Source organism: Ranitomeya variabilis, chromosome 3, assembly GCF_051348905.1.
Source record: "Ranitomeya variabilis isolate aRanVar5 chromosome 3, aRanVar5.hap1, whole genome shotgun sequence".
Taxonomy (NCBI): domain Eukaryota; kingdom Metazoa; phylum Chordata; class Amphibia; order Anura; family Dendrobatidae; genus Ranitomeya; species Ranitomeya variabilis.
The window spans coordinates 126,708,384-126,852,562 of record NC_135234.1 but is presented as its reverse complement, the minus strand read 5'-3'; the positions used below and the strand labels follow the sequence as shown (position 1 = coordinate 126,852,562).

The 144,179-nt window shown below is 43.6% G+C and overlaps 1 protein-coding gene across 1 annotated transcript; it reads right to left on the bottom strand.

Annotated features, from left to right (window-relative positions):
* Positions 1–52,605: 52,605 nt before the first annotated feature.
* On the bottom strand, positions 52,606–114,331 carry LOC143815456 (organic solute transporter subunit alpha-like). Its single transcript, XM_077294662.1, has 8 exons — positions 113,867–114,331; positions 86,163–86,314; positions 84,514–84,587; positions 80,479–80,637; positions 76,158–76,269; positions 73,379–73,525; positions 60,938–61,043; positions 52,606–54,415 (listed from the first exon to the last, which is right to left on the bottom strand). Exons 1-8 carry the CDS (start codon positions 113,976–113,978, stop codon positions 54,231–54,233), a joined length of 1,047 nt encoding a protein of 348 aa, XP_077150777.1. The 5' UTR covers positions 113,979–114,331; the 3' UTR covers positions 52,606–54,230.
* Positions 114,332–144,179: the final 29,848 nt, after the last annotated feature.

Below are 144,179 nucleotides of genomic sequence, written 5' to 3'. Positions count from 1 at the left end.
CTCCTGTGTATAATGTCACTGGTGATCACTGTATTACCTGTACACAGACACTGCATACTAAGTACAGATCTCCTGTGAATACTGGCACTTATGGTGACAGTATTGTGGGTTTTTTTTTATTACTGATCAGTATTGTAGTATTCAGTCACTATGTGGTGGTAATATGTGGTCTTGACATGGTGCGGTGGTATTTGTTCCTTGTATGTGATATTATTCGATCACTGTGGTTGTAATTTGTGGTCTGGTCATGGTGCTGTGGTATTTGTTCCTTGTATGTGATATTATTGGTCAAAATATACCTAAATTGTATTGCAGATTTTAACAAATATTTAATAGGTTACAGTAGAGTAGGGCCCGGCCATTTTTCTGGAATAATCTGGTTCGGGTATAACATGACCCTCGTCACATGACCCTCGTCACATGACCCCCGTCACATGACCGGGGGGGGGCCACAGTGTCTGAACAGCCCAGGGCCCTGGCTACCCTTAATCCACCCCTGCATGCGTCATGCGCACTGCCCTGGAACTCACATCAGCTGATGTACTGATATCGTGCCTGAGTGTAGCAGAGGCCCGAGATCCCGCCCAGCATTGTGTTATGAGTTATTCACACAGCAGGGCTGGGAATCTGGCGCTATGCGCAGGCGCGATCTACTATCATCACTTGATGTAAGTTCCAGGGCAGCACGCACGGCGCATGCCCGAGAAATGATTGCAGTGCGCAGGCACCGGTGACGGCACAAGACAGAGAGGAGGTGGTGCCCGGTGGGATGATGGACGGCTGCGAGGAGGCTGAGTCAGGAGGAGAAATCGTACCCCCCGGATTCAATACAGGTATGGCGTGCAATTTATAAAAGTGAATATTTCAACGTTATTAGGGATCAAAAACATAAGAGCCACCTTCACAGAATGCAGCCTTAGTGCTGCAGAAGGTGGCTCTTTTTTACCTTAATAGGCAATGGGGGGGTGACAGGTTCCCTTTAACAGTGATATGACATTAAATATCAGTAAGCAGATGACTGTGGATGTTAATTGTTCTGGCATGTTTTGTCATTATTTGAAGGTTTTATGGAATTTGTTAATAGCTCGGTGGGCAAGACCAACATGCCGAGTTTTGATCTGTATGGTAGTATAGACCCTGGGAGTAGTATGGCTAATGGCCCACCTGCCAGTGAAATATGAATGTCTTATCTACTGATATAGCTGCAGGGGTTAATCCTCCTGTGGAAAGGAGAAATGTAATAGTAACATGCCTGGCAATATGGTAAATGTTATCCGAAATGTGAGAGACCTGGCTGTAGCTGGAGATGGAAGATTGTGTGATACTGCTGCTGTGTGGGTTAATCCTCCCATGGGAGGGAGTAAGGCAAATAATATTCTTAATAGTGGTGCAGCAGCTCTAGTTAGATCCAATAGTGTATCTGGGATTTGTTTGAAAGAATCATTAACATGCGATATGTCTCCTTTTGGTTTACATTTGCAGTGAAAGGAAAAATTTAGAAGGGTGATTAGGTTGATATATTTTCATTATTACCTTCGGGTAGAGAACATAAAGTTGAAAAAAAGGATGATAAGGAAGAGGATAAGAAACGCACTGTGTTTTTGTCATGACACAGCTGTTGTCGGGTGATACCGGACCAGGGGCTCCTTCCCTGTCCCTATCACTAGGAGCCCCTTAGCTCACCCTATTCCTCGGGATGCTTCTGAAAGTGAAGATGCCAGGGCCTCCACCTTTGCCTTATCTCCTGAGTTAGCCCTCCGTCTGTTCTCTTCCCCCACCCAGGGAAGAGAGGCGCTATTGTGCACCGTAGTACACCAACCTAACAAGCAAGGCTACACAAGTAAGGGTTAACAGAAAACTCCAGGCATACAAAATATTCACTCACATATAACAGAGGAATGCACCAGAAAATGAAGGATGGGGAATAAATAAAAGTAGAGAAGAAGGGAGTTACCACACTTACAAACCATGCAACAGTCACAGATGACTATTCCAACACTCCTTCTCATATGAACACCTCTTCTTCCTGGAGCCATGCAGCAATTGCTAGCTCTGACAAGGATTTACATCAGAGCATCAGAGCCCAGGATATAAGGTGAATGGGAGTGGCTAACTGAGCTCAGCTGCGAGGACAGGGCTCTCCAACATGGCTGATTAACCCCTGTTCTTCCAGAAGGAATAAACACCATTAAAATTAAGGAGAAGTGCTTCTTCTCAGCGCAAGAGTAGGATCAATCAGATGCCGCTGTCTTCTAGCTCCTCTCTGTTGCGGAAACTCTGTGACAGTTTTAAGTCATTTTATAACTGGGTTTTGTGTTTTTTTTTTTTAATTTTTTGGGAAAAGTCACTGAATAAATGTTCGGAACACTTTCATTATCTTGATAGAGTGCTGGAGGCCTATGGGAGCTTTGGTGGGTCTGCATGGTATATATAAGATGAAATGTTCCAGCAAAAATTTATGTTACATCCGATGATGAGGCGAGATCAGAAACACATTGACTTATGGATTAGTCTTTTGATCTCTTAGCGTTCAATGCCATCCAGACAGACGGTTGGTCAGAGTTCATTTCGTAAAGGAGTCTGCTTAGCTTTCAATGAAGGTCAATGTACACTCACTGGCCACTTTATTAGGTACACCTGTCCAACTTCTTGTTAACACTTAATTTCTAATCAGCCAATCACATGGCGGCAACTCAGTGCATTTAGGCATGTAGACATGGTCAAGACAATCTCCTGCAGTTCAAACCGAGCATCAGTATGGGGAAGAAAGGTGATTTGAGTGCCTTTGAACGTGGCATGGTTGTTGGTGCCAGAAGGGCTGGTCTGAGTATTTCAGAAACTGCTGATCTACTGGGATTTTCACGCACAACCATTTCTAGGGTTTACAGAGAATGGTCCGAAAAAAAAATCCAGTGAGCGGCAGTTCTGTGGGCGCAAATGCCTTGTTGATGCCAGAGGTCAGAGGAGAATGGGCAGACTGGTTCGAGCTGATAGAAAGGCAACAGTGACTCAAATCGCCACCCGTTACAACCAAGGTAGGCCTAAGAGCATCTCTGAACGCACAGTGCGTCGAACTTTGAGGCAGATGGGCTACAGCAGCAGAAGACCACACCGGGTACCACTCCTTTCAGCTAAGAACAGGAAACTGAGGCTACAATTTGTACAAGCTCATCGAAATTGGACAGTAGAAGATTGGAAAAACGTTGCTTGGTCTGATGAGTCTCAATTTCTGCTGCGACATTCGGATGGTAGGGTCAGAATTTGGCGTAAACAACATGAAAGCATGGATCCATCCTGCCTTGTATGGAGCATCTTTGGGATGTGCAGCCGACAAATCTGCGGCAACTGTGTGATGCCATCATGTCAATATGGACCAAAATCTCTGAGGAATGCTTCCAGCACCTTGTTGAATCTATGCCACGAAGAATTGAGGCAGTTCTGAAGGCAAAAGGGGGTCCAACCCGTTACTAGCATGGTGTACCTAATAAAGTGGCCGGTGAGTGTAAGTGTCTCAATAACTGCCGATAGCGGCATGAATGATCATTTTGCGGATCCCCTCACCCAATGGTTAGACTCGTCAAGAAAGCGAATCAGTCTCTGCAACCGCAACCCAGTACTTACAAGTTGCTTTCTAAGAGCTCAAAGCAGTAAAGTTAGCAAACATTTTTTCTACATCAATTGAGTGCCAAGTTCTTCATTGATATTATACTACGGTTTGGTCTACTACTTGTGCACCTGCTGTCAGGAGTGCCGTACTCACCTACTTCAACACTGAGAGGCAGGACATGCAAAACCAGTGGGCAGAAGGGTGCCTCTGGACCACAACAAGGTTACACCAAGTGCCCTAATTAGCATCAACTGATTAGGTTAAAATTCAGTTTCTGCAGAATAAAGACAGTGATTTGAACACTAAAGGTGTATTTTTTATAATTAGTACATGGGCTATGTCCCCCACAAGGCTATGTGTTTAGTTTATACTGTCAGACTGGGCTGCAGAAAATGAGAAGCCTTGGAGCTTTAGATAATGTTTTTATTAGTACCAATGCATTTCGGTGTTGGATTGGCACCTTTCTCAAGATCAAATAGCCAAATGAGCAGCTACAATCTTTATAAAGGGTAAAGTTGGGCAATAATAAAGAGAAACACCCATGAACGAAGAGGGTGGAAAGACAAGAAAAAAAGTGAAGATACAAAGGAGGTAGAATAGTCAATAAAGAGGGGAGAAGAAAAAAACTCTCCTCTGTATCTTCACTTATTTAGTTATTTTACTCACTTATATAGTGACATTAATTCCACAGATACAGATATCATCTTTAAGGTTGGACTTCAAAAAGGGAGATTTTAATGGACTCAGAAAGAGGGTAGGAAAGGTAAAATGACTGAATGTTCTATAGGACAGAAATATCCAAGAAGGATGGGAGATTTTGCCTTATGAAATTGTCATTGCACAATTGATAACAATCCTGAAAAGAATGAAGAATTGGAAGCATTTAAAAAGACCAGGGTGGATGAACACAGAACTTAATCACTTGTTAAAAGTGAAAAAAAATAAATGTATATTAAATGGAAAGATGGGATATATCTAAAGAAAAGTATAATGCTGTCTGCAGGGAATGCAGGGCAAGAGTAAGAAGAGCTAATGCCAGCAATGAAGTGAGGCTTGCAAGCAGGGACGGTTTTAGGCAAAGTGGGGCCCTAGGCAAAGTTTAAAATGGGGCCCCAAATGCTAACATATTGCACATCACACAAAAGCATGTTGGTTGTATTTACATGCGCTGAGTTCAGGTCGCTAAATGAGTGTGATCGACAATACTGAAGTTGTTCAACGCTTTTTTCCCGGCCTCTTTCCACCAGCTGAGGAATAATGATGGTACCGTCTCACAGTGGCACTTTGATCGCTACGACGGCACGATCTGTGACGTTCCAGCGAAATCCATACGATATCGCTGTGTCTGACACACAGCAGCGATCAGGGACCCCGCTGAGAATCGTACGTCGTAGCAGATCGTTTGGATCTTTATTTCGTCGCTGGATCTCCCGCTGTCATCGCTGGATCGGTGTGTGTGACACCGATCCAGCGATGTGTTCGCTTGTAACCAGGGTAAACATCGGGTTACTAAGCGCAGGGCCGCGCTTAGTAACCCGATGTTTACCCTGGTTACCATCGTAAATGTAAAAATACCAAACAGTACATACTCACATTCCGGTGTCACGTCCCTCGCCGTCTGCTTCCCGCACTGACTGTGAGCGCCGGCAGTGACGTCACCGCTGTGCTGTGCCTTACGGCCGGCACTCACAGTCAGTGCGGGAAGCAGACGCCGGGGAACGTGACACCGGAATGTGAGTATGTACTGTTTGTTTTTTTTTTACATTTACGATGGTAACCAGGGTAAACATCGGGTTACTAAGCGCGGCCCTGCGCTTAGTAACCCGATGTTTACCCTGGTTACCCGGGGACTTCGGCATCGTTGGTCGCTGGAGAGCTGTCTGTGTGACAGCTCCCCAGCGACCACACAACGACTTACCAACGATCACGGCCAGGTCGTATCGCTGGTCGTGATCGTTGGTAAATTGTTTAGTGTAACGGTACCCTAAAGGTACCTTCACATTAAGCGACGCTGCAGCGATAGCGACAACGATGCCGATCGCTGCAGCGTTGCTGTTTGATCGCTGGAGAGCTGTCACACAGACCGCTCTCCAGCGACCAACGATGCCGAGGTCCCCGGGTAACCAGGGTAAACATCGGGTTACTAAGCGCAGGGCCGCGCTTAGTAACCCGATGTTTACCCTGGTTACCAGCGTAAAATGTAAAAAAAACAAACAGTACATACTTACATTCGCGTCCCCCGGCGTCCGCTTCCTGCACTGACTGAGCGCCGGCCCTAACAGCAGAGCGGTGACGTCACCGCTGTGCTGTACTTTCACTTTCACTTTACGGCGCTCAGTCAGTGTGGGAAGCGGACACCGGGGGACGCGAAGGTGAGTATGTACTGTTTGTTTTTTACATTTTACACTGGTAACCAGGGTAAACATCGGGTTACTAAGCACGGCCCTGCGCTTAGTAACCCGATGTTTACCCTGGTTACCAGTGTAAAACATCGCTTATATCGTTGCTTTTGGTGTCAAACACGACGATACACGCCGGTCTGACGACCAAATAAAGTTCTGAACTTTGTTCAACGACCAGCGATATCACAGCAGGATCCTGATCGCTGCTGCGTGTCAAACTAAACGATATCGCTAGCCAGGACGTTGCAACGTCACGGATCGCTAGCGATATCGTTTAGTGTGAAGGTACCTTAATAGATCACTAACAGATCACCATACAGTATCATGTTATCAGCAGCATATCTACAGTTTACACCGGCGATGTCCTGCTGAGAACAATGATTTCTGTTTCGGCATAAACAATCCAATCACTTGATGAATATGCAGCATTTTGCTTGCTTAGTAAAGTACACCCCATAGTCCTCCATATATTATAATGTGCACCACAGTCCTCCATATAGCATAATACACTCCTCATAGTGCTCCATATAGTATAATGCACCGCCATAGTCATCCATGTAGTACAATTCACTTGCCATAGTATAATGCACCCCATAGTTCTTCATATAGTATAACGTATTCCCCATAGTCCTCAATACAGTATAATGCAGCCCACATATAGTATAATGCAGCCACCACCCTACAGTATATAATGCAGCCACCCCAGAGTATAATGCAACCAACCCAGAGTATAATGCAGCCAGGGCTGCCACTAGAAATTTCGGGGCCCCATACTGGCAAAATTTCCGGGGCCCCCTTGAGACTCCGCCCAGGCTCCACCCCAGCCCCGCCTCCACGCTCCACCCCTCAAACTGTCCACAGTCCCACCGCTCTCTCTTGGAAAAACTCCACTTCTCACCTCTCACACATTGACAGTTCCCATCACCAGATCACACATATAGCCGGCAGCTTTTGTTTTGGCCAAAAGATTTTTTAAGCCACCAAAATGACAAGGTAGACACTTTTGGCCAGGCCCTACTCTACTGTAACCTATTAAATATTTGTTAAAATATGCAGTACAATTTAGGTATATTTTTATTTTTCAATTTTTAAAATGACCTATAATACCACATACAAGGAACAAATACCACAGCACCATGACCAGACACCATATCACCACAGTGACCTATAATACTATCTACAAGGCACAAATACCGCCACACCATGACCAGATGACATATTACCACCACAGTGATCGAATAATATCAAATACAAGGAACAAATACCACAACATCATGACCAGACCACATATTACCACCACATAGTGACTGAATACTACAATACTGATCAATAATAAAAAAAAACACAATACTATCACCATAAATGCCAGTATTCACAGGAGATCTGTACTCAGTATGCAGTGTCTGTGTACAGGTAATACAGTGATCACTGGTGACATTATACACAGGACCTCTGTATATAGTATACAGTGTATAGTGTCAGTGTATAGGTAACACTGACTCACCAGTGACGTCTCTAGGTGAAGTCCTTCATCTTTCATCCCGCACAGACCGCCATCACTTCATGCAGCCAGGACTCGTTTCTGCAGGAAATAACACAGTTATCTCGAGTTCCGTTTGCAGAACACATTACTTAATTTTCCCAACTTCTACATTACACCACATGAAGAAGGCGACATAGTGTCACTCTACACAGTAATAGGACCGCCCCTCCATTTAAAACAGTGTACTCAAAAAATAAAATAAATACATCACTGCAGTAATAATATCCCTTAATTAGCCCCTATGGTAATAATATTCGCCATCCTGGCCCCGTGTGTCTCATTCCTGGCGTCAGCCATATGTTCTCCCATCCTGCCCTAATGAGTATCCATCCTGCCCCATATGATCTCCCCATCCTGCCCCATCTGTCTCCATCGTATCCATCCTGCCCCATGATCCTGCCCCATCTGTCTCCAATCCTGCCTCCAGTGTCTCCAATCATGCCCGTATCACCATTCTGCCCTGTCTCCAATCATGCCCCCATTTCTGCAATCATGCCCCCTGTGTCTCAATTCTGCCCCATCTGTTTCCATTCCTGCCCCATCTGTCTCCAGTCATGCCCCAGTGTCTCCAGTCATGCCGCCATGTCTGTCATCCTGCCCCCTGTGTCTCCAATCATGCCCCGTTTCTCCTTTCTGCCCCTGTGTCCAGCTTTCTGCCCCTGTGTCCAGCTTTCTGCCCCTGTGTCCAGCTTTCTGCCCCTGTGTCCAGCTTTCTGCCCCTGTGTCCAGCGTTCTGCCCCCCTGTGTCCAGCTTTCTGCCCCCCTGTGTCCAGCTTTCTGCCCCCCTGTGTCCAGCTTTCTGCCCCTGTGTCCAGCTTTCTGCCCCGGGCCCCTGTGTCCAGCATAATGCCTCTGTGTGCAGCTTTCTGCCCCGGGCCCCTGTGTCCAGCATAATGCCTTTGTGTCCAGCTTTCTGCCCCGGGCCCCTGTGTCTCCAATCATGCCCCGTTTCTCCTTTCTGCCCCTGTGTCCAGCTTTCTGCCCCTGTGTCCAGCTTTCTGCCCCGGGCCCCTGTGTCCAGGGCCGGCGTTAGGGCCAGGCAGACTAGGCAGCTGCCTGGGGCCCCCACTCCCTTGGGGGCCCCCAGCCCCTTGGGGGCCCCCAGCATCTACAGCAGACGCTTCACTGATAATAATAATCGTATTATCAGTGAAGCTTCCGATGTAGAGACTGGTTAAGGACCTGTAGTGACATCACGATCAGGTGACCTGCAATGTGACCGTGATGGCGTGATGTCACCACAGGCCATGTACTCAGGGACTGTCTGGATGTTTCTGCAGTGAAAAAGGAGCGTGCAATGAAGCACAGGAGCAGCGGCCACTGAACCTCCCCCATCAGAGTGATAGAAGTGCTCATTGGCCAGTGCTCCTGCCCTCCTGCACGGAGCCTCTGAGGGAAGAGAGAGCTAGAGATGGCAGCTACCAACCTGAGCTGTGAGGTAAGCAGTGCAGCACTGTGTGAGCTGCTCCTGTCCTTCTGTCAGCTCCTCCTGCACAGAGCCTCTGAGGGGGAGCTAGAGATGGCAGCTACCAACCTGAGCTGGCAGATAAGTAGAAGTGCACCGTCCCACTGTGTGTGCTGCTCCTGGTGGAAATGGCTCCTGTCCTGCTGTCAGCACCTCCTGCTCTTGTCGGCAGTCCCAGCAGAGGAGAGGGCAGGGAGGTGTCTGCTGGGACAGTGCTGCTGGGAGCAGGAGGGCTGCAGCTGATAGTGTGGAACATCTCATTCCCTCCAGCATAAAGCATGTATCTGAGGTGTGTGCATTGTATAGTGTGTGCTGTCTGTGAGCTGTGTGTGTGTGTGTTTATGTGAATCACATGTATCAAATGAGCATTTGTTGTGCCGCATCTGTGTGTATGTGTGTGTGTGTAGGTGTATGTGTGTATATAAGTGTGTGCCGTGTATGTATATAAGTGCGTGCCATGTGTGTGTATATAAGTGCGTGCCATGTGTGTGTGTATATAAGTGCGTGCCATGTGTGTGTATATACTGTAAGTGCGTGCCATGTGTGTGTATATAAGTGCGTGCCATGTGTGTGTATATACTGTAAGTGCGTGCCATGTGTGTGTATATACTATAAGTGCGTGCCATGTGTGTGTATATACTGTAAGTGCGTGCCATGTGTGTGTATATACTGTAAGTGCGTGCCATGTGTGTGTATATACTGTAAGTGCGTGCCATGTGTGTGTATAGAAGTGCGTGCCATGTGTGTGTATATAAGTGCATGCCATGTGTGTGTATATAAGTGTGTGCCGTGTGTGTATATACTGTAAGTGCATGCCATGTGTGTATATAAGTGTGTGCCGTGTGTGTATATACTGTAAGTGCGTGCCATGTGTGTGTATATACTGTAAGTGCGTGCCATGTGTGTGTGTAGGTGTATGTGTGTATATAAGTGTGTGCCGTGTATGTATATAAGTGCGTGCCATGTGTGTGTATATACTGTAAGTGCATGCCATGTGTGTGTATATAAGTGTGTGCCATGTGTGGGTATATACTGTAAGTGCGTGCCATGTGTGTGTATATAAGTGCGTGCCGTGTGTGTATATACTGTAAGTGCATGCCATGTGTGTGTATATAAGTGTGTGTATATACTGTAAGTGCGTGCCATGTGTGTGTGTATATACTGTAAGTGCATGCCATGTGTGTGTATATAAGTGTGTGCCGTGTGTGTGTATATAAGTGCGTGCCGTGTGTGTATATGTGCGTACCATGTGTATGTATATAAGTGCGTGCCGTGTGTGTATATACTGTAAGTGCGTACCGTGTGTGTGTATATAAGTGCGTGCCGTGTGTGTATATGTGCGTACCATGTGTATGTATATAAGTGCGTGCCATGTGTGTATATACGTGCATGTCATGTATGTATGTAGTATGTATAAATGTGTGCCATGTTTGTATGTATGTGTGTGAATAAATGCATGCCATGTATGTGTATAAGTGCGTGCCATTTACATGTATGTATGTGCCATGCGTGTTTGTGTATAAGTACATGCCATGTATGTGTGTGTGTATACAAGTGAATGCCGTGTGCGTATAAGTGTGCCATGTATGTGTATGTGTGTATAAGTGCGTGCCGTGTGTGTGTATAAGCATGTGCCTTGTACATGTATGTATGTGTGTATAAGCATGTGCCGTGTAGGTATGTGTATGTGTATATACAGTGGGGCAAAAAAGTATTTAGTCAGTCAGCAATAGTGCAAGTTCCACCACTTAAAAAGATGAGAGGCGTCTGTAATTTACATCATAGGTAGACCTCAACTATGGGAGACAAGCTGAGAAAAAAAAATCCAGAAAATCACATTGTCTGTTTTTTTATCATTTTATTTGCATATTATGGTAGAAAATAAGTATTTGGTCAGAAACAAACAATCAAGATTTCTGGCTCTCACAGACCTGTAACTTCTTCTTTAAGAGTCTCCTCTTTCCTCCACTCATTACCTGTAGTAATGGCACCTGTTTAAACTTGTTATCAGTATAAAAAGACACCTGTGCACACCCTCGAACAGTCTGACTCCAAACTCCACTATGGTGAAGACCAAAGAGCTGTCAAAGGACACCAGAAACAAAATTGTAGCCCTGCACCAGGCTGGGAAGACTGAATCTGCAATAGCCAACCAGCTTGGAGTGAAGAAATCAACAGTGGGAGCAATAATTAGAAAATGGAAGACATACAAGACCACTGATAATCTCCCTCGATCTGGGGCTCCACGCAAAATCCCACCCCGTGGGGTCAGAATGATCACAAGAACGGTGAGCAAAAATCCCAGAACCACGCGGGGGGACCTAGTGAATGAACTGCAGAGAGCTGGGACCAATGTAACAAGGCCTACCATAAGTAACACACTACGCCACCATGGACTCAGATGCTGCAGTGCCAGACGTGTCCCACTGCTTAAGCCAGTACATGTCCGGGCCCGTCTGAAGTTTGCTAGAGAGCATTTGGATGATCCAGAGGAGTTTGGGGAGAATGTCCTATGGTCTGATGAAACCAAACTGGAACTGTTTGGTAGAAACACAACTTGTCGTGTTTGGAGGAAAAAGAATACTGAGTTGCATCCATCACACACCATACCTACTGTAAAGCATGGTGGTGGAAACATCATGCTTTGGGGCTGTTTCTCTGCAAAGGGGCCAGGACGACTGATCCGGGTACATGAAAGAATGAATGGGGCCATGTATCGTGAGATTTTGAGTGCAAACCTCCTTCCATCAGCAAGGGCATTGAAGATGAAACGTGGCTGGGTCTTTCAACATGACAATGATCCAAAGCACACCGCCAGGGCAACGAAGGAGTGGCTTCGTAAGAAGCATTTCAAGGTCCTGGAGTGGCCTAGCCAGTCTCCAGATCTCAACCCTATAGAAAACCTTTGGAGGGAGTTGAAAGTCCGTGTTGCCAAGCGAAAAGTCAAAAACATCACTGCTCTAGAGGAGATCTGCATGGAGGAATGGGCCAACATACCAACAACAGTGTGTGGCAACCTTGTGAAGACTTACAGAAAACGTTTGACCTCTGTCATTGCCAACAAAGGATATATTACAAAGTATTGAGATGAAATTTTGTTTCTGACCAAATACTTATTTTCCACCATAATATGCAAATAAAATGATAAAAAAACAGACAATGTGATTTTCTGGATTTTTTTTTCTCAGTTTGTCTCCCATAGTTGAGGTCTACCTATGATGTAAATTACAGACGCCTCTCATCTTTTTAAGTGGTGGAACTTGCACTATTGCTGACTGACTAAATACTTTTTTGCCCCACTGTATATACATTTTTTGCATTACTCTAACTTGAATATATGTTAGTATATGTAGATGGCTGGGTATAGACACACAGTGATAGCGTGTGAGTGTGGTGTGTGTGTTTTGCACATTTTTAAATACTGGCTGAAGAACAGACGAGAGTTTATATATTTATATATATATATATATATATATATATATATATATATATACACATACATACATGCTGGCAATCGTGCAACAAATGAGCAAAATGCTAATTTATAGGGCATTTCATAACTTTCCCACATTATTATGAAAAAATTACAGCACATCCTGCACCCAATGTATTATATAATGTATTTAAGGAGACAGAGTCTGTCCATTTGATACCAACTACACCAAAATGGACACTGACTCCGACTCTCCAGCCCTCCTGCTTATAACATGAAACTATATGGGGACAGATTAATCTACTAGTGTTCTGTCCCCATCGTTCTTCATTAGCCAGTGTAAAGAGGCCGAGAAACAAGAGCCAAACGACTTCAATATTGTAGATCACACGCATTGAACGGCCTGAACTCAGCTCATGTCAATACAACCAAAATGTTTGAGAGTCATGGTGCAATATGTGAGCATTGGGGGCCTCATTTTAAACTTTTGCCTAGGGCCCCACATTGTCTAAAACCGGCCCTGCCTGTGTCCAGCATAATGCCTTTGTGTCCAGCTTTCTGCCCCGGGCCCCTGTGTCCAGCATAATGCCTCTGTGTCCAGCTTTCTGCCCCGGGCCCCTGTGTCCAGCATAATGCCTCTGTGTCCAGCTTTCTGCCCCGGGCCCCTGTGTCCAGCATAATGCCTCTGTGTCCAGCTTTCTGCCCCGGGCCCCTGTGTCCAGCATAATGCCCCTGTGTCCAGCTTTCTGCCCCGGGCCCCTGTGTCCAGCATAATGCCCCTGTGTCCAGCTTTCTGCCCCGGGCCTCTGTGTCCAGCTTTCTGCCCCGGGCCCCTGTGTCCAGCATAATGCCCCTGTGTCCAGCTTTCTGCCCCGGGCCCCTGTGTCCAGCATAATGTCTCTGTGTCCAGCTTTCTGCCCCGGGCCCTGGCTGTGTCCAGCATAATGCCCGTGTCCAGCTTTCTGCCCCGGGCCCCTGTGTCCAGCATAATGCCTCTGTGTCCAGCTTTCTGCCCCGGGCCCTCCCACCCCTCCGGATCGCCGCTCTAAAAAAAAAAAAAAAAAAAAAAAGAAAAGAGTTCTTACCTTGCCATGCTCCTGCGGCGGGGAAGGCCACTTCCTCCACACAGGTGAAGGACGCACTCGCCGGCAGCTGACAATGACGTCAGACGCCGGCGAAGTGCGACTGCGCACTGCGGCCGCTCAAGTCAGCTGCCAGCCTCCGACTGGCTGGCGGCGGCTGTTAACTATTGACGTGCAGGCACGGGCCCGCACGTCAATAGTGTGCGGCAGCGCCTGCAGGGGGGGCCCGGTGAGCAGATTAGACGGGGCCCGATGCGGGCCCCCTCTGCCCACCGGGCCCCATATGCTAGTCATGGCTGTCATGCCCTGATGGCGGCCCTGAATGCAGCCACCCCATAGAATGTAATGCAGCCCCCCTCATAGTTTAATGCAGCACCCTCATAGAGTATAATGCAATCACCCCTTAAAGAATATAAATATAATACAGCCCCCATAGAATATAATGTAGCCCCGAATAGAATATAATACAACCCACCTCCCCACGGAATTTAATGCAGCCCCATCAAAGAGTATGATGCAATCATCCCTCATAAAAGCTAATACAGACCCCCATAGAATATAATACAGCCCACCTCCCCATAATATATAATGTAGCCCCCATAGAATATAATGCTGCCCCCATAGTAAATAACACAGCCTCCCCCATAGAATATAATATACCTCCCATAGTATATAACACAGTCCCCCCATAGAATATAATATACCCCCACAATAGTATATAACACAGCCACATAGTATATAACACAGCCTCCCCCATAGAATATAATATACCCCCATAGTATATAACAAAGCCCACATAGTATATTGCACAACCCGCATAGTATATAGCACAACCCACATAGCATAGAGCACAACCCGCATAGCATATAGCACAACCCGCATAGCATATAGCACAACCCGCATAGCAGATAACACAGCCCAAGTAGTAGTATACAGCACAGCCCACGTAGTAGTATACAGCACAGCCCACGTAGTAGTGTACCGCACAGCCCACACAGTAGTATATAGCACAGCCCACATAGTAGTATACAGTACAGCCCACATAGTAGTATATAGCACATCCCACATAGTAGTATACAGCACAGCCCACATAGTAGTATGTAGCCCAGCCCACACAGTAGTATATAGCACAGCCCACGTAGTAGTACACAGCACAGCCCACAGAGTAGTATATAGCACAGCACACATAGTAGTATACAGCACAGCCCGCATAGTAGTATACAGCAGAGCCCACACAGTAGTATACAGCAGCCCACATAGTAGTATACAGAACAGCCCACATAGTATACAGCAGAGCCCGCATCTCTCCTCCCCCCCCGAGAATGGCCTCACAGTCCAGTAAAAAAAAAAAACACACTCCTCACCTCTCCTGGTGCCCGCGTTGCTCCCTGCTCCTGTCTTGGCGGCTGCCGCTGCACTGCCTGGCACACAGTGAGTGCACGCACACCCGCAGTGTCAGAGGCAGAGCGGGGAATGATGGGAGAGGGAGCGTCAGCGGACGCTCTCTCCTCCATCATTGCATTCAACTGTACCGGCGTCATAGACGCCGGTATAGTTGAATGCGGTGTCGAAACACTGGTGGGGGGGTGAGTCGGCGAGCAGCGGCCCACTACTGGCACCGGCCCTTCTGGCATTTGCCACAACTGCCCGATGGCCAGTCCGGCCCTGGTTACAAGTGACCCTCAGGGGTTTTCTTCTCTGAGGATGCTCTATACTTTACAAGTCAGTGGCTTAGAAGATGCCCGGACTTCTTTTTGATCATTTTTTTTCTTCAAAAACCATTAGCAGTTTCTTTACTGCTGAAAAACCCCAGTACAAAAGACACACAAAATGCTAAAGAAACAAAAAAATGAGGTGGTGTGGCCAGTGTGTGACTGGTGTGGTAGTGCACTTGAAAAAAACTCACCAGTAAGCAGTGAAGTGTCTATATGGGAACACTTCTCCTGGGTGGCAGCACAGCTCCGGTACTGTATCCTGACAGGGGCTGCTGTGCAGCATCAGGACAACGTCAGTGGTCAGGTGTCACATAGGAAGGTCCTGCCGCTGAACAGCAGCTGCCAGCCCAGGACACAGAATAAAGTAAAACCCTGAAGGCTGAACTTTTAAATTCCTATTTTCCATCTGTGTTCTCTAAGAAAGCAATTGTAACTAGAGATGAGCCACCTCCCTAGTGTTCGGGTTCGGTTCGGTTCGTCGAACAGGGAGATGTTCGCCGAACTGTTCGACGAACACCGTCGAACCCCATTGAAACCAATGGCAGGCAAACACAAACACATACAAACAGGTGTTCAAAAGCTGACAAGCTGCTCAGAAGACACAACAAACACATGGAAAAGTCACAACTACACATAGTCATGCGAAAAGAAAAGAGGTAGAGGAGTAAAAGGAGGAGGAGACACAGATATAGGCATAAGTTGAAGTGAAGGACAGCATCCAGTTGAGGTGAAAGTGAAAAAATTCTTCTTTATTGTGCCATAAATGCAATGTTTCAACCCAAGTGGGTCTTTATCAAGCATACCATATTGACAAAATGGGGGCCTTAAATAGGAAGTTGGTCATTACTAACCAATCATCACACCTCAGGCCGCCCACAACATTTACATATCAAAGTTCAGTAATCACAAAACGGTATAAAATTTACAACACAATATTTAAAAATTGAACATCCCAATTTGTACATTACATATAACACACAATAAAGCCTAGAACCATATTAATAAACACATGTAGGGAATCAAATATATGTAAACAATGAAATCCACCACTCACCGATGTTGTTAAGGCCATGCTATATCAAATCCACCAATGTGGTCCCTTATTGTTCATGCACACCGCCGGCACCAATCAGGGTGAGTCTACTGGAGCCCAATCCACGAGGACTATACATGAGAGCTTGTCCTATCAGATCCAATCCACATTGGTGGGTTAAGAAGTTGGGAAGGGGCACCCTAATGGGCAAAACAGACATTGAGGGGGCGTTCCGGTTTCTACCTGTGCCTCCGAATAGTGTCCTCCCATTGGGCTGCTTCTGTGAAGGAGCATACTACATAGATCGCTGTTTGCCCATGGGGTGCTCCATATCCTGCTCACTATTTGACGCATTTAGTTGCTTCCTCGAATGTGTCGTCATGGACGTTTGTAAGGCGGCACATATTATCCATTACCTCGACGACTTCTTATGCCTGGGCCCAAAAGATTCGCCACAGTGTGAAAACACGCGGTAGTCCACCTGTGAGAAGGAGAGAGCTGGAGGGAGAGTGGACACCCCGGAGCCGAGGGGTTAGATTGAGAAAGAAAGAAGGCAGTGTAGCTTGCTTCATGCGTGGGGTACTCTGCTGAGTAGCAGAAATTGCTACTAGGCCCAAAAGGATTTCCTTGGCCAAATGCCATTAAAAAATAGTAGTTAGGTAAACAGGCGGTGTAGCTTGCTTCATAGGTGGGTACTCTGCTGAGTAGCACAAAATGCTATTAGGTACAAAACGATTTCCTGGGCTAGATCAGTTAAAAATTAGTAATTAGCTCAACAGGCGATGTAGCTTGCTTCATGGGTGGGGTACGCTGCTGAGTAGCACTAAATTCTACTTGGCCCAAAAGGATTTCCTGGGCTAGATGCCGTTACAAAATAGTAGTTAGGTAAACAGGTGGTGTAGCTTGCTTCATGGGTGGGGTATGCTGCTGAGTTGCACCAAATTCTACTAGGCCCAAAAGGATTTTCTGGGCTAGATGTCGTTACAAAATAGTAGTTAGGCAAACAGGCAGTGTACCTTGCTTCATGGGTGGGGTACGCTGCTGAGTTGCACTAAAATCTACTAAGCCCAAAAGGATTTCCAGGGCTAGATGCCGTTACAAAATAGTAGTTAGGCAAACAGGCGGTGTTGCTTGCTTCATGGGTGAAGTACGCTGCTGAGTAGCACCAAATTCTACTAGGCCCCAAAGGATTTCCTGGGCCAGATGCTGTTAAAAATAGTACTTAGGTAAACAGGCGGTGGGTGGCTGGGCTACTCTGCTGACTAGCAGACACTGAAGCTTTGGAGCAGACCTCTGAATACCAGGCCATAGTATGAGTAAACAACTCTGCAGACGACCCCACCCACCTGGAATTGACGATGGGAACGTCATGTAAAACTCAGCAAGGAGACTAAATCAAAGAGTCTCCATTTTTTCAAAAAATTCGGCCACAGACACCACTTAAGTGGCATCAATTTCGCCAGAGTTTTTTAAAACGGTTGGTGAGGTGATTTTCAAAAATCATCAAGCTTTTAGTCTTCCCAAGATGACACAAGGGTAGAAAAGTCCTTGCGGATCCAGGATTGGTTCATCTTGATGAATGTTATTCTGTCTACATTGTCACTGGACAGCCGCGTGCGCTTATCTGTCAGCACACCACCAGCAGCGCTGAACACACGTTCAGAGAGAACGCTGGCTGCGGGGCACGACAAGATCTCCAAGGCGTGAGTGGCGAGCTCAGGCCATTTTTCAAGATTGGAAGCCCAAAATGAGCAAGGGTCCAGTTCCACAGTCATGGCATCGATGTTAACTTGGAGATACTCTTGTACCATCCTCTGTAGGCGTTGGCTGTGCGTCAGACTTCTTGTCTCCTGTGGCCTTGCAAAGGATGGTCTAAAAAAAATCTTGAAACGATTGGAAAAAATTGCTGTTACCACCAGATACGATGTTACTGTTATGGTTTGAGTGATGACTCGATAGTCCCACGGTTGGCTAGTTAGAACTCAGAGATTCACTATGTTCACCACTCGTGTTTTGTGGAAAAGCAGATGTTAGATTCTGTAACAGTCTCAGTGCAGATCATTTCCTCGTCTGGATTCACAGAAGCTCTGGAGCAGACCTCTGATTCCCAGGCTATAGTATGTGTAAACAGCTCTACAGACTCAACCATGTGTGCTACCCCTACCCCATGCTCAGACGGGCAGCTGGAGACTTGGGAGCTGAGGAAGCAAGTGAGACTGGGGTGACAACTCTGAGGACTGGAGTAGTTGTGATGTTGAAGTTGACATGGAGGAGAGCCCACTTGAACGAGCACTTGATATCCATTCAAGCACCTGCTGTTTTTGTGCCTCATCTGGAATTTTTGGCGATGCTTGTAGCGATGGTCGTAAGAAAGGGATCATATCAGATTGTCCACGAAAAGAAGTAGACATCTTACTTTGGCTGGAAGATGGTCTTTCTTCTGCAGATGTTACTGTTGCTTTACCACCTACCCCACAGACACAACCTTTTTTTCCCTTTCCAACACACCTATTCCCCTTTCCACCAGCAGCAGGCCTTTTGCCACTCATTTTAGTGCTTAATTGGCAACTCTGTATCTGAAGTTGTTGGCACAACAACCGATGGATGAAAACCGAGCAGAACTGAGTGGCCAAACTGTGGTATTAGGCCCAAAACTATCAACTGGATTAGATGCAGTGAAAATAGAGATACAGAGGCGGTATAGTTTGTTTCACAGGAGGGCTACTCTGCTGATGTGCAGACAATGCTACTAGGCCCAAAACTATCAACTGGATTAGATGCAGTGAAAATAGAGATACACAGGTGGTATAGTTTGTTTCACAGGCAGGCTACTTTGCTGACGGTCAGACAATGCTACTAGGCCCAAAACTATCAACTGGATTTGATGCAGTGAAAATAGAGATACACAGGTGGTATAGTTTGTTTCACAGGCAGGCTACTCTGCTGACGTGCAGAAACTTCTACTAAGCCCAAAACCCCAAAACGATTTACTGGGTTAGATGCAGTAAAATTGAGATACACAGGCGGTGTAGCTAGCTTCACAGGCGGGCTACTCTGCTGACGTACAGACACTGCTACTAAGCCCAAAACCCCAAAATGATTTACTGGGTTAGATGCCGTAAAAATTGAGATACACAGGCGGTGTAGCTAGCTTCACAGGCGGGCTACTCAGATGACTATCAGACAATGCTACTAGCCCAAAAGGATTGGCTGAGCTAGATTACACCAAATGCTGTGACTAACACTTGCACAGCACTGACTCAGACCTGCCTGGCAAACAATGCTATGAACTGCTGTAACCTACCCTGAAAAGGGCTGATATTACAACTAGTCCCAACTCCCAACTCCCTAAACCTATCTCTCAGAAAATTCGCTGGCAAAAAAAGACTCTTTGACTGTATAGCGCCCACAGCAGCAGCGGTGCCGTCTAACACTAAGCTGCAGCAGTGAGGAAATGGTGACGACGGGGCAAATGGCTGGTTCTCATTGGGCAAGGAGTGACATGTGACATACACAGCCAATGACACATGTCCTTGCTTGTCTGCATCACATGCACATTGCTGTGTGTGTGCGCACTGCTGATAAGCTGAGAGACTGCACCGCCCCTCTGTAAATGCGGGAAAGAAAAAAAAAATGGAGATCGGCGTTATTTCAGCACAGATCTATCCCCCGCCCCCACCCACTATACACTGAAACAGTCCATTAACAATGATAAACAGTTTTAATGTGCAAATCAAGCTAGGCTTTTGGTGAACGAACAGTTATCGAACAGAACCTCGAACAGCCGAATTTTAAGCAAATTGTTCGGGTTCGTCGAACAACTCGAACACCGCCCAAAACAGCTCAAATTTGAAATTGGCGAACAGTTCGACTCGAACACCGCTCATCTCTAATTGTAACATCACCTGATCTTCTTGGTGCCATCAAAGGAATAAAATAATCCATACTATCTATAAACAGAGAGATGGTGAACACACAGCTAATTTAAATTAATTTAAATCTCCTGGTCCAGATTAATTAAATCCTAGGGTATTGGAAGAGTTAGCAGAGGAAATTGCAGAACCAGTAGCCAGAATCTTTGAAAAATCAGGGAAATGTGGTGTATATAATATATCTCGACTTCAGCAAAGCATTTGATAAAGTATCTCATACTATCCTTATTGAGAAATTACCAAGAATGGGATTGACAAGGCTATAGTTAGGTGGATTCATGTTTAATTACAAAAAAGAAGGTTAAGAGAAGACTTAATAGCTGTTTACAAATATCTGAAGGGATGCCAGTGTAGATGGACTATTCTCATTTGCACATGGAAACACGAGAAGCAATGGAATGAAACTGAAAGTGAGAAGTGACAAATTAGATATTAGAAAAAAATTTTAGACAGTGAGGGTGATCAATGAGTGGAACAGGCTTTCCTCGAGAGGTGGTGAGTTCTCCTTCAATTGAAGTCCTAAAACAGAGGCTGGACAACATCATTCTGAGATGGTGGTTTAGTGAATCCTGCATTGAGCATGGGGTTGGACACGATGACTCTTGAGGTCTCTTCCAACTCTAACATTCTATGATTCTATGATCACAATCTACATTCCCTATTAATATGTCTTTGGATTGTTGGAGGAAACCAGAGATCGCAAAGGAATCCTACGTAAAAAAGTGGAGAACATGCAAACCACTTACACTTTTTTTTCTTGTCCTTATAACTCCCCCCCCCCTTACAGGGACATTTCGCTCTATTGTTGCCACCCCTTAACCCTTCATAAGCTTGTAGTTGTTGTACCCTGCTCATTTGGGTTTGTGACCTTGAGAAAGGGATCATCTGAACATACCACAGCTCCTGGGCAGGGGAAGAAGAAGGAGAGTATAAAGAAAGGACAGCACGTGATCACAGCTGTTTTTTTTCTGTGAGGTAAAATTTGGTTTAAAAACAGTCAATGAAATGTTTTACCTCAGAAAGAGAATCCGCTGCGACAAGGGCCGACACTGACAGCTTGGAGCCCCTTTACAAGAAATGTGTATGGGCCCCCCTCCCTGCCCAACATGCCGCATATGATGAGGGGAATCTGGCCATGGGACCCCCCCCCCGTAGCCTCGGGTCTTGAGCAACAGACTAGATTGCCTTCATTATTACCAACCTGCAAGCAGGGGCGTACATAGAGTTCACAGGGCACCATAGAAAAGTTCTATTTGGACCTCCCAACTCCTCTAAAAATATATATATGCTTATATTTTTTTACTCAGAAGGAGATAGAAATAAATATATATCTGTTAGCATTCAGTTCTGCTGGTTCCATAGCAGTCATACTTGCAGTCAGGTGACAACTAGTGTCAGCTATGTCCATGAATAGAACAATGCAGACGTGGCTGACACTGTGGTTGGCCCATGACAGCAAGTGTGCAAAGCGCATCCTCGTGAGAACTGCTGGACCTGGCAGAGCCCAACCATGTATACAGTGAAGGAAATAATTATTTGATCCCCACTGACAAAGACATAAATAATCTATAATTTAAAGGGTAGGTTAATTTTAACATTGAGAGATAGAATATCAAAAATAAAATCCAGAAAATCACATTGTATAAATTATATAAATGTATTTGCATTTTGCAGTGAGAAATAAGTATCTGGCAAACAAGACTTAATACTTAATGGCAAAACCCTTGTTGTCAAGCACAGCTGTCAGATGTTTTTTGTAGTTGATGATGAGGTTTGCACACATGTCAGGAGGAATTTTGGTCCACTCCTCTTTGCAGATCATTTCTAAATCATTAAGATTTTGAGGCTGTTGCTTGGTAAATCAGGGCTTCAACTCCCTCCATAAGTTTTCAATGAAATTAAGGTCTGGAGGCTGGCTAGGCCTCTCAATGACCTTAATATGCTTCTTTTTGAGCCACTCCTTTGTTTCATTGGATGTATGTATTGGGTCATTGTCTTGCTGGAAGACCCAGCCACGACCCATTTTTAATGTCCTTGTGGAGAGAAAGAAGTTGTCACTCAGGATTTTATGGTACATAGCTCCATCGATTCTCCCATTGATGCGGTGAAGTAGTCCTGTGCCCTTAGCAAAGAAACACCCCCAAAACATAATGTTTCCACCTCCATGCTTGACAGTGGGGACTGTGTTTTTTGGGTCATAGGCAGCATTTCTCTTCCTCCAAACGCAGCGAGTTGAGTTAATGCCAAAGAGCTCAATTTTTGTCTCATCTGACCACAGCACCTTCTCTCAATTACTCACAGAATCATCCAGATGTTCATTGGCAAACTTCAGACGGGCTTGCACATGTGCCTTCTTGAGCAGTGGGACCTTGCGGGCACTGCAGGATTTTAAACCTTTAAGGCGTAATGTGTTACCTATGGTTTTCTTGGTGACTGTGGTCCCAGCTTCCTTGAGATCATTAACAAGTTCCACCCATGTAGTTTTAGGCTGCTCTCTCACCTTCCTCATGATCAAGGATACTCCACAAGGTGAGATTTTGCATGGTGCCCAAGATCGATGTTGATGGACAGTCATTTTGTATTTCTTTCATTTTCTTACTATTGCACCTACAGTTGTCTCCTCACCCAGCGTCTTACTTATGGTTTTGTAGCCCATTCCAGCTTTGTGCAGGTCTATGATGTTGTCCCTGACATCCTTATAAAGCTGTTTGGTCTTGTCCATGTTGTAGAGATTAGAGTCTGACTAATTAATTGAGTGAGTGTGTGGACAGGAGTCTTTTATAAAGGTGACTATGTAAGACAGCTGTCTTTAATGAAGATAACGAGTTGATTAGGAGCGTCTAACTGGTCTGTAGGAGCCAGAACTCTTAATGGTTGGTAGGGGATCAAACACTTATTTCTCACTGCAAAATGCAAATAAATTTACTGTATTTTTCGGACTATAAGATGCAACGGACCATAAGACGTAACCCAAATTTTCAGAAGAAAAAGGGAAAAAAAATAATTAGTCAAATGAGGGTCCGTCTTACAGTCCAAATTCAGCTTACCGGGGGGTATGGTGTGATCGGGAGCAATTGGGAGCGCTGGTGGAGCGGGGACACAGGAGGTGTTCGGTGGTCTGGTGATGATCTCACTCATTCCAGGCTGGTGCGGCAGGTTTAGTGGAGCGGGGGCTCCGCCATTTTGTGAAAGCCCCCACACATCCATTCCAGGATATTGCGCAGCTGTTTCGCAGATGCTCGGTGGTGCGGGGGCTCCACCGACATTTTGTGAAATTGCAGAGCTCCCACACATCCAGCCCTTGATGTTCACATTGACTATAAAACATACAAAACCTACAAGAAACAAAATGAACAAAAACCCTGCTGTAACTAAATAAGTAAAAAGCAAAAGTGCATCTAAATAACAAAGTTCTTAGTAATACTGTTTTTGATCCAAATAGCATAAAAGCCATCCCACCGCGGTAAGGTGACTCTGATCAGGAGGTCCTACACTGTCTAATATTAAAAACCTTAGGGTTTTTCCTCATTTTGTTTCTTGTAGGTTTTGTATGTTTTATGGCCAATGTGAACATGCGTTTATGTGCTGCATGTATATCAACTCAAAACCAAGCTCAATTTTTGGGTGTTTTTTTGTATTTTTGCATTCTGTGCAAGCCGGGGTGTGGCTTCCCTTTTCTGAGCTGGACATTACATTTAAAAGCTTCCCCAGACTGGTGTCCACTGGTTGGGACTTGGTCCTTTTAACTGCCCTTATTCACAAATTGAGGTCAACTTTGACACATGATAAGGTTTTTAATATTAGACAGTGTAGGACCTCCCAATCAGTCACCTTGCCACGGTGGGTTGGCTTTTATGCTATTTTTGATCAAAAATCCTCCAGTTCTCTGGTGGGGCAGTCCGACCCTGCACTCGGAAGATATCTACTCCAGCCACAGGGCCGCAGCAGTGGATATTCACACTTAGGGCTTGTTTCCATTTGCGAGAAACACGTCCGTGTCTCACATGTGGAAACCAAGCTGTGGCGCTGGCACTCCAGAGCGGAGCGTGCGGCCGCATAGGAACACATGCAGCTGCACGCTCCACTCCAAAGTGCCAGCGCCACAGCTTGGTTTCCACATGCGAGACACAGACTTGTTTCTCGCAAATGGAAACAAGCCCTTAGGTAGGTGTTGTGCCTTCAATAAACACCACCAGGTGAGAGCTACCACCCCTCACTGGTGATTTTTTTTATGTGGGTCTGCCTTATTCCGTGTGCTCTGCCGTTCTCTAGAGTTATTGCAGCGCCCCAGAGTCCTGGTCGTTGCAGTACTGTGGCTCCGCCACTAAGGGGAGCCACGGTGCGTTCGATGGCACTGAAGGAGTTCCTCCAATCAGGTATCACAGACACCAATATGTTTCACAGCTGGGCCTCCGGGGGGAGCTAAGGGTGCTATTCATTAGGCCACTCCCCACCATAGTGGGTAAACTGGGGGTCAGGCAGGAAGTTAGTAGAGAACGCTGACGGGATTGAACGGAGCAACACCCTGTGGCAGGGGGTGTTGTGAAGGAAGAGACTGTAGGGTCTCTGCCAGGGGTGGGATCCTGGCAGAGGCTTGGCATTGAAAGAACGTAACGGGTCCGCGCAGGCTCCTGGAAGCGGCGGGACTCAAGAAAGGACTAGAAGCGAGATAGATTGTGCTGAGTGAGAAACGAGATCAAGCAGAAGGAGAATACCAGCAGGGGTTTTGTTGAAAGAGGCAGCACCCTGCTGAGGCGCAATACCGGTGGCCGGAACTCCGAGGGAGTGGATTAGAATACAGCTTCAAGCCATACTCCAAACAGCGGCAGGACAGTCGGTCTCAGGCGGGCTGTCTACCACATATCACCTATGAAGTCTTGGGGGGCAATTGCGGGAGAGGGGCGACTCTAGGGTCCCGGAAGAACTCCAGGCCTACCTGACAAACGGGTGCCATTCCAACCTGAATACAGGGAAGGGGTGGATTACAGAGGAACATCAAATCGAGTTGTGAGGGAACTTAAGAAACAGACACAACCGTTGTGGGGTTACTTTCCGTGAGCACAGCAGGGAAGGACTACAACACATAGCGCTAGAAGGAAGGCACAGATCTCCACCTGAGAGGAGAACTCTGGAGGTGCCATTGGACCGGCCGGACTTGCGTAGCCTGGTGAACCGTGTTCTGGACTGAGGACTCAGAGATCTCCAGTAAAGAGGTAAAGAGACTGCAACCTGGTGTCCTCGTTATTTACCGCGACTTACACCCCACAACCGCACCGCTACATCGCTACCATTACTACCACCTATTACACCGGACGTCCCCCACTGACGGACAGGGCCACGGACCGGGTCTAGCCACCGTGACAACCCCGAGACTGAGAACTAGAGGCCCGGCTCCGGGTACCCCTCGGCCCTGCGGCGGTGTGGGGGCGCGCCGCAGACTTGGCGTCACGAACAGGATCTACTTAAGCCTGAAGAATCAGGTCATGTGTGCCTTGGAACTGTGATTTATAGTGCTTGGACTGTACTTTATTAGAAGGGCCGTGTATTGCCGCTTGCCGCCAGAAGTTCCCGCCAAAACCGCCGCCATTACAGCGCTAAGGAGAGCGCAGGAGAAGAAGAAGGGCGTGGAAGTGGGCGTGAACAAGCTGAAGGGCGCGAAAGACAATGGCCGCCCAGTCTAAATATCTCGGCCCCTTGAGGACGTGTCCGTCAGCAGCCGAGATCCGCCTCCTGATCCTCAATGGTGGGCAGAGACAGAGAAAACGGAACCGCCCACGAAGGAGAGAGCGGGAAAAGGACCAGGAAGAAGAAGCGAGCGACATGGAGGACGCCATGGCCAGCCGCCCGGAGCCGGAGTGTGGGGTCGGAGCCGAGGACTCCCCCAGCTACCCGGAGAGACACCGCAGCCAGACCTCCACAGTTGACGCTGACCTCCTGCAGACCGGAGCGGACGGGCTGATCCATCAACCCCGGCGGATGCAGCTGAGCACTGAGGCCGGGTGGAAGAAGACCATCATCGGGAGCCTCGCCAGACGTCTGTCGGCAGCCTCGTCTGGTCCGGAGCAAGAAAGAAGTTCCAGCGCTCCGAAGCCAGAAAGCAAGGCCCTGCCGGAAAGCGAGGTACTGCAAGCAGAGATGACAGCGTCGCAGCACAAGGCCCTGCAACCAGCGCTACAGGCCGCAGTGGAGATGGAGCAGACCGGCACCGGAGGGACCGCATCTGAAGCAGGTATGAAGGACGACCCTGCCCTGACGACCGACACCACTCCAGCGACTGCTAGTGCCACAGCTGCTGACGCCGTTCCAGTGACTGATCTTGCAGCAGCCGCTACCTCTGCTGCAGCAGATGCCCATACTCAAGCTGCGCAGACCTCCATCGCTGCGCATGATTTAACTGTACATGAGAGACGGATTAACGGCATGTGTCCAGCACTAGGTGCAACCCTGGACTTCACCCTTCCCGGGCCAAGAGGGGTTAAGTGCCAGGTGCAGCCCTGGAAGCCGTTCAACTAAGCCTCGGAAACCTGAACTGTAAATAGTTAACTGTTTATTTCCTTGCTGTTTTGCTGCTAAAACCCGTCCTGGGTTAACTCTTAAAGGGATCCCTTTGTTTACCCGGGATCCCTATTGCTTTTCATTTTTGCTTTTTGTTCCACAATGTTATAAAAACTGCGAAATCATGGATTGTGCATGATTTGAACTTTCTTGTAAATAGTTTGCACCTTCTTAAAGGTGCTTCCTACTGGTTTTGTTTAAAGACATTTTGCGAAGATACCATTCCGGAGCCTTTGCATGGACTGGTAGGCTGAGAAGAAGAGCTACCTCAGAAAGACTTGATCTCCTCTTAAAGGGGAGGTTAGAATTGAACTTGAAAGTGATACTGTTTTAGAACAGTAATGTCAAGATAATGCTTTGAAGGAAATGTAACTGTTTTTCATGGAAAAGTTATGTGTGTTTAATTTGTTTAAAATGTGAAACCTAGATAATGTTCTTTGAAGAGAAAGATGTAGAAAGCCCATAGGGGTAGATGTAGAGTTCCGTTTAACTAAAAGTAAAGAAGTAATAACGAAGGTGAGGATAGAAGGTAAACCCTGCGTCCCCATAGAAAGTTAGTTCGTTACTAAGGACAGAAAGTAGACCCGTAGGGGTTAGTGAGTGAGTCCTTATAGGAGCCAAGCAGAGTGGGCTCCATGCTCTCAAATTGAAAGGAATGTTATGTCTATACTATGTATAGTAGAGAAAGGCAGTAGGCCCTGGCTGAACGGGGCGGTCCTGTAAAAGAAAGGAGAGGCAGTAGGTCTGGTGCCATAGGGACAGGCGGTCCTGCAGGTTCAAAGTAGGAGAATGTGAAGTTACCTTGCCCTGTAATGTGATTATAGGAAGGCCTTTGGTAAACTAAGAGTGTATGTTTCCTAAAGGCAATGTTAATTTATTGTTCCAGAATTTGCACTAAGTAGAATACCCGGTTGGGTAACAGGAGTTATGTATAGCCTGTAATTTATAAAGTTGACTATGTTTGTAACGTTAAAAGTGTCCTCACCTCCCATAAAGGGAAGCCTGTTCAAGTATACTTATCGTTTTGCACTCAACAAAATTGTATGTCTTTTTGCTAATCTGTATTGTTGTTTTTCTTCCCAGTCCCGGAGTACTGTGTTTAACCAGGGGGGAGTGCAGCGCCCCAGAGTCCTGGTCGTTGCAGTACTGTGGCTCCGCCACTAAGGGGAGCCACGGTGCGTTCGATGGCACTGAAGGAGTTCCTCCAATCAGGTATCACAGACACCAATATGTTTCACAGCTGGGCCTCCGGGGGGAGCTAAGGGTGCTATTCATTAGGCCACTCCCCACCATAGTGGGTAAACTGGGGGTCAGGCAGGAAGTTAGTAGAGAACGCTGACGGGATTGAACGGAGCAACACCCTGTGGCAGGGGGTGTTGTGAAGGGAGAGACTGTAGGGTCTCTGCCAGGGGTGGGATCCTGGCAGAGGCTTGGCATTGAAAGAACGTAACGGGTCCGCGCAGGCTCCTGGAAGCGGCGGGACTCAAGAAAGGACTAGAAGCGAGATAGATTGTGCTGAGTGAGAAACGAGATCAAGCAGAAGGAGAATACCAGCAGGGGTTTTGTTGAAAGAGGCAGCACCCTGCTGAGGCGCAATACCGGTGGCCGGAACGCCGAGGGAGTGGATTAGAATACAGCTTCAAGCCATACTCCAAACAGCGGCAGGACAGTCGGTCTCAGGCGGGCTGTCTACCACATATCATCTATGAAGTCTTGGGGGGCAATTGCGGGAGAGGGGCGACTCTAGGGTCCCGGAAGAACTCCAGGCCTACCTGACAAACGGGTGCCATTCCAACCTGAATACAGGGAAGGGGTGGATTACAGAGGAACATCAAATCGAGTTGTGAGGGAACTTAAGAAACAGACACAACCGTTGTGGGGTACTTTCCGTGAGCACAGCAGGGAAGGACTACAACACATAGCGCTAGAAGGAAGGCACAGATCTCCACCTGAGAGGAGAACTCTGGAGGTGCCATTGGACCGGCCGGACTTGCGTAGCCTGGTGAACCGTGTTCTGGACTGAGGACTCAGAGATCTCCAGTAAAGAGGTAAAGAGACTGCAACCTGGTGTCCTCGTTATTTACCGCGACTTACACCCCACAACCGCACCGCTACATCGCTACCATTACTACCACCTATTACACCGGACGTCCCCCACTGACGGACAGGGCCACGGACCGGGTCTAGCCACCGTGACAACCCCGAGACTGAGAACTAGAGGCCCGGCTCCGGGTACCCCTCGGCCCTGCGGCGGTGTGGGGGCGCGCCGCATTATTCTATCAAAGTATTTGGCACCTAATGAGCTAACTTTTGCTAAGTCCAAGTGGGTGTTATCAGATAGCAACTTATACAGGGAGAAGAAGTGCACACACCCAGCGAACTCAGTGAAGTTAACTCATTATGTGCCAAATACTTTTATTGCTAATATTTCTGCAATAGGTAGGCAAAAAAAAAACATAAAATGATTTATTCCGTTCTGCAGCCAGTATTATATCGTGTCCATCTCAATATGAAAAATTTGGTGAAAACTTCTACATCTTGTGGTTATTGAATTACTCAAAACTCCTACACTATCACATTCTGAATCCATGTGTCTTTCCTGGAGGAGTCCGTACAATATATTTGTGGTGACCATTAAATCTAGATGTAGTCGCTGGAATTACATTTATCAAACGGTTTATTGCCCTTTTATAATACTTGACTAGGGTTTGTGTGATCTGAGTGTACTTTGTGTTCTTGGAAGATATCCTATGAGTCAGCCACCTCTGAGATTGGCTTTTTACTTTAATGGTGTCACGTAATTATCCTCTTGGTCACGACTGTTTTTACTATAGTCTCTTGGCTCATATTCCTAATGTGCTTTATTTGTCTCCATTTAGATCATACAGTCCATCACTTTGTACACATCAGTCCGTAACAATACCATTACTGAATCCACTGACATGTTTCTAGATTTCAAATTAATATCGTAAAAGGAATCAGTCTCATCACACATGCAAAAATTTTAACCTATTAAAAAAAAAATGGAAATGATGAATTTACTTACAATTTTTAATTTATAGTTCAACATGTTTCTTAGGTGATCTTCCTAGAAATGTGAAAAGTCAGTCACATTATTAATATAATTCTAACTAAATGAGATTCATAAAGCAAATTTTTTATTTCTCTGACAGCTATGACATCTTCAAATTAGATAAAATTAGACTGGATGTGCCACATTTATCACACTATCTCATGATCATGATACATTTTTAGACTCCAATGCCTAAATTTATACCACATCTTCGCATATCTTAGACCATTTTTGCTCCCAAATTTTGACATAGCGTGGTGCATTATAAAACTAAAATCCCTTTCACACTATAAACAAACCCAAATAACAATAGAAGTAAAAAAGCCAACATAAAATATAAGGACATTTATTTGTTAACTAATCAAAGATAAAAGATAGACCTGATATAATAAGAGTGTATGGGACACAGAGATCCATCCTCCCAGGAAGCCAATTGACAATTAAATTGCAAATATGCCATAATCATGCAATCATCATATACAAATCTGTATGTATGTGTGGCATCCCAGGAGTTCGGGTGTTAAGGCTGGCGGAACGCACCGAGTAAATATAGAGATGTTATTTGGTGCGTTTGCAGCCCGGGGTCCACCGTGCAGGAAAAGAACCTGCGGCTGGCAGTAGAAGCGATCTCTGTTGCTTCACAGAGTCGCTACAAAGAAAGCTGTGTCCTGTTAAACTCCACAGGAATACACAGTAACTGCTGAGCGGAAAGCAGCTTGTGGTCACGCAGACAAGGAGGCAAACATACAATCTCCTCACTGGAGGAGCCGGTATTCTAGGTGGCTTATTTCAGCCGGGGCCCTGAAACCATACACACAATCTCCTCACCGGAGGAGCCGGTATTGTAGGTGGCTTATTTCAGCCGTGTCCCTGAATCCACACAAGCGTGACCACATTGGCGCAAAACACATAACTTGCATTGATACTAGCACATGGCCGTGCGGCCATGCGAACCTTATATAGCTCCAGCAAGTACAAGACCTTCCTAGAAGGACCAATGAGAGGCTGCCACAGAGCCTGAGCACCTTCAGGACCTTCCTGGAGAACCAATGGGCTTTGCTGCAGTATCCAAGCATGTGACCCTCGATCTCCAATGAGAGATCTTACCTTGGGCATGCTCAGAAGGAGAAAAGCAGTCCCAAAAGCGTCTGCTTGCCGCTGCCCAGCACTGGCTTCAATGGCAGAAGCTGGAACAGCAGCAGTAACCCTTTGCACAGACTCAGACTGAGCGAGACGCTGGGACCGACGTCTCCGCTGAGCAGGCTCCACTGCGGCAGGAGAAGAATGGGAGACCGCAGCGGAGATGGCCCGAGATTCCCCCTGTGCAGAGGCGGGAACTCGACCCCTAACATCGGGTACTCAAAACCCTGTTTTAGTGCAGCTTCCCTGGATAAAGATCCTGGTTTGGAGGAGGAGCTAGTATAGTCTGGATCAGACAGTCTGTGAGCGAGAGCAGACAGGAAAGGAGCAGAGGAGAGATTTCAGGGCTCAAGGAGGCTGCAAGTGGGCCTCTTAGGAGCCAAAGCGCAGAGACCGGGTACCAGGAGCCCGTGGCTAGAGTGGAACTGTAGGACACCTAGCAGAACCGGAGGGCATAGGATTACATGGACATTGCCCAAATTAATCCTGTGGTACATCAGCATCCTGGAGCCTGGAATCACCATGTGGAGACCCCAGGAGGAGCGGTTCAAGCTGCCTACCATACAGGTACCTGTCCCAGGACAGGAGAAAGAACTGAAAGAATTAGGACCTTGTTTGGAACACTTCAGGCAGCAAGGGACTTTAGCAAGTGCAGTGCGGAAGGCTCCTAACCTGACTTGCCAAGGGGATTCCACTTGTTTCCGGGCTGCCTGGACTGCTATGTACCTGTTGCCGGTGCCCTGGACTGTGGCCTGCCAACTACAGTAAACCAGGTAAAGACTTACAACTTGTGTCCTTTACTCATTTACCGGGAACCATCATCACTGCCATACACTTTAGGACCCCTGGGGATCCTGCTTCACCTGTGGGAAGTGTACCATCAGTGCTGCAATAACATCCCCTAGAGGACCCCTTTAATGCAGTGTCACTCCCACTATTGACCGAACACCACAGGTGGCGTCACAACAGACTTATTCACAATTCCCCTTTAAAGACCATTCCCCTTTACAGTGAGTCCCAGGGCCATGGACCGGGTCGCAGACACTGTGACATCCCCTTTAAAAGCGACCAGACTCGGTGCCGAGTACGCTGCCCTTTTGCGCGACTCATATGTAATAAAATAATAGGCCCAGTGGCCAATAAACTAACCCTATATATATGTGTATAAAAACAGATAGAAAACTCACAAGAGTGCCCTAGTGTAGCACCCCGGGTTCCAGTCCAGGTCCTTCCAAGTCTCTTCTATTGATTTATTATCTTATTCAAGCCACAGTTGGGCACCATTGTGAGTATATATACCGAGGGTATGGAAAGTATTCAGACCCCTTTAGGCCATGTGCAGACGCTGCGGATTCCATTGCGGAATTTTCCGCAGCGGTTTTGATAAATCCGCAGTGCAAAACTGCTGCAGATTTAACTGCGGATTTATCGCGGTTTTTATTGCGGTTTCCGCTGCGGGTTTTCACCTGCAGTTTCCTATTGGAGCAGGTGAAAAACCGCTGCGGATTCCGCACAAAGAATTGACATGCAGCGGAAAATAAACCGCTGCGTTTCCGCTCGTTTTTTTCCGCAGCATGTGCACTGCGGATTTCATTTCCCATAGCATTACATGGAACTGTAAATGCATGGGAAACTGCTGCGGATCCGCAGCTGCGGAAACGCTGCGGATCCGCAGCAAAATCCGCAGCGTGTGCACATACCCTTAAATTTTTCACTTTGTTTCATTGCGGCCATTTGGTAAATTCAAAAAAGTCGATTTTTTTTTTTTCACATTAATGTACAGAGTGTACATTAATGTACATAGTTTCCCATCTTGACTGAAAACAGAAATGTAGAAATATTTGCAAATTTCATAAAACAGAAAAACTGAAATATCACATGGTCATAAGTATTCAGACGCTTTGCTCAGACACTCATATTTAAGTCACATGCTGTCCATTTCCTTGTGATCCTCTTTGAGATTGTTCTACTCCTTCATTGGAGTCCACCTGTGTTTAATTAAACTGATAGGACTTGATTTGGAAAGGCACACATCTGCCTATATAAGACCTCACAGCTCACAGTGCATGTCAGACCAAATGAGAATCATGAGATCAAAGGAACTGGCCAAGGAGCTCAGAGACAGAATTGTGGCAAGTCACATATCTGGCCAAGGTTACAAAAGAATTTCCACAGTACTCAAGGTTCCACAGTGGCCTCCATAATCCTTAAACAGAAGAAGTTTGGGACCACCAGAAGACTTCCTAGACCTGTCCGTCCAGCCAAACTGAGCAATCGTGGGAGAAGAGCCATGGTGAGAGAGGTAAAGAAGAACCCCAAGATCACTGTGTCTGAGCTCCAGAGATGAAGTAGGGAGATGGGAAAAAGTTCCACAAAGTCGACTATCACTGCAACCCTCCACCAGTCAGGCCTTTATGGCAGAGAGGCCTGACGGAAGTCTCTCCTCAGTGCAAGACATATGAAAGCCTGCACAGAGTTTTCTAAAAAACACATGATGGACTCCCAGACTATGAGAAATAAGATTCTCTGGTCTGAGGAGACAAAGATAGACCTTTTTGGTGATAATCCTAAGCGGTATGTGTGGAGAAAACCAGGCACTGCTCATCACCTGCCCAATACAATCCCAACAGTGAAACATGGTGGTGGCAGCATCATGCTATGGGGGTGTTTTTCAGCTACAGGGACAGGACAACTGGTTGCCATTGAAAGAAACATGAATGCGGCCAAGTACAGAGATATCCTGGATGAAAACCTCTTCCAGAGTGCTCTGAAACTCAGACTTGGCCGAAGATTCACCTTCCAACAAGACAATGACCCTAAGCACACAGCTAAAATGGCAAAGTAGTGGCCTCAGAACAACTCTGTGACCATTCTTGACTGGCCCAGCCAGAGCCTTGACCTAAACCCAATTCAGCATCTCTGGAGAGACCTGAAAATGGCTGTCCACCAATGTTCACGATCCAACCTGACGGAACTGGAGAGGATCTGCAAGGAAGAATGACAGAGGATCCCCAAATCCAGGTGTGAAAAACTTGTTGCATCATTCCCAAGAAGACTCATGGCTGTGCTAGCTCAAAAGGATGCTTCTACTCAATATTGAGCAAAGGGTCTGAATACTTATGACCATGTGATATTTCAGTTTTTCTTTTTTAATAAATTTGCAAAAATTTCTACATTTCTGTTTTTTTCAGTCAAGATGAGGTGCAGAGTGCACATTAATGAGAAAAAAAATTAACTTTTTTGAATTTATCAAATGGCTGCAATGAAACAAAGAGTGAAAAATTTAAAGGGGTATGAATACTTTCTGTACCCAGTGTATGTATGTGGTTAGTTCATTGGCCTCTGGGCCTTTCATCTTTGTTATATACTGTACGTATAGTATAACTACATAATTTGAAAAAAGACCTAGGTCCTTCAAATTCAACCTTTCTCCACCAATTATACATTTTTGTCACTATCTATAACCCACAATGTTATATGCACTGATGAAATTTCCCAAACTTTTTAAATAGCTGTTATAGTGTTTGCCATTGCTACTTTTTGTGGTCAGGCTCTAACTGTAAATAACCCTTTCCTATTTAGCTGCCGGAATTGCCTTTCTTCCACCCATAATGAGTGCCCCCTGGTGCTTAGTATGGCGTTAGGAGGGAACACAGTAAGTCATGTGCCAGTCCTTTGTATAGACAACATACAGGTGCATCTCACAAAATTAGAATATTATCAAAAGGTTAATTTATTTCATGTTCTTCATTACAAAAAGTGAAACTCATATATTAGACAGTCATTACAAACAGATTGATCTATTTCAAGTATTTATTTCTTTTAACCCCTTTACCCCCAAGGGTTGTTTGCACGTTAATGACCGGGCCAATTTTTACAATTCTGACCACTGTCCCTTTATGAGGTTATAACTCTGGAACGCTTCAACGGATCTTGGCGATTCTGACACTGTTTTCTCGTGACATATTGTACTTCATGACAGTGGTAATTTTTTTTTATATATTACCTGCATTTATTTGTGAAAAAATGGAAATTTGGCAAAAATTTTGAAAATTTTGCAATTTTCAAACTTTTAATTTTTATGCAACTAAATCACAGAGATATGTCACACAAAATACTTAATAAGTAACATTTCCCACATATCTACTTTACGTCAGCACAATTTTGGATCCAAAATTTTTTTTGATAGGGAGTTATAAGGGTTAAAAGTTGACCAGCAATTTCTCATTTTTACAACACCATTTTTTTTTTTTTAGGGACCACATGTCATTTCAAGTCATTTTGAGGGATCTATATGATAGAAAATACCCAAGTGTGACACCATTCTAAAAACTGCACCCCTCAAGGTGCTCAAAATCACATTCAAGAAGTTTATTAACCCTTCTGGTGTTTCACAGGAATTTGTGGAATGTTTAAATAAAAATGAACATTTAACTTTATTTCACAAAAAATTTACTTCACATCCAATTTGTTTTATTTTACCAAGGGTAACAGGCGAAAATTGACCACAAAAGTTGTTGTACAATTTGTCCTGAGTACGAGGATACCCCATATGTGGGGGTAAACCACTGTTTGGGCGCATGGCAGAGCTTGGAAGCGAAGGAGCGCCATTTGACTTTTCAATGCAAAATTGACTGGAATTGAGATGGGACGCCATGTTGCATTTGGAGAGCCCCTGATGTGCCTAAACATTGAAACCCCCCACAAGTGACACCATTTTGGAAAGTAGACCCCTAAGGAACTTATCTAGATGTGTGGTGAGCACTTTGACCCATTAAGTGATTCACAGAAGTTTATAATGCAGAGCCGTAAAAATAAAAAATCATATTTTTTCACAAAAATGATCTTTTTGCCCCCAATTTCTTATTTTCCCAAGGGTAAGAGAAGAAATTGGACCCCAAAAGTTGTACAATTTGTCCTGAGTACGCTGATAACCCATATGTGAGGGTAAACCACTGTTTGGGAGAGCTTGGAAGGGAAAGAGCGCAGTTTGACTTTAAAATGCAAAATTGAAAGAAATTGAGATGGGACGCCATGTTGCGTTTGGAGAGCCCCTGATGTGCCTAAACAGTGGAAACCCCCAATTATAACCCTATCCCTATCCCTAGCCTTAACCCTAATGGGAAAATGGAAATAAATACATTTTTTAAATTTTTTAATTTTTCCCTAACTAAGGGGGTGATGAAGGGGGGTTTGATTTACTATTTATAGGGGGGTTTTAGCGGATTTTTATGATTGGCAGCCGTCACACACTAAAAGATGCATTTTATTGCAAAAAATATTTTTTACGTTAACACATTTTGAGAGCTATAATTTTTCCATATTTTGGTCCACAGAGTCATGAGAGGTCTTGTTTTTTGCGGGACGAGTTGACATTTTTATTGGTAACATTTTCGGGCACATGACGTTTTTTGATCGCTTTTTATTCCGATTTTTGTGAGGCAGAATGACCAAAAACCAGCTATTCATGAATTTCTTTTGGGGGGAGCGTTTATACCGTTCTGCGTTTGGTAAAATAGATAAAGCAGTTTTATTCTTTGGGTCAGTACGATTACAGCGATACCTCATTTATATCATTTTTTTATGTTTTGGAGCTTTTATACGATAAAAACTATTTTATAGAAAAAATAATAATTTTTGTATCACTTTATTCTGAGGACTCTAACTTTTTTAATTTTTTGCTGATGATGCTGTATGGCAGCTCGTTTTTTGTGGGATAAGATGATGTTTTCAGCGGTACCATGGTTATTTATATCCATCTTTTTGATCACGTGCTATTCCACTTTTTGTTCGGCGGTATGATTATAAAGCGTTGTTTTTTGCCTCTTTTTTTTTTCGGTGTTCACTGAAGGGGTTAACTAGTGGGACAGTTTTATAGGTGGGGTCATTACGGATACGGCGATACTAAATATGTGTGTATATATATATATATTTATTTTAGGAATTTTTTTTTTTATTTTACACATCTGAATATTTTTTTTTTTACACTATAACATTGCCCCGGGGGGGGCATCATGTTATAGTGTAAGATCTGACTTACAGTGCTGCAGGCTTATCAGCGCCTGCACTGAGCAGGCGCTTGGTAAGCCACCTCCCTGGACGACCTGGATACAGCCCCGCGGCCATTTTGGATCTGGGGCCTGTAGGGAGAAGAAGGTAAGAGACCCTCGGAGCAACGCGATCACATCGCGTTGCTTCGGGGGTCTCAGGGAAGTCCGCAGGGAGCTCCTTCCTGCGAGATGCTTCCCTATACCGCCGGAACACTGTGATCATGTTTCATCGCAGTGTGCTGGGGGTTAATGTGCCGGGGGCGGTCCGTGACCGCTCCTGGCACATAGTGCCGGATGTCAGCTGCGATAGGCAGCTGACACCCGGCCGCGCTCCCCCCGAGTGCACGGCCGATCGCTATGACGTACTATCCCGTCAGTGGTCATACGGGCCCACCCCACCTCGACGGGATAGTACGTCAGATATCAGAAAGGGGTTAATGTTGATGAATATGGCTTACAGACAATGAAAACCCAAAAGTCATTATCTCAGTAAATTAGAATACTTTATAACAGCTTGAAAAAATGATTTTAAAATCCAAAATATTGGCCTACTGAAATGTTTGTTCAGTAAATGCACTCCATACTTGGTCGGGGCTCCTTTTGTATCAATGTGGCATGGCATGGAGGAGATCAGCCTGTGGCACTGCTGAGGTGTTATGGAAGCCCAGGTTGCTGTGATAGCAGCCTTCAGCTCGTCTGCATTGTTGGGTCTGGTGTCTCTCATCTTTCTCTTGACAATACTCTATAGATTCTCTATGGGGATAAGATCAGGTGAGTTTGCTGGCCAATCAAGCACAGTGATACTGTTGTTTTTAAACCAGGTATTGGTACTTTTGGCAATGTGGACAGGTGCCAAGTCCTGCTGGAGAATGAAATTTCCATCTCGAAAAAGTTTGTCAGGAGAGGGAAGCATGAAGTGCTCTAAAATTTCATGGTAGACTGCTGATCTGACTTTGGTCTTCATAAAACACAGCAGACCTACACCAGCAGATGACATGGCTCCCTAAACCATCACTGATTGTGGAAACTTCACACTACACCTTGGAAATCAAGGTCCAAGAGTCTGGGGGAAGAGAGGAGAGGCACACAATCCAAGCTGCTTGAGGTCTAGTGTAAAGTTTCTACAATCAGTGATGGTTTGGAGAGCCATATCATCTGCTGGTGTAGGTCCACTGTGTTTGTTTTATTTTTTATTACAAATTATTATTTTTATTATTTATTTATATAGCACCATTCATTCCATGGTGCTGTACATGAGAAGGGGTTACATACAAATTACAGTAAACAGACTAACAATAACAGACTGATACAGAGGGGAGGGGGCCCTGCCCTTGTGGGCTTACATTCTACAGGATGTTGGGGAAGGAGACAGTAGGTTGGGGGGTTGCAGCAGCTCCAATGTTGGTGAGGCAGTAGCTCCAATAGTGGTGAGGAGGCAGTGGGGCCATTGCAGGCTGTAGGCTTTCTTGAAGAGGTGGGTTTTCAGTTTCTGTCTGAAGGATCCGAATGTGGTTGATAGTCAGACGTGTTGGGGCACAGAATTCCAGTGGACGAGGGATATTTGGGAGAAGTCTTGGAGGCGATTAGGTGAGGAGTGAATAAGTGTGGAGAAGGAGGTCTTGGGAGGACCGGAGATTACATGAGAGAAGATATCGGGAGATTAGTTCAGAGATACAGTACAGACCAAAAGTTTGGACACACCTGCTCATTTAAAGATTTTTCTGTATTTTCATGACTATGAAAATTGTACATTCACACCTGAAGGCATCAAAACTATGAATTAACACATGTGGAATTATATACTTAACACAAAAGTGTGAAACAACTGAAAATATGTCTTATATTCTAGGTTCTTCAAAGTAGTCACCTTTTGCTTTGATGACTGCTTTGCACACTCTTGGCATTCTCTTGATGAGCTTCAAGAGGTAGTCACCAGGAATGGTTTTCACTTCACAGGTGTGCCCTGTCAGGTTTAATAAGTGGGATTTCTTGCCTTATAAATGGGGTTGGAACCAGGGGCGTAACTACAGCGGTCGCAGAGGTCGCAGCTGCGACGGGGCCCCGCAGTACTTAGGGGCCCCGGCCCGCCCATCTGTCCATCCGTCTGCCCGTCCAGCAAAGACGCAGAAAAAACAGGTAGCGCAATTGTCAAGGTCCCAATCATGAGACCGGAGGGAGGCGCGCGTCACAGCAGGTCCCCATTTACATTAGAGGGAAGATGGATTGCATGCAGTCATGTGATCCAACCATGTGACCAGGAGAGAGGTGTGTCTGCAGGTCCTTCAGCTGCACCAAAGGGAAGGACGGGCGGAAGGCAGCTCCTGCTGCTTGAGTGTGAGTAAAAAGCTGCAAGCTGGTGCTTCGTCCTCCTCCTTCTGCCACAGGGTCCCTCTGTTCCTCTGCACACAGGATGGCCGTACAATCCGATAAACCTCTGTGATGTAATTTTCCCAGGCCACATAGCCAGGCTCAGGCGCAAAACAACCCCTGAGTACAGAGGTAGATGGTGTGCACATTACTGAACTGTCAAACCCAGCTCCTCTGTTCCACAATGCATTTAGTTTGGAGAGGAGGGGGGGGGCGCATTTACTGTGTGTATGAGGGGGGTGTTTTCTGTGGAGGGGGGTGTTTTCTGTGTTAGGAGGTATTTACTGTGCGTGTGTGGGGTATTTACTGTACGTGTGTGGGGTATTTACTGTGCGTGTGTGGGGTATTTACTGTACGTGTGGGGGGTATTTACTGTACATGTGTGGGGTATTTACTGTGCCTGTGTGGGGTATTTACTGTGCGTGTGTGGGGTATTTACTGTGCCTGTGTGGGGTATTTACTGTGCCTGTGTGGGGTATTTACTGTGCCTGTGTGGGGTATTTACTGTGCCTGTGTGGGGTATTTACTGTGCCTGTGTGGGGTATTTACTGTGCGTGTGTGGGGTATTTACTGTGCGTGTGTGGGGTATTTACTGTACATGTGTGGGGTATTTACTGTGCGTGTGTGGGGTATTTACTGTGCGTGTGTGGGGTATTTACTGTGCGTGTATGGGGTATTTACTGTGCGTGTGTGGGGTATTTACTGTGCGTGTGGGGGGTATTTACTGTACATGTGTGGGGTATTTACTGTGCCTGTGTGGGGTATTTACTGTGCGTGTGGGGGGTATTTACTGTGCGTGTGTGGGGTATTTACTGTGCCTGTGTGGGGTATTTACTGTGCGTGTGTGGGGTATTTACTGTGCCTGTGTGGGGTATTTACTGTGCGTGTGGGGGGTATTTACTGTGCGTGTGTGGGGTATTTACTGTACGTGTGGGGGGTATTTACTGTGCGTGTGTGGGGTATTTACTGTGCGTGTGTGGGGTATTTACTGTACGTGTGTGGGGTATTTACTGTACGTGTGTGGGGTATTTACTGTACGTGTGTGGGGTATTTACTGTACGTGTGTGGGGTATTTACTGTACGTGTGTGGGGTATTTACTGTGCCTGTGTGGGGTATTTACTGTACGTGTGGGGTATTTACTGTGCCTGTGTGGGGTATTTACTGTGCGTGTGGGGTATTTACTGTGCGTGTGTGGGGTATTTACTGTGCGTGTGGGGTATTTACTGTGCGTGTGTGGGGTATTTACTGTGCGTGTGTGGGGTATTTACTGTACGTGTGTGGGGTATTTACTGTACGTGTGTGGGGTATTTACTGTACGTGTGTGGGGTATTTACTGTACGTGTGTGGGGTATTTACTGTACGTGTGTGGGGTATTTACTGTACGTGTGTGGGGTATTTACTGTACGTGTGTGGGGTATTTACTGTGCCTGTGTGGGGTATTTACTGTGCGTGTGGGGTATTTACTGTGCGTGTGTGGGGTATTTACTGTGCGTGTGGGGTATTTACTGTAACGGGCAGAAGGAGATTTACTGTGACGGGGGTATTTAGTATAGCTGGGTGAGATTTTGTGTAACTGGTATGATTTGAGGACACGAATTTGGAGAGCAAAGGAAGGGACAGGTGCAGACACAATATGGGGAGCAGGAGAAATTTGAAGACAATATGAGGAGGAAAGGAAGGTATGAGATGGGGGATGGGTGCAGACACAGTATGGTGAGTGGTGGTATGGGTGTGGATACAGTATGAGTAGCGAGGGAAAAAAGTAAGAGGACACAGTATGGGAAGTGAGGGTGATGGGATGAGTGCGGACACAGTATGGGAAGTCGGAGGAATGTGTGAGGAGGCAGTATGGAAAGTGAGAAGGTAAATGTATGAGGAGGGAGGAGGAAACGTGCAAGGAGATATTATGGTGGCAAAATGTGTGTGTGGGCACAGAATAGACTGAGTAGTGTGGGGGATGTAGCATGGGGGAACAGTGTAAGGCCATAGCCAGGAGGCAATAGTATACCAAGAAGGGGGAGTGTGATAAGGGGGCACAGTATAGAGACTGGGCCCTATAGGGGTGACTGACTCAGTGTGAGAGAACAGTGTGAAGTATGGAAAGGAGGGGGCAGTGTGGAGATCATGTACCATAAGAGGGACAGTGTGGGGTCATACTTTGTGCAGGGCATATAGTGAGGGGCAATTAGTTATTCAGAGGCTCAGGGTAAGACAGATATTTTATTCAGGAGCATTATAATGACACTGCTATCTTTAAGGGCGTCGTGCGGGGATGTGCTGCACAAGACCGGAGAAGATGGAAGTCTGCAGAGACGGCTGTGGATGAGAAAACTCATGGAGTCTGGACAAGATGACGAAGAAAAGAAAGAGAACAACTCCAGAGACGACGTCACCTATAAGGTACCTGGATGTAAATATTTTTTATTATACTCACTAATTCTCATATTTTTATTTATGTTAGGGATATTAAAGGCGTTATCCACGTTTGTGATGAGTCTGCAGTCATTCTATGTGACTGCAGACTTCTGAATTCTCACAGTGCATACTGCACACTCTCTGGTGCCTGGTGATTTGCATACATGCGGTCACGTGCTGACTAGACATGTGTGGCCTCACTCAATGAAAATGAATTGAGTGAGGCCAGGCACGTCTAGTCGGAATGTGGTCAGAAGTATACAAATCGCATACTTGTGCAAAGGAGAATCCTGAATGTGTGCAGTGTGTGCGCTGTGAGAATTCAGAAGCCTGCAGCCACCTATAGTCACTGCAGACTTTCATCTCAAACCTGGACGCACCCTTTAATTATAAATGGAAGCCCTGCAGCCAATCCTAACAGCCTGAAATATACTCACTGTGAGAATTCAGCTCTGCTTGCTGGTTCCAGCAGTCATCACATGGCCGCTTTACTCATATGCGATTTTCATACTGTTGGGTGACAACGAGCTTCTCTTCCTGCTTTTCTCAGTTTTTAACTGAACATTGAATTAGGGAGAGGAGCTCCTCGGCATGTGACTAAGTGTGCAAATCGCATGTGTGCTTAGGGGGTGGGGGCGCCAAACTGAATTTTGCTCCGGGTGCCAGAAAATCTAGATACACCTCTGGCAATAGTTAACAGCCGTCGGCCAATCACAGGCTGGCAGCTGACATCAGCGTGCACGTTGCTGACGTATGACGTCACTGTACTGTCATACGCTGGAACGACGCTGCACACCTCAGCCGAATCGTGAGTGAGGACATCTCTGAAGCTCGGCCAGGTAAGGAAATTTTTATTTTTATTTTGTAAAGCCGCGGTATGGGGCACATTTTACTACTATGGGGGGTAGGGTGAAAGAGGATGCATTATACTGCTATGGGGCTGCTGCATTTTATACTCCTATGGGGCTGCTGCATTATACTATATATGACTATGGGGCCCATAATACTTTATAGGAGGACTATGAGGTGCATTTTACTACTATGAAGTACTATGGGGTGCATTATACTTTATCGAGGACTATGGGCTGTGCATTATGCTTTATGGATGACTATGGAGGTGCATTTAATTATACTACATGGATCACTATGAACTGTGCAGTATATTATAAGGAGGACTATGGGGGTGCATTATAATTCTTAAATGGATCCCCATGACTTCTATGTAAGTCCCTGATGAGTATAATGGTTTATTTTGTTTTATACATTACAGAACAATGGTACAGTACGAGGGACAAATATATACCAGAATGGGGCACCGGATAGTTACGCCACTGAGGTCAGACTATACAACATTGCAATAAAGTTATAGTGTGCGAAATGAATAGGGAAAATGTGAATTTAGGTGGAAAATATTTTGACATGGTGGGGGGGGGCCCATTTGAAAGTTCGCACCGGGGCCCATAACTTTGTAGTTACGCCACTGGTTGGAACCATCAGTTGGGTTGCGCAGAAGTCCGGTGGATACACAAGTCCTTTGAATTTGTATTATGGCAAGAAAAAAGCAGCTAAGTAAAGAAAGATGAGTGGCCATCATTACTTTAAGAAATGAAGGTCCGTCAGTCCGATAAATTGGGAAAACTTTGAAAGTGTCCCCAAGTGCAGTGGCAAAAACCATCAAGCGCTACAAAGAAACTGGCTCACATGAGGACCGCCCCAGGAAAGGAAGACCAAGAGTCACCTTTGCTTCTGAGGATAAGTTTATCTGAGTCACCAGCCTCTGAAATTGCAGGTTAACAGCAGCTCAGATTAGAGACCAGGTCAATGCCACACAGTTCTAGCAGCAGACACATCTCTACAACAACTGTTAAGAGGAGACTTTGTGCAGCAGGCCTTCATGGTAAAATAGCTGCTAGGAAACCACTGGTAAGGACAGGCAACAAGCAGAAGAGACTTGTTTGGGCTAAAGAACACAAGGAATGGACATTAGACCAGTGGAAATCTGTGCTTTGGTCTGATGAGTCCAAATTTGAGATCTTTGGTTCCAACCACTGTGTCTTTCTGCGATGCAGAAAAGGTGAATGGATGGACTCTACATGCCTGGCTCCCACCGTGAAGCATGGAGGAGGAGCTGTGATGGTGTGGGGGGGCTTTGCTGGTGACACTGTTGGGGATTTACTCAAAATTGAAGGCATACTGAACCAGCATGGCTACCACAGCATCTTGCAGCGGCATACTATTCCATCCGGTTTGCGTTTAGTTGGACCATCATTTATTTCCATCATTTATTTTTTAACAGGACAATGACCCCAAACACACCTCCAGGCTGAGTAAGAGCTAATTGACCAAAAAGGAGAGTGATGGGGTGCTACGTCAGATGACCTGGCCTCCAGTCACCAGACCTGAACCCAATCGAGATGGTTTGGGGTGAGCTAGACCACAGAGTGAACGCAAAAGGGCCAACAAGTGCTAAGCATCTCTGGGAACTCCTTCAAGACTGATGGAAGACCATTCCCGGTGACTACCTCTTGAAGCTCATCAAAAGAATGCCAAGAGTGTGCAAAGCAGTCATCAAAGCAAAAGGTGGCTACTTTGAAGAACCTAGAATATAAGACATAATTTCAGTTGTTTCACACTTTTTGTTAAGTATATAATTCCACATGTGTTAATTCATAGTTTTGATGCCTTCAGTGTGAATGTACAATTTTCATAGTCCTGAAAATACAGAAAAATCTTTAAATGAGAAGGTGTGTCCAAACGTTTGCTCTGTACTGTATATCGAGGAGACAGGTTATGGATGGCTTTGTAGGTCAGTATTAGTCATTTTAACTGGATATGCTGAGGGAATGGGAGCCAGTGAAGAGATTTGCAGAGGGGAGAAGCAGAGGAGTAGTGAGGAGAGAGATGAATAAGTCAGGCAACAGAGTTAAGGATGGACTGGAGAGGTGCGAGAGTCTTAGCAGGGAGGCCACAGAACAGAAAAGGATGTTGCAGTAGTCGGGAGATGATGAGGACATGCACAAGCATTTTATTAGATTGAGGGTTGAGGAAAGGACGGATTCTGGAGATATTTTTGAGCTGGAGGCGACAGGAGGTGGAAAGAGCTTGGATGTGCAGTTTGAAGGACAGGGCAGAGTCAAGGGTTACTCCAAGGCAGCGGACTTCCAGTACGGGGAAAGTGTGATGTCATTAATTGTGATCGATAGATCAGGTAAGGAAGGTCTGTGAGATGGAGGAAAGAAGATGAGTTCAGATTTGTCCACATTGAGTTTGAGGAAGCGGGAGGTACAGTATGAGCTGTGGGGGTCCAGGATTGGGAGATATGTCACCAGCAGTGAGGAGAAGCAGAGAGAGGGAGAGCAGGTGGGAGGAGAGTGGCCAGCTTGTTTTATGTTATGTAAGAGGGAAGTGGAGATGATTATTTGGTTAGAGGGTGCTGGGGTTTGGGGATAGTGAAGGAGAGTGAGGAGGACTAGTGGAGCAAACACGGTAAGGGCATATGTAAACATGGTGAAGGAGTAAGATTTGTTAAAAGAAAAGCTAGGTCCAAGTAATAAGAAATGCTTACTCTGCAGACATACCCAAAACAGACAGATACATAGTGTGGTGTCCTGACTCCTGCCGTGACTAACTGCCATTGAAATAACTGCAGCTTCTCGATGCTTAGCTGCAGTGATGCTTTGCTGCATGGAGACGCGTGACAGACCCCCACACTGCGTGCACCCCTTAGAATGCTACTAAATGCTACCAAATAAAGGCTGTTATATTTGATGTGGTCGTTTCTACTTCTATTGTTATTGAATTGATATGTTTCATTGAGAGTGCCCTTAATTCACTCTGGCCATATGTAGATATTTATCCCTTTCACACTATACCTGGTTTCACACATCCAATTTTAACAGTCTGAGTACAGACCGTGATGTGTGGATGCGTCACAGGTTTCCTGTCCCATACTCACAAGTCGCTTATATGCCTATTAGGACATATACAGCCAGTCCAGACATTATGGTCTGAAATCAGACTCACTCCTTTCCTACTAAGCCATACATGTCTAAACACTTAATAAATGTGGTTCACAGCATGAATGTCTGAATTCTGGTTTGATGTGAGCCATGATTCTGGTGTATTTTGAATGGTAAATTTGACCCATAGTGTAAATTTAATATGTGGTTATCCTTCTTACTAACTTACCTTACGAACAAACAATACTTTTTGAAATTGCAGTCCTGAAGCTTTAATGCTGAGCGTCAGGAACCCAAGAAGTTAAACTTCTTTCTTCAGCTATATGCGTGTGTAGCAATATGATGTGGAGAAATATTGTTCTTTTTACCGTCTAAAAGAATTAGTGACACATCACAATCATCTTTTCTCCTGGCCACCGTCTTCTTCTATATCGATAAAAAGCTTTTTTTAATATATTTTTCATATTATATTTTATATATACAGTATATATATTGTTTATTTATTTTATAAACTGCTAAATGACAGACTCTAAGGCCTTGTTAATTTGACTGCTACTGCATTCTTTCTGAATTGATTTAGGACAAATATGACAAATCATTTTCAAACAGATCTTAATAAATCCTGATAAATTTCTGACTTTTAATAGAGTCTTTGAGAGTTCCACTGTCCTTGATGGCAACAACATCACTGCTCACCGTGCTATACAAGTTTTTTGGTCAGTACTTAATTAGTATTTATAAGCTAAAAGGTCCAAGACATACTGTAGAATAAGAGTGAATCTTTCAATTTTCATTTTTCTCTTTGTAGGTCCCACTCCTGGTTTTGATTTACAATTACTGATGAAACACTGAACAAAATAACAGACCTGACTAAAACATAAGTCTTCCTTAATCTGGTTTCAGATGTCCAGCACTCGTTGTCCAAGTGCAGACCATGATGTCTGGACTGGCCGCCAGTCTCCTGAGCAGTCCATCCAGATATCGTGGCTTGTACTCGGGCCGTGAATGACCGAACTGCGAAAACAACCTTATAGTTTGTGAACCCCTGTGGACACTGTAAACTTGTTTTTGTTACAGCAACATTTTGCTACAATATAATCTGCCATAGTCAAGAAAGTCTTATAATTCGCTCTTCTTTTGGCTACAGCACTGTCTGTAATATAAAATTTAAGAAAACAAGAAAAAAGATATTGAGAAAACTTAACTAATTATGGAATCTGTCTGACTAAAAAACAATGGTTTACTTTTGTATTGTTACACTTTATGTAGTTTTCGAGAAGTTTCTTCATCCTTGCAGGTGAACTTGACATGTTTACAAAAATCCATAAAATGTAATAATTAGTGATGAGCGAGTATGCTCGTTACTCGAGTTTCTCTGAGCATACTTGGGTGGTCTCCGAGTATTTCAGCGTACTCGGAGATTTAGTTTGTCGACGCAGCTGCATGATTTGTGGCTGCTAGACAGCTTGAATACATGTGGGGATTCTCTAACAAACAGGAAATCCCTGCATGTGTTCAGGCAGCAATGTGTTCATGCAGCTGCATCGACATAAACTAAATCTCCGAGCATGCTGAAATACTCAGAGACCACCCAAGCATGCTTGGAAAAACTCGAGTAACGAGCATACTCGCTCATCACTAGTAATAATCTGACATATACTGGTTCACATTGATGCAAATAACAGTGCTAATTTGATGATGTTGGAGATTTGCAGTGTTTCTCTATTTTGTAAATCATATATGACTCCTATTATACACAATACTTAAAAGGAATCTGTCAGCAGGATTTCACCCCCTCACCCAAACTATTTATATGTGCATGTGGCTCTATCAAAGGCAAGTCCAACAATATCTTTACATGACCAGTCCATTCCTTCATTGCTAAGAAAACAGCCTTGGAATTAATTTGCATATGAGGTTGTAGATCTGAAGCCTCTGTCACTCCTGCTCTATTCTCACTCAGCACTATCTCCTGCTTGACTGATAGCTCTTTTGCCTGAAGTCACACACCATTGAAGCTGTGAGCTAAGCAGGAGGAGGCAGCACTGGGCGGGAAATAGAGCTGGAGTGACAAAGGCTTTAGATCTTCAGACTCATTTGTATATCAATTCGAATGCTGATTTCTTAGTAATGGAGGAAAGGACTGAGCATGTAAAGTTATTGCTGGACTTGTCTTTGAAAGAGCTACATGCACATATAAATAATTTGGGGTGTAAAATCCTGCTGACAAATTCTTTTTAATTGTCTGAATTATGCTGTGTCAACTTTTAGAAAATAGCCACTGTAGTGACCAAATGATCAACGGTACTTCAAAACTAGGTGGCATTACAGATTCATGGTCGCCTAATAAATGGATGGCCTGGACAGGGATCGTCTTTACAACTCTGGTTTATAGAGGTGTCCTAAGTGGGCCCTTTTCTGTGACATCTCTTTTCCCTAACAGGTTATATGGACAGGGAATGGCTTTACTTTAATGCTAAGAGAGAAACTTATGCCATAACATTTTATTATGTTTAATACTAAATATCTTGTATTATTACTACCATGAACATTACTTTTTATTGAAGCATTTTTGTGGTGCTTTATCAGGCAGGTTCCAAACAGAATCTGCCAGAAAAAGACATCATGTGCTCAAAGCTTACTGAAGCTTTTCTGAAGCCTTTTGATTTGCAGCGTCTAGTTTGGAGAGGATTCCATTATGAACTGTGTCAAAGAAGTGACAAGCGCTTTCACTTTTTCCACCAGAAGTTTTTTTTTTAAATTTAAAGCAGAAAAAAAATGCCCAAAACATTGAACCTCTGAACAGCAAAGTGGTTTTGCAATCGTAATAAAGAGGAATAGGTTTTTTTTCAAGTGTTTTTTAGTAGACCCTTTCCAAAGCTAAAAATAAATTAATTTTTGTTCACAAGCAAATAGTAAATGTTATTTAACCTTTGCCAGAGTCATTATTTAAGGGGGTGATTCTGCTTAATGTGAGTTTATGGAGGCGGTCCTTTTTTCTTTGTGTAGAATGGGGATAAAGATCATCTTTCGATTTGGAGGACCTGTCATGTCCCGAATTACAGACAATCCACTGATTTATAGAAATACAGTCATACTTATTTTTTTCAGTGATGGTGCTGTACTGAAATTGAACAGATTTCCTTGCAAATTACATCTGCTCACTGCTAATCATAGAATCATAGAATGTTAGAGATGGAAGGGACCTCTGGGGTCGTTGTGTCCAACCCCCTGCCCAATGCAAGATTCACTAAACCATCTCAGACAGAAGTCTTTCCAGCCTCTGTTTGAAGACTTCCATTGAAGGAGAACTCACCACTTCTCGTGGCAGCCTGTTCTACTCATTAATCACTCTCATTGCCAAAACGTTTTTTCTAATATCTAATCTGTATCTTCTCCCTTTCAGTTTCATTCCATTGTTCTTGTGTTTCCATGTGCAAATGAGAATAAGGATGATCCCTCTACACCAGGGATGTCAAACTCAAATACAGAGAGGGCCAAAATTAAAAACTTGGACAAAGTCGTGGGCCAGCCTTTATATTTATTAAAACAATGTCTACAATTGAGGATGTTTATCCTTAGCAACAAATATAAGTACATTCATACGCTGTGAAGGAGCTAAAGGTATTGTCCGGTCTGAAATTACAAGTCTGCAGTCACTCTGTGTGACTGCAGACTTGTGAATCTTCCCTGCACGTGCGCTGTGAGGATTCTCTGAGTCAGTCGGGAACAGCGGTCACGACACCGCATGTATGCATTATGCAAACTCCTGGCCAGAACCTGACTGGGCTGTTTTTGGCATGCTTAATATTAGAATATAGCACAAGGCCAGAAGCAGTTTTGCGGTCACATGATCGCTGGTCCCGGCGCTGGGAGGATTCACAAGTCTGCAGGTACACAACTACATATTCACTATTTGCTGCAGGGGTCAGTGACCGCACAGGGAGGAGCACTAGATTCAGGCACTTTATGCAGGACCCCATTCGTACTGTAGTGTGTATGGGAGAGGGGAAGAGGGGGAGGGAGGCAGGGGTGATGCATTGCTGCGTATAGTTTTCTGGTGGTTTTTAAGATGGCAAATTTTGTATATTGAAGGAAACAAGTAAAACTTAAGCACACTAGCAATTCGACAAGACTGACATCAAAAGCCTCAAGAATGTAGTAAGGGAAAAAACAAATGGCATGGAATAAAAATGTAAGCAAACCTACAGTGCTGTAATCTTCAGAACAGGAGAGCAGTATATGCGAGTAATCCCTTCTGTGTTTGTGAATGGCACAGGAGGCAGTACAGTTCTTCTGCCCCTTCCAGCAGAGGCAAGCTGTGGTCAGGTGGGGATTTACTACATATAGAAGAAAGGTCTCATCTATCCTTACACAGAAGCCCCTCTTATCTGGTCACCTGCTGAGACTTCTCTTCTCCTATTAGACAGTGTAGTGGGTGGTCTGAAGAAGTGCCAGCAAGTAACATTACATTCACTGTGCTCAGGGCACTTGCTTATGTCTGATGCAGCTCCTTCAGACTGCAGGATGGAGGGGGTGCCTTCCTCACAGGCCAAATATCATCAGCCTGCAGGTATTTCCCCACAGGCCAAATGTGATAAGCCTGCAGGCTGCAGGCCAGAGTTTGACATGTGCTGTACGCTATGACATGCCTTCAGATATTTGTAGAAAGATATAAAGTCTTCTCTTAGCCTTTTTTGCAGGCTAAACATTCCCAGATCCTTTAACTGTTCCTCGTAGGACATAGTTTACAGTTCACTCACCATCCTAATCTTTAATACTAACCTAATTAGAACATTAGCATGCTTGATATGAAACCTTAGAATTGAAAAATCAAACCCACAGCAGCTATGTTCCAGGTAAAACCTGTTCATATATTATAGGGTTGAGATAGAAACATATGAAATCGAATCTTTCTATTTATCTATCTATCAATCTATCAATCTATCTATCTACAGTGGGGGAAATAAGTATTTCATCCCTTGCTGATTTTCTAAGTTTGCTCACTGACGAAGACATGAACAGTCTGTAATTTTAACCCCTTTACACCCAAGGGTGGTTTGCACGTTAATGACCGGGCCAATTTTTACAATTCTGACCACTGTCCTTTTATGAGGTTATAACTCTGGAACGCTTCAACGGATCCTGATGATTCTGACATTGTTTTCTTGTGACATATTGTACTTCATGATAGTGGTAAAAATTGTTTGATATTTCCTGCGTTTATTTGTGAAAAAAACGGAAATTTGGTGAAAATTTTCCAACTTTGAATTTTTATGCCCTTAAATCACAGAGATATGTCGCACAAAATACTTAATAAGTAACATTTCCCACATGTCTACTTTACATCAGCACAATTTTGGAACCAAAATGTTTTTTGTTAGGGAGTTATAAGGGTTAAAAGTTGACCAGCAATTTTTCATTTCTACAACACCAATTTTTTTTAGGGACCACATCAGATTTGAAGTCACTTTGGGGGGTCTACATGATAGAAAATACCCAAGTGTGACACCATTCTAAAAATTGCACCCCTCAAGGTGCTCAAAACCACATTCAAGAAGTTTATTAACCCTTCAGGTGTTTCACAGGAATTTTTGGAATTTTTAACAAAAAATGAACATTTAACTTTTTTTCACAAAAAAATTACTTCCAATTTGTTTTATTTTACCAAGTGTAACAGGAGAAATTGGACCTCAAAAGTTGTTGTGCAATTTGTCCTGAGTACGCTGATACCCCATATGAGGGTGTAAACCACTGTTTGGGCGCATGGCAGAGCTCAGTAGGGAAGGAGCGCCATTTGACTTTTCAATGCAAAATTGACTGGAATTGAGATGGGACGCCATGTCGCGTTTGGAGAGCCCCTGATGTGCCTAAACATTGAAACTCCCCACAAGTAACACCATTTTGGAAAGTAGACCCCTAAGGAACTTATCTAGATGTGTGGTGAGCACTTTGACCCACCAAGTGCTTCACAGAAGTTTATAATGTAGAGCCATAAAAATAAAAAATCATATTTTTTTACAAAAATGATCTTTTCGCTCCCAATTTTTTATTTTCCCAAGGGTAAGAGAAGAAATTGGACCCCAAAAGCTGTTGTGCAATTTGTCCTGAGTACGTTGATACCCCATATGTGGGAGTAAACCACTGTTTGGGTGCATGGCAGAGCTCGGAAGGGAAGGAGCCCCGTTTGACTTTTCAATGCAATGGAATTGAGATCGGACGCCATGTCGCGTTTGGAGAGCCCCTAATGTGCCTAAACAGTGGAAACCCCCCAAAATCTAACTGAAACCCTAACCCAAACACTTCCCTAACCCTAATCCTAACCACACCCCTAACCCGAACACGCCCCTAACCCTAATCCCAACCATAACCCTAACCACACCTCTAACCCTGACACACCCCTAACCCTAATCCCAACCATAAATGTAATCCAAAACCCATCCCTAACTTTAGCCCCATCCCTAACTTTAGCCCCAACCCTAACCCTAATGGGAAAATGGAAACAAATCCTTTTTTTATTTTATAAAACTAACTAAGGGGGTGATGAAGGCGGGTTTGATTTACTATTTATAGCGGGTTTTTTAGCGGATTTTTATGATTGGCAGCTGTCACACACCAAAAGACGCTTTTTATTGTAAAAAATAGTATTTGCGTCTCCACATTTTGAGAGCTATAATTTTTCCATGTTTTGGTCCACAGTCATGTGAGGTCTTGTTTTTTGCGGGACGAGTTGAGGTTTTTATTGGTACCATTCTCGGGCACGTGACTTTTTTTGATCGCTTTTCATTCCAATTCTTGTGAGGCAGAATTACCAAAAACCAGCAATTCATGAATTTCTTTTTTTTTTTTTTTTTTTGGGGGGGGGGTGTTTATACCGTTCTATGTTTGGTAAAATTGATAAAGCAGTTTTATTTTTCAGGTCAGTATGATCACAGCGATACCTCATTTATATTTTTTTATGTTTTGGCGCCTTTATACGATAAGAACTATTTTATATAAAAAATAATTATTTTTGCATCGCTTTATTCTGAGGACTATAACTTTTTATTTTTTCACTGATGACGGTGTATGGCGGTTTGTTTTTTGCAGGACAAGATTACGTTTTCAGCAGTACCATATTTTTTATATCCCTCTTTTTGATCGCGTGTTATTCCATATTTTGTTCGGCGGTATGATAATAAAGCGTTGTTTTTTGCCTTGTTTTTTTTTACGGTGTTCACTGAAGGGGTTAACTAGTGGGACAGTTTTATAGGTCGGGCGGTACTTTTATTGTTTTTTTTTATTTAGATAAAGAAATGTATTTATTGGAACAATATTTTTTTTTTCTTTATTTAGGATTTTTTTTTTGTTACACATGTAAATATTTTTTTTTACTTGTTTACTTTGCCTCAGGGGGACATGACTATATATTATCAGATCGGTGATCTGACACTTTGCAGTGCACTGTGTCAGATCAGCAATCTGACAGGCACTGCAGGAGGCTTGCTGGCGCCTGCTCCGAGGGTCTCAGGGAAGCACGCAGGGAGCCCCCTCCCTGCTCGATGCTTCCCTATGCCGCCAGAACGCTGCGATCATGTTTGATCGTAGTGTTCTGGGGGTTAATGTGCCAGGAGCGGTCCGTGATCGCTCCTGGCACATAGTGCCAGATGTCAGCTGTGATAGTCAGCTGACCCCGGGCCCCGATCGGCCGCACTGCCCCCGTGAGCGCGGCTGATCGGTGATGACGTACTATCCCGTCGGTGGTCATACTGGCCCATACCACCTTGACGGGATAGTACGTCATATGTCAGAGAGGGGTTAACGGTAGGTTAATTTAACATTGAGAGGTAAAATGTAAAAAATTAAATCCAGAAAATCACCTTGTATAAATTCTATACATTTATTTGCATTATGCAGTGAGAAATAAGTATTTTATCCCTGTGGCAAACAAGACTATACTTGATGGTAAAACCCTTGTCGGCAATCACAGCTGTCAGACGTTTTTTGCAAGGGATCAAATACTATTATTTCCCCCACTGTATCTATCTCGTATCTATCAGATAGATGGCAGATAAAAATGAGATGATAGATCTTTGTTAAATAATTCCCCTATAAACTACAAAAAGACAAAAAATATGAAGTAAAATTTGTTAGGATATTAGCAGCTCAAGCTGATGTTATAAATTAACTCAATATATTTATATTAGTCTAAGTGGGGCCAGTAAGTCAGAACCAAAAACTGAAATGCACAATTTCGCTTTACAATCTTTAGATTTGATAATGATTATTATCAGTCTATACATAATATATCAAACCTTAATTCTATATATACAAATATAAAGTTATATAAAGGTATTTCCATTAGTTCAACAAAAGTTCAACATAATGAATCATCTGTCTGTACAAGGAGATGACGAAACTTCACAGAATTTCTATGCGTTATTCTGTTAAAAATCCCGTAATTGTTTTGGGGTATCTTTTAAACCTTCTGAAATCCTTCATCAATTGCCTTTCCATTTAGACAAAGTGTACTATTCTGCAGATTATCCTTGGTCCCCTCATCTTCACTAAGTGCAGGTCTCTGTTCGTATCTCCTCCGATAGAGCATTCGGCAGATCACTGTGGTCAGGAACATTTCAATGATTAGAAGTTGCTGATTCATGTCTGAAATAAAAATGACATCCACACAATATAAGATTTAAGGTGATTTATGGTCAATAGAGATTTTTCTTCTATTTACTGGAACTTAAATTTAGTTTAGCTGCAAATTTAAGTGTAAAACTAACAATTACATTTTAAAACATATTATTTATAAAAAAAACAAATTCATAATCATTCTGGAGGCAGCTGTAGATATATCTTCTATTTAAGATACAAGAAATTGTGTGTTTATTCACAATTTCAGGCTGGATAGGCTCACAAGAATGGCCTCCGAGTGACCCCTGTGAGGTAGTGATACCATAGAGTGTGGACAAGATCTATATGAATGGTAATTGCCCTGGTCAGATCTTATAAAGGCTTACCCCCATAGCAGAGATACAAAAGGTTGTTTAGAAGTAAAATCTCCACTAAGATGTAAAATAATAGGTAAACATATGCTGGGCCTCATGAAAAATGGCCTCAAAATGGAGTGTTGATTACAAGGGCCCACTGGGTCCTCAAGAGGGTAGAGGCCACAAGCTTTCAACTTTATGCCCTCCCCATAATTTAGTGCTGACTGCCCAACCTCTCTGGGTGCCCAGCTGTTGTGAATTCTGCTCTTGGGTTCCCTCCGGTGGTTGTTGGTAGTAATGCAGTTGTCCCTGGGTTGCAATCCTGGGCAGGTGTCCCTGCTGATTGCAGCTCTGGCTGGGATATTTAGGTGTGCAGGATTCATTAGCCCTTGCCAGTTGTCCATTGTTCTTGGAGATTTTGCATCTCTGTCTGGTTCCTCCTGCCCTGCTGCCAAATCAGCAAAGATAAGTGTCTGGTTTTGTTTCTACAGCACACATGTTGTGTGCTTGACAATTCAGTACTATTCAATGTTTTTTCTTGTCCAGCTTAGACTGTGTTTGGATATTTCAGTCAAGTTGGATTCTCAGGAGATGCAGATATACATTCCATGTCTTTAGTTAGATGGTGGAATATTTGTATTATCTGCTGTGGATATTTTTAGGGTTTTAATATTGACCGCTTAGTATTCTGTCCTATCCTTTCCTATTTAGCTAGCGTGGCCTCTTTTGCTAAATCCTGATTTCTGCCTGCGTGTCTTTCCTCTAATACTCACAGTCAATATTTGTGGGGGGCTGCCTATCCTTTGGGGTTCTGCTCTGAGGCAAGATAGAATTCCCATTTCCTTCCTATAGGGGTATTTAGTCCTCCGGCTGTGTCGAGGTGTCTAGGATGTGTTAGGTACACCCCACGGCTACTTCTAGTTGCGGTGACAGTTTAGGGTTTGCGGTCAGTACAGGTTCCACCTACTCCTGAGAAAGTCTCATGCGGCTCCAAGGTCACCGGATCATAACACCCAGCATTGTCCTCCTGGCTGCCACTCTTCTCTTCTTTTGCAGCCCACCACTCCGCATGTGCTTGTTCATGACATTTTAAAGATCAAAAATCACAAATTGCCCCAGACTCTGGCCAATGCCCAAATGCCCAAGACTTGACAACAGTCCTATTCTGGCCTGAAGCGGTGAAAGTAGATTTAGTTTGTGAGCCTGTTATGATGTGTATGTACCAACTCCAAATAGTTAAGACTTGGCTTATGTTCGTGACTTCAATTATCTGCTGCACTCCCTGTCCTCTGCTTGGTCTTCACTTATGACTGATCTGTGCTCCTTCTGACTATGATTCCTGCTTTCTGCTGTGTAACTGCAGCTTTGACATGTGTTTTTTTTCTTCTCCTCCGCTGTAAACCTGGGAATTCCCTGAGTAGGAAAGTCCACACTACCTTGCAGAGGTTAAAAGTAAAGTCCGCAGAATACCTTAAGGTACCGTCACACTAAGCGACGCTGCAGCGATACAGACAACGATGCCGATCGCTGCAGCGTCGCTGTTTGGTCGCTGGAGAGCTGTCACACAGACCGCTCTCCAGCGACCAACGATGCCGAGGTCCCTGGGTAACCAGGGTAAACATCGGGTTGCTAAGCGCAGGGCCACGCTTAGTAACCCAATGTTTACCCTGGTTACCAGTGTAAAATGTAAAAAAACAAACACTACATACTCACCTTCGCATCCCCCGGCGTCCGCTTCCTGCACTGACTGAGTGCCGGCCCTAACAGCAGAGCGGTGACGTCACCGCTGTGCTGTGCTTTCACTTTGCGGCCGGCGCTCAGTCAGTGCAGGAAGCGGATGGCGGGGGATGCGAAGGTGAGTCTGTACTGTTTGTTTTTTTACATTTTACACTGGTAACCAGGGTAAACATCGGGTTACTAAGCGCAGCCCTGCGCTTAGTAACCCGATATTTACCCTGGTTACCATTGTAAAACATCGCTGGTATCGTTGCTTTTGCTGTCAAACACAACGATACACGGCGATCTGACGACCAAATAAAGTTCTGAACTTTAATCAACGACCAGCGATATCACAGCAGGATCCTGATCGCTGCTGCGTGTCAAACACAACGATATCGCTATCCAGGACGCTGCAACGTCACGGATCGCTAGCGATATCGTTTAGTGTGACGGTACCTTTAGACTCTCTCCCAGGTTTATCTTGAAGCCAAATCTTTTAGTGACTCAGTGGGTAAATGTTTACAGTTAGATACATTAATTTGGATTGAGATTGGACAATGTGATGTGGCTGGAGAACAAGGCACAAGGTGTTGTAAAGTGGCCTATTCAGATTTTTAAAACATTGTGTAAAAGGCCTGAGAGTTCTATTTAAGTTCCTATTTAAGTTCCAATACATGAACTAGCATTGTACCACATGCTCCATATCAGCTTCAGAGTGTAGGTGCACTAATACATTGAATATATTTAAAAGCTTGACAAAAATGTAATGGAAAATTGTACTTTTATAGAGATTTATTATTCTCCCTCTTCTTTGCTTCTTTCTTTCCTTCCTACCTCCAGCCCTGCCTTCCTACTGTCATCTCTCTGTCCCCGCCTTTCTTTCTTTCTTTCTTTCTTTCTTTCTTTCTTTCTTTCTTTCTTTCTTTCTTTCCTTTTCTTTCTTTCTCTAAATTATGCAGGCTGTAGCAATTGCTGTAATCCCAGTTCCACATAGTTTTCTTATCACCTCACTCCCATGTTTTGTTGTGATGTGATAACTAATCATCGATCACACTTCCAAAGTGCATAGTAGCCCTGTCTGGCTAACCCGCCCACTAATATCATGTGTCGGAATGAGATGATAATAGGGAAAGGACAAGAGCTATACAACAAGTTTGATTGTGTGTCAGACGGCATATTACATGTTTTCTAGCTATTGAGGATAGTGTTAAACAAACAATCAACCTCTTCTATAGTTCCTATTATTAGTATTGTTACACAATTAAACATTTTCCAATTCTTTGTTACAAAACATAGTGTAACCTTAATGACAGGTCAACATAATGATAACCCAAACTATCATCTGTGTCTATGTGACATTTTCCATTTATATTACCAGACAAATGTTATTTTATTTCTATTTAATTGTGTAATTTGCTATTTCTTGGGATTCAGTTCTAATTTTTGATGTGCGTATTATTTCTCGCTGTCTGTGTTTTTGTTAGTGAGCGGAACGAGACATTATCAGGACCTTTCTTCTGTCTTATTATTCAGTTCTGCTTTTAATTGCACAAAGGTTTGAATCTCTCAAATAAAACTTGAAAAAGGGAGAAGACACTTAAAAGGGATTGTCTCATTTTGGTAAATTTGTACATTTTCAAAGTGCTTGTAAAAGCAAGGCCCTCTGCAATTTACTTCTTATAAAAATTCTCTCCAGTCTCAAGAATGGAGGAATTTTTAATTGTATAGTTCACAACGTGTCTGCTAGGCAAGGAGAGAACGCTTCCTAGCTCTTTGCTGTAGGACCTTACAACTCTGCACTGTGATGCCGAGGCAAGGCTGCATTTAATAGCAGCATTGGCACCTGATGCTACTTTGTTTTAATTTTACAATTAATACTGAGAAATATATAATATTTAATGGAGACATGGGTGATAGGATATATACTGTATATATATATATAATTTTGTGTTCAGTATAAATTATTTTAATCAATATTTCACTGAACACAAGGACATGTTTCATAAAACATTTTTTAACTCATCATGACGTGAAAGTAAGGTTAAGAAAATAGAACTTTCAGTACAGAAAGTTCTGTTTTACTCAAATTAGTTGATGCAAACATAATTAAACCTAACCTCAAAAACTACTTCATCTGGTATTTTGTATGACCTCCATCATTTCTAAGACCATACCAAGTCTTCTAGGCATGGAAGGAACAAGTTGTCAACATATTAGAAAATCTATCTGTTTCCATTCTTCAAGAATGACATCTGGAGGCTGGATGGAGAGTGATGCTCAACTTTTCTCTTCAGAATTTCACATAGGTGTATGATTGGGTTCAGACCAGGACACTTCGTCACCGAATCTTTCACACTGTTCTCCTTCAGAAATGGAATAATGGCCTTAGATGTGTGTTTTGGGTAATTTCTTAAGTTGGAAAAGAAAGTGCATGTCTACCAAGGGCAAGGAGTGATGGCAGCATCTTCTCTTTCAGTATATATGCCACTCTAGAACTTGATGGTTCGGACAAGAATGCTTTATATCCCTCTGCTCCACTGAAATAATATGCATGTTTGGCCATGTCCAATGTGTATTTATTGAGCGCAGCAGGACTAGTAGGCCGATCTTACAGCAAATTGCTAACCCAGGTCTATGACCAGCTTTATCTTTTAGTGCCTACTAGAGATTTCAGATCAGATATCCCAGATATCTGATCATCTTGTCACCATAAATGTATGGTTAGCTGTTAGAAATGTATCTTATCATTTCTTATCTTATCTATGGTTATCTCAGTCTCTGGGTCAAATCCGCTGTATTGTTATAGTGCAAATAGTAATATACATGGTGTGTTTTGGTGGAGAAAGTGTCCTTTCTCTTTGGTGTGAAGACAGAAGAGATTTCACTTCATCTTCAGGGGAAGTATAGAGCAGCTGCAAGAACTCCTTAAAGGGGTTGCCCAGTATTTTATATTGATGGCTTACCCTTAGGACAAGTCAACGATCTTAGATTGGAGAGGGTGTGATGAATTGCAGAGTAGAACTACAAAGCATAGTCAACTGCATAGCTGGGGAATTCCTCCACCCCACATGTAGAACCCCACCGCACACATAGAACCCATTCCACATGTAGAACCCCATCCAACCCATAGAACACCTCCCTTAGAACTCCACCCCACCCATAGAACCCCACCCCCCACAAGTAGAACCCCACCCTAATTTCTGATTGGCAGCTTTCTGTATTCGTAGAAAGCTGCCAATCAGTGGTGTGGGTGGGGTTATACACAGCTCAGCATTCCCAGAACTGCTAAATCTACATCAGATAATACAGTGATTTTATCACAACTGCAATAAACAGACCAGTAAGTGACACATTATTGGAACTAGGGCCTTTCCCTCTACATTATGTTGCTCTCAGATGATTTCTTAAATATTATTTGTATTGCTTTGCCATGAATGAGTAACTTGCATCCAGTTATTAAAAGAAATCCACTGTTGCTATGATTCAATGAATTATCAAACCCAGAATCCAAGAGCTATGGAAAGTATATGACTAGATTTATAGTATTTAGCACACGATGTGGTGGCACTGCCCTGCTAACGATCTTCCCAAGTTAGAAGTCTACTGAAACAGACTAAAGGACCTTTTGAAACACTTAGGAAGCCTTTGCAGGTGTTGTTTGTTATTCTAATTTACTGAGATAATGACTTTTCATTGCCTGTAAGCCATAATCATCAACATTAACAGAAATAAACACTTGAAATAGATCACTCTGTTTGTAATGACTCTATATAATATATGGTTCACTTTTTGTATTGAAGAACTGAAATAAATTAACTTTTTGATGATATTCTCATTTTGTGAAAAGCACCTGTATGTAATAAATTAGTGAGCGATATCTATAATACAGCTGTAGATCATTGAATGTATGGCATTTGTATTGCGCGTCATCGTAATACATGAAATAGTAAAAGCCACTGCAGTGAATACTTTTATCACAGGTTCCATTTACATAAGGCATTTTAAATGGAAGTGCAGGAAGAAAACAGGAATAATGAGTTCTGCCCAAAAAAATGAATGAAAACATGATATGCATTTCCAAACCAATACCGTTTCTTCATTAGGTAAGTTCCTGCACTGCGGAGAACCATGACAACCTATGTGCACCGAGCAAACTATTATAGATCACTCAGTGCACTTCGTTTATTTTGGTCTCCCTGTGTAAGCGACCACCGATCAATACAAATTTACTGATCAGCTTCCATAACATGCCATGGTCGATCCATGTAAACAGACCATAAGCCCTATTCAGTTTAAGCCCAGAGATCAGCAAGTTATCACTAATCCTTTGGTTCTGTGATAATTTTCTCAGTTGGGAATATCGCTTTATGTAGGTAAAAATTCCTTAGTTTAATGCCCCCTTATAAAATCCAAATTAAGGTTTATATTTTGCTATAATATGTCCAAATATACATATTTACTCATATTTACTCACATGAGGCTCTGGCTGTACTGGGAAGTGGTGGAACGCAGGAAATAACACGTGTGGAGCCAAGAATATTGATGATTGAAGTCTGAAGTTGGCTCAAAATAACAATGAACTAAAACAATGGAAATGAAAATGTTACATCAGTTGTCTAAAAGTAGAAAATACGAGTAATTACACTTCATGGTTCGCCTCCTAGAGTGTACTGTAATGTGATTGTCATGGGTATATTAGATGGATGATAGCAATGGATTATACAGATAACTATCTCTCTGGCCTAAATTTGGTTGGTTGTTATTGAATTTACATATAAATCCCTGCATTGCTGGACTGAGGTGCCAAGGGCTCACCAGTAACATTGATTCTACAGGTCCACTCTAGAGCTACATGCAAGTATTACCTGATCCTTGTGTTCAATTTTTCAGCCAGCACAGTCTCTTTACACGTACATGAAAGGATGGCTGCAGCCACATCTCCACTAGAGATGAGCGAACCTTTCAAGGTTTCGGATCGGTGAATGTCCCGATGTTCATCGAACATGTTCGACGAATATACCTGAACCCCATTTACTTCAACGAAGGCAAAACCAAATGCATAGACAACATCTTCGGGAGGGGCAAAAAGGCTGGCAAAACACCTCTCCATTACTAAGACATAGGCTTGATGTCACTGGATAATAAAAAGGTGACATCAACCCCACAAATATAACCCTACTTGCCACCACCACAGGGCAATTGGGAAGAACTGGGCAAAGCGCCAGCACCATTACAACTCTTCCCTTGGCGCTTGTGCTGACTTTAGTGAGTTGAACTGAGTTCATTGGCTGTGAACTCTCAGGACCTTTCTAACACCACCGCAAGCATGAGAACTTTCTCACGCTCTCAGTGACGTTAGTCATGCCTTAGGAGTTCACCGCGAGATACAGAGCAGCGGTAGCACATGTTGCTCAGTATCTCTGCTTGATGCCAGTCTGTATAGTCGCAACATGCAACAATGCAGCCTGCCACCTAGATGTAGCAAAGCTAGACCCGTCGTGGGACAAATGAATTATTATCTTCTCTGCGGACAGGTGAGGAATATTGTTGTTTATTATTTTAATTCTGTTACAGGAGACATTGGCTTTTGTGGATTATGCGATGACGTGGGTATGGTTTAATTTAGATTCATTAATGGAGTCTGTGTCATTCTTTCAATTAAATGACTTTATTCTGGATGTGTGCTTATTTACAATATAACTATAGGATTAGTAATGGATAGGCACCTTATAGCTGCCTCTCCATTACTAACCCATGGACCTGATTTTACCGACAATACAAAGGTGACATCAACCCCACAAATATGAACTCTACTTGCCACCGCCACAGGGCAAGTGGGAAGAGCCGGGAAAAGCACCAGAATAGGTGCATCTATTTACTGCTCCGTTTCTCAGGTGGGTGCGGGCTGCTATTTTTAGGCTGGGGGGGGCAATATTCATAGCCCCTTACCAGCCAACCTGATAATACCAGCCCCCAACTGCCTGCTGTGCAACGACCTACGTCATTCAGAAGGAGAATGGTAACACCCTGCTGTTAAATTATTCTTATGTTTCCAGGGGGGATAACAGAGTTCTAAGAACAGATGCTATAAAATTGTTATGAATATTATTAAAATTGTTGATGAAAGTATTTAGTACAGACAGACCAGTAGAGTTGCCAAGTCCTCTTTAAAGGGAACCACAAGCTCCATGAATCAAACTCTAGATGCATGAGTGCAGCCAGGTATATTTTACTCTGAAAGGTTATGGAGTTTCAAAATAGTTTGAAATTCCAGCCAGGGACTATGTCTCAAATGACTAGTCCAAGAGGCAGGTGTCTGGCAGCTTCCCCCTACCCCACTCCAGTTGACTAACAGGTCTCCCACTATATGTGTTATAGGGAAAGATCTGTCAGTCAAAGGGATCATGGGTGGGAGAAGCAACCAATGACCGGACTTGTCAGCTGAGACTGATATGACCCCAATGGCGAGGGTCTCAGAGGAACGTGGAAGTCTGCAGAATACAAAAATCCAGCTCATAGGGCAGTGGTAGCTGGGTTGACCATATATCTACTCCTAACGCCAACACTAGAAGTAGCCGGGGATCATTCCTACGTTGATTCTAGATGACACGCTCCAGCCGGAGAATCTAGCTACCCCTAGTAGAGGAAAACAAAAGACCTTTCTTGCCTCCAGAGAAGGGGACCCCAAAGCTGGATAGAAGCCCCCCACAAATAATAACGGTGAGGTAAGAGGAAATGACAAACACAGAAATGAACCAGGTTTAGCACAGAGAGGCCCGCTTACTGATAGCAGAATAAAGAAAGGTAACTTATATGGTCAACAAAAACCCTATCAAAATCCACACTGGAAATTCAAGAACCCCCGAACCGTCTAACGGTCCGGGGGGAGAACACCAGTCCCCTAGAGCTTCCAGCAAAGGTCAGGATATATATTTGGAACAAGCTGGACAAAAATACAAAACCAAAACAAAATAGCAAAAAGCAAAAAGCGGACTTAGCTGATATAACTGGAACCAGGATCAGTAGACAAGAGCACAGCAGACTAGCTCTGATAACTACGTTGCCAGGCATAGAACTGAAGGTCCAGGGAGCTTAAATAGCAACACCCTTAACTAACGACCCAGGTGCGGATAAAAGGAATGACAGAAAAACCAGAGTCAAAAAACTAGTAACCACTAGAGGGAGCAAAAAGTAAATTCACAACAGTACCCCCCCCTTAGTGAGGGGTCACCGAACCCTCACCACGACCACCAGGGCGATCAGGATGAGCGGCATGAAAGGCACGAACTAAATCGGCCGCATGAACATCAGAGGCGACCACCCAGGAATTATCCTCCTGACCATAGCCCTTCCACTTGACCAGGTACTGAAGCCTCCGCCTGGAGAGGCGAGAATCCAAGATCTTCTCCACCACGTACTCCAACTCGCCCTCAACCAACACCGGAGCAGGAGGCTCAGCAGAAGGAACTATAGGCACAATGTACCGCCGCAACAAGGACCTATGAAATACATTGTGAATAGCAAACGACACAGGAAGATCCAGACGAAAAGATACAGGATTAAGGATTTCCAATATCTTGTAAGGCCCAATAAAACGAGGTTTAAATTTGGGAGAGGAGACCTTCATAGGAACAAAGCGGGAAGAAAGCCATACCAAATCCCCAACGCGTAGTCGGGGACCCACACCGCGGCGGCGGTTGGCAAAGCGCTGAGCCCTCTCCTGTGACAACTTCAAGTTGTCCACCACATGATTCCAGATCCGCTGCAACCTATCCACCACAGAATCCACCCCAGGACAGTCAGAAGGCTCCACATGACCCGAAGAAAAGCGAGGATGGAAACCAGAGTTGCAGAAAAAAGGCGAAACCAAGGTGGCGGAACTAGCCCGATTATTAAGGGCAAACTCAGCCAACGGCAAGAATGTCACCCAATCGTCCTGATCAGCAGAGACAAAACACCTCAAATAAGCCTCCAAAGTCTGATTGGTTCGCTCCGTCTGTCCATTAGTCTGAGGATGGAAAGCAGACGAAAACGACAAATCAATGCCCATCCTACTACAAAAGGATCGCCAGAATCTGGAAACGAACTGGGATCCTCTGTCTGACACAATATTCTCAGGGATGCCGTGCAAACGAACCACGTTCTGGAAAAACACAGGAACCAGATCGGAAGAGGAAGGCAGCTTAGGCAAAGGAACCAAATGGACCATCTTTGAGAAGCGATCACATATCACCCAGATAACGGACATGCCCTGGGATAGCGGAAGATCAGAAATGAAATCCATGGAGATATGTGTCCAAGGTCTCTTCGGGACAGGCAAGGGCAAGAGCAAACCGCTGGCACGAGAACAGCAAGGCTTAGCTCGAGCACAAGTCCCACAGGACTGCACAAATGACCGCACATCCCTTGACAAGGAAGGCCACCAAAAGGACCTGGCCACCAGATCTCTGGTGCCAAAAATTCCCGGGTGACCTGCCAACACCGAGGAATGAACCTCGGAAATGACTCTGCTGGTCCACTTATCCGGGACAAACAGTCTGTCAGGTGGACAAGACTCAGGCCTATCAGCCTGAAATCTCTGCAACACACGTCGCAGATCCGGAGAAATAGCTGACAAGATAACTCCATCTTTAAGAATACCAACAGGATCAGCGACTCCAGGAGCATCAGGCACAAAGCTCCTAGAAAGAGCATCGGCCTTCACATTCTTTGAACCTGGTAAATACGAGACAACAAAATCAAAGCGGGAGAAAAACAATGACCAGCGGGCCTGTCTCGGATTAAGGCGTTTAGCAGACTCGAGATACATCAGATTTTTGTGATCAGTCAAGACCACCACACGATGCTTAGCACCCTCGAGCCAATGACGCCACTCCTCAAATGCCCATTTCATGGCCAACAACTCCCGATTGCCCACATCATAATTTCGCTCGGCAGGCGAAAACTTCCTAGAGAAAAAGGCACAAGGTTTCATAACAGAGCAACCAGGGCCTCTCTGCGACAAAACGGCCCCTGCTCCAATCTCTGAAGCATCCACCTCAACCTGAAAGGGAAGTGAGACATCGGGCTGGCACAAAACAGGCGCCGAAGTAAACCGGCGTTTCAACTCCTGGAAAGCCTCCACGGCAGCAGGAGCCCAGTTAGCTACATCGGAGCCCTTCTTGGTCATATCCGTCAAAGGTTTCACAATGCTAGAAAAATTAGCGATAAAACGACGGTAGAAGTTAGCGAAACCCAAGAACTTCTGTAGACTCTTAACTGACGAGGGCTGAGTCCAATCAAGAATAGCTCGGACCTTGACTGGGTCCATCTCCACAGCAGAAGGGGAAAAAATGAACCCCAAAAAGGGAACCTTCTGTACACCAAAGAGACACTTTGAGCCCTTGACAAACAAAGAATTTTCACGCAAAATTTTAAAGACCAACCTGACCTGCTCCACATGCGAATCCCAATTATCAGAAAAAACCAAAATATCATCCAGATAAACAATCAAAAATTTATCCAGATACTTCCGGAAAATGTCATGCATAAAGGACTGAAAAACTGAAGGCGCATTGGAGAGCCCAAAAGGCATCACCAAGTACTCAAAATGACCTTCGGGCGTATTGAATGCGGTTTTCCATTCATCACCTTGCTTAATGCGCACAAGGTTGTACGCACCACGAAGATCTATCTTGGTGAACCACTTGGCACCTTTAATCCGGGCAAACAAGTCAGACAACAGCGGTAAAGGATACTGAAATTTGACAGTGATCTTATTTAAAAGCCGATAATCAATACAAGGTCTCAAAGATCCGTCCTTTTTTGCCACAAAAAAGAATCCCGCACCAAGAGGGGAAGAAGACGGACGAATATGTCCTTTCTCTAGAGACTCCTTGATATATGAACGCATAGCGGTATGTTCAGGTACCGACAGATTAAACAGTCTTCCCTTAGGAAATTTACTGCCTGGGATCAAATCTATAGCACAGTCACAGTCCCTATGAGGAGGCAGTGCACTGGACTCAGACTCACTGAAGACATCCTGATAATCAGACAAATACTCCGGAACTTCCGAAGGCGTAGAAGAAGCAATAGACACAGGCAGGGAATCCCCATGAATACCACGACAGCCCCAACTTGAGACTGACATAGCCTTCCAGTCCAGGACTGGATTATGGGTCTGTAACCATGGCAGCCCTAAAACAACCAAATCATGCATTTTATGTAAAACCAGGAAACGTATCACCTCGCGGTGTTCAGGAGTCATGCACATGGTAACCTGTGTCCAATACTGCGGTTTATTTGCTGCCAATGGCGTAGCATCAATACCCCTAAGAGGGATAGGATTTTCTAATGGTTCAAGAGTAAAACCACAGTGCTTAGCAAATGACAGATCCATAAGACTCAGGGCAGCACCTGAATCTACAAACGCCATGACAGGAAAAGACGACAGTGAGCAAATCAAAGTTACAGACAGAATAAATTTAGGTTGCAAATTACCAACGGTGACAGGACTAACAACCTTAGCTATACGTTTAGAGCATGCTGAGATAATATGTGTAGAATCACCACAGTAGTAGCACAAGCCATTCCGGCGTCTATGAATTTTCCGCTCATTTCTAGTCAGGATTCTATCACATTGCATTAAATCAGGTGTCTGTTCAGACAACACCATGAGGGAATTTGCGATTTTTCTATCACATTGCACCGAATTAGGTGTCTGTTCAGACAACACCATGAGGGAATTTGCGGTTTTGCGCTCCCGCAACCGCCGGTCAATTTGAATAGCCAGTGCCATAGTATCATTCAGACCTGTGGGAATGGGAAAACCCACCATAACATTCTTAATGGCTTCAGAAAGGCCATTTCTAAAATTAGCGGCCAGTGCACACTCGTTCCAATGTGTCAGCACGGACCATTTCCGAAATTTTTGGCAATACACTTCAGCCTCGTCCTGCCCCTGAGACATAGCCAGCAAGGCCTTTTCTGCCTGAATCTCAAGATTGGGTTCCTCATAAAGTAAACCGAGCGCCAGAAAAAACGCATTAATATCAGCCAATGCCGGATCTCCTGGCGCCAGCGAAAAAGCCCAATCCTGAGGGTCGCCCCGTAAGAACGAAATAACAATTTTTACTTGCTGAGCAGAGTCTCCAGATGAACAGGGTCTCAGGGACAAAAACAATTTACAATTATTCACAAAATTCCTAAACTTAAACCTGTCTCCGGAAAACAGTTCAGGAATCGGTATTTTAGGTTCTGACCTAGGATTACTGATAACATAGTCTTGTATGCCCTGCACACGAGTAGCCAGCTGGTCCACACTTGTAATCAAGGTCTGGACATTCATGTCTGCAGCAAGCATAGCCACTCTGAGGTAAAGGGGAAGAAGAAGAAAAAAAAAAAAAAACAACTCAGAATCTTCTTTCTTATAATCCCTCTTCTGCAATGCATTAAACATTTAATACTGGCCTGGCAAACTGATATGACCCCAATGGCGAGGGTCTCAGAGGAACGTGGAAGTCTGCAGAATACAAAAATCCAGCTCATAGGGCAGTGGTAGCTGGGTTGACCATATATCTACTCCTAACGCCAACACTAGAAGTAGCCGGGGATCATTCCTACGTTGATTCTAGATGACACGCTCCAGCCGGAGAATCTAGCTACCCCTAGTAGAGGAAAACAAAAGACCTTTCTTGCCTCCAGAGAAGGGGACCCCAAAGCTGGATAGAAGCCCCCCACAAATAATAACGGTGAGGTAAGAGGAAATGACAAACACAGAAATGAACCAGGTTTAGCACAGAGAGGCCCGCTTACTGATAGCAGAATAAAGAAAGGTAACTTATATGGTCAACAAAAACCCTATCAAAATCCACACTGGAAATTCAAGAACCCCCGAACCGTCTAACGGTCCGGGGGGAGAACACCAGCCCCCTAGAGCTTCCAGCAAAGGTCAGGATATATATTTGGAACAAGCTGGACAAAAATACAAAACCAAAACAAAATAGCAAAAAGCGGACTTAGCTGATATAACTGGAACCAGGATCAGTAGACAAGAGCACAGCAGACTAGCTCTAATAACTACGTTGCCAGGCATAGAACTGAAGGTCCAGGGAGCTTAAATAGCAACACCCTTAACTAACGACCCAGGTGCGGATAAAAGGAATGACAGAAAAACCAGAGTCAAAAAACTAGTAACCACTAGAGGGAGCAAAAAGTAAATTCACAACATGAGACACATAGACCCTGATACATCAAAGTGTTTACTCGAGTTTCCTATAAAAAAAGCTTCAAAAAGTCGCTGTCACGCTCCCGCCACTCACTGTGTCCTAGGGATGCTGTGGATGACAGGTAAGCCCCCCTATAGCTAGGAGGGGCATGTTGGGCTGTCAGTGTAGTGTTTGAGTTAACTCCAGGTGTTTTCCTTTCTAGTTAAGTGACAAGCTATTTAATTGACTGTCAATGTTAGATTGTTGCAAATTGTAGCTTCACCTCAGTGGAGTGCTTACTATGTGCTCTGTATTTTGACTACCCATTTGTATAAACCCTTTTGCTTTTGACGTATTCTGACTTTGGTTACCAGACTCCGGACTTTGCTCCTTATCCGTTTGTCTTATCCCTCTGTCTTTGACGTACCTTCCTGGCTTTTGACATTGGACTACTTGACCACTCTGTCTCATGACTAGTCCATGACCAGTGACTAGTGTCACAGTCCCACAATGCAGAGTTGAGCAAAAATTCTGCAAATTTTGGCATCTTCAGTTTTGGGCAGCTCCACCAAATGGGGTGTATCTAGTGAGGAGTTGGGATAGGTCATTGTAATTCCCAGCCATCAAATGCATCAATACTGGCAGCTTTTTTTCGACAGAGATATTATTCCAGTGCCTGACCAGAGTAGCATTTCAGTGGAGGTTCAAGGAGGCCCACAATTCTGAGAAGGTGCACCATATTCATTAAGTGGTGTGCTCCCCTTAATGAATTTGGTGCATCATTCTCCAAAACGCCCCCCTAATTAAGGCTGCTCCCCACTTATTCTCCAGGCGTCTTTTCAAAGCATAATTACTCTCAAATGCTGCAGTGTTTCAGAGTAAAACATTCACGGCTACTGGCAGGTTCCCTTTTTGAATGTTTTAGGTCTTTTGAATATTTTCCCCAGTCCTTGCAATGTGTAAAAGATGGCCAATTTTGTATAAGTTCTGAAATTTTTCTTGTGATGTTACAGAAATTGACTGGTATTCATGTTTTCTCTCACAGCTATAAAATCTCATAAGAACCCTTGTGGGACTTTCCTTTTTTCTCAAGAAGCGTGGTTTTTTTTTTTTGTTTTTTTTTTACAAAACACTTAATCAGGGAATCTGGGAAGCGGCTTTGGCACCGTGACATATATTATTATCAGTAAGTAATATTTCTGGAAACTGTATTTTCATTTTTAGCAAGCGTTGTTTAAAGGAAGTTGTGAACATTGTAGAATGTATGTTTAGACCCACAATATTTCTGTATATTGGAATTCAAATTGAAAAACACAAATTATTGTCCCCTGATAAAGTAGCTCACAAAACGTGCATTGGCCAGTGTGATGTTTGGCAGATATGGCTTATGGTTGGCATGGGCTTATATTTAGGATGTTTTATGGGGTCTGTTTGTATTTATATATAATTTTTTTCTACAAAGTAGTCCTGTTGCTCTTACTTACACTTGTTACCTTCCATGATATTTAATGTTTTAATGCTTTTTTAATGGTGTTTTATTTAGCTTTTTTCGACAATTTGTATTTTTGTATATTGGATTAATAAAGTAATTGGATTTATACTATTTTCATGTTTATTTCACTATGTTTGCAGCCAGAGTATGTATAGTTTTTCATTTGCTTCTGGGACTCTTAGTTGCTTTTAATTACATACAAGTGATTCTGATAAGGAATCAGATTACTTTTTTATGCGATCAAATGTTAAGCCTACATGTTGCAAGAGTCCAAATTTTACTATGCTCACACCAATACAGCCTCTGTTGAATGGGTACTCTAAAGACTCATTCAGACATTCGTAGATCTTGATCCAGTCTGGGACCACGATGTATGGACTGGCTGCGAATGGACTGACCTAAGGTGACAACCTAATAGAAATATATATCCGGTTGGGAAATTTGCAGTCAGTTAGAAAAGCTCCTGACATACATGTTAAAAGAAAACTCTGTCTAACATTGGCATTCATCTATAGACTTCCAAGTTAAAAAAAAAATTAATTTAATGTATATTTCTATTGAGGGATGTGAAATCTAGTCTATTACAGTATTCTATTTGTTTTTTCATAAAATGAACACGAACCAGCCAAGCACAATTGAAATGTACCAGCCAAAGAATATTTGATTCCAACTGCCAAGAAAACCTTTTACACACATTTACTGTATTTGGTGGGAGCTTTACTGGCATAGACTCAAAACATAAGCAAACATGTGGTGTGAACATGGTCTTCATCACTCATAGATATAATCTCGAAGGGCATAGGGTTATCAAGTAGTAACAGGCGAACTCGTAAATGTTTGGGTCTGACGGGTTCTGCCAAATATTTGGAAAAAGTTTGGTTCGGGTACCAGAACGGTACCTGACCTCAAACCCGAACCCGGACCCAATTCCAATGAATGGGGACCTGAACATCCAGTGTTTCCCATGCCGTCATCTATGTGACAGCATGAGAAGTGCCGGCTCTGATCGGCGATAAGTTCGTTACCGCCAGTCAGAGTGGTGCGGTTCCCATGCTGTCATACAGACGACAGCATATGAGGCAGCAGCTGTGACCGGCGGTAAAAAGGTTACCGCCAGTCACAGGCATCGGCTGATAAGAGTACAACTCTCATCATTGTAAGCCGGTATCTCTGATAGACCGGGCCCGGTCTCATTACCGCTGATAAGAGCTGTTGTTTCCCACGCTGTCACACAGATGACAGCGGGAGAAACACCGGATGTTTGGGAAGAAGTCCGTGTTCGGGGTCCGTGCAAAGACACTAGATGTTCGGTACGGACCACTAACTTTAACGTTCGGGTTTGCCCATTCCAATTATTAAGCCAAATTCATAGGCTTTTTTTATTTGCATAGGATAATTTAATTTGGCCACATATTAGGTTTCCAATATTGTTTATTAAGGGTTATCTACTATCCACTCTCAGACTGAATCGCTATGTTTCTCCTGGATTAATTGTAGAATTTAAATCGGTTCTGTCCATACTGTTCCAATGAAGATAAATTATTTGACTGACTTGTGGCAACACTTGTGTTAATATAGATTTTCAAGTCCTGGATATTCAGTTTCTAAAATACATGCTTACATTTACTTTGTTTTAACAAAAATGAACCTGAAGACATTACTAATTTCCCAATATTAGGTCCATCATTGTGGGCTGACATTTTGTAACATATCTTTAGTACAACCAAAGCTCAAAAATCCATATATACTGATAGAATTCAATAGTAATGTTTATAGCCACCTGTAGCTGCCAAAAAGAGCTGAAGCTAAAGTTTTCAGCTGATTCATGCCTCCTGAACCTTGGGCAAAATGATTTACAAACTGGTTCCATGCTGTGTTTTTTCGTTTTACAGAAAACAAACTTTGAAAAGCAGTTTATGCCAGAAAACACAGTGCGGAGTTGCACAAAAATGTTGTAACGTTAGGTGTTTTCACGCCAGTTTTGGGCAGCTCTGCCAAAATGTGCAGGTCCGGGGAAGAGCTAGGGCAGATTGGGGCATGGCTACGCATGCCCATCAAGTTCATCAACAGTGGTTGCCTGTCTTTCACCAGAAATATTCCGCTTGTCCTTAACTGGAGAAACATTGGAAGCCCACGCACCACTGATAATATGCACCAAATTCATTAGGTGGTATACGCCTCTTAAGAAATGGGGCTTATCTAATTCCTGTACACCCCTCATTAAGACTGGCATAGGAAAAGCCTGTCTTAGTGCGTCTCTGCTGACTAGTCTGAGGCGGGTCCCTGTTGGTTTCTCCCCGCCCTGCTCCCCTTGACTGACAGTTCTGTCCCTAAAAACACACAAAGAGAGAGACCTGTCTGTCTAGAAGGCAGGGGAGGGAAAAAAACACCAGTTATTTGCCTCTTGGACTGGTCATCCTAGTTTCATCATCCCTGGTCAGTGTTTTAAAGTATGCGTTCTCTGATCTTCCACTGCTTTAAAGTGAAACCTACACGGCTGCAATAATGGAGCCGGACCGATTCTAGCTGCCTGCGGTTCAGGTGATATGTATGAGCTGACTGCTTCTCTTTAGAAGCTTACTGCCTACAGCTTTTTTTTATTTTTTTATAAAGATAGGGTTATCAGGGATTTTGTAAAAATGAGCTAAGAGCAAGTAACATTATCAAATAATAAAATAATATGTCACATTCATCTTTCATGAGAATGCTCCAGCCAATCACTAATTGAGAGCTCTTGGCCATCGTGACCATTGGTGACAGTGAGTGGAAGGACGTAATGTTGTCACTTGTTATTACCAGGATTTGGGATAGGTTACCGGGGTCCAACTACTGGGACTAACCAGATATCCATAGAATTGTGCTCTGGAACCCAGGGCTCTGTATGGATCGGAGGTGCGCATACACTACTCTGCTATATTCCTTGTTTATGGGACTGCTGGAAACAGCCAAGAGCGTGCTTTGCTTTCTCTGGCAGTCCCATAGACAATAAATAAAGAGCAGATTGAGCATGTGCACCTTGCCCCATTGAAGGCGAGGCTTTGCAAAGTCTGGTTCTCAGGTTCTAGAACCTATTTCTCAAGATTGCTGTAGGCCCCAGCGGTCAGAACTTCAGTGATCAGTAAATTAGGGGATAACTAAATATCTTGGAATTAACCCATTAACTCAGAGTACAGTAAGTCTCATAGTCACAGTTATGCACGTTAAAAAAGTACAGTATAATAATTTGATATCTTACCTGGTAACAAGCAAATTTTGGAATAATATTTCTGTCCACTAAGGAAGGTCTGACGAGATTAAACATGATTCCCACAGCCCAGAGTGCAACAATAGTGATCACACCAACAATTACATTAATGTAAATTGTAGAAGATTCTGCGCGTGCCTGAAAAGACCAGAGCACAGTCATTAACAGAGCTCATGTTGTACTACATCATTGGATGCTGATATGACATTGATTAAAGGAATCTGTCACTAGGTTTTTGTTATCTTCTCTAAGTGCAGTATAGTATAAAGAAAGAAATCCTGATTCTAGTGATGTACCACTTAGTTTACTGGGTGGAGCCGTTGTGCTACAACCAGAGTTTTTAGATGTAGCATGTAGAAGAGCTCAGAAAGCTAACTACGCCCACACACCGCTGATTAGCAGCTTCCTGTCTACAATATGTAGTGATAATAAGCTGCTAATTAGTGCTGGGGGTGTGGCTGGACAAGAATGTACCTGGCCATCTAGTGATAATCTCCTGCTGATAAGACACTCTTTGTATTGACACTACAGCACACAGCCTAATAAGTGACACATTCCTGAAATCAGTGTCTCATGCTGCCCTCAAATTACACAGAAAAAACCTAATGATGACAGATTCCCTTTAAGCTAAATCTTTTTTTGAAGGAGCAGTATGCATTGTATAATTCTTTATTATAGTGCTAATTCAAATGTCAATAGACTGATATAATATGGACTACTTTTTTCATTGTTTTTTAACCACAGACTGTTTTTCTATGATAGAAATATTAGTGTCTAGTGTGACATTCATGCCATATTTTATGGAAAAACAACTTTCCAGTATCTCTGACGAAATCTTAAACAGAGTGCGGAGTATGATAGTTTAAAAATGCGAGCGATCATTCTAAAGAGGAAATGAAGTAAAAAAGGCATTAATATATAACATAACATCACAGTTTCATCACTGAACTTTATTCTTGAAGGACCACCGATTTTTAGAATTAAAGAGCCTTATAGAGGGTCACATCTCCTCATAGTACACCACTCCTGTAATCAGCTAATTAGTGACAGTATCTGTCAGTACAGAGTGACTGTTCAAACCATGCACAGGCCCTTGGAACACCCCTGGTGTGGCCAAACATATTTTTGCATCTTCCCACCTACTTGTTTAGCATCTATTTCCATCCCTTCTTCATTGATTGATAGCTCTGTCTGTACAGGAGCCAAAAAAGAGGGAAGATAGATGGAAGACATGAAAGTAGACGTTGCAATGAACTGCTTAGCTACATCACTGGTGCATTTAGTGTATGAGCTTAGTTTGAATAGTCATTTTGTGCTGACAGATTCCTTGTAAAACCTGTGGCACTAAGTTGTCATTACCAGGGAAATAACTTAACAATGGCCTCATCTAACAGTAAGGCCAGGGGTCACACTATCAGTATTTAGTCAGTATTCGGTCAGTATTGTACATCAGTATTTGTAGCCAAAACCAGGAGTGGAACAATCACAGGAAAAGTATAATAGAAACACATCACCACTTCTGGATTTATCACCCACTCCTGGTTTTGGCTACAAATACTGATGTAAAATACTGACCAAATACTGATAGTGTGACCCCGTCCTAAAATCTAGAGAATGACAAGAGTGTGCAAAGCAGTCATCAAAGCAAAAGGTGGCTACTTTGAAGAACCTAGAATATAAGACATATTTTCAGTTGTTTCACACTTTTTTGTTAAGTATATAATTCCACATGTGCTAATTCATAGTTTTGATGCCTTCCGTGTGAATTTACAATTTGCATAGTCATGAAAATACAGAAAAATCTTTAAATGAGAAGGTGTGCCCAAACTTTTGGTCTGTACTGTATATTCAGTGGGTTTCCCATGGGTTTTTTTAAGAATATTTATTATCTGATGTTTGTTTTTGAAATTAATGTTTAAAATATTTTTTTATCTGGTTTTATTATGTATTAGCAAATTTAAAAATTAGTATAAAGCTACAAACAAGGATAAAAAGCGCAATAGGGACTTATCTGAGTATTTTGGATTGTTGATAACGGTTAGCATAGTTATCAGGCGCTGCCTGATCCACAAAAGGTTTACAATGTATAAAGAGCCAGGATATATGGACTTCAAGTGCGCTGCTGATTTAAAGGACGAATCCGAAGATCAATTAATATGGTGGTTTACTGTCAACGCGTTTCAAAGTCAAATCTTACTTATGTGGTTGTCCTAAGGAAGGAGTCAAATTTGACTCTGAAACACGTTGACAATAAACCAACTTATATTAATTTGCTTTTGGATCCATTCTTCAAATCAGTAGCGCTCTTGAAGTCCACGTATCCTGGCTCTTTATATAAGGCTAAAAACGATATTTGTCGGTTCAGTTCGGCCTAAAATTCTGCAACCCAATGGAAGGAAACCCCTACTTTTTCTCTTTCTCTTAGAGAACATTTTATTGCATACTTCAAATATGGCATTCAGAAGTAATCCTTGAATCAGGGACTTATATATAGTAATCTAGTACATGTAATTTGTAATATTGTTACATTCAACATGCGCATCCAGGATCCTTTTGAACCTTTAGTGACTTCATCATGACAACTACAAAATAAAGCAACAACTGTATGCTGATACTCAAAATCTCCCAAATTGCCTGATTTCACCCAACACCACCTATTACACCTACTTTAGTCTAATGTGAAACACACTACTCAGTCATACTATTATTGTGTCCTCTGTTCTAAAGAAGTTGATGAACATTGTATATCCAGTAACAGTACAATACTTACATCACCAAGGGCGTATGTTCCATTAGTCCAAAGCACAACTGACAAAAACATAAATATTGGCCTCAACAAGGCAAACTGAAAGGTTCCCAACTTCAGGATAAATAAAGTACGACTGAAAAAATGGAATACAAATCGGAATATTATATCTTAGTGTTTCATTTTTTTTTTTATTTATGCTGATATTTATTATTTAATAATTTTGCTTTTATATCAAGATAATTTCTGACACATAACATTCAAATTATTATATTCCATTTCTATTATACATTGCACACAGTATATATATTTATAAAACTGTTGGATTTTTTTTTTAGGAAAAATGTACTACTAAATTGGAAATCAGTAAAGTCAGAAACAAATGCCAAATATTAGCGTCATCTGTTCAATTTCTTGTAACAACCCTGCCGGCATCACTGCATGGCCTTCCGTTCCCCACCTGCCTGTCACATCAACTCACTCACCCAGTGCCATGCTGTGAGATCTGTCTGCTGCCGGCTCCATGCCATGTGCTTCATGGCGGCTTGCTCTGTGTACACTTCCTGGCTGTGTGCATAGGGGCGCGGCGCCAGCCACTCCGGATTCTTATTGAGACTGTGTGCACTTCCCTGGGGTGTTCCTGGCCAATAGCCTTGAGGCCTCTGATACTTAAGGCATCCTCACCAATTGGAGGATGCCTGAGCAAACTATTCTCCTCAGTTAGCATTTGCTACTGAGCTGCCAGGTCGTGTCTGTTTCCTGTCTCAGGGGGCTACAATACTGCAGGCCTTCATCTGTGTTCTGTTTATGTATCCGTGTCCGTTCCTGTCTGAAGTCTAGTCTATGTCCGTTCCTGTTCCTTCTTTGTCATTTGTCATTTCCCACTCTGCTGTGTGTACCTCTGCCTTATCTCTCTGCTCTGCTTGCCACTATCAGTGGTTCTGCATCTCTCTGCTCTGTTCTGCCACAACCTGTGGTTCTGTGCTTCTCAGCTTTCCTCGCCACAACCTATGTTTGCTCTTGGCGTTACCTCCTGCGGTTCTGGCTCTTGGCTCCGCCTCCAGCATCTCTGCTCTTGGCTCTGCCTCCAGCGTCTCCGCTCTTGGTTCCGCTTCCAGCGTCTCCGCTCTTGGTTCCGCCTCCAGCATCTCCGCTCTTAGCTCCGCCTCCAGCGTCTACGCTTTTGGTTCCGCCTCCAGCGTCTCCGCTCTTGGCTCCGCCTCCAGCGTCTCCGCTCTTGGCTCCACCTCCAGCGTCTCTGCTCTTGGCTCTGCCTCCTTCGGCTCCATCCTTGGCTCTGCCTTCTCCTTCTCTACTCTCTGCTCTGCCTTCTCCTTCTCTACTCTTTGCTCTGCCTTCTTCTTTGCTCATAGCTCTGCCTTCTCCTTCTCTACTCTTAGCTCCACCTCCTGCTCTTACTCCGCCTTCTGCTTTGCTTCCACTCTTGCTCTATCTTTATTCTGCAACTTGCCATACAGGTCTCTACCTGTATCTTTATGTTCTCCAGTCAGAACAGGTTCTTACCTGTTTCCATACAACCATCTGAATACCAGTTCCTACCAGAGTATCAGTCCTGTCTGCCAGTGCCAGCCGTGCCCGCCTGTCTGCCTGAGTGCCAGCCGCGCCCGTCTGCCTGCCTGTATCTCCATCAAGCCAGTCCACCTATCTGGGCTTCTGCCAAACCCGTCTGTCAGCCAGTGCCACAACCGTGCCTGCCTGTCTGTGTCTTGTCCCCGGTGGGATCAGCATCGACAGTCCGACTCCACCCTGGAGTGGTACCTGGTTTATTCCTATTGCACAAGTCTGTCCTTACCATCAGAGGCTCCAGTGAACACCTAGGAAGCTACTTAGTTACACCCCTTCCAGGGAAGTTCGGTCTGTGGTCCAGTGGGGCCACACCCCCAGGCGCCCGCGGCAACCAGTCTCGGCGCGAGCGTTACATTTCTCTTATATTTGTTGATAATATCAAGATTTTTCCCTTGGATAATTTCAATAGACAATACCATTTTAAATTATGCAGTCTGATTCAACTAACTTTTTTTAGGTGCCCATACAACTTGAACAATTATGCGGCAGACAGCTATTCCTCCTAACGCTACCCCTTTTTCAGTATACATGCTTGCTCGGCTTAAATGAGCATGCATGTATTCTCAGTGGATAGAGAGGAAAAAGCAGCTTCCAGACACCTGTGGCAGAAGCTTAACTCCTATTGAAACAAAGGATGGCTAATGTTGAGATGCCTTGCCATCAGGGCTCATGTCGAGATACCTTGCCATGAGGGCTATTGTTGAGATGCCTTGCCATGAGGGCTAATGTTGAGATGCCTTGCCATGAGAGCTAATGTTGAGATGCCTTTGACATTGGGGCTAATGTTGAGATGCCTTACCATCGGGGCTAATGATGACATGCCTTGCCATTGGGGCTAATGTTGAGATAAATGCCATAAGGGCTAATGTTGAGATGCCTTGCCATCAGGGCTCATGTCGAGATACCTTGCCATGAGGGCTATTGTTGAGATGCCTTGCCATGAGAGCTAATGTTGAGATGCCTTGCCATGAGAGCTAATGTTGAGATGCCTTTGACATTGGGGCTAATGTTGAGATGCCTTACCATCGGGGCTAATGTTGAGATGCCTTGCCATTGGGGCTAATGTTGAGATGCCTTTGTCATTGGGGCTAATGTTGAGATGCCTTTGCCATCAGGGCTAATGTTGAGATGCCTTGCCATTGGGGCTAATGTTGAGATACCTTGCCATCGGGGCTAATGTTGAGATACCTTGCCATCGGGGCTAATGTTGAGATGCCTTGCCATGAGTGCTAATGTTGAGATGCCTTTGTCATTGAGGCTAATGTTGAGATGCCTTGCCATTGGGGCTAATGTTGAGATGCCTTTGCCTTCGGGGCTAATGTTGAGATGCCTTTGCCATTGGTGCTAATGTTGAGATGCCTTTGCCATCGGGGCTAATGTTGAGATGCCTTGCCATCGGGGCTAATGTTGAGATACCTTGCCATCGGGGCTACTGTTGAGATGCCTTGCCATCGGAGCTAATGTGGAGATGCCTCACCATCGGGGCTGTCACGGCCACTTTTTCTGCGGCCGTGCCTGCTGCTGGGACCACCGCCGCTCCCCCCGCTCATACTTACCCGCTGCAGCATGCTCCTCCTGCAGGCACACATCCTATCCTTCATTCTTCTCCGCTCCCTGGTTCTCGTCGGGTGCGCATGCGCACCGCCCACTCCAGCACTTCCTCTTTCTGATTTACAGGCGCTCCGTATTTCCTCTCTGTAATCCTGGAGGACCGTGACCCGGAAGTCCTTCAGCACTCCATGTATTTAAGGCGATTCCTTCCTCTGCTCCTTGCCTGTCTGTCATTTGTGCTTCTGTGACTCAGGTCCACCTTTGTCTTTGCACTGCCTGTTCTGAGTCTCCGCTCTGTCCTGCCAGTTCACCTTCTCTGCCTTTCCCAGGCTTCCTTGTCTCCTCATCCAGTCCAACTTTCCCAGTGTCCGCTCCGTTCTCTGTTAGTCTGGTGTCTCTGTCCTGTCCTGCTTCCTTTGTGTCTTCCCCTTCCCAGTGCTCCTTTAGTCTCACCTGTACTCAGCTCTTACCAAACTGTACTTCATTTTACGCCACTCTGTCCGTCCTACGCCCAGCTTCTCTATTTTGTACCTCCTACTACCTGTCTCCGGTTTCCAGCTTCTGCAGCAATACTCTCCCTTGGGTCTGCCCCTAACGCTCCCTGTATAGGGGGTGGTCTACCTGGTCAGCTCACCCTTTGGAGGTTCGTTGTCGTGGATCTGCGGGTCCACTCCAGGTGTAACAAAAGATCTCACAGGGGCTAATGTTGAGATGCCTTGCCATCGGGGCTAATGTTGAGATGCCTTTGCCTTTCGGGGCTAATGTTGAGATGCCTTGCCATTGGGGCTAATGTTGAGATGCCTTGCCATTGGGGCTAATGTTGAGATGCCTTGCAATCAGGGCTAATGTTGAGATGCCTTGCAATCAGGGCTAATGTTGAGATGCCTTGCAATCAGTGCTAATGTTGAGATGCCTTGCCATCGGGGCTATTGTTGAGATGCCTTTCCATTGGGTTAGGCCAACATTTTTCTGATGTGTTTTAGTTCTCCAGCTGAAGGAAGAGTGGCCTACTGATTCCTATCATTGCTGTAAAAAAATCATTGCCTACTTGAAAAACTGTCACGTAAAATCCATGTATATATCATATGTATCATAAATAATAATCAGATAACATATCAGAATCTATGTGTGTATAGCCAGCCAAGCAGATTATCTTCTGTGATAACAGAGCCATGGAAGGGTAGGAATTAACACCTTGTACACCAACCTGTGAATATTTTTTCTTGGAAAGCACACACAGCAGCAGCACAGCGGTCCAGTGGAAAGCTCAAGCTTTGTGTCGGCATACTTTGTGAGGAACGCTCCGCTACCGCCACTTTCACTCACCAGCATCAGCTGAAATTTGTGTATGAGGACAGACAGAAACCTAACAGAGAGGAGAAAACTCAGATTATGGTGTCTCAATGGGCCATTGTTATTCTAAGCAAGAGAATGTCCAACATCATATATAGAAATGGTGGCTGCATGGTAAATCTCAGCTATGCAGGGACGTTGGGTGATATAACTTGGCTGTGCCAAAGCGAAAAGGTGACAGACTGGTACTGTGGAAGTACTAAATACGGCCATACAGATTTTTGATAATATTTACTACAAACAGTTTTTAACATCAAAGCACCATCCTTTTAGGATGTATGGGCATGAAAGAGAACCTGTTTTATGGGTCCCAGCACAGAAATTTGCTGTTTGCAGAAGTGGGATCAAGGGCAATTGCACTTCAAGGCTATGTTCACGTGTCCAGTAAGGATCCATTAGAATGGATCCAGCAGTAATCTGTTGGCAAAAAAGTTCTGCAGACACAGCCTTTTAGTCCGTTTTTATAAAAAAAGATTCTAACGGATCTGGTTTTTTTAACATTGAAGTCTTTGGAAAACGAATCCGTTAATTTGCCATCCGTTTTTCTTTCATTTGTAAAGGAACCGTTGTTTGCTTACTGGATCCGTTACAAATGGAAGGAAACGGACGGTAATGCGTTTTTTGCAAAATGGATTGCTGCTGGATCCATTCTAACAGATCAGTAGAGGACAAGCGAACTTAGCCTTAGGGCTCCTTTCCACTTGAGAGATAAACGTCCGTGTCTCGCATGTGAAAACCAAGCTCTGGCGCCGGCACTTGGGAGCGGAGCGTGCGGCTGCATGTGTTGCTATGCAGCCGCACTCTCCGCTCCGGAGTGCCGGCGCCAGAAGCTTGGTTTTCACATGCGAGACACGGACGTTTATCTCGCAAGTGGAAAGAAGCCCTAAAAGGGATTACTTGTGACAACACAACTGGACCGTGTTCACAAGTCTATATTTTTTCCATTTGTCTGTTGCAGAAAAACAGAACAGATAAAGAGGATTAACATAAAGTTTTGTAAAACAATCCCCAATTTGTTTTGTGTGTTTTTTGTTTTTAAGACATTTGTTGTGCAGTAAAAATAACCAAACAACACGAGGTTAGGTCAAGAGGATTACGGCGATAGAAAACTTATTCTTTTTTTTTTCTGTATTTTAAATGGTAAAAAAAGTTGGTTTGTGTCACCATTTTCTGAGACCTGCAGTTTTGTATTCTTCTGTCAGTACACCTGGGGGCAAGTGAGGTTTTGTTTTTTGCTTGTGGAGCTGTTATTTATATTGAGTCCATTTTGGGGTATTTTTTGCATTTATTGGTGAATTGAGGCAACAAAAATCACTAATTCTGGATTTTTTTTTTTTTTTCCCATTTGGGGTCCACTGTAAAGAATAAATATTTACTTAACTTATTCGTTCAAGCACTTACACAAGCAGCAACACTAAATGTTATGTTCCTTATTACTTTTTATATTTTGCTGTTCATCTTTGGGGAAAAGGCAATGATTTAAGCTTATATTTTGTTTTTGTTTTTTTATATATACTTTTTAATGATTTTTTTTTTTCCTTTTTGAATTGGTCTGCTTAGGGGATTTGAATCTGTGACTGCTTGGTAGCATATACAGTGGGAACGGAAAGTATTCAGACCCCATTAAATTTTTCACTCTTTGTTTCATTGCAGCCATTTGGTAAATTCAAAAAAGTTCATTTTTTTTCTCGTTAATGCACACTCTGCACCCCATCTTGACTGAAAAAAACAGAAATGTAGAAATGTTTGCAAAATTATTAAAGAAAAACTGAAATATCACATGGGCATAAGTATTCAGACCCTTTGTTCAGTGTTTAGTAGAAGCACCCTTTTGAGCTAGTACAGCCATGAGTCTTCTTGGGAATGATGCAACAAGTTTTTCACACCTGGATTTGGGGATCCTCTGCCTTTTTCCTTGCAGATCCTCTCCAGTTCCGTCAGTTGGATGGTGAACGTTGGTGTTCATGCTGGTCTCTCCAGTGATGCTCAATTGGGTTAAGGTCAGGGCTCTGGCTGGGCCAGTCAAGAATGGTCACAGAGGTGTTCTGAAGCCACTCCTTTGTTATTTTAGCTGTGTGCTTATGGTCATTGTCTTGTTGGAAGGTGAACCTTCAGCCAAGTCGGAGGTCCAGAGCACTCTGGAAGAGGTTTTCATCCAGCATATCGCTGTACTTGGCTGCATTAATATTTCCTTCAATGACAACCAGTTGTCCTGTCCCTGCAGCTGAAAAACATCCCCATAGCATGATGCTGCCACCACCATGTTTCACTGTTGGGATTGTATGGGGAAGGTGATGAGCAAGTGATGGATGAGCAGTTCCTGGTTTTCTCCCCACATACCACTTAGAATTATCACCAAAAAAGTCTATGCTTATCTCATCAGACCACGGAATCTTATTTCTTATAGTCTGAGAGTCCTTCATGTGTTTTTTAGCAAAGTCTATGTGGGCTTTCAAATGTCTTGCACTGAGGAGAGACCATAAAGGCCTGCCTGGGGGAGGACTGCAGTGATAGTTGACTTTGTGGAACCTTCTCCCATCTTCCTACTGCATCTCTGGAGCTCAGCCACAGTGATCTTTGGGTTCTTCTTTACCTCTCTCACCAAGGCTCTTCTCCTAGAATTGCTCAGTTTGGCTGGATGGCCAGGTCTAGAAAGACTTCTGGTGGTCCCAAACTTCTTCCATTTAAGGATTATGGAGACCACTGTGCTCTTAAGAACCTTGAGTACTGCAGAAATTCTGTCGTAACCTTGGCCAGATCTGTGCCTTGCCACAATTTTGTCTCTGAGCTCCTTGGCCAGTTCCTTTGACGTCATGATTCTCATTTGGTCTGACATGCACTGTGAGCTGTGAGGTCTTATGTAGACAGGTGTGTGCCCTTCCAAATCAAGTCCTAACAGTTTAATTAAACTCAGCTGGACTCCAATGAAGGAGTAGAACCATCTCAAGGAGGATCACAAAGAAATGGACTGCATTTGACTTAAATATGAATGTCTGAGCAAAGGTTCTGAATACTTATGACCATGTGATATTTCGGTGTTTCTTTTTTTAATAAATTTGCAAAAATTTCTACATTTCTGTTGTTTTTCAGTCAAGACTTTTTTGAATTTACCAAATGGCTGCAATGAAACAAAGAGTGAAAAATTTAAAGGGGTCTGAATAGTGATGAGTGAGTATACTCGTTGCTCGGGTTTTCCAGAGCACTCAGGTGATCTCCGAGTATTTGTTAGTGCTCAGAGATTTCGTTTTCGTTGCCTCAGTTGCATGATTTACGGCTGCTGGACAGCCTGAATACATGTGGGAATTCCATAACAAACAGGCAATCCCCACATGTACTCAGCCTGTCTAGCAGCCGTAAATCATGCAGCTGCGGCGATGAAAACTAAATCTCTGAGAATTAACAAATACTAGGAGATCACCCGAGCGTGCTCGGGAAAACCCGAGCAACGAGTATACTCGCTCATCTCTAGGTCTGAATAATTTCTGTTCCCACTGTACTTTCGCAGTGTATCGATGAGAAAAAATGACAATCATTAAGCCTAGCGTCAGACTGGGATTTATAGGAGATCTCACATAACATACTGCCATGGCAGCTCATTGGCACCACGAAATCTCAAAAGTGATAGACGCCATTTTGAAACCTGTTAAATGCTATTGTCACACTTGACAGTGGCATTTAACAGGTTAAACGGATATGATTGGAGCTAGCTACCTCCAATAGCATCCAATTTCAGCTGCTGGATATAGCACAGTTAGAGCCCTCACTGCCTTGAGCACTCTCAGTTCCTGAGCCCGCACCATGCAATGCCAGCACATAGATACCATACATGTATGGTGGGCGTCACTAAGGGTTAATTATTATTATACGTAATAATACTTCTAACACTTACACCGAAGCAGTAAAATCTGTAAACATTGTACTCCTAGGAATCCACATTCCAATACAGCATGTTATCGCAATGACCTATAAGAGAGGAGAATATTACTAAAATATTCCTGTATTTATGTTTGTTAAGGGTAGTTAATACTGATTTAATTAATATGCTGTCTTGTGGATCACAATAACCTGTCAGTGCTCCTGAGCGTCTTAATAAATTACAATGCGGTAACATATTTTATCTAAATTGATGAATTGATGCCCGAGTGTCGCCATTTCTCTTGTCAACCTAGCACCTTCCTGCATTCTGCCTCTTATACATTGTTTATATTGTTGCCTAGCTCACAGATAATATAGTATGGTTATGGGGGATTAGACTTGGCTTTGATGTCACTGGGGCCCTGCGCTCCCCACCTGATCACTAGTGATTTCACAGGACAGCAGAGTCATGCTATTACATCTACATACATTTTATAATATATTCACTCATTTTAAGGGGGGAAACACACAGATGTATAACTCGGCTCGGACTGGCCGTCGGCTGTCCCAGCAGGAGCGTGACAGCATGGAGTTACCCCAGCGCGACAAGCTCCGCAGCGACAGTGTCCTCCCTGACAGCTTTAGTGTAGATAAACCTTGATAAAGGCCCCAACGGGCCAAAGCGTTGATACATTTCTTCGATTGGGAAATAAATCACCATATCTTTTTTTCGGGATTGACAGATACTGTATTTTCTCTTCTGGGCGCCTATATGTCAGCAGTGAGCTAGCATATCCAATTATTTTATTTAGCATATATTTCTGTGCTGTCACGCTCCTATCGGGAGAGCCGACCACCAGTCCGAGCATTGTGTTGCGATCCTCGTCCGAGTTATATGGCCATGTGACTCTCCCCTAAAACAGAAAAGCTCAATATTGCACAAGTACCATATTTCACATTCTGATGGAGCCCATATCACCTTCTTATAGGCAGCATGTCATAGGACAGGAGGAAATGAGCAGGTTGATAAATATACCGTAATTCTGTTTGGAACATATGGTATAACTTACACTTAGGAGTCCAGTGGGCGGTCCTAATGATTTACAGCTCCAGTGGGTGGTCCTAATGATTGACAGCTATTTATACACAACATATAGGGAAGGTTGTCAATCACTCAATAGGACTCGTTGAAGCGCAGTCAGCGCGAAACGGCCGTCGTCCACAGAAGATTTCCCCTCCTCTCCCGCTCTACCCGTTTTATGGATTAAATAAAGGACTGTCTTAACCGGATGATGAGTGCCACCTTTTTTCTTTTTTTGTTGGACTATATTGGATTTATCTTTTTGGTGTGCACCCGTATTCCTACAATTGTCTGGTGTTCAGCTAACACACAGGTAGGTTTTCCATCACAGCTGTGATAATCACAGAAGTGCCGGCAGTACACTTCATATCACACTCAATAGGACCGCCCACTGGACTCCTAAGCAGAGAAAGTGTGTGGTTTTAAATAAATAATGAATGTTTTCCCTCTGCTCAGCTCCTGCGCTGTACCATGCCTGCAGATCACACACCATGTTAATACGACATATTACTTTAGTTGGAGTAAAGATCCCTTTTTTCTGAAGTTTATTCTAATTTCCCTTTTTACCTCTGGATGATATTGTACTGATTGTACATACGTACCGGTGCAGCAGAATTTATCCAGATAATTATCGCCTTTTTGGAGCCGGACATTTTCCTGTACATGTAATGTGCTTCTTCTAAGAATACCAGCAAAGTGACTAGTGTCATAAATGTTAACATAGCAAACAGCAGCATTCCCGTCACATCCATCTCTGCAGAAACAAATAATAAAACTGATTGTCGGCACAAAGGTAAAATGATACAACTTCTATCCAAACTGCACAGTCTTTTTACTAGCTAGAATATGATTGCGTACTTACCCTTACGAGCTGGGGAGAGGTCATTCACACTGTAACCATTTTAGTACCTTGTGAATTACTGTAACATTTTGTAGACTGCATAAAGTTATAGGCATATTCATACCTGACTGGTACGTTTTATGGAACTTCAAGTAAATGCTATCAAATGCCTATAATGAGAATGAACAGTATCCAAATGGGAGTGTAGCACAGAGGCAGCGGCTTTGAAAACTACGGGAGACCTTGTGATTATAAGAAACCCCAGGTCATATTGGTGACCTCTTCTAGTCAGCATATGGACAGTCATTTTAACCTTAAAGCTAGGTTCACAGGTTGCGTTTTTTTTTCTGCAGAAAAACCTGCTCTCTTGGCAGTAAGAAGCTTGCTACAAAAAAGCAGATTTTCCTTGTTTTTTGTTGCGTTTTTTTGCTGCGTTTTTGTCATGCTACATTTGTCTCTTGTGCATGCTGATAAAGTTACGGTAAGTGCTTCCCAAAAAAAAATCTGATTCTACTTCATCTGGTTTTGGCATAAAAATCGTAGCAAAACCTGATACCTGCATTTTTCAGCTTTTTTTTCACCATCCAATACTTTCAATGGGTGAAAAATGCTAAAAAAAATGCTGAAAAAATGCTGACAGAAGTGACAGGCTCCATTCTGCAAAACCCAGGGTTTTGCACAAACTGCTGAGGACAAAAACAAAAAACTGTGTGTATGAGATTTCTGACATCTCATAGACATAGCTGGTACCATAAAACATAGCTAAAATTTTCATAAGAAAGCTGAAAAAAATGCACCAAAAACACATACATGTGAACATACCTTAACATTTAATGGATGGAATGGAAGGGGTTACCTAACACTCCTCCTGTCCTGGGATTGGGGGGTCTGTCCCCCCCCCCCACCCCACCAACACTGCATCTCTACCATTGTCCCCAGTGTTTGGAGAAATGCAGTGCTAGAGCAGCAGGGGGTAAGTAAGGTTAACTCTCTTATTTTTAATACCTCATGTACTGTATGTAGATTCAAAAACATTAAAGTTAACAATTCCTTTAATGCCACCTTCAGACTTCCGATATTCTCGTAGAATGCTATTTGCTATGTCTCTCCTTCAAACCACATATCCGAGCCCTTTCCACTTCCAGGAGGGGGCAGGAATAAGCAAAGCTCGATGTAGGCCCCCCATGACTGTGCTTGGACATAGGCTTTATTCAAAATTGTGCCAGGGTTAGATGATTGGGTGATAGGAGAGCTTAGGGAGGGGTTTTAGTGGGCTATATAGGGGAAAAAGCGCGGGAAAGGTGACACTTTTTCATCAGGAAAGCCTGTGTGCAGAGAGAGCAGCCCCCCCCCCCCCCTTAGCTGTCTGGATTACCTGATCGCTGGATGGAGTCGGTGGACACATTGGTGGGGCGCCTGAGGGACGTCGCCAGGTCCAGAAGGGGAGGATGGCTGGAGGAGCAGCTTGCGGCGCTGCTCGGATCCACAGGAGCGCAGGAGGCCAGCAGCAGGTGCGGCAGGTGCACGAGGCCCCCGCAGAGACTCTCACCTGAGGTGAGCACGCGCGGCAGGAGCAGGCCTAGGAGCCCCTCCGGGGACCCTGTGGAGGCAGGGTGCAGAGGTGTGGCGTCCCCCCGCTGTGCCCCCTCCGGCAGGAATCCTCCTCGCCGGCTGGCTGGCGCAGGTCCCAGAAGCGGTGTGCAGGAAGGAAGAGCTGCACTGGAAGTGAGGCCTGCAGCACCGCTTCAGGCTGCATCGAGGACCCGGAGCACAGCTGGAAGGAGACTGGATCTCAGAAGCGGTACAGCTGCATCGAGGGCAAGCAGGAGCACGCCCACGGCGGCAGACGCCGGCAGCGTGGGTGGCAGTGCGGGATCGTCTCCCCGTTGGGGGTCGAATAAATTTTGTTTAATTCAACATTTGTCGTACCCGAAGGGGTTGTCTGTTAACGATGGCATTTCGCACGAGTTGTGTTCGGTGGTTTATACGTCATTCAACATGGCGGTGCACTGGGTGCGCTGTTATGGTACGAGAGCTTTGTTGGCAAAGACGGATGTGGAGTCGGCCTTTAGATTGCTTCCAATTCACCCGGACAGTATTCCGTTGTTGGGATGTTTTTGGAATGATGGTTATTATTTAGACAGATGTCTACCAATGGGTTATGCCATTTCATGTTCCTTGTTCGAGACGTTTAGTACCTTTCTAGAATGGGTTGTCAGAGAGGTGGCTGGTGTTCCATCCATCATTCATTACTTGGACAATTTTTTGTTTATAGGTCCTCCCGATTTGAATGTGTGCAGAAATATTTTGGCCGCCATGGAGTGGCTGGCGGAGCTTTTTGGTGTCCCCTTGCTAAGGAAAAAACCAAAGGCCCTTGTACTGTTTTAAGTTTTCTGGGTATTCTGATAGACTCGGAAAAAATGGAATGCCGGTTGCCAGAGGATAAATTGTTGTCCCTGAAACAGGAGGTTGGTCACGTTGTCAGGCTCAAGAAGGTGACTTTGAAAGAGTTGCAGTCTTTGCTCGGTCGGTTGAATTTTGCGTGTAGGATTATGCCCATGGGACAAATTTTTTGCCGTAGGTTGTCCAGGGTGATGGCGGGGGTGCAGGCCCTGCATCATTTTATTAGACTTGGTCAAGAGCATAAGGACGATTTGATGGTATGGTAGAGTTTTTTGGTGCACTATAACGGTCGCTCTTTGATACAGCAGCAGTTGGTCAATAATTTTGATTGCGAGATTTACACGGACGCAGCAGGCAGCGTTGGTTACAGAGCCTATTGTGCAGGACAGTGGAGTGTTGGCACGTGGCCGGACAGTTGGCATAAGAGCGGTTTTGTAGCGCCCCCACTGCCGCAGGGCCGAGGGGTACCCGGTACCGGGCCTCTGAGTCTCTGCTTCTGGGGTTGTCACGGCGGCTAGGCCCCGGCCCGTGACCCTGCCGTGGGGCGCACAGTGAATGGGTGGATGTGGATGTTGGTGGTGCAGTTGTGGGGTGCAGGTCGCGGTAAATAACGAGGACACCAGGTTGCAGTCTCTTTACCTCTTTACTGGAGATCTCTGAGTCCTCAGTCCAGAATACGGTTCACCAGGCTGCGCAAGTCCGGCCGGTCCAATGGCACCTCCAGAGTTCACTTCACAGGTGGAAATCGGTGCCTTCCTTCTTAGCGCTATGTGTTGTAGTCCTTCCCTGCTATGCTTACGGAAAGTACCCCACAACCGTTGTGTCTGTTTCTCGTGTTCCCTCACAACTCAATTAACTGATCTTCTGCTAATCTTCCGTCCCTTCCTGATGTTACAGTTAGAACGGCACCCGTTTGTCGGGTAGGCCTGGAGTTCTTCCGGGACCCTAGAGACGCCCCTCTCCCGCAATTGCCTCCCAAGACTTCATAGGTGATTTAGGTGAGACAGCCCGCCTGAGACTGACTGTCCTGCCGCTGTTTAGAGTATTGCTTGAAGCTGTCTAATGAAATACTCCCTCGGCGTTCCGGCCGCCGGTAGTGCGCCTCAGTAGGTTGTTGCTCCGGTCTTACAGCACGACCCCTACTGGTATTCTCCTATTGCTTGATCTCGTTTCTCACTCAGCACAATCTATCTCGCTTCTAGTCCTTTCTTGGGTCCCGCCGCTTCCCGGAGCTGGCGCGGACCCGTTACGTTCTTTTCAATGCCAAGCCTCTGTCAGGATCCCACCCCTGACAGAGACCCTACTGTCTCTTCCTCCACAACACCCTCTGCCACTAGGTGTTGCTTCGTCCAATCCAGTCAGCTTTCTGCTCTAACTTCCTGCCTGACCCCCAGTTTACCCACTATGGTGGGGAGTGGCCTAATGAATAGAACCCTTAGCTCCCCCCGGAGGCCCAGCTGTGAAATCTATTGGTGTCTGTGATACCTGATCAGATGAACTCCTTCAGTGCCATCGGACGCACCATGGCTCCCCATAGTGGCGGAGCCACAGTACTGCAACGACCAGGACTCTGGGGCGCTGCACTCCCCCCTGGTTAAACACAGTACTCCGGGACTGGGAAGAAAACAACAATACAGGTTAGCAAAAAGACATACAATTTTTGTTGAGTGCAAATAATAATAAGTATACTTGAACAGAGCTTCCCTTTATGGGAGGTGAGGACACTTGAACGTTACAAACATGGTTAACATTATAAATTACAGGCTGTAAATAACTCCTGTTACCCAACCGGGTATTCTACTAAGTACAAAATTGTTGAACAATAATTTAACATTGCCTTTAAGGACTCACACTCTAAATCCACTAAAGACCTTCCTATAATCACATTATAAGGTATTTTAACTTTCCCATTCGCCTTCTTTAAATCTGCAGGACCGCCTGTCCTATCGGCACCAGACCTACTGCCTCTCCTTTCTGTTACAGGACCGCCCCGTTCAGCCAGGGCCTACTGCCTTTTCAACTACTATACACAGTATAGAACATAACATTACTTTCAGTTTAAGAGCACTAAGTCATCTCTACATGACTCCTATGAGGACTCAGGGTTTACCTTCTATCCTAACTATCTATCAACATTATCTAAACATTTTCTATCGAACATTAAGCCTTCTCATTATCTTTCTTCCTTTCTTGCATGCTGGACACCACATCTATCTCTACGGGCCCACTGCATCCTTCTTCTATCTTTCACCTTTTAATTCTCAGAGCACATCATCAGTATTTCTTCACATTTAACTAATTAAACACATATAACTTTCTTGTACAAACATTATCATCACTTTTCTCTTCATCAACGTTATTGCTACTTGTCTTAAGCAATATTACTATCAAAATGCGGCAAATGAACATCCCCTTTAAGAGGGGATCAAGTCTTTCTGAGGTAGTTCGTCTTCTCAGACTACCAGTCCATGCTCAGCAAAGGTTCCAGTGCGGTATCTTCGCAAAGAGTCTTTAAATAAAACCAGTAGGGAGCGCCTTTAATAAGGTGCAAACTATTTACAAAAAGTTCGGATCATGCACTGTTCATGATTTCACAGTTTTTGAAGTAACGTAGAAAAATAGAAAATAACCAAAAACAAAAGGGATCCCAGGTCCATAGAAGGATCCCCTTATGAATTTACCCTGGACGGGTTTTAGCAATCATAAAAGGCAATAAAACAGTAACTATTTTACAAGTAAGAAAGTACAGTAGAATCTTACTGTGGTGGTCTCCGATCTGGCCTCACCAGGCCAACGGATCGCACTGGTGAGCCAGGAAGCGGTTCCGGTCCCAGCAGCGATAAAATCCCTCGCCGGGAGGCCCTTCTCGTTGGCAGGCGCACACGTTCCTCCGGGGCACAGCGAGGCCGGGCTTCTCGAGGTTCCGCGGGGCCGGGCTCTGCTGCTTTCCCCCTGGGATCACCTTCTTCCGATGTTTCGGCAGCAGCCTGGAGGGCGATGCATCGCTGGACGCCTCGGGCGACCCAGCCCGTCTCGCCAGCGTCCCTCCTCCACCTCGTGTAGGTTACAGCATCACCTGGCTCCAGATCACGAGTGAATCTCCCGCTGCAGGGCTCCACCTCCTCCCGGTCTACGCAGACTTGTAGCGGCTCCCCGATCTCCTGGATCACTCCTCTTCCACACTGAGGGTTAAAGGCCACCACTACACCCCAGTGTGATGGCGGGATCTCCGGAGCGCTAATTAAATCAATCTGCTCTGCAGGCTGGGGCCGGCTCCGCCACGCTGCCATCAGACGCCGTAGATGTTCGGCGTCCGGCATGATCTTCAGGCCCGGCGTCTGTAGCGTACCTTCAGCCGCGGCCAGGTGGGAAGGAGCAGGGGACACTGGGGACAAACGGATCTCCGTGGGCTGGCCTAGCCGAGTAAGCACGCGGGCATCAGCCTCCAGCCTGCGGGCTAGCTGTCGGGCCTCGGCTGCAGCCACACATTCCTCAGACAGCGGCAGAGGGGATCGGCCCATCGGTGACCCTGTGAGGGTCAGACCCCGCAGCGTTGGCGTTTCTGGGGCTATGTCAGGTTGCGCAGCCTCAGGCCGGACCGGGTCAGCCCCGCGTGGTGCTCCTGGTGTCGCCATCTTGGCCTTTCCTCCAATGTCTTCTTCCCGCGGTCTCTTTAGTGGGCGGCCCCGTCCCCATGGTCTCCACCCTCCAACCAGGATCAGGAGGCGGACCTCGGCTGTTGACGGGCACGTCCTCAGGACACAGAAATACTTAGACTGGGCGGTCATCGCTGTTCGCGCTCTCCAGCTTATCTACGCCTACTTCACGCCCCTTCTCTCTTCAGCGCTGCAATGGCGGCGGATTTTGGCGGTAAATGGCGCAACACAGTCTTTGCAATAAAGTACAGTCCAAGCACAACAAATTACAGTTCCAAGGCACACATGACCCGATTCTTCAGGCTTAAGTAGATCCTGTTCGTGACGCCAAGTTGTAGCGCCCCCACTGCCGCAGGGCCGAGGGGTACCCGGTACCGGGCCTCTGAGTCTCTGCTTCTTGGGTTGTCACGGCGGCTAGGCCCCGGCCCGTGACCCTGCCGTGGGGCGCACAGTGAATGGGTGGGTGTGGATGTTGGTGGTGCAGTTGTGGGGTGCAGGTCGCGGTAAATAACGAGGACACCAGGTTGCAGTCTCTTTACCTCTTTACTGGAGATCTCTGAGTCCTCAGTCCAGAATACGGTTCACCAGGCTGCGCAAGTCCGGCCGGTCCAATGGCACCTCCAGAGTTCACTTCACAGGTGGAAATCGGTGCCTTCCTTCTTAGCGCTATGTGTTGTAGTCCTTCCCTGCTATGCTTACGGAAAGTACCCCACAACCGTTGTGTCTGTTTCTCGTGTTCCCTCACAACTCGATTAACTGATCTTCTGCTAATCTTCCGTCCCTTCCTGATGTTACAGTTAGAACGGCACCCGTTTGTCGGGTAGGCCTGGAGTTCTTCTGGGACCCTAGAGACGCCCCTCTCCCGCAATTGCCTCCCAAGACTTCATAGGTGATTTAGGTGAGACAGCCCGCCTGAGACTGACTGTCCTGCCGCTGTTTAGAGTATTGCTTGAAGCTGTCTAATGAAATACTCCCTCGGCGTTCCGGCCGCCGGTAGTGCGCCTCAGTAGGATGTTGCTCCGGTCTTACAGCACGACCCCTACTGGTATTCTCCTATTGCTTGATCTCGTTTCTCACTCAGCACAATCTATCTCGCTTCTAGTCCTTTCTTGGGTCCCGCCGCTTCCCGGAGCTGGCGCGGACCCGTTACGTTCTTTTCAATGCCAAGCCTCTGTCAGGATCCCACCCCTGACAGAGACCCTACTGTCTCTTCCTCCACAACACCCTCTGCCACTAGGTGTTGCTTCGTCCAATCCAGTCAGCTTTCTGCTCTAACTTCCTGCCTGACCCCCAGTTTACCCACTATGGTGGGGAGTGGCCTAATGAATAGAACCCTTAGCTCCCCCCGGAGGCCCAGCTGTGAAATCTATTGGTGTCTGTGATACCTGATCAGATGAACTCCTTCAGTGCCATCGGACGCACCATGGCTCCCCATAGTGGCGGAGCCACAGTACTGCAACGACCAGGACTCTGGGGCGCTGCAGTTTCACAAGAAATCTCGCTTTGTTGGAGTTGTTTCCCATTGTGGTGGCTGTGTTCATTTGGGGTGACGCGTTTGCGAATCGCAGAATTAGATTCCATTGCGACAATATGAGCATGGTGTCGGTGATCAACACGCTGTCAGTGTCATCCCCTTCTGTGATAAAGCTGGTGAGAGAGCTTGTCTTAAGATGTCTGGAGATCAATGCATGGATTTCAGCGGTCCATGTACCTGGCGTCCAAAATTCGTTAGCAGATGCCTTATCTCGTTTACAGTGGGAACGTTTCTGGGAGCTGGCACCAGAAGCAGACGCAACAGGAATGGTATGCCCTTCACGCTTGTGGATGATTCCTACGGAGGAGCGGGACGGTTGATTCGGGCCTCAGTTACGAGTCAGACTTGGGCGGCATACGAAGCATCATGGAATATTTGGCAGAGTTCATTGTTACAGTGGGGTGGGGCGGGGTCGGAAGACGACAAGTTGTTAGCCGTTTTGTGTTTGGTTGGTAGGGCGGCAGACTCTGGCTGGTCTATATCTAAGGTGAACAGATTTGTGGCCGGCTTAGCTTTTGGTTTCAAGCTAGAGGGCTCGGTGGATGTGACAAAAAATTTTCTGGTACAGCAAGCATTGAAAGGTTTTCGGAAGGGTGTGAGAAGTGTTGATGGGCGCCGGCCTATATCGTTTAATGTCCTTGAGCATTTAGGCGGCATATTGGAAGGTATTCGCTGCTCTCATTTTGAAACAGTATTGTTTCGTTTGGCCTTTTCTTTGGCCTTTTTTGGGGCTTTACGAATAGGGGAGTTGGTGTCCCGTAGCAGGTTGAGAGCGGGTGTTTATTGGTGCAAGATGTTGATTTTTGGGCTGGTGGTATTGTGTTTTGGATCCGCCGTTCCAAGACAGATCAAGCTGGTGTGGGAAAAAGGGTCGTGCTGGGCAGAGTTGCTGGGTCATTGATGTGCCTGGAACAGTGTTTAAAGGCTTATTGGAGTTTGTGGGCTGGTCGGGAGGGCCCTTTGTTGTGCCATCAAGATGGGGTTTTCCTGTCACGTTTTTAGTTTATTGCGATTCTTCACAAGAGTTTAGGGGCTTTGGGTTTTTCGCGGGCCGAGTTCGGATCGCATTCGTTCAGGATCAGGGCAGCATCGGAGGCTGATAGCCTTGGCCTGGGGTCAGATGTGATCAAGCGGATCGGTCGTTGGAGCTCAGGCCGTTATTTGTCTTATGTTCGGCACTAATGGCGGTGGCTGTGTAGTTTACGGAGCCTTACTTAACAGTTACTGTTATTGTTATGTTTCAGGTCGGGACCCATATCTTGTCTGGATTTTTGGACATTCGTTTGTCTATTGGGGGGCACTTCGGGCGGACGCCAGGCCGAAGGGTAGGCAGTTGGGTTTTAGTAGAGGGCAAGTTGTCATTCGGTGGCTCGGTTTTCGGGGTATGGTTTGGAGCAGGGCGATTTCTTATTTTTCACGTGCTGCCCGCTTGGATAGAGCACCAGATATCGTGGTGGTTCATTTGGGTGGGAATGACTTAGGCTACAAACCGGTAAGAGATTTGATAAGGGACATTCGTTTTGATTTTCTCCGGTTGTGGACGGCATTCCCGGGGGTGTTAACGGTCTGGTCAGACATTGTCCCTCGTAAGAAGTGGAGGTTGGTGCGATCCGTTAAAGGAAACAATAGGGCTCGGGTGAAGTTGAAGAGGGCGGTTGCAAAGTTTATATCCAGAAATGGGGGTATAAGTGTTCGGCACTTTGACTTGGAGGCGGGTGTTGGTAATTTTTGGAGGGAAGACAGGGTGCACCTGAATGAGATTGGCATTGATTTGTGGGCCCTGTCAATACAGGAAGGAATTGAGAAAGCTGTGGTGGCGTTGGGGCACTCACAAGCCTGAGGTGTTCAGGGCTGTGAGTTTGTGGCGGGGGGTGGGGTTCTTGGAGTTGATGCGGATTCAGCGGCGAATGAATTTGAAGGAAATTCCAGACAGTTAAATGGGTTTGGTGTTCTGGCATTTTGGTTACAGGCTCTGGATGGGGTTTTTACCCTGGGAGCTGGTGGTGGTTAATTTTTCCCGAAACGGGAATTATGGTGCCCTCGAGCTGGTAGTACGGCTGAGGGTAAGTTGAGGTGTTTAAGTTCTGTTTTTGGTTTTGCCAAAATATTTTAAGCCAGAACTTTCCCGGTGGGCTCCAAGAACCCTCCCCTCGAATTTCTTGCATAAATTATGCTAATGCTTAACCCCTTAACGACTGCCGATACGCCTTTTAACGGCGGCCGCTAAGGGTACTTAAACCACAGCGCCGTTAATTAACGGCGCTGTGGAAAAAGTGAATAGCGCCCCCCAGAGTCGGATTTTCTCTGGGGTCTCGGTTGCCGGGGGTAGCCGAGACCCCAGAGAACATGATTCGGGTTTTTTTTTACCGACCCCGAGTTGCAATCGCCGGTAATTAACCGTTTACCGGCGGTCGCAAAAAAAAACAAAAAACGCGATTTGTCATTTAATTTCTCTGTCCTCCGATGTGATCGCACATCGGAGGACAGAGAAATGTGGTCCCCGATAGCCCCAGATAGCCCCCCAATACTCACCTACCTCCCCCGGAGCTCCTCATGGCTCCCAATGGGCGCCGCCATCTTTTTCCGGGGAAATAATGGCGGGCGCATGCGCAGTGTGCCCGCCGCCCGGCACCCGGATGTTCTTTGGGGTCTCGGCTGCCGGGGGTAGCCGAGACCCCAAAGAACATGATCGGGGTCGGTTTTTACCGACCCCTGTTTTGCGATCGCCGGTAATTAACTGTTTACCGGCGACCGCAAAAAAAAAAAAAAAAAAAAAAGCGATGTAATTTCTCTGTCCTCTGATGTGATCGCACATCAGAGGACAGAGAAACAGTGGGATTCGGGGACCCTGTTATACTTACCGGTGTCCCTGGGTCCTCCTGCTTCTTCTGCTGGCCGCCGACTTCTTGCTTCGGTAAGAAAATGGCGGGCGCATGCGCAGTGCGCCCGCCATAATCTGCCGGCCGGCAGAAGAAAATTCTTCCTCTTTTTTTTATTTTGGTCACTGTGAGATCCTATCACAGTGATCAAAATAAAAAAAATAGTAAATAACCCCCCCCTTTATCACCCCCTTAGTAAGAAAAAAGTAATAAAATAAAAAAAAGTATGAATTTCTATTTTCCAAATAGGGGTAGGGTTAGGGTTAGGGGTAGGGGTAGGGTTAGGGCTAGGGGTAGGGTTAGGGGTAGGGTTAGGGGTAGAGTTAGGATATGTGCACACATAGAATGGTTCTCTGCGGATTTTTCCGCAGCGGATTTGATAAATCCGCAGGACCAAAACGCTGCGTTTTTCCTGCGGATTTATCGCGGATGTACCACGGTTTTTGTGCGGATTCCACTGCGGTTTTACACCTGCGGTTTTCTATTATGGAGCAGGTGTAAAACCGCTGCGGAATCAGCAGAAAGAATTGACATGCTGCGGAATGTAAACCGCTGCGTTTCCGTGTGGTTTTTTCCGCAGCATGGGCACAGCGTTTTATGTTTCCCATAGGTTTACATTGTACTGTAAACTCATGGGAAACTGCTGCGGACCCACAGCTGCGGAAACGCTGCGGATCCGCAGCAAAATCCGCAACATGTGCACATAGTCTGGGTTAGGGTTAGAGCTAGGATTAGGGTTAGAGCTAGGGTTAGGGCTAGGGTTGGGGCTAGGTTTAGGGCTAAAGTTAGGGTTTGGGCTAAAGTTAGGGTTAGGGCTAGGGTTGGGGCTAAAGTTAGGGTTAGAGTTGGGATTAGGATTTGGATTAGGGTTGGCATTAGGGTTACATTCGGGATTAGGGTTAGGTTTGGGATTAGGGTTAAGGCTAGGGTTGGGATTAAGGATAGGGGTGTATTGGGATTAGGGTTAGGTTTTGAGGTTAGGGTTGAGGTTAGGATTAGGGGGGTGTTGGGTTTAGGGTTTTGATTAGGGTTATGGTTAGCTTTGGGATTAGGGTTAGGGGTGTTTTGGGGGTTAGGGTTGTGATTAGGATTATGGATCGGGTTGGGATTAGGGTTAGGGGTGTGTTGGGGTTAGGGTTGGAGTTAGAATTGGGGGGTTTCCACTGTTTAGGTACATCAGGGGGTCTCTAAACGCCACAGCCAATTTTGTGCTCAAAAAGTAAAATGGTGCTCCCTACCTTCTGAGCTCTGCCGTGCACCCAAACAGTGGTTTACCCCCACATATGGGGCATCAGCGTACTCGGGATAAATTGGAAAACAACTTTTGGGGTCCAATTTCTCCTGATACCCTTGTGAAAATAAAAACTTGGGGGCTAAAAAATCTTTTTTTGTGGAAAAAAAAAATATTTTTTATTTTCACGACTCTGCATTATAAACTTCTGTGAAGCACTTGGGCATTCAAAGTTCTCACCACACATCTAGATAAGTTCCTTGGGGGGTCTAGTTTCCAAAATGGGGTCACTTCTGGGGGGTCTCTACTGTTTAGGTATATCTGGGGCTCTGCAAATGCAACATAACGCCCGCAGACCATTCTATCAAAGTCTGCATTCCAAAACGGCACTCCTTCCCTTCCGAGCTCAGCCATGCACCTAAACAGTGGTCCCCCGCACACATGGGGTATCAGTGTACTCAGGACAAATTGGACAACAACTTTTGGGGTCCAATTTCTCTTGTTACCTTTGTGAAAATAAAAATTGGGGGGCTAAAAAAATCTTTTTTGTGAAAAAAATATTTTTTTTTGTTTTCACGACTCTGCATTATAAACTTCTGTGAAGCACTTGGGCATTCAAAGTTCTCACAACAGATCTAGATAAGTTCCTTGGGGGTCTAGTTTCCAAAATGAGGTCACTTGTGGGGGGTTTCTACTGTTTACATCGGGGGCTCTGCAAACGCAACATAATGCCTGCAGGCCATTCTATCAAAGTCTGCATTCCAAAACGGCACTCCTTCCCTTCCGAGCTCAGCCATGCGCCCAAACAGTGGTCCCCCCCACACATGGGGTATCAGTGTACTCAGGACAAATTGGACAACAACTTTTGGGGTCCAATTTCTCTTGTTACCCTTGTGAAAATAAAAATTGGGGGGCTAAAAAAATCTTTTTTGTGAAAAAAATATTTTTTTTTGTTTTCACGACTACATAATGCCTGCAGACCATTCTATCAAAGTCTGCATTCCAAAACGGCGCTGCTTCCCTTCCAAGCTCTGCCATGCGCCCAAACAGTGGTTTATCCCCCACATATGGGATATCAGCCTACTCAGCATAAATTGCACAATAAATTTTGGGGTCCAATTTCTCCTGATACCCTTGTGAAAGTAAAAATTTTGGGGTGAGAAGATCATTTTTGTGGAAAAAATATGATTTTTTTTATTTTCATGGCTCTACATTATAAACTTCTGTGAAGCAGTTGGGGGTTCCTAGTGCTCACCACACATCTAGATAAGCTCTTTGGGGGGTCTAGTTTCCAAAATGGAGTCACTTGTGGGGGGTATCTACTGTTTAGGTACATCAGGATCTCTGCAAATGCAACATGACACCTGCAGACCATCCCATCAAAGTCTGCATTCCAAGCGGCGCTCCTTCCCTTCCAAGCCCTGATGGGTGCCCAAACAGTGCCCTCCCCCCACATATGGGGTATCAGCGTACTGAGGACAAACTGGTCAACAGATTTTGTGGTCCAATGTCTCCTGTTACCCTTGATAAAATAACAAATTGCAGGCTAAAAAATCATTTTTGAGTGAAAAAAAAGGATTTTTTATTTTCACGGCTCTACGTTATAAACTTTCGTGAAGCACCTGGGGGTTTAAAGTGCTCACCACACATCTAGATAAGTTCCTTAAGGGGTCTAGTTTCCAAAATGGTGTCATTTGTGGGGGGTTTCCACTGTTTAGGCACATCAGGGGCTCTCCAAACGCGACATGGCATCCGATCTCAATTCCAGCCAATTCTACATTGAAAAAGTAAAACGGCACTCATTCTCTTCCAAGCTCTGCAGTGCGCCCAAACAGTGGTTTACCCCCACATATGGGGTATCGACGTACTCAGGAGAGGTTGCACAACAACATTTGTTGTCTAATTTCTCCTGTTACCCTTGCGAAAATAAAAATTTGTGGGCAAAAAGATCATTTTTGTAGAAAAAATGCGACTTTTTTATTTTCACGGCTCTACGTTATAAACTTCCGGGAAGCACCTGGGGGTTTAAAGTGCTCACCACACATCTAGATAAGTTCCTTAAGGGGTCTAGTTTCCAAAATGGCGTCATTTGTGGGGGGTTTAAACTGTTTAGGCACATCAGTGGCTCTCCAAACGCGACATGGCATCCGATCTCAATTCCAGCTAATTCTACATTGAAAAAGTAAAACGGCGCTCCTTCTCTTCCAAGCTCTGCAGTGAGCCCAAACAGTGGTTTACCCCCACATATGGGGTATCGACGTACTCAGGAGAAATTGCACAACAACTTTTGTGGTCTAATTTCTCCTGTTACCCTTGTGAAAATAAGAATTTGTGGGCAAAAAGATCATTTTTGTAGAAAAAATGTGATTTTTTATTTTCACGGCTTTACATTATAAACTTCCGTGAAGCACTTGGGGGATCAAAGTGCTCACCAAACATCTAGTTAAGTTCCTTAAGGGGTCTAGTTTCCAAAATGGTGTCACTTGTGGAGCGTTTCCACTGTTTAGGCACATCAGGGGCTCTCCAAACGTGACATGGCATCCGATCTCAATTCCAGCCAATTCTGCATTGAAAAAGTCAAACGGCGCTCCTTCTCTTCCAAGCTCTGCGGTGCGCCCAAACAGTGGTTTACCCAAACATATGGGGAATCAGCGTATTCAGGAGAAATTGCACAACAAAATGTATGGTTAAATTTCTGTTTTTACACTTGTGAAAATAAAAAAATATGGTTCTGAATTAAAGTGTTTGCAAAAAAAGTTAAATGTTCATTTTTTCCTTCCACATTGTTTGAGTTCCTGTGAAGCACGCAAAGGGTTAATAAACTTCTTGAATGTGGTTTTAAGTACCTTGAGGGGTGCAGTTTTTAGAATGGTGTCACACTTGGTTATTTTCTATCATATAGACCCCTCAAAATGACTTCAAATGTGATGTGGTCCCTAAAAAAAAATGGTGTTGTAAAAATGAGAAATTGCTGGTCAAATTTTAACCCTTATAACTCCCTAACAAAAAAAATTTTTGTTTCCAAAATTGTGCTGATGTAAAGTAGACATGTTGGAAATGTTATTTATTAACTATTTTGTGTGACATATCTCTCTGATTTAAGGGCATAAAAATACAAAATTTGAAAATTGCAAAATTTTAAAAATTTTCACCATATTTCCATTTTTTTCATAAATAATCGCAAGTAATATCGAATAAATTTTACCACTATCATGAAGTACAACATGTCACGAAAAAACAATCTCAGAATCAGCAGGATCCATTAAAGCGTTCCAGAGTTATAACCTCATAGGCCGGGGTCACACATGCGTGTTTTACGGACGTAAGAGCGCAGAAACTACGTCCGTAAAACTCGCATTACATACGGCACAATTATTCTCAATGGGGCTGCTCCTATCAGCCGTATATTACGGATCCGTAATATACGGCTTTCTACGGCCGTACAAAATCGCAGCATGCTGCGTTTGTCAGCGTATTGCGCAAAAAAATCGCCAATGAAAGTCTATGGGGGCGAGAAAAATACGGATTCCACACGGACCAGCAGTGTGACTTGCGAGAAATACGCAGCGGTGTTAGTGAAAAGCCGGTAATTCAATTGCCGGCTTTTCATTTCTCCTGCCTAAACCCGACAGGATATGAGACATGGTTTACATATAGTAAACCATCTCATATCCCCATTTTTTTTGCATATTCCACACTACTAATGTTAGTAGTGTAACAAAAACCACAACAAACATTCTATAAAGGACCAAAAGATGAATATACGAACAGGTCGCTAAAGAACATGAAGGGATTATGGGTCACGAGGGCCCAGAAGAAACGACAGCTACGTCCGTTTTAGAACAATGTATAAATATATAATCTTTATTCATGTAAACATTACAGATCCAATAAAAAATACATTATAACAGGAACAGATGAGGTGTGGTCCCACATGGTGTTCAAGGACACCGCATAAACATAAAAACACATTAAGGGCGCCCGGAGCCTGAAACACATATACCCATATATGTCATAGCCAATAAAGGGTACATGTATAATAGAATCTGATCCACAAGAGGATATCCCAATCACAAGTACACACCCGTATAGTGTATATTGGCATAAATATCACCCCCACACTAAGACCATTAAAAATACCGATGTTATATCAATGGTAGTTACCTCTCAATAAGGGGCGGGCAAAGTAGTCACAGGCTCCGTGCGTCCTAATAAACGCACAAGATACATACCTTCTGATGTCCTATCACGTCCAACGAGGTAATCCATCTGAAGGGGTTAACTAATATTACAGGCACGAGCTGCGATAAACCACTCCCTCGTGCCTGTAATCCCCGGGTGCTGAAAGGAAAGCAGAGTGATCTATACTTACATTGAGTCGCGGTGATGCGCCCCTGCTGGATGTTCTCATGAACTGCAGCCTGTGAACTTTTTCCCACGCTCCAGGTCATATGAGGACATCCACCAGGGGGTGCATCACCGCGACTGAAGGAAATGTAGGTCAATGACCTACATTTCATTCATTCGCCGGGGATTACAGGCACGGAGCACAGCTGCATTTGCAGGGCTCCTGCCTGTAAAATATTTTAACCCCTTCAGATGGATTACCTCGTGGGACGTGACGGTTCAGCTGAGGGTATGTATCTTGTGCGTTTATTATTTTTCCAAGCGAGGGTGTTGCTGATGGATTGAGAGAGCAATAAATTATTAAAACAACCGCTGTGTTTATTTCATTAAAATACTTTTAAATCATGTGTGTGTGTTTTTTAACCCTTTCATACAATTGGATTAATAATGGATAGGTGTCATAATTGACGCCTCTCCATTATTAATCTGGCTTAATGTCACCTTACAATAGCAAGGTGGCATTAACCCTTCATTACCCCATATCCCACCGCTACAGGGAGTGGGAAGAGAGTGGCCAAGTGCCAGAATAGGCGCATCTTCCAGATGTGCCTTTTCTGGGGTGGCTGGGGGCAGATGTTTTTAGCCACGGGGGGGCCAATAACCATGGACCCTCTCTAGGCTATTAATATCTGCCCTCAGTCACTGGCTTTACCATTCTGGCGGAGAAAATTGCGCGGGAGCCCATGCCAATTTTTTCCGCCATTTAACCCTTTATTTTAGCAGCTACAGCGCTGAAATTTTGCACATACACACTACTAACATTAGTAGTGTGGAATATGCAAAAAAAATGGGGATATGAGATGGTTTACTGTATGTAAACCATGTCTCATATCCTGTCGGGTTTGTGCAGGAGAAATGAAAAGCCGGCAATTGAATTACCGACTTTTCACAGATATCGCGCTGAATGAAATCTAAATACAGAATATATATATATGTGTCTCAATGACATATATATATATATATATATATATACTGTATATATGTTTTAATGAACATTTGAGCACATAAATCCATTAGATGTCGGTTTTGCAAGCCTGCGCGAAAATCTCGCAGTACGGATGCCATACGGATTACATACGGAGGATGCCATGCACAAAATACGCTGACACACCCTGACTACGGATCAATATTTTGGGAACATTTCTCCGTATTACGGCCGTAGTACGGACTTATAATACGTGGCGTATTGTCTTACGCCAAGTGTGACCCCAGCCATAAAGTGACAGTGGTCAGAATTGTAAAAATTGGCTCTGTCATTAAGTACCAAATTGGCTCTGTCACTAAGGGGTTAAAGAAAATGTTTTGTTATTGTTTGTTAATAAACTGACCGCTGTGGCCATAATTATCCAAAGAAGCTTTTGTGTTACGTTTTTATTTAAAGTTTTGTGTTTGTTTACACGGGGTGTGGGTGATGGTTTTTATGGGTAAGAAAGGAGCCAGATTGGCCATACACGGTCATGCCGACGTCATCTCAATGTTTCCCAAATCCGTACATTCCTCAACCTAGAATCTGCAAAAACTCTGCATGCCATCATCATCTCCCGCCTTGACTACTGCAACCTCTTGCTAAGTGGCCTCCCCTCTAACACTCTCGCGCCCCTCCAATCTATCCTAAACTCTGCTGCTTGACTAAGCCACCTGTCCCCCCCTATTCCTCGGCCTCTCCCCTCTGTCAATCCCTTAACTGGCTCCCCATTACACAGAGACTCCAGTTCAAAATCCTGACCATGGCATACAAATATTAGATTTCTCCCGCACATCCCCCCCTATTCTGGAACTCTCTACCCCAACATATCAGACTATCACCTTCTGTGGAAACCTTCAAAAGGAACCTGAAGACCTACCTCTTCCAACAAGCCTACAACCTACAGTAACCACCAATCCACCAAACCGCTACATGACCAGCTCTGCCCTCAGCTATTGTATCCTCACCCATCCCTTGTAGATTGTGAGCCCTCGTGGGCAGGGTCCTCTCTCCTCATGTACCAGTCGTGACTTGTATTGATTAAGATTATTGTACCTGTTTTTTATTATGTATACCCCTCCTCACATGTAAAGCCCCATGGAAAAAATGCGGCTACAATAATAAATAATAATAATAATTTGTGGTTTTCAGAGACATGCCTAATTTTCATCTGATAGTCGGATCAAAATCAGTAATGCAAATCTTTGAGTCCGTGAAAAAAATCATTGTACCATGCTCGGATGTCATCCAAGTGTGATCTGATTTTCTCGGAGTGCTAGAAAGGAGAAGGTGGATAAACTTCTTTTTTTTTCCACGTTTTCTCCACGTTTGAAAAAAACTGGTGACTCTTGAACTACATTCAGATCAAACTCTGATCACAGTCTGATGAAAATAATCAGTCCATGAGAAAAAATAAAAGTCTCAATGAGGCCTAATACTGCAGGTGGTGTACCAGTATCTCTCCATACATACGTCAAGCTAATCAACAGAGTCCCAAATGTATTGATGACTGAGATGTAGGCTCAAGTTGTTACCAGGTTGAACCTGGTGTTGTGTTCTACAGTTTCCTAAAAACAAATGTATTAAATTCAGTAAATTAAATTTGGCATGACTCTAAAACCCTACTATACAAAGTCTAGGATTTTGTAGGATTATAGTCAGTTGTATTGGTATCCAGTTATACCAAGCAGGTGATAATGATCATCATTTTCATATGTTTGTTGAAAAACAGTCATTAATAGTGATGAGTGAATATTCTCGTTACTCGAGATTTCCCGAGCACGCTCAGGTGTCCTCCGAGTATTTTTTAGTGCTCGGAGATTTCGTTTTCTTCTCTGCAGTGGGATGATTTACAGCTACTAGCCAGCTTGATTATATGTGGGGATTCCCTAGCAACCAGGAAACCCCCACATGTACTTAGCCTGGCTAATAGCTGTAAATCATTAAGCTGAGGCGATGAAAACTAAATCTCCAAGCACTAAAAAATACTCGGAGGACACTCGAGCGTGTTCGGGAAATGTCGAGTAACGTGTATATTCGCTCATCACTAGTCATTAACTAAAACAGAAACAGATGTGTGACAGGCTTAAAACTGAATGAGTAATAGCCAAACCCTGCTACAGCTCACACATCACAGCAAAAGTGAGCACAGCAACAAGACACAAGGTAGTTATATTGCATCAGTAAGGTCTCTCCCAGAGAGAGATTTCAAAGCCAACTGGGGTTTCAAGATTTACTTTCCAAGCTCACTTGAAAAAAGCACAAAAAAATGGGAAAGATTGATGACCATATATGCAGCAATTGGCCAAAAAAAGTTAGTGCAGCAGATGAAAGACACATCATGCTTCTCTTCAAAATTGGCAGATCTCCAGCAGTGCCATCAGCTCAGGACTGGCAGAAACCAGTTGTACCCAGATGTGCTCATCAACTGTTTGAAAATGTCTGGCCAGAAATTTTTTTTATGGAAGAATTGAAGCCAAAAAGTCACTCCTTTGGCATAGAAACAAGCAACTAAAGTATTTAAGGCAAAGGGTGGTCACACCAAGTATTGATTTGGTTTAGATTTATTTTTGTTCATTGACTTTGCATTTTGCTAATTGATAAAAATACATTATTAACACTTCTATTTTTCAAAGTTTTCTTACTGTGCAGCGTTATATCACACCAGTCTATAACCTGTTCACAGTACCGTACATTTATCTATAATTCTTCAGTCCTGTCATATGTTGTATAAAAAATAGTTTAGATTTGGAAACCTATTACTTTAATATGCTTTGAGTCAACAATTTGACCTAATATCACAGAGTACTGAGCACATCTCAGCATTACAAGTATCGAAAAATCTCTGAATATTTACCATGTGTAATAGCTGGTGACTGACGTTGAGTGAGAAGTCTGACAAAGGTTAAAGTTGACTTCTGCATGTGTCAATCACCTTTAATAGAGCCGAGGAACACCATAAAGAGGTGTGACAGTGAGGTCTTCTGTCATCGAAGATAATTTACCTTTCCATCTTTTTCCTTAAGTACAGCTAAGTCAGTGCCAACACGGAATAAAAAAATATATCGACCCATAAATGACTCCTGTACTAAACCTGAATGTGGTAACAACATGGAGGTTATAGATCTCACACCTTGAGCTAAAAGAGTAACCATCATTTTAAAAAAATTTCAGAAATCAATTGAACATGTGAAAAAAAGAAGCTATATCATAAATCTTTAAGAAATCTGCTTCGCTTCTTTCTCCTACTGGATTGATCATTCGGGTTCCAAATTTTCAATTCAGGAGTAAAATCTGTCTTCAGTGACTACAGACTTTACTGAGATAGGAGATGGCTGTTGGTGCTCATAAAGTTCTATGGAGAACAGTATTGTCATTTCAGGAGAACTTGAATCAGAATGTCTGACTCTGCCTCTATCTCCTTCCAACTTCTCTTCCCCTTCATAGAATTTGTAAAGCATCAGCTGCCATCTCATATCTCAGTACTGGGAAAATAAGTCTTCACTGAATAGAGAGTTTACAGACTTTAGTCAAAAATTGAGAGTGAAAGATCAGTCCAGGAGAAGAAAGAATCACATTTATCTGATAAGATATATTACAAAGTTGTTTATTTTCATATTTGTGATTGATTTATGAAATAAAAATTTGAATGAAGGTTACTTGTGAAGGTGCATGAATATATCTACATGGTTTAAAAAGTAAAATAAAGAAAGGATATTTTCTTTATCAAACAAACTTTAGCTTTAGAGCCTAGATCAGATTTCAATATGGGGAAAGGCTTAAAGGGAATGTGTTATCAGAAAATTACCTATGGTATAAATCCATTTTAAACAACAGGAGGTATAAGGCCGGGGTCACACTTGCGAGTGCAATGCGAGATACTCACGCGAGTCTATCGCATCAATACCCGGTACTGCCGCCGGCACTTGGGACCGGAGCGTGCGGCTGCCTGTATTTCTATGCAGCCGTACACTCCGGTCCTGAGTGCTGCCGGCAGTGCCGGGTATTGATGTGATAGACTCGCGTGAGTTTCTCGCATTGCACTCGCAAGTGTGACCCCAGCCTAAGTCTTACATAGCCCCAGGAATCCGTATGAAAATTGCAACTAACTTTTATTTTTAAACAGAAAAAAAAAAAACTTATAAAAAAGTTCCAGACTATTTTTTAAAAAATACTCTTAACGCTAAAACCTGATTCAAACAATAGTTAGATTTCTCATGACACATTCCATTTAAGCTACTGAAGAAAAGCTCTGTAATAGTATTTCTCACTTTACCAAGAGCCTCTGAGCAGACCGATCATGTAATCACATAGTGCTCTACTCCCTCAGCCCACCTGCACTGATAATGTGAATCCTACATGATCAGTGCAGTTTCCAAGGTTAGAAGGGTGGAAGGATCTTTCGCGATTTCATGGTCATGTTAACAAAGGTCCATCAGTCTGCAGGAGTATGGAGAAAGTGAAGAAGGGCAGTGTTTGACTGTGTAACATACAGTTGTGCTCAAAAGTTTACATACCCTGGTAGAACTTCTTTCTTGGCCTTTTTTTTAGAGAATATGAATGAATGAATGATAACACCAAAACATTTTCTCCACTCATGGTTAGTGGTTGGGTGAAGCCAGTTATTGTCAAACTACTGTGCTTTCCCTTTTTAAAATCATAATAACAACCCAAAACATCCAAATGACCCTAATCAAAAGTTTACATACCCCATTTCTTAATACCGTGTATTGCCCCCTCTAACACCAATGACAGCTTGAAGTCTTTTGTGGTAGTTGTGGATGAGGTTCTTTATTTTCTCACATAAAGCTGCCCACTATTCTTGGCAAAAAGTCTCCAGTTCCTGTAAACTCCAGGGCTGTCTAGCATGAACTGCATGCTTGATATCTCCCCAGAGTGGCTCAATGATATTGAGGTCAGGAGACTAAGATGGCCACTCCAGAACCTTCCCTTTGTTCTGCTGCAGCCAATGACAGGTCGACTCGGCCTTGTGTTTTGGATCATTGTCATGTTGGAATGTCCAAGTACGTCCCATGCGCAGCTTCCGGGCTGATGATTGCAAATTTGTCTCCAGTATTTGCTGATAATGTGCAGCATTCATCTTTCCTTCAACTTTGACCAATTTTCCTGTGCCTTTGTAGCTCACACACCTTAAAGCATCAGCAATCCACCTCCGTGCTTTACAGTAGGAATGGTGTTCCTTTCATCATAGACCTCTCTCCAAATGTAACATTTATGGTTGTGGCCAAAAAGTAAAATTTTGGTCTCATCACTCCAAATTACCTTGTTCCAGAAGTTTCTAAGCTTGTCTCTGTGCTGTTTTGTGTATTGTAGGCTAGATACTTTGTGGTATTTGCACAGTAATGGCTTTCTTCTGGCAACTCGGCCATGCAGCCCATTTTTCTCCAAGTGCCTCCTTATTGTGGATCTTGAAACAGCCACACCGCAAGTTTCCAGAGAGTCCAGTATTTCAGCTGATGTTATGTGTGGGTTTTTCTTTGCTTCCCAAACAATTTTCCTGGCCGTTGTTGATGAAAATTTTGTTAGCCTACCTGACCGTGGTTTTGTTCTTACAGAGCCCCTGATTTTCCATTTGTTAATTATAGTTTAAACGCTGCTGACTGGCATTATCAATTCCTTGGATATCTTTTTCCTGTTTTATACAGTTCAATTACCTTTTCCCGTAAATCCATTGACAATTCTTTTGCTTTCCCCATGACTCTCAAACCAGAAATGTCAGTGGCTGGATGAAAGATGCAAGAGTCTGTCTGGATCCCAGAAACTTACTCAGCTTTTATGCACACACTCTGATTACAAGCAAACAGGTCACAGTTGAGGATGTTACCTTTAGTAGTCATTCAAACCTATTTGTGTCAACTTCTGTGAGCCAAAATCACCAGGGTATGTGAACTTTTGATCAGGGTCATTTGGATGTTTTGGATTGTCATTATTATTTAAAAACAGAAAACACAGTAGTTTGGCAGTAAATGGCTTCACCAAACCACTAACTATGAGTGGAGAAAAAGTTTTGGTGTTACCATTCATATTCTCTGAAAGAAGGCCAAGAAAGCAAAAATTCTGACAGTTTGTAAACTTTTGAGCACAACTGTACAGTATGTGTGTAACATACAATGCATGTGTGTGTATAACATACAGTGTATGTATCATGCAGTTTGTATGTGCATATGCATGTCTAACATACAGTTTGTGGGTAAGATGCAGTGTTTGCAACATGCAGTAACAAGTATAGAGATGGCTAGCACACGACTGAGGGAAGTAAGGTGCTAGTGAACGGGAAGTAATCCCATCAATACGTAAAAGTCTATAATCACTGCACACTTTGCAACAAGGTTTCTGCTTCAAAATAACATGTGTTTTTATTTATAAGTGAAGAGGCGACACTTCACTTATAAATAAAAACACATGTTATTTTGAAGCAGAAACCTTGTTGCAAAGTGTGCAGTGATTATAGACTTTTACTTATGCAACATGCAGTATGCTTGTGAAATATTCAGTGTGCATGTAACATACAGTGTGTATGTAATGTGTGTATGTAATATGCAGTGCGTCTATGTGTGTAAAATGCATTGTTTATATGTAACATGCAGGATTTGTAACATACAGTGTGTGTGTAACATGGAGTGTATATGTTTAGCATGGAGTGTGTGCAATATACTGTGCATGTGTAACATTGAATGTATGTGTAACATATAGTGTGTGCGTGTTTAAAAATACTGACACTGCAGATGAGCAGTTGTAGATGTAAACTTACTGGCAATCACCAAACGAGAAAAACGCTCATCCATCTGGTGATTGGGACATTTATACTGGAAAAAAAATCATCGTTCTTGGCAATGTATCACCCGGTGTAAACAGGAGATGTGTTGCCAGTCACATGATATTATATGGAGACGGAAGGCTCTATTATCCATTGTTCTAGCCCCATTGGTTTTCCTCAGCCCATGTAAGGGGTCCAGTAAACAAGCAACAAATGACTTGAATAGATACCATCAGCGCTTGTTATTGGCTTAAAATTGGCTTGTGTGAATGCACTCTACGGTCTGGTGGCCACGATCCAGAAGTAGCTGTGGTTTGGACACAGCACATATTCTCTGCATCCAAAGTGCTGCTGTCTATTGAATGCACGTGAATCCTCTGTGATCACTGACAGTGAACCGTGCGGATTCACTGCATCCAATATATTGTATCAATGTAACTTCTCCTGTGGAGACTGGCATGTCCACAAGAGAAATAAACATGCTGCAGTCTGGAGAGATGCGCCACATGTCTGTCTCTGTGGGTGACCCACTTGTGTTGGTGCACACATAGTGGACATGGGATTTGTAGAAATTCCATCCCCTATGCTGTAACATCTGGACGCTCCGATGTGAAGTGATATGGTGGGAGTTACACAGGTCATTAGGTGATCACATAACCCCTTCTACCCATCTTTAATCACAATTTATTCAGACAGGTAAATAGGGTGAAAACGTGTACAGCCACATTCTTTCCCCTACTCTTCGGGGTGGCACATCATCCACTTTCTGTACGTGTTCTTTGAGTGTGGAATTAGGCGAATAACAGTTTATCGCGCTACCGGGAATAATAGATATCTGCTGTAATCTGTAGAGGAATGTAAGCCAGTGTTTTAGTTACCTTTTTACACCCACTCTGGGGAAATGAAGCATTATCTGATTGCCATTGAATTCAGTCAGTGCCTGTGTAATGCATAGAAATGCTGGGTCCTATGGCGAGAGATACTCCGTGTAACATGAGATCACATAGAAGAGAATGCCTTGTCAACATCCTAAAATAGTACTTGCAAATGGATATTCTAAACCAGACATCCTCTGGAAATGTAGGACACACAGCTCCCAAATATTATTGCTATCCACCCATCTGTGCACTGAAACTAAACCCGGCTAATTGAAAATGCAATGGAGGAGCTCTGAACTGTAATCACTTTTTGTACAATCTTGGTACAGTTTTACGAAATACACGTAAATGTTTGACATAGTAATTCTAAAGACTTTGCTGATCAGCCAGGGTTGGACATTATCATCAAATACTGATGTCCTGCAAACATCCTAACATTGTACAAATGTGTACAAATGTTAGGATAAATGACAATTAATACTCATATTTAATACTCGCTAAGAAAATTACTGCTACATAGATGTAAAATACTGTACGGTAGATGATCTTATTGGCAGAATGAGATCACATTTATTCTTTAGTCAGATTCCTTTCTATCAAACCGAAGTTACACATAGAACAGGTGCTTCCTGCCCCATCTGGAACAAAAGAGGCTATCAGTACTATTAAAGGGGTTGTATGAAAAAAGTATATTGGTGACCTAGCCTCAGATTATCGGATTAGTGGGAGTCAAACAACCGACACCCCCACCGATCAAATGTTACAGGCTCCGGCAGCAGCTGGATATTAACACATGGAACGGAGCAGCACTACACTCTCCATTCAATGTGTAGTGGCCTCTGCCAAGTACTGGTGAACAGCTCCTATTCTTTCCATGTTGGAGCCAGTGTTGGAGCTTGTACCATCAACGATCTGACCAAGTAAGAGAAAATTCCATGTGTATTGTAACTTTATTCCATACGTGCCAAAACCACTGAACACAGATCCGCAAATATCTGATGCGTTTTGGTAGTAAACCTCCTTATTCATAGCCGCTCTGATATTGGCTTATCGGATAGGTCATCAATATATTTTGATCAGACACCCATTTTAATAAGTTATAAAAGTTTGGCATCTGTTATAGATTTTTCTTCCAAAAGAAGGAACTTTAGGTTTTGCCTATTTGTGAAAGGATCAAGGGGCTGCATATCAGGTAATTAATCTAATGTCTATTTGATAAAATAGCTACCAGCCAAGTGTTCTTTCAGACATACATCGATCTTCCCAAATCCCACACAGACATGCATGGAGCATATATTTTTGACTTTTCATGTTGGAAACCCCTCATTTCAGATTCTTGTATCAGAGATGGCTGATGGTAAAGTTAGTGCGATACACTGGTATAAATCGCATATGTATGGTCAGTGTATATCAGGGTTATTCATAAAAATACACAACTGAACATTGCACCCCTTGTTTTTCTCACTTCTTCCTGGTCTCTAGTGGAGTCACAGCACCAACATTGCAATAGATTGCAATAGAACCAACAGAAAAATAGCTACTACTGTATATGGTGATTTTGATTGTTATTTGTTCTTCCAACTTTCACATTGTGAACATTTTCAGAAAAAAATATTTTGGGGGGTTATATTTACATTTTTATTGGAGGCTGTGTTAGCAATTTCAGATTCCAAAAACGATATCGGAATCTGGATAGATCCCCTGGAAAGGGCAGCTTGGTATCTTTCAGATAAAGGATGTCGCACAACTTTGTGGCAGGTCACATATATGAACCAACACTCATACAGATGCCTCTTTTCTACAGTCTAAGCTGTTACATAGGGGATGTCTATGTGCAGGTTCCTAAAAAGCCATGACACATAAAGCATATTCCACATGCTCTCACACATTTGACCACAAGTCTGAGGGCTCGCTCACACAAGCGCATACATTGGTCGGGTGCAATCTGATGTTTCATCAGATAGCACTCGGCCCAATGTTATACTGTGGAGCATTGCAGAGCTTTTTCTCCTGACGAAACAGTCTGTGGAAAAAATGGCACCTATGCTGTGAGTGGCTCCACAAATCAGATCACGCGCACCAATTCAAGTCTATAGGTGTGTGCAAAACATTGGATTGCGCTCAGATGTCATCCAAGTGCAGTATGATTCACGCGGACACACACAATGATGAAGATGGAGAAATTAAGTTCTCCATCTTCTCCGCACCTGTGCTCCAATGTTGCATGTGAGAGATCACAATACACTGCTACTCGGCTAAACTCTGACAGAGATTGATCCAAGTGTCATTAGCATAATAGAGACGATTCTCTAAGAAGAGAATTAGTGAGCTCCTATTGTAAGACTCCATGTACATGGCCCAAAATTGGGCCAAAATTACCATAATCCAGACATGGAAGAAGAAAAAAAGAATGATAGACACATGAATCAAAAGTGTAAAGGGATTTTCAGTTTCCATGCCTATAATAGTAGTGCAGTCCTGAGCTACATATGAACTGTCTTTAGCTGAGATAAACTTATCTGCTTGTCTCAATGACTCATCTACTGATAGTCATTTGTTTCCTGGTGGGAATGGAATAGCCTTAGGAGCAGGGATAGGGTCATCTGGTGGTAACAAATGCAATGTGACTACAAGTCCTCTGTTTCTGCAATAAACAATGTCTATAGTAAAACTACATCTAGATATTACATGTACTATGCCTAAAATGTCATTAAAGTGCAATGAACTGTACTTACGTTCAATAATTTCATGTGCATATGGTGCCTGTCTGCTCCTACAGATTGGGTTGAAAAGAGGTTTCGTTACATTTGGAGTCTCCGTTGGTATCACCTCTTGGGATGTATCCATTTTGTCCTCCACTTGTTGGAGACACTTCACTGGTTTCTCTTTCTTGCTCCTTGCCTTTCTCCTGCTATATCTGACAGTCCAGAGTTCTCTTCTGATTAGAAGACAATGCTGCTCTGATTTCTCTTTGTCTCCAGAGGAAGTCTGTGTTGTACAACGGGCAGATCTGCTAAAGAAATAATGAAAAAAAAGTTTTCCCAAGTTGGGTGTACTCTGCTTCTGCTGCTCTGAACTTCTTATACTTGGCTGAACAAGTCTCAAAGCCAAGGCAAGTTCAGCTAAACATCAACCAGAGGAGATAAAAGTAGGCGGTAAATCAGTTATCTAGGTGTAATACACAAACTTGGCTTGTATCTGACTCACTTAATAGTAGTAATAGAAGATGTAACAGACACAGTCACCAGGGGGACTCCGATCACTTCTGCACTTTTACTTTTTTCTCTTATTTGAGTTCAATTTCCAATTTGAAATGTAAAGGAATTCCCAATTACCTCCACATCCAATACTCTGAACATGTGGCCATTACAATAAATAAAACTAACTAAAATTCCATCTTGGAGCAACAAAAAAGGCATATATCTATCCAGGGGTGGAAACAGACAGAAGACGGCCCCTGTGGAAGAACAATATACGGCAGTCCAATAAATTATAATGCTCAATTTCACCCACTTTTGGAGTGAAAGTGGGCCCCTTACCTCCTGGGCTCTGTGTGTTCCACCAATGGTACATCCACTCATGTTTATCCCTTAATACCAGAGGTTAGATCATTATGGCAAGACACTTTTATGGGCAGCTCTAATGGATATTATTTTGTTTTATATTTTTTACCCTATTTTAGTTATTTTTGCATCTATTTTTCCCAAAATAAATATTTTTTCATCTTTAATGCTTCTTGCGTGTAAATAGATAAAATTCACTATTTTAAGCATGTGAAGATCCTCAAAACTAGTATTTTATTTGGGTCAACCATCACCTACCTTTGTTTAATATATCTCAAAGCTGGTTTGGCACCATGGCTCCATAAATGATTAGTGGAAGGGTGTTTTTTGATTCTTTTGTTATTTGAAAACCATTTATGAAGCGAGTACTTTCTTAGATCAGCCTTGTTGCCAGTGGAGCATACCATCTAGCTTTATTTTTGGCTCTATTTATACAAATTATGCGACCAATGCATTGAATGCTGGAGAAATCCTTAGGCTGTGTGCCCACGATGAGTTTTTGGTGAGTTTTTGATGTTGGAGATTATCTGCACCTATTAGGTAAATGATGTCACTTGTGTTTTGTTTTTCATTTTTTTGTGCTTTTTTTATATACATGTTCATTGCAATTTTGACGCGGTTTTTTGTCTCTTGGTAGTATGTCAGGTTTTAAACAAAGTTGCATTATTTTTCATACTTCCTGGTATTTGGATTTGACAACATTTCTTGGATACACTCATGTGTGGATTACATACATTTTGAGTGTGTTTCTGCAGCTGAAATGCACTAAAAACACAATCCTTTTTTACCCGCAGATCTTCCACATCTAATGCAATTCAATTAGCACATATAACTCAGTGGACACTAAAAGAAATTGCCATATTACGGATTGGAAACCCAGACCGCAGGTGAGTTTTCGCCGCGTGAAAAAGAGTACAGTGGGCATGAGATTTCTGATATCCATCCACTTTGCTGGAACTGACATTGCATTACATTTATTAACAAAAATACGCAGTATCAAAAACATGGCAGCTATAGGAATTTGTTATAAAATATAATAATTAAAGCTCCATTCACCTATTAGGAGAAAGATCTAATACATGTGTGTATTACAGGCTAAGTAGGCCTATGGGGTCTTTGGAGGTGTACCAGTTTTTCTGCAGATTCAGCGCCTCATTTCCGCTGTTTCTCAGCAGTTACATTTTTGACCTGACACTTGAGCCTACTAGCATACTTTCCACAGTTGCTTGGGAAATAGAAATACATGCAGCCGCACGCTCCAGTCCAGAGTGCCGGTGGCAGTGCCAGGTATTGATGCGGGAGACTCTCGCGAGTTTCTTGCATTACACACACAAGTGTGACCCTGGCCTATGGCTGTGAAATGTCCCTAATGCTTTTTAATCAGTTAGGAACTATTCTAATCTCATCAGCTGGGTTGACGGACTTCTGATTTATCCTTGAACTGCAATGGATTCCACTTCGGGGCTGGACGTATTCATGCTTTATTTTGTACAGACAATCCCACCTACTCACCCCTATGTTCTTGTTACACCTCCCCACACACACAAACACTTTTTCCCCTCTCATCCCATTTGTTCTTCTTTCCAAATTCACACATCCTCTTCTTAACCCTATCCGATTCTCATGCAGATTGTTGTCCGGCCCATAGTCCAGAGCCCATAGCCCTGAACAGCTCGTTTACACATAACAAAAACATGGCTATTCCTGGAATAGGACATCACATCTCAGATATTAAAATGCCATTTCATTCCGCTTCCCATGACCTTCATTCCCATATCCACAGCTTAGAAGGGTTGACCCTACTGACAGATTCCCTTTAACAATTCTGTCATTTTCATAATTCCCTGTATTTTTTTTTCAGTATTGCAATTTCAATGTTAAATAGTGTATAATATTTATCTTTCTTGACATCTTAATTGGTCAATTCATAATCAATTTTGGATATTTTAATAAACAATGTCCCACGAAAATCCCAGACAATGAGATGTCTTGAGAGCTGGTTGGTCCATTTTTGGCACCTCTCAATTCCAATGGGGCATTTCAGGGACCCATTCATAAAACTGGTGAGGGCTGAGTGATAAAATTCCCTGCAGCCAGTAAGGTATCACATATCCTTTCATTATGGTTCACTTGGTGAGGTGGATTTGCTAAATCGTAGATCAGGGTGAGCAGCATAAATGAGGGGAGTTGATGATGTAGCCAGTAGGTACAGCAAAGCTGAGTGTGTGGACAGCATCTTGAAGTGGCAGAACAATGTATGCACACTGACAAGCAAAAGGGTAACAATGTTTTGAACTTTTGACTTTCAGGCTCCATATCTCGCCATCCACTGCTGCTTTGAATGTGAAACTACCATCATTTTATGGACAATCATCTTGCCTATCTGATACATAAATTTGACTTGCAGCTATTTAGCATATGATTAGTTATGCAGATTCTTGTCATGTCACTGCATTGAAACTGTTTTTCTCCTGGTGGTGGAAAAATCTTTTTCTTCCTGTTCACTACAAATTATAACCTGTTCTCACATTCCCTAATAGCTCAGTGTTATTAGGTTGATTCCTAAGTGAAAAGTCATTGTTTCGAATCGAGGAGCAGCCATGAAGAAGATTTCACAAGAAAAGAGAAACAGCCTCGTCCAGGTCATCAATAGCAGTCTCTCTACCAAGAAAATTGCCAAACTGCATCATGTGAGAGACATAACAGTTGGAAGAATATGAAATAAATCTGTCCATCCATTCAGAAGCCAAGAGGTGGATGTCTAGGCAAAATATCAGAATCAACAAGTCGGCTCATCACAAGGTCTATCAGTTCCATCATGATAAACTCAGCAGTAGAGGTGGCTGGTATGCTTTGTAATATTAAGATGACAGATATCTATGCAAGCACCATGCAATAATGTTACACAAGTCTGGAATGGTGGCCGACTAAAGGTGAAGAGGCCTTCACTTCAGTATTGACATAAGAAGCTTCGGCTCAAGTTTGTAACAAAAAATGAAAAGCGAACAGTAGAAGATTGGAAATGGGTTATTTGGAGCAGTGAGGCAAAACTTAATAGACTGAGCTCTGATAGGTGCAAAGGGAAAAGGGGCTAACAGATCGAGAAATTAAAGTAACTGTCTAGTTCGATGGAGAAAGCCTGATGATATGGGGTTGTTTCCCAGCCAAAGGGATTGGATACTTGAACAGAATCGATGGTGGTCTCAATACTGAGCTATATGTGAGTATCCTAGAATACTTCTTACACTCTAGTACTATGGATACGAAGTGTATGGGTATGAAAAAGATGACATAGTGTTCCAGCAGGACAATGACCAGAAGCATACATTGAAATTGATGAAGAAATGCTTCAATGACTATGACGTAGAGATGCTGGATTGGCCCCAACAGTCTGCAGACCTCAATCCAATCGAACACTTGTGGGTAAAGTTGAAGAAAACGCTATATACATATCCATTTAATTTTTTTAAAAGATTTGAAGAGTTTTTACTCAGTTACTGCTCCATAAACGTAGTATGAACACATCTTAAAGGGAACCTGTCACCCCCCCCCCCGGGGCTTTTTTAACTAAAAGAGCCACCTTGTGCAGCAGTAATGCTGCATTCTGACAAGGTGGCTCTTTTAGTTCTGGGTGCTGTAACTGCAGAAATAATCCGTTTTGTAATTTGTCCTAAATACCTTTTCTTCAGTCAAGGAGGCCGGCCTTTCCCCCCCTGCTGCAGACGCCACACAGCCGTCACTCAAGTCTTCTTGGTGCCGGGCGCCGCCTCCTCAGAGCTGTTTTCAAATGATATGGAGCCTGCGCTCTTTTCTCCTGCCTTGGGCAGGCACAGTGAGCGCTGCCCGTCTGTCCTCATATGCAGTCTAGCTGACTGCGCCTGTGCGGCCGCCCTGCCTGTGAATCCCAGCCCCGCAATGTGAATAAATCAGAAGACACTGCGGGGCTGGGATTCACAGGCAGGGCGGCTGCACAGGCGCAGTCAGCTAGACTGCATATGAGGACAGACTGTGCCTGCCCAAGGCAGGAGAAAAGAGCGCAGGCGCCGGATCATTTCAAAACAGCGGTGAGGAGGCGGCACCCAGCGCCAAGAAGATGTGAGTAACGGCTGTGTGGCGTCTGCAGCAGGGGGAAAGGCCTGCCTCCTTGTCTGAAGACAAGGTATTTTGGACAAATTATAAAACTGATTATTTTGGCAGTTACAGCACCCAGAACTAAAAGAGCCACCTTGTCAGAATGCAGCATTACTGCTGCACAAGGTGGCTCTTTTAGTTAAAAACGCCTGGGGAGAAAGGTGACAGGTTCCCTTTAACTTCCAAATTGTCCCTCACACTGCTCCACTCCATACTGTCCTCCTGAGCTGCTCACTCTCTATACTGGAGCTCATCTCACACTTTACCCCCTCTGCACACAGCTACTACCACACTCCTCGTCTCCAGAAAAAAATCCTATAATCTTCGACTACATAGAGCAATTACCTAACCCGCTTACTTTGCTGCCTCTTCAGTGCACTAGTGATGGCTGCAGTATGATGAGGTTAGTTAGGATCTAATTAGTGCTCCTCTGCCCCTGTCCTGGTGCTAACATCTTCAACTGAATTCACGTCTGATAAATGCAAATACAGTTGAATGCAGAAAAAGGGAATCAGCCTTCTACTGGGTCTCTGAGCGGGCCATCAGAAATCCTTTGGTGGACTGCACATAGCCTACATGACATTTGTTGTTTAGGTGTGTTCTAGAGAAATTGTGTTCATTTAATCAAGCTATAACAATTAACACATTGCATCTTCTGTCTGCTTAAGATGGTCCTTTCACCACATAAGCCTTCTGCTGTTGTCTACTGAAAGGATATACATTGGTTAGGTCTCCTTTAAACCTATGAACCAAATTCTCCACAAATCTGGATATGTTCCTCAATTGGCTGCAGACAAACAGATATTTGAGCCTTGTTACATTTATATGGATAATCAAAGTGTCTATTGTCACAAAACAATAACTTCTGATGAGCAGAAATTTAGAGCATTAGTGGAATATTATTGGACTTGTGTATATTTTTTTTCTAGACACATTATCATTATTTCTATAGTTGTGATGTTTAATGATGATCAGCAGAAAATGTACTGTTCCATTATAATGAATCTTTTGTGCCAATGACACGATGTTTTATGGTGGATGTTCTGATCACAAGTTTGCAACAAAATATAGGAAAACTTGTTAAAACTGAGCCACTTTGGACAGAATTTTAGTTTAAAAGCGTTGTTCCATCAGATTCAGTGATCAACTGTTTTTTGTCAGTTCATGTTCCCTAATCCACAGCGATCAGTTGTTATTGCCTAGGTAAGCTCCATGTGAATGTACATATTTCTGAATTTTTAACTGTCATTCATTTAACTGATTGTGCAACCTTGTAATAAATGACGTATGAGTCTACCAGAGGTGGACTTGACTTTTTCAATAGCTTGCCTCTCTGGCTCATATAGGGGAGGACTAAACTCCGTATGACATCCATATGCTATCAGAAGGCATATGCAAAGAAGTTGTCTATGCAATACAAACTTTTTAGAGCATTTCATATCTAATACTTTATCCTTTGAACCTCTTAAAACAAATTAGTGTTTTCTTGTCTTTCAGTAAAATATTGCCTGCCTGGCTAATCCAGTACAATAAGCAGCTGGCCAAACTCTACTTGAACTTACTGGGAACCTACAATGTAAATAAAAACACTACTAACCTGCTTATATTGGGTTAGTCTACAGGTTAATAGTGTTCTAAAGCAGCCCGGCCACCACACTAAAAGACCAACTATGGGGAGGAAATTAATTTTATTCCTTCTGGCAGCTTCCAGCTTTCAGTCACAGAGGTGCGGCCTTCAGTCACCACTCAGTACATAGTGAGTGGTGGTTATAAAATCACCACTGGCAACGGACACTGCATCAGTAATGAGCCAGTTGTGAGTCATTACAGGGTGTTTTTACAGCCACCACTCACTGTGTTCTGATTGGTGACTGAAACCTTGACAGCCTGACAGCCATGTCTCTGTGACTGAAAGCCGGAGACAGCTGGGAGGAATAAAGTTCATTTCTTCTTGGTAGCCAGTCTTTCAGTGCAGCAGCCAAGTAGCACTTTGAATGCTATTATCCTGTAGATTAACCTCATATCTGCAGGTTAATAGTGTTTTTTTTACATGACAGATCCCTTTTAAAAGGTATAAACAAATTCTTATATTAAGTTGAACTATTTTGTTATAAGACCAGCAAAGCTCTTGTCTCCAATCTACAGGTACTTTTTCTAAACTGTTTTCCACTACCATACAGCACTATCACGCCATCACTACACTGCTGAGTTAAAGGGTGACAATGTCTGGAACCTTTGACTTTCAGGCTCCATGTCTCACCATCCACTGCTTTGAACGTGAGACTACCATCATTTTATAGACAATCATCTTGGCTATCTGATACATAAATTTGACTTGCAACAATTTTGCATATGATTAGTTATCATGTTGCATATGATTAGGTTTTAATACTAGAGTTTAGGACAATCCCGAATGGAGGGATGGCTTTTATGGGGTTTTTTTAATCAAAAATTTGGTCTACTAAGTATCGGATGTTATTTATATTGCTTTTTTACTTACAGCAGGTTATACAGTATATTTATTTTGATTCTGTCTTAGGTTTTGTCTGTTTAATTGCCAATGTGAACATAATCCTATTTGGCACGCTTATACTTCAGTTAATTTTTTTCAGTTTAGTTATATGATTTGTTATGCACATTCTTGTCATGTCACTTTAGTTTTACTGTTTTGCTCCCAAAATTTTCTATTATTTTGCTAGTATTTGTAAATCCATCTTTGGCTTTCAACACTGCCTCAATCCTTCTGAGCATGCTCTTGATCAGATTCAAGCATGTCTTGACCGAAATCTGATCCCAGGTCTCTTCTACACATTCCCAAAGTTGGTGCATACTGGTCAACTCACTAGGATATGTATACAGCTTTTTCTTCAACTCTACTCACAAGTGTTTGATTGGATTAAGGTCTGGGGACTGTAGGTGAGCATTCCAGCACCTCCACGTCATTGCCATTTAACCATTTCTTCGCCAATTTTGACTTATGCTTTGGGTCGTGGTCCTGCTAGAACACTATGTCATCCTTTTCATACCCATAATACTCGAGTGTACAAAGAATCTTGTCTTGTAGGATATTCACATATAGCTCAGCATTGAGACTACCATAGACTCAGGTCAAGTATAAAATGCCTTTGCCACCTCCACTGCTGTGCTTGTCGTGCCAGAACTGATAGACCTTGTGATGAGTCGACTTGTTGACTCCGATATTTTGCTAGTTGTCCACCTCTTGGCTTTTTAATGGATGGACTTCATTTCATATTCTTCAAACTGTTATGGCTCTCATATGATGCAGTTTGGCACTTTCTTGGCTAAGAGACCGCTATTGATGAGCTGGATGATGCTGTTTCTCTTTTCTTGGGAAATTTTCAAGGCTGCTCTTCGAATCGAACCAGTGACCTTTCACTTGAAAATTAATCTAATAACACACTGAGCTATTAGGCAAGAGAACAGATTGTAATTTTTATTATGCAGGAAAAAAATGTTTTCCATCTTCAGGAGCAAAACAGTAACAATGCAGTGACATGACAAGAATCTGAATAACTAATCATATGCTAAATAGTTGTAAGTCAAATTTACAGTATGTATAAGATAGCCAAGATGATTGTCTATAAAATGATGGCAGTCTCATGTGAATTCGAAGCTGTAGTGGATGGTGAGATATGGAGCTTGACAGTCAAAAGTTCAAAACATTGTTAACTTTTTGCACGTCAGTGTATAGCGTAATTCTACACAATATATTAGGAACCAGTAAAAGATTACATTCTGAAGCAATGAATTATCACAGAGCCCCAGACATGTGGGATTTAAGATTTCACAAACGGGCTGGACTGAAATTCATTATGGGAAGCTGTGTTAACTTTGGAAACTTTCAAAACAGGCTAATAAGGCATTCTAGCAAAAATGTTCAAAACACATGTCCAAATATAAAGTCTGCACCTAGGGATTACTTAAAACTCTCACATTAAATAGTTATTGTACAATAGAAGGATATTCCCTGTAAAGTCATTGTAGTACTATCACGTATAGGTGACGGGGATGCAGGGAAGTAGCTGGGATTAACAGGATGTCTCTGCATTTTGAATGCCCTCTCCAGGAAAGGCCATTTCTTTGAAGCATTTTATCAATTGTAAATCTGAGTTGAATTGTCCTTTTCTACACTGGTGAATAAATCCAAATCATTCACTAATATGCAACATTTAATGTTTCATAAGACTAGGCTTTACATGTTTTGATAATGTGTGCAATTTACTGACTTGACTGCTTGTTCAACCATAGCTTGTGATTGAAAGAGTACAGCCCGTCTTTAGATCTTCTACTTCTTCAATATAGTTGAACTAGTACTCACCAGGTAAATAAGCATGGAGAGAAGCCAACATTGTCCAAACTTCAAATCCATTGCATAATCTTACAATCAAAATTTACAAGATGAGTGCAATGGACTGTCGAAATTAGTAAGCAATTTCCAAACTAAGCTCATTGTCAAAGGATGTAAAGTCTCCACAAATCTAGACTAATTAAATAACCATGATTCGAAGCACAGTATTCTCCTAGCAGTTTCTCTGCCATGCACCACTTAAATGCCTTTAATCTGTCAGCAGGTTTTTGCCATGAAATCAGAAGATAGTGGGAGATAGAGGTGTCATGCTGTGACTGTATGGAAATAGGGAAAGGGGCCCTGACCCAAAGGTACCTCTAAAGGTGAGGAGGTTTGGGGCACTAGCCTTACTGTTCTCATATTTTACCCTAAATAAAACTTTCACTGGCAAGGAAGAGAAGGTCTGGCCAGATTTTATAGGGAGAGGAAATAACCAAGTCAGGAACAGCTGTGAGATGGAGCTGCAAGTTTCTAACCAGCATACAAAGGGTCATTAACCTTTTCAGCACAAAAGGAAACAAAATGCATTTAATTTGAAGCACAAACACCCAGGCTAAATGGAAGATTTGTAATTCACAATATGTTGTGATTATCTAACCCCAGAGCTCCCAGGATGACAAGACCCACTTATGATGATAGTATCCCTCCATTCTACAAGGGACCACAGGTTTATCCGGATGGGCCAATTGAAAGGACCATATCATCCTACTGGTTGACCAGATGGTTTCCACGTGAAATTAGTCACTTGTGGTGTACAAGTGATTATACGTCGGGCTGCATCTCTCACTATCACAGAGATAGTGGAGCACTTCCAAAACCTATATGTTATAGTGATATATAGTGACTAATCTCATGTAGAAACTATCTGGTCCTTATTTCTACATGAATATAATGGTGGCTACCTTGCTTAAACACAGTTTTAGAATGTATGTATCACAGGAACATTCATCTGCACATCTATGTTAGTTCAATTCCCCCTCTCGTCAAATGTATTTGTACCGATATAATATCAGAAAAAAAAATTCTGACAAATATGATAATACTGATATAAAACCACTAAACCATTCCTTTTCCTTTTTTTTCAGTACAATTGGTTTTATTGAACCAAATGATTTGTGAACTTTTTAATCATGAACCAGTATTTCATTACATTAAATACTGTATGCCACAAAAGTTTTCTCTCTGATATATAGTTTTTTGAAGCACTTCGCTATCTCTGTGATAGTGTAAGATACAGCCCTACATATAATCATGTGTATCTTATGTGGAAAGCACCCAGTCCTAATTTCTGCATGGACATAATGGTGGCTACCTCGCTCAATACACTTTTAAAATGTGTCTGTCATAGTAATATTTCTTCTTCACATTTATGTCAGTTTGATTCACTCTTTTGTCAAATGTACTGACACTGACATAAGATCACTAACCGTTTTTTCAAAATGTGATAATGCTAATACATAATTGGCTGTATGGAAACAAATGACTTGAGAGTATTTTTAATAATGAATCAGAGTATTTCTAATACCATGTTACATATATATTTACAAGGGGAAACACATATGAAATGTATCAGACATATTTTTAATAAAAAAATGTAGATTTTTTACCAAATAATCGAAAAAAAATGTTTATACTTTTTATTTTTTCGTTACGTTCTATGAAAATTTTCTTCAGATGTCAACTAATAAAATAAGAGTTTTTAATAGTAAATATTCGATTGACGGTTCACGCTTGTGTCTTCTACTCCTCTCATCAGATGTAATAGCTCAATAGATAGAGACAACATATGAGGAATTTTTCCTGTCCTCATCTTATTTATATGGGTTCTTCCCTTTTTCCCTTTTGTTTCCCCTTTTTTCCTCTTTTTCTTAACTGTAAGGCTGTGTGCACACGTTCCGGGTTTTTCACGTTTTTTTCACGGTTTTTCTCTTTTCTCTATAAAAACGTGATAAAACCGCGAAAAAAACGCTCACATTAAGCATCCTATTAAAAGAATGCAATCCGCATTTTGTATGCACATGCTGCGTTTTTTTCCTGAGCTGAAACGCATTCTGGAAAAAAACACAGCATGTTCATTAATTTGCGGAATCGCGGGGATTCCGCACACATAGGAATGCATTGTTCCACTTACTTCCCGCATGGGGCTATGCCCACCATGCCGGAAGTAAGCGGATCATGTGCGGATGGTACCCAGGGTGGAGGAGAGGAGACTCTCCTGCACGGACGGGGCACCATATCACTGTTAAAAAAAAAAAAAAAAGATTTAAAATAAAAAATAGTGATATACTCACCTTCCGATGGCCCCCAGCATAGGCAGCATCAATAGTGAAAAGATGGTCACACTTGTCAAACACTTTGTTTGACAAGTGTAACCAACCTGTCAATCAGTTTTCCAAGTGATGCTACAGATCGCTTGGAAAACGCTAGCAATCTGCAAGCTAATTACGCTTGCAAAACGCTAGTGTTTAGCGGGAATATGCATGCCAATTCCGCATGTGATATACCCGGGGCAGGAGTTGCAGAATTTCCGCGGCAATTCTGCAACGTGTGCACTTAGCTTAAATTGGAAAGAAATATTGTTAACTATGTTTCACGTGAATTTACACGTGTATTATATTATAAAGATTCTTATTAACATGTCATGTGCTGTACCATGTGGTGGCCCACTGAACTTTGACACTTGACATTATTTGTCATGTGGCTCTATTGGTGCCGATATTCAAAAACTTGACCTATTTAAACAGCATCTCTCCCTGGTTTCCTGTATACAGTGCCTTGCGAAAGTATTCGGCTCCCTGGAACTTTTCAACCTTTTCCCACATATCATGCTTCAAACATAAAGATACCAAATGTTTATTTTTGGTGAAGAATCAACAACAAGTGGAACACAATTGTGAAGTTGAACGAAATTTATTGATTTATTGGTTTTTACATTTTTGTGGAAATTCAAAAACTGAAAAGATCTGGATTTTAATCTGTGTATTTCTTGTCTCCAATTTTATTAATTTTAGTTTTATATAATCTAAGATGAATTTTGAATATCTAGCACTGATGTCTCCTTGACTACATCAACTGATTATTTATGGATCTGATCGCCACAGTGTGGGAATTTACCTACGGTATATCTCTCGAATGGCATTGAAGCTGTGATATGTATTTACCATCTTTATCGGGCATTTTGGATCCCATATTCTTTTTATTGGCCATTCCATGTCTTGTATTATTATATTTTTTCACTTGTTTAATGTTGCCCATTATATGGGCTTATTATATTCTGTATTGCCACTATGCACTTTTTTGATATTCTTTTATCAATATCCCTTTTTATGATGTATATCTAATGCATGATTAACTATTACATTCATATATTATTCACGATAGCTTTGCCCTGTATATATTCCTATGCTTAAGAAGGTATTTGGCATGAGTACATGCCTGGGATGCATATCGCATTGGAGTGTTGCCGACGGCGCTCAGAATTGACGTGTGCGGGTCACTGATATCACGGAGGACTTCCCTCTGTCCCGCTTAGTCATCTTGAATGCCGGAAGCAATTCTATACCTGACGAATCACGTGCCACGTATGCATCGGAATTTGATGATGAATACCTGACAGCTGTGAAGGCATCTATAGCAGGTACAACACACAGTTTATTACAGCCCCCTGAGGAAGCCCATGTGAAACGCACCTTGGGGCTGACGGCATAGCTAGTCCAGACAGGCTTAACTTGAAGGTCTCCTTAGACCATTGACCTCTCGCTAACTTTGAGCTGACAGACTTTAGAGTGATGGAGACTCTGGAGTGTATTAGTTGGCTATAAATGACAGGTATATGGGAAAATATAGATATATTGTTCATCTGACTCTATCCTCTCACATATTGTGTGTGGCTACATAACTTAGGCACTAGAACTTTATATAGTATGCTACATTATTTGTGTGATGATACTTGAGTACCCTAATGGTGTCAGTACATACTGAATTTGGTCAGTCTTTTGGTCAGACGCTTCCTTTAAGGTATATTATACCCTATACACTGTGCCATATTAATTCTGTGTAATAATAATTTTCATGTCTGATTTTTGTATTTAATAAACTTTTTTGAATTTTGCTTATGATTCTGGACTTTGACTCCATGCTTTTTGCAGCATCTATACATTGGGATTAGCCATGTGGATTACATACATATATATAAGCCATTTTTTAAGGCGTCTGGTCTTGTTATAAGAGCTGTTTACAATGTTATCAGTTCGGATGTTATTGCTTAGTGAAATAATGACGATACCTTATTGGGGTCTTTTTATTGGTTTGGAAGCAACCACAACTTTTCAGTAACACAAAATAAAAGCAACTATGATGCAACTAGAATGGTACCATCTGAGAAAAATTCAGTCCATTTGGTAACACTCACATGGATGTGTAAATGCAGCATAATACACATCCATCAAACCATGGACTCTCTGGTAAAAGTAAAAAGGTATGTATTGTCCACTAGTGATGTAGAAAGAAAAACCAATGGATAAATAGCTAGGTGATCAAGTAAAGACAAGATGAAAACACATAAAAAGGTTTGTTCATGATATCGGGTAGTTGCCAAAGACCCCTGTTTAATTTAAAGTTGTTGAAGAAAAGAAAAACACTTTTATTTCACTTTAAAAAAAATCCCTTTAATAATATCAGAACATCTGAATCCACCAATGGATGAAGGGAAATGAAAACAACTTTTCCAACTAGTATCATAACAGAATTGTACAAAAGCAGCAAGATCTACAGAAATAATACAACATTCATATTATCCCACTGTCAAGACACATGGCTCATAACTGAACAGGAAATATTTGTACTTGTAAGTATACAGTTAGGTCCATATATATTTGGACAGAGACAACATTTTTCCAATTTTGGTTATAAACATTACCACAATGAATTTTAAACAAAACAATTCAGATGCAGTTGAAGTTCAGACTTTCAGCTTTCATTTGAGGGTATCCACATTAAAATTGGATGAAGAGTTTAGGAGTTTCAACTCCTTAACATGTGCCACCCTGTTTTTAAAGGGACCAAAAGTAATTGGACAGATTCAATAATTTTAAATAAAATGTTCATTTCTAGTACTTGGTTGAAAACCCTTTGTTGGCAATGACTGCCTGAAGTCTTGAACTCATGGACATCACCAGACGCTGTGTTTCCTCCTTTTTGATGCTCTGCCAGGCCTTCACTGCGGTGGTTTTCAGTTGCTGTTTGTTTGTGGGCCTTTCTGTCTGAAGTTTAGTCTATAACAAGTAAAATGCATGCTCAATTGGGTTGAGATCAGGTGACTGACTTGGCCATTCAAGAATATTCCACTTCTTTGATTTAATAAACTCCTGGGTTGCTTTGGCTTTATGTTTTGGGTCATTGTCCATCTGTAGTATGAAACGACGACCAATCAGTTTGGCTGCATTTGGCTGGATCTGAGCACACAGTGTGGCTCTGAAGACCTCAGAATTCATTCGGCTGCTTCTGTCCTGTGTCACATCATCATTAAACACTAGTGACCCAGTGCCACTGGCAGCCATGCATGCCCAAGCCATCACACTGCCTCCGCCGTGTTTTACAGATGATGTGGTATGCTTTGGGTCATGAGCTGTACCACGCCTTTGCCATGCTTTTCTCTTTCCATCATTCTGGTAGAGGTTGATCTTGGTTTCATCTGTCCAAAGAATGTTCTTCCAGAACTGTGCTGGCTTTTTTAGATGTTTTTTAGCAAAGTTCAGTCTAGCCTTTTTATTCTTGATGCTTATGAGTGGCTTGCACCGTGCAGTGAACCCTCTGTATTTACTTTCATGCAGTCTTCTCTTTATGGTAGATTTGGATATTGATACGCCTACCTCCTGGAGAGTGCTGTTCACTTGGTTGGCTGTTGTGAATGGATTTCTCCTCACCATGGAGATTATTCTGCGATCATCCACCACTGTTGTCTTCCGTGGGCGCCCAGGTCTTTTTGCATTGATGAGTTCACCAGTGCTTTCTTTCTTTCTCAGGATAGTACCAAACTGTAGATTTTGCCACTCCTAATATTGTAGCAATTTCTCGGATGGGTTTTTTCTGTTTTCGCAGCTTAAGGATGGCTTGATTCACCTGCAAGGAGAGCTCCTTTGACCGCATGTTTACTTCACAGCAAAACCTTCAAAATGCAAACACCACACCTCAAATCAACTCCAGGCCCTTTATCTGCTTAATTGAGAATGACATAACGAAGGCCATGAAATAGCCTTGGAGTCAATTGTCCAATTACTTTTGGTCCCTTTAAAAACAGGGTGGCACATGTTAAGGAGTTGAAACTCCTAAACCCTTCATCCGATTTTAATGTGGATACCCTCAAATGAAAGCTGAAAGTCTGAACTTCAACTGCATCTGAATTGTTTTGTTTAAAATTCATTGTGGTAATGTCTGTAACCAAAATTAGAAAAATGTTGTCTCTGTCCAAATATATATGGACCTAACTGTATGTTAACATCAAAGTGAACCCCAAACTATTGTCGTGCAGTGAATGTGTCCAGACATTGCTAGCATGCAGAAGTGCCATGCTTCCTCCTATGCTTAATAAAAGTCTAAAATATGTAATCTGTGTGTAAATCTATTTTAATAGCTAGTTAATGGTAAAAAAAAATAATGCTGTTGATTTATTTAAAAAAATACAAATTGCAAAAACTATGTGTTACCAGGCGAGGTTGTTAAATGCAAAGCATTGTAAAAAAGAACAATCAACACATCATCATAAACCCTTTGGTGCTTTTATTGAAGCCTTGCCCCTTTTCTTTAAATGCAGGCTGGACTTAGCAGAAGGGGCAGGGACACAAATGCTCAACAGATTCACAATAGTTTACAAAAGTAGATGTCCGATTCATGAATTCCAGCTCACAGCTGCAGTAGATTTGGGACTATGGGGCATATGCAGCCTCTTAATGAATTAGGTGCACTGCTCCAGTGGTTTGGTTGAATTCCTTCCCTTCCAAATTTTTATAAGTAAATATACAGCTAGTCTGCTATATATATAATTTAAACATAACTCCATTAAAATAGATTGTTTCAACTTTATAAATTACTAAAATTGCAATGTACTTGTTATTAAGAAATTTTGTCTGTTCTCAAAAATGGAGAGACTTTATTTCTTTACCTTATTGCTCATTGCTTTTGTTACCAGCCTCCTCTACAGTCTAATGGTCTCCAAGTAAAGGAGCGTAGAGCTTGTAAACCATTTGCTGTCAAGCTTGCAAGCTCTGCTTTGACACTTGTCAGATCGTTAGTGTTACACAAATGTCTCGGGTATCCTCCGCACTCATCTCGGTCCACTGCCATTTGTTGTGCTCCACGTCGGGTTTTGCAGGTTGCAATGGTGGTGTGCCCCACATCTGTGGTAATTGTGCTGTTACTTCCATTCATCTCCCATGGATTCCACTTCATCTGTCCTTCTGCTTCTGTGATTGCTGTATGTCCAAGTCCTCACTGTTCCACATGTCCTCAAGGATGCTGCACCAATGTCTCGGGTCCATGTGCACACTTGGACCAGAGACTTAGTGGAGCCACCTCACTATGTGAGCCTTAGTGTTAGATTCAACTTGCTTCGGAGCCCCATGGATATCCGATGCTGAAGAGGTAAAACTCTCTTGCTAGCAGAGTTAGAGAGTGCGTGGTTCAGTCTAGCAGACAAACATGTTCTCACTGCAACGTACAGTCTTTAAGGAGCCATGAAGCTGTGGAGCAGTGCACTCCTGAAGACTGATCATCAGAAAACCTCTTTAAGGGTACAGTGCCTTGAAAGTATTTATTCCCCATGAACTTTTCCACAATTGTGCCCAGTTATGCCCAGAAACTTAAATGTCTTTTATTGGGATTTTATGTGATATTCCAACACAAATTATCAAGAATTTGTGAGGTGTAAAGTAAATGATACATGGTTTTCTAAATATTTTAAAAATTTAAATCTGAAAATTGTATTGCATTTGTGTTCAGCTCTCCACCCCCAAATCAATACTCTATAGCACCACCTTTTACTGTAATCAGTGCTGCAAATTTTTTATGGTCTGTCTCTGCCAGCTTTGCACATCTGTAGGTGACATCTTTTCCTATTCTACTTTGCACACTCACTCGAGCTCAGTGAATTTTGATGGAGATGTCTATGAACAGCAATTTTCAAGTATTGCCACAGGTCTCAATGGCATTTATTTAATTATTTGATCCCATGCTGATTTTGTAATGCAATGACAGAGTTCAAACGTTTTCTGTAAGTCTTCACAAGTTTGGCACACACTGTTGGTGGTATGTTGGCCCATTCCTCCATGCAGATCTCCTCTAGAACAGTGATGTTTTGGGCCTGTCACTGGGCAACACGGACTTTCAACTCCCTCCAAAGGTTTTCTATGGGGATGAGATCTGGAAACTGGCTAGGCCACTCCAGGACCTTCATATGCTTCTTATGAAGCCACTCCTTCCTTCGTTGCCCTGGCAGTGTGCTTGGGATCATTATCATGCTGAAAGACATCCATGTTTCATCATCAATGCCATTGCTGATGGAAGGAGATTTGCACTCAAAATCTCATGATTAGTGTTGAGCATTCCGATACTGCAAATATCGGGTATCTGATACCGAGTTCCGATATTTATGTAATATCGGAAATCGGAATAGGAAGTTCCTATAACTTCCCAGGCGTGTGTGGTACGTATGGTTCCCAGGGTCTGGAGGAGAGGAGACTCTCCTTCAGGCCCTGGGATCCATATTCATGTAAAAAATAAAGAATAAAAATAAAATAAAGAATAAAAATAAAAAATATGAATATACTCACCCCTCCGACGGACCCTGGACCTCAGCGGTGCAAACGGCAGCCTCTGTTCCTAAGAATGCAGTGAGTGTAGGACCTGCGATGACGTCGCGGTCTTGTGATTGGTCGCGTGACCGCTCATGTGACCGCTCACGTGACCGCGACGTCATCGAAGGTCCTTCACTCTCTGCATTCTTAGGAACGGAGGCAGACACTTGCAGCGGTGACAGCCAGGGCTCGTCCGAGGGTGAGTATATCCATATTTTTTATTTTTATTCTTTATTTTTTACATAAATATGGATCCCAGGGCCTGAAGGAGAGTTTCCTCTCCTTCAGACCCTGGGAACCATCCAGGATCACTTCCGATATTTGTGTCCCATTGACTTGTATTGGTATCGGGTATCGGTATCGGCGATATCCGATATTTTTTGGATATCGGCCGATCCAATCCGATACCGATACTTTCAAATATCGGAAGGTATCGCTCAACACTACTCATGATACATGGCCCCATTCATTCTTTCATGTACTCGGAGCAGTTGTCCTGGTCCCTTTGCAGAGAAACAGCCCCAAAACATGATGTTGCCACCCCCTTGCTTCACAGTAGGTATGGTATTCTTTGAATGCAACTCAGCATTCTGTCTCCTCCAAACACGAGTTTTGTTTCTACCAAACAGTTCTACTTTGGTTTCATTAAACCATATGAAATTCTCCCAATACTCTTCTAGATAATCTTAATGCTCTCTAGAAAACTTCAGATGGGCCTGGACATGTACTGGCTTAAGCAGGTGGACACGTCTGGCACTGAAGGATCTGAGTCCCTGGCGGCGTAGTGTGTTGCTGATGGTAGCCTTTGTAACGGTGGTTCCAGCTCTATGCAGGTCATTCACTAGGTCCCCCCGTGTGGTTCTGGGATTTTTGCTCACCGTTCTTGTGATCATTTTGACCCCACGGGGTGAGATCTTGCGTTGAGCCCCAGATCGAGGGAGATTATCAGTGGTTTTGTATGTATTCCATTTTCTTATTATTGCTCCCACAGTTGATTTCATCACACCAAGCTGCTTACCTATTGCAGATTCAGTCTTCCTAGCCTGGTGCAGGGCTACAGTTTTGTTTCTGGTGTCCTTCGACAACTCTTTGATCTTCACCATAGTGGAGTTTGGAGTGTGACTGAGGTTGTGGACAGGTGTCTTTTATACTGATAACAAGTTCAAACAGGTGCATTACTACAGGTAATGAGTGAAGGACAGAGGAGCCTCTTAAAGAAGAAGTTACAGGCCTGTGAGAGACAGAAATCTTGCATGTTTTAGGTGACCAAATACTTATTTTCCACCATTATTTGAAAAATAAATCTTGTCAAATCAGACAAGGTGATTTTCTTGATTTGTTTTCTCAATTTTGACGCTCATAGTTGTGGTCTACCTATGATGTCAATTACAGGCCTCTCTCAGGAGCTCTGTGGAATGCTCGCTCTGTCTGCAACAAGCTTTCCTACATCCATGATCTTTTTGTTACTACCAAACTTTCCTTCCTGGCCATCACAGAAACCTGGCTCACCCCTTCTGACACAGCCTCTCCTGCTGCACTTTCGTATGGTGGATTCCACCTTTCCCACACACCCCGCCCCAGCAGCAAGCATGGTGGAGGAGTTGGTTTTCTCCTGTCAGATAACTGCTCCTTCACCCCAATCCAATTACCACCCTCTGTTACCCTCCCTTCCTTTGAAGTGCACTCCCCCTCCAACCTCCAACTGGCTGTCATTTACCGCCCCCCAGGGCCAGACACTACCTTCTTTGACCACTTCACCACCTGGCTACTTAATTTCCTCTCTGCTGACATCCCCACTATCATCTTGGGTGACATCAACATCCCCATTGACACTTTCCTCTCAGCTATCACTAAGCTTCTATCTCTCACTTCCTCCTTTGGCCTCACTCAATGGTCTTCTACAGCCACCCACAAAGATGGCCACACACTGGACCTCATCTTCACCTGCCTCTGTTCCCTATCTAACCTCTCTAACTCACCTCTTCCTCTTTCTGACCACAACCTACTCACATTCTCTTCCCTCTCCACTCCTTGTCTACAAACCCAACCCACAAACTTGCACACCCTCGCAGAAATCTTAAACACCTCAATCTACACTCACTCTCTGAATCCCTTCTACCTCTTACAGAAATAAGTTCCCTACACAATAAAGATGCCGCTGCCGCTCTATATAACACCACAATAGCTGTAGCTTTGGAATCTATTGCCCCTCTCACACATACCAAAGCTCGCAAAATCAACAGACAGCCCTGGCACACCAGCCTGACCAAAGAACCGAGGCGGGCTTAAAGGGCTGCTGAGAGGAGATGGAAAAGATCCCACTCCAATGAGCACATCATCACATTCAAAAAGTCCCTCACTACTTTCAAGGCCACACTCGCCACAGCTAAACAAACCTAATTCTCATCTCTCATTACCTCCCTGTCTCACAACCCTAAACAGTTATTCAACACCTTCTATTCTCTCCTCCGTCCCCCAGCACCTCCTTCCTCCCCACTCATCTCAGCTGAAGACTTTGCCTCATTTTTCAAGCAGAAGATTGATAACATCAGAGACAGTTTTGGTCGACAACCCCCTGAGCCCTTCCTCCCAACTGCCCAGCCCTCCAGAAGATCGACTCTCCACTCTACTCTCAAGATCGCATCTCACCACCTGTGCACTTGACCCGATCCCATCCCACTTCATCCCAAACCTCACCACAGTCTTCATCCCAACCCTAACCCATCTCTTCAACCTATCACTAACAACTGGTGTTTTCCCCTCAACCTTTCAACATGCCTCAATCACACCTATCCTCAAAAAGCCCTCTCTTGACCCATCCTCTGTATATAGCTATCGCCCTATATCACTTCTCCCCTATGCTTCAAGACTACTGGAAAAACACGTCCATCTTGAACAGTCTTCCCATCTCTCTTCCTGCTCCCTCTTCGACCGCTTACAATCTGGCTTCCAGACACACCACTCTACTGAAACTGCCCTAAGGTCACCAATGACCTATTAACCGCCAAGAGCAAGCAACACTACTCTGTCCTCCTCCTCTTGGTCCTGTCCTCTGTCTTTGACTCAGTGGACCATTCCCTATTACTAGAGACCCTCTCATCCCTTGGCATCACAGACTTGGCCCTACTCTGGATCTCGTCATACCTAACAGACCGGACATTCAGCATCTCCCACTCACACACCACCTCCTCATGTTGCCCCCTATCTGTCGGAGTCCTGCAAGGTTCAGTCCTAGGGCCCCTGCTCTTCTCCATTTACTCCTTTGGCCTGGGACAGCTCATAGAATCTCACAGCTTTCAGTATCACCTCTATTCTGATGACACAAAGATCTACATCTCTGGACCAGATATCACCACCCTACTAACTAGAATCCCTCAATGTCTGTCCGCTATTTCATCCTTCTTCTCCGCTAGATTTCTAAAACTTAACACAGACAAAAAAGAATTCATCATCTTTCCCCCATCTCATTCGACCCCCCCAATGAACCTATCCATTACAGTAAGGCTATGTGCACACATCAGGATTTCTGGCAGAAATTTTCCTGACAAAAACCGGACATTTCTGCCAGAAATCCGCATGCGTTTTACCGCGATTTTACTGCAATTTTACAGCACTTTTTACGCGTTTTTGTGCGTTTTTTTCCAAATGCATAGAATCACGGAAAATCCGTAAAAAATTAATGAACATGCTGCTTTTTTTTACCGCGATGCGTTTTTTTCGCGGGAAAAAACGCACCATGTGCACAAAACATGCAGAATGCATTCTAAATGATAGAATGCATAATGTATGCGTTTTTAATGAGTTTTTATAGCATTTTTATCGTGAAAAAAACACAAAAAAACCTGAACGTGTGCACATAGCCTAAATGGCTGCCCACTCTCCCCAGTCCCACAAGCTCGCTGCCTTGGGGTAATCCTTGACACTGATCTCTCGTTTAAACCACATATACAAGCCCTTTCCACTTTCTGCCGCCCTCAACTCAAAAATATTTCACGAATCCGTACATTCCTCAACCAAGAATCTGCAAAAACCTTAGTCCAGGCCCTCATCATCTCCCGCCTTGACTACTGCAACCTCCTGCTCTGTGGCCTCCCCTCGAACACCCTCGCACCCCTCCAACTATTCTAAACTCTGCTGCCCGACTAATCCACCTGTCCCCCCGCTATTCCCCGGCCTCTCTCCTCTGTCAATTCCTTCACTGGCTCCCCATTGCCCAGAAAATCCAGTACAAAACCCTAACCATAACATACAAAGCCATCCACAACCTGTCTCCTCCATACATCTGTGACCTCATCTCCCGGTACTTACCTGCATGCAACCTCCGATCCTCACAAGATCTCCTTCTCTACTCCCCTCTTTTCTCCCCTTCCCACAATTGCATACAAGATTTCTCTCGCGCATCACCCCTACTCTGGAACTAACTACCTCAACATATCAGACTCTCGGCTACCATCGAAACCTTCAAAAAGAACCCGAAGACCCACCTCTTCCGAAAAGCCTACAACCTGCAGTAACCACCGATCGACTAAACTGCTGCACGACCAGCTCTACCCTCACCTATTGTATCCTCACCCATCCCTTGTATATTGTGAGCCCTCGTGGGCAGGGTCCTCTCTCCTACTGTACCAGTCGTGACTAGTGTTGAGCGATACCGTCCAATACTTGAAAGTATCGGTATCGGAAAGTATCGGCCGATTCCGGCAAAGTATCGGATCTAATCCAATACCGATACCCGATACCAATACAAGTCAATGGGACTCAAGTATCGGACGGTATCCCTGATGGTTCCCAGGGTCTGAAGGAGAGGAAACTCTCCTTCAGGCCCTGGGATCCATATTAATGTGTAAAATAAAGAATTAAAATAAAAAATATTGATATACTCACCTCTCTGACGCAGCCTGCACCTTACCGAGGGAACCGGCAGCCTTCTTTGCTTAAAATGCGCGCGTTTACTGCCTTCTGTGACGTCACGGCTTCTGATTGGTCGCGTGCCGCCCATGTGACCGCGACGCGACCAATCACAAGCCGTGACGTAATTTTCAGGTCCTGAATGCCTAGAATTAGGCATTCAGGACCTGAAAATTACGTCACGGCTTGTGATTGGTCGCGTGCCGCCCATGTGACCGCGACGCGACCAATCACAAGCCATGACGTAATTTTCAGGTCCTGAATGCCTAGAATTAGGCATTCAGGACCTGAAAATTACGTCACGGCTTGTGATTGGTCGCGTCGCGGTCACAAGGGCGGCACGCGACCAATCACAAGCCGTGACGTAATTTTCAGGTCCTGAATGCCTAGAATTAGGCATTCAGGACCTGAAAATTACGTCACGGCTTGTGATTGGTCGCGTCGCGGTCACATGGGCGGCACGCGACCAATCAGAAGCCGTGACGTCACGGAAGGCAGTAAACGCGCGCATTTTACGCAAAGAAGGCTGCCGGTTCCCTCGGTAAGGTGCAGGCTGCGTCGGAGAGGTGAGTATATCAATATTTTTTATTTTAATTCTTTATTTTACACATTATATCGATCCCGATACTGATTCCCAATACAACAAAAGTATCGGATCTCGGTATCGGAATTCCGATACCGCAAATATCGGCCGATACCCGATACTTGCGGTATTGGAATGCTCAACACTAGTCGTGACTTGTATTGTTTAGATTATTGTACTTGTTTTTATTATGTATACCCCTCCTCATATGTAAAGCGCCATGGAATAAATGGTGCTATAATAATAAATAATAATAATAACTTGCACAATTGGTGGCTGACTAAATACTTTTTTCGCCCACTGTATCCTCCACATATAGCCTGCACTGCCACATCTCCCACATACAGCCTGCACTCCATGTAATCTCCATGTACAACGTGCACCACATGCATGCCCACAAATAGCCTGCACCCGCATATGTACCCCCCGCATGTGTACCTCCAAATATAGCCTGCATCCACATATGTACCCCCATGTGTAGCTTGCACTCCCCTATATGTAACCCCACATGTAAGTTGCACCTCCATATGTACCCCTCATATAGCCTGCACCCCTATATGTACCCCCACATATCCACATATAGCCTGCACCCACCATATGTATCCCCACATGTGGACTGGACTACCATATAGTCTGCACCCCCATATGTAACCCCACCCCGCTCCACTGCACAGGCGCCAGATTCCCAGCCCCGCAGTGTGAATACATCATAACACTGCGGGGCGGATCTGGGGCCTCTGCTACATGCAGGTGCAGGCACCTGATGTAAGTTCATGGGCAGCGCACACTGTGCATGCCCGAGAACTGATTGCAGAGCGCAGGCGCCGGAGACATCACAAGAAAGAGAAGTGGCGGCGCACGGAGGACAGAGCTGGATGATGGATGGCTGCGAGGCGGTTGAGTCGGGGGGTGAAAACATACCTCCCTGACTCAATAGAGGTATGGCAGGAAATTCATAAAAGTCATTATTTCAGCGTTCCTAGGGATAATAAACATAAGAGCCACCTTCACAGAATGCAGCCTTAGTGTTGCTAAAGGTGGCTATTTTACTTTATTAGGCCCTGGGGGGGTGACAGGTTCCCTTTAAACTATGTTTTTTCTCTGAAACGCCACAGCGTTTCAGAGTCAAACATACCTGACTGAGTTCATATTACCAATTCCTGTTAACTTCCGCTTCACTCGAATGTTAAGTGGTGGCCAATTGGCCATGTAATTTTACACTAAGCAGTTTGTGGACACTGGTAAATTTTGTAGGATTGTCTAGTGGCTACATTATATTTACAGATGTGTTGAGGACATGCTTATGTGACACAAATATATAACTAATACAGATTCTCCTCTTGCAATTGTTAGTCCAGTCTTCCCCACAGCTCTTCCACTTAAGGCTTCTTTTACACTAACTGTGGTTTTGCATCCCGTTTTTGTGGCCCCAATTGATTTCTATGGGGCCGCAATAATTCCACGGTGCTCCATGCACCGTATGGCCATGAGGGCCGTATTTATGGCCATGAAAAAAGATCGAGCCTGCTCAATCTTTTTCACGGCTTATGGACACGGCCCCCATTGAAAATCAATGGGGCCGCAAAAACAATGGAAGCTTGTTTTTGCGGTGCACCGTGAGTTCCGGTTTTGCGGAACGCCGTTTTTTTTTCCAATACTATTTCCATAGTATTGGAAACCCAAAAAAATGCAATCCGCAAGTTTTTTGCTGTCCGTTATTGCGGCAGACCGTGAAAATTGCGGCGATACGGCCTGCAAAAAGGCCCGCAATACAGGGCCACAAAAAACCCCGGTAAGTGAAAAGAAGCCCAACAATCTATTTTTGGGTTAGCTACGTAGTCTGTGAGGAATGCTGCACCAACAGGCACAGAAAGAGAACCTTTAAGGCCTCTTATATATCCATGAGACTGTAAGTTTGGGTCAGTCTAAGCATTGAAGTTTGTAACTGAACTGTGAAATATGAAAAGTAGTTGGTGCATTTTTGATGCTGCAGATTTTCTAATTTAGGTCACTTGCATTTATATATTACGTGTTTTAGTCATTTTTTATGCTAATACTTTAATCAGGTTTCTTTCAGCTGCGGTTTTTGTCTCCTTTTGGCTTATAATGTCTAAAATAAGACTACTTTGTTTTGGAAATGTCTTGTTTGCTGAATTATCCAGCTTTGATAAAACGTTTTTAACCCCTTAACCCCCAGGGTTATTTTCATTTTTGTTTTTTTGCTCCCCTTTTTCCCAGAGCCATAATTTTTTTTATTTTTAGGTCAATATGGACATGTGAGGGCTTCTTTTTGTGGGATGAGTTGTACTTTTGAACGACACCATTGGTTCTAAACATTTCGTGTACTGAAAACGGGAAAAAACAATCCAACTGCGGTGAAATTGCAAAAACAGTGCAATTCCACAGTTGTTTTTTGTTTTGCTTTTTTAGTATGTTCACTAAATACTAAAACTGATCTGCCATTATGATTCTCCAGGTCATTACGAGTTCATAGACACCAAACATGTTTAGGTTCTTTTTTATCTATGTGGTGACAAAAAATTCCAAACTTTGTGAAAAAAAAATAGCCCCATTTTCTGACACCCGTAGCATCTCCAGTTTTCGTGATCTAGGGTTGGGTGAGGGCTTATCTTTTGCGCGCCAAGCTGACATTTTTAATGCTATCATTTTGGTGCAGATATGATCTTTTGGTCACCTGTAATTGCATTTTAATGCAATGTTGCGGCGACCACAAAAACGTAATTCTGACTTTTTACTTTTTTTCTCACTACGCCGTTTAGCGATCAGGTTACCCTTTTTTTATTGATAGATCGGGCAATTCTGAACGCAGAGATACCAAATATGTGTATGTTTGATTTTTTTATTATTTTATTTTGAATGGAGTGAAAGGGGGATGATTTGAACTTTTATACACACTACTCAAAAAAATAAAGGGAACACTTAACCAACAGAATATAACTCCAAGTAAATCAAACTTCTGTGAAATCAAACTGTCCATTTAGGAAGCAACACTGTTTGACAATCAATTTCACATGCTGTTGTGCAAATGGAATAGACAACAGATGGAAATTATTGGCCATTATCAAGACACCCTCAATAAAGGAGTGGTTCTGCAGGTGGGGACCACAGACCACATCTCAGTACCAATGTTTTCTGGCTGATGTTTTGGTCACTTTTGAATGTTGGTTGTGCTTTCACACTCGTGGTAGCATGAGATGGACTCTACAACCCACACAAGTGGCTCAGGTAGTGCAGCTCATCCAGGATTTCACATCAATGCGAGCTGTGGCAAGAAGGTTTGCTGTATCTGTAATTGTAGTGTCCAGAGGTTGGAGGCGCTACCAGGAGACAGGCCAGTGCACCAGGAGACATGGAGGGGGCCGTAGGAGGGCAACAACCCAGCAGCAGGACTGCTACCTCAGCCTTTGTGCAAGGAGGAACAGGAAGAGCACTGCCAGAGCCCTGCAAAATGGCCTCCAGCAGGCCACAAATGTGCATGTGTCTGCAAAAATGGTTAGAAACCGACCCCATGAGGATGGTCTGAGTGCCCGACGTCCACAGATGGGGGTTGTGCTCACAGCCCGACACCGTGCAGGACTCTTGGCATTTGCCACAGAACAGGTTCACACTGAGCACAAGTGACAGACGAGTCTGAAGATGCCGTGGAGAGCGATCTGCTGCCTGCAACATCCTTCAGCATGACCGGTTTGGCAGTGGGTCAGTTATGGTGTGGGGTGGCATTTCTTTGGAGGGCCGCACAGCCCTCCATGTGCTCGCCAGAGGTAGCCTGACTGCCATTAGGTACCGAGATGAGATCCTCAGACCCCTTGTGAGACCATATGCTGATGCGGTTGGCCCTGGGTTCCTCCTAATGCAGGACAACGCTAGGCCTCATGTGGCTAGAGTGAGTCAACAGTTCCTGCAAGATGAAGGAGTTGAAGCTATGGACTGGCCTACCCATTCCCCAGACCTGAATCCGATTGAACACATCTGTGACATCATGTCTTGCACCATCCACCAACGTCACGTTGCACCACAGACTGTCCAGGAGTTGGCGGATGCTTTAGTCCAGGTCTAGGAGGAGATCCCTCAGGAGACCATCCGCCGCATCATCAGGAGCATGCCCAGGTGTTTTAGGGAGGTCATACAGGCACATGGATTGCACACACACTACTGAGCATCATTTCCTTCTCTTGAGGCATTTCCACTGAAGTTGGATCAGCCTGTAACTTCATTTTCCACTTTGATTTTGAGCATCATTCCAACTCCAGACCTCCGTGGGATACTAGTTGTGATTTTTAGGTTTTTTGCTCTCAACACATTCCACTATGTAATGAATAAAGATTTACAACTGGAATATTTCATTCAGTGATATCTAGGATGTGGGATTTTAGTGTTCCCTTTATTTTTTTTAGCAGTGTATATTTATATTTTTTTTACTTTTATTTTTGCATGCAGGCGATGATCAGATCACATGTATGTAGCAGAATTGCTGACTTACTATGAGCGCCGACCACTGGGTGACGCTCATAGCAATGCAGCATTGACAACCATAGAGGTCTGCAGGAGACCTCTGGTTGTCTTGCAAACCCATCGGTGACCAGCAATCACAAGATGGGGGTCACCAATGGGCAGATTCCGGTGCGATTGCCAGAAGCTCATGTTAAATGCCACTGTCAGAGTTTGACAGTGGCATTTAACAGGTTAATAGCCGCGGGTGGATTGCGATTCCACACGCAGCTGTTCTGGGTACATGTCAGCTGTTCAAAACAGCTGACATTTGCTGGGAAAGATGTGGGCTCAGCGCTAGAGCCCACATCAAAGGGAGGGTGTCCGACATCGGAGGATTATTATGTCAGAACGACTTTAATGCAGTCAGTTGCAGATTACATGGATTTTTTTCTGTGTTACTGCTATGCAAATACACTAAAATGTACATGTGTTTTTTGTCTATGGATTTTTTGCATTTCATTCAAGTCTGTGGGGAAAATTCTAAAATAAAATGTAAGCTGACAGCAGTGAAAATTGACATGCTACAGACGTACTTTAGGTCAGTTTTCGTAGTCTTACAATACAGCACACTAGGCATGAGATTTACATACAGTGAAGAGCAAAAGGGTATCAATGTTTTGAACTTTTGACTTTCAGGCTTTAAATCTCACCATCTACTACTGCTTTGATCGTGAGACTATCATCATTTTATAGGCAATCATCTTGGCATTCTCTTACATAAATTTGACTTGCAACTATTTAGCATATGATTAATTATGCAGATTCTTGTCATGTCGCTGCATTGTTACTCTTTTGCTCCTGCTGGTGGAAAAATATTTGTCTTCCTGAATACTTCAAAATACAACCTGTTTTCACATTCCCTAATAGCTCAAAGAATTATTCGGTTGATTCCCAAGTGAAAGGTCATTGGTTCAAATCGAGGAGCAGCCATGAAGAAGATTTCCCAAAAAGAACAAAAAAAAAAAGAAACAGAATCATCCAGCTAATTGATAGCGGTCTCTTGGCCAAGAAAATTGCCAAACTGCATCATTTGAGTGCCATGACAGTTGGAAGGGTATAAAATCAAGTCTGTCCATCAATTCAAAAGCCAAAAGGTAAACGTCCAGGCAAAATATCCAAGTTGGCTCATCCCAAGATCTATCAGTTCAGGCGCAACAAACACAGCAGTGGAGGTTGCTCATATGCTGCACAATAGTGAGACCACAGACATCAATGTAAGCACCATGCGACACACATTACACAAGTCTGGAATGGTGGCCCAAAAAAGTAAAGGGTAAAGAAGACTCAACTCCAATATTATCATAAGAAGCGTCGATTCGAGTTTGCAAACAAGTATGAAAAGTGGACATTTAAAGATTTGAAACGGGCGATTTGAAGTGATGACATGAAAGTCAATAGACTAGGCTCTTATAGCTACAAATGGGTCTGAAAGCAACAATGGAAAACAGGGCTAACGAATTGAGGAATTGAAGGAAATGTCAAGTTCAGTGGAGGAAGCCTAATGATATGGAGATGTTTCACAGCCAAAGGCATTGGATACTTGACCAGGATCGATGGTGGTCTCCATGCTGAGCTACTTGTGGGTATCCTACAAGATGAGTTACTTTGTACACTTAAATACTATGGGTATGAAAAGGACAACACAGTGTTCCAACAGGACAACAACACAGAGTATACGTCAAGACTGGCGAAGAAATGGTTCAATGACAACAAAGTAGAAATGCTGGATTGGCCCCCAAAGTCCCCAAACCTCAACCCAATCAAACACTTGTGGGTAGAATTGAAGAAAAACCTGTATACATACCCAAGTGAATTGCCTAGTATGCACCAACTTTGAGAACATGTATACGAGACCTGAGTTCAAATTTTGGTAGACACATGTTTGAATCTGATTGTGAGCATGCCCAGAAGGATTTAGGGAGTGTTAAAAGCCAAAGTGGATTTCCTAAATACTAACAAAGTAATAAAAATTTAAATTTAGATCTTTAGGAGCAAAACAGTAACAATGCAGTGATGTGACAAGAATCTGCATAGCTAATCCTATGCTAAATAGTCGCAAGTCAAATTTATGCATGAAATATCTAAGATGATTGAGGCCAGAAAGTCAAAAGTTCAAAACATTGTTACCCTTTT

Coding starts and splice junctions, on each gene's coding strand:
- LOC143815456 (XM_077294662.1), bottom strand. CDS start 113,978: ATGGATACATCCCAAGAGGTGATACCAACGGAGACTCCAAATGTAACG. Junction 84,588..86,162: donor GGATAAATTCTGCTGCACCG/GTACGTATGTAC, acceptor CCTCTCTTATAG/GTCATTGCGATAACATGCTG. Junction 54,416..60,937: donor CAGTACAGCCAGAGCCTCAT/GTGAGTAAATAT, acceptor TTTTTATTTCAG/ACATGAATCAGCAACTTCTA.